Source organism: Lepidochelys olivacea (assembly GCF_965140295.1).
Source record: "Lepidochelys olivacea isolate rLepOli2 genome assembly, chromosome: 9".
Classification (NCBI taxonomy): Eukaryota; Metazoa; Chordata; order Testudines; family Cheloniidae; genus Lepidochelys; species Lepidochelys olivacea.
Window position 1 is genome coordinate 42,582,741 of NC_140419.1, and position 144,179 is coordinate 42,726,919.

The 144,179-nt window shown below is 43.0% G+C and overlaps 4 protein-coding genes across 6 annotated transcripts; 1 reads left to right on the top strand and 3 right to left on the bottom strand.

The window, feature by feature from the left end:
* Positions 1–20,975: 20,975 nt before the first annotated feature.
* Positions 20,976–67,156, top strand: ITM2C (integral membrane protein 2C). 3 transcript variants are annotated; one of them, XM_084638297.1, is made up of 6 exons: positions 20,987–21,439; positions 48,332–48,469; positions 52,078–52,275; positions 53,590–53,700; positions 62,184–62,334; positions 64,177–67,156. In XM_084638297.1, exons 1-6 carry the CDS (start codon positions 21,338–21,340, stop codon positions 64,266–64,268), a joined length of 792 nt encoding a protein of 263 aa, XP_084494423.1. In that variant the 5' UTR covers positions 20,987–21,337; the 3' UTR covers positions 64,269–67,156. The 3 variants fall into 3 exon arrangements, with proteins under 3 accessions (XP_084494425.1, XP_084494423.1, XP_084494424.1); XM_084638298.1 differs by lacking the exon at positions 20,987–21,439 and adding an exon at positions 22,079–22,216; XM_084638299.1 differs by lacking the exon at positions 62,184–62,334 and having other exon boundaries at positions 20,976–21,439.
* Positions 67,157–103,138: 35,982 nt separating this feature from the next.
* LOC311526556 (G-protein coupled receptor 55-like) lies at positions 103,139–104,717 on the bottom strand. The gene is made up of 2 exons (XM_084639717.1): positions 104,653–104,717; positions 103,139–104,072 (listed from the first exon to the last, which is right to left on the bottom strand). The coding sequence occupies exon 2, from the start codon at positions 104,057–104,059 to the stop codon at positions 103,163–103,165; it is 897 nt and encodes a 298-aa protein (XP_084495843.1). The 5' UTR covers positions 104,060–104,072; positions 104,653–104,717; the 3' UTR covers positions 103,139–103,162.
* A 4,431-nt stretch (positions 104,718–109,148) lies between these two features.
* On the bottom strand, positions 109,149–111,308 carry LOC311526632 (G-protein coupled receptor 55-like; the record flags this gene model as incomplete). Its single annotated transcript, XM_084639843.1, has 2 exons — positions 111,224–111,308; positions 109,149–110,058 (listed from the first exon to the last, which is right to left on the bottom strand). The coding sequence occupies exon 2, from the start codon at positions 110,043–110,045 to the stop codon at positions 109,149–109,151; it is 897 nt and encodes a 298-aa protein (XP_084495969.1). The 5' UTR covers positions 110,046–110,058; positions 111,224–111,308.
* A 24,868-nt stretch (positions 111,309–136,176) lies between these two features.
* LOC311525861 (G-protein coupled receptor 55-like) lies at positions 136,177–137,085 on the bottom strand (the record flags this gene model as incomplete). Its single annotated transcript, XM_084638263.1, has 1 exon — positions 136,177–137,085. One exon carries the CDS (start codon positions 137,083–137,085, stop codon positions 136,177–136,179), a length of 909 nt encoding a protein of 302 aa, XP_084494389.1.
* Between the last annotated feature and the right edge of the window lie 7,094 nt (positions 137,086–144,179).

The following is a 144,179-nucleotide window of genomic DNA, read 5'->3' on the forward strand; positions in this document are numbered from 1 at the left end:
GCGGGCTGGGCTAGCATGGGATGGCCTAGTCCTGAAGGAAGAGGTGGGGTGGGTGGCTATGCTGGGACAGCAGGGGATGGCCTGGTTCCGTGCAGGAAGAGATGTGGTGGCCAGGGTCAGCTCCGCCCTCACACCTCTGCACAGGGCTATCCTGGCCCCAGGCCCAGGCATCCCCCGAAGGGATGGATGGAGTTCCCTGCCCCAGGTCATGCTCCTCCAGCTCTCTGACCCCCTTCTGTCAATTAGAGGGTGGGGCTCAGAGGGAGCTAATGAGCCTAGCTGCTCAGGGGTGCTCTTCTCATAAGTGGAGAGGGAGCAGTTTCGCTCCTTTCCACTCTTCCTGTGCCTGGGAAGAAGCAGAAGAGGGTCAAGAGCCCCTTGAAGCCAACCCAACAGCCTCCACTTCAGTGTTTTCTGCAGGTGGGGGGTATGACTCAATAAGGTGGGAAGTGTTGAGGCAGGGGGAGTACAGGGCTCACATTTAGGTTGGGGAGAATGGGGTTGTGACGGTGCACCCCATAAGGCTTTATGGAAATATGCTTATGAATGTATATGTGACATGCTACATATGCCATGTAACACATCTATGTAAAGGTTATGATCTACTGAATATATTCATCCTATTTGTATGCATGTGTCATTGTTGTATTCAAAGTTATGAATATTGGCTGTATAGTTGCTTGCTTTTAAATAACCTTAGTAAGGCATTTGATCAGCTTCTTTAGAATGGAATTTGCAAGTTAAGTGCCCAATCAAGAAGCAATTAATGCACAATGGATATTGGAAAGCTCCAATCCACATAAGAAGTCTACATGAGGACATTCAAGGTAGCATGTGGACAATGGCTGCTGCCTATAAAAACTGAGTCATGCATGAACATGTGACTTGCCCATGTGACTCCAAACCTCCATCTTGGAGCTGGACTTTGCATAGGAGAGAGGAGGGGTTCTCCACCCACAAGAGAAAGTCTATTTAAACCCCTGGGAGACCCTTCCATTTTGTCATCAGCTGGCTCAAGAGAGAGCCTCTTCACCCCCATGTATACCTGAAAGAAACTGGAACAAAGGACAATAATTACATGGGGTGTGAGTGATTGCTGGACCCAGACTAGAAGGAGACTAGTCTCTAAAAGGAAGCTTATTGAAACATCTGAAGGTGAGATTTTATCTGTATTCAGTTTTCTTACTGTACTAGACTTAAACTTGTGTGTTTCATTTTATTTTGCTTGGTAATTCGCTTTGTTCTGTTACTACTTGGAACCACTTAAATCCTAACTTCTGTGTTTAATAAAATCACTTTTTACTTATTAATTAACCCAGAGTATGTATTAATACCGGGGGGCAGGGTGGGCACACAGCTGTGCATATCTCTCTATCAGTGTTATAGAGGGTGAAGAATTTGAGTTTACCCTGTATAAGCTTCCACTGTGGGCCAGGGAAGACCTAGTCAGATAGTAACAGATCAGATACAGCTAACATCAGTGGACAGAGCAGTCCGCAACAGTAATTGGCAGGCCAGAACAGATTTGGCAGAAACACATCAGAACTGTCAACAGCAGTCGAGCTGAGAGGCCTCATCTGCACCCACTTGACCACTACCAGGTCAAACAATTTGTGAGTGTGGCTTGGGTGAGTAAGGATTGGGCTTTACCCAACAGTGTTGGGGGGTGGGGTGGGAGACCCAACAAGCAGCCACGAATAATAACTGAAGCTCTGAGGACTGCCCCACTTCTCATCTGTTTTGTGATTTTGCTTAATTTCATTTTAAAGTGTATTAAGATGGATTAGATGCAAAGCAATGTTTCATGTCCTGCTAATTAACTTGATTTTAAAAAACACCTTTTTTTTTCTATCTAGACTAGGGTAGGGAAGTCATTGCAAATTGTTAAAAAGAATTGAAAGCATCCACCTCGACATCAGCTTTCATTGTAAAGTAACAAGAGCTCTCTTATATGTGTATTTCCATCCTGTCACAGTGACAACTAGGTTATATTAATTTAAATACTCAAAAAGTATGTCCTTTAGTTATGTCTGTGAATTTCTTGTTTGTATCTTCCTAGCTAAGTTTTGCCCAAAGTGCCTAAAAGTAATTATTAATTGAGACTGAATATCTCATTAAACTAAGAAAGAAAAATTTACTCAGGGAGACTCACCTAACAATCTGAGGAAAACACTTGGAGGCAAGAGCCATGGCAGTATGTTTGGGGGTGTAGTCTGTGTTAAGTTTTCCCACCGGTCTGATCAAATTGAAACTGGCCTGTGACCTGTCAATCTCCGTGGAGGAAAAGGATATCAAGGGGGAAAAGAATGGGGATAAAAAGGCAACAGATAAGTGTCCACCCTTCTTTCCTCATCCCAATTAGTCTTCCATTGAGCCACTATTCTTTTAGTCTGTTCCTCCCTTCTGTCCCCCTAGCTTTTCCTCCATTGCATCATTCCGCAGACTGGCTAGCGCAGGCAGCCAGTGAGGGAGAGCAATACATGAAGAGAAAGGATGTTCTCGTATGTTAAGGCACTGCCTGGGCTCCCAGGGAAGCACAGTTCTATTCCTGGCTCTGCCACAGGCTTCCTATGTTATGCTGGGTGAAATCTGTCATCATCATGCATAGATGTGTGGGTGGGTGCTAAAGTTGCACAGGGAACCTTGATTCTGGCATTTCCTAACTTTTGAGTGTTTTGCTTGTGCAACTTTAACAGTCCTTTAACATAGCTATTTTTTTGCAGTGAAAAAGTAAAAACAATTCAGAAATTTAGCTGTCTACGCCGCAATTAAACAGCCCCTTGCCTGCACTCTGTGAGCCCGAGTCAGCTGGCATAGGCCAGTCATGGGTGTCTAATTGCAGTGTAGACATACCCTCTCAGGCCAGACTATCCTGTGGCCTGCTCCAGCATTTGGAATGAGGAAACAAGCCCTCTCTCAGGGACAAGGAGTTTCCTTTCTCTCTCTTCCTTCCCTCTCCACTCTCTGCAAAGGGGAACCAGCCAGTCCTGACACCATTTCAGAGTGCTGGCAGGTGCAGAAAGAGCAGAGAGGCCCATGATGTAAACATCAGTCTTTCATGTACAACAGCTGTTTTTAACACAATGCTCTTCCCAGGGCCCCATGCTGGGCCCTTGTGACCCAATCCCCTCAGCTGCTGTGGAAGATGGGGTATATCAGTGTTGTTTCATTGACTTTTACAGCAGTTTTGCAGCTGAGGATCTGGCCCTACAAACATAAACTTGTCATTTTCATTTAGGGAAACATATAACTCAGTGCACAGTCTCCAGTTACAGGTATATTTCAGGCTAACAATAATTACAGGATGCAATTCCCTATGCAACCTAGAGCTCCATGCTTCTAGATCTTCCACTGAAAACTCAGACAAGTCTGACTTAACCCACATTAGCGCATTAAAAAACCTGTCATACCTATTAGTATTCAAAGAAACTTTACAGGTGCAGTGTTTTCAGCAGATAAATATACACATGAAAACCTTATTGCTATTTCTACTTTATTTTGCTTCATACCTATTTGATATTTTTTCCATGATGTTAACTTTGGATTGTCTGTAAACAGTCCTCCCACTCTGGCCAATTTGTTTCCTCCAATAGTCTAGGAGCTACTAATGGATAAGAAAATAATTCTTTATTTCCTTGAGAGAGAGAGAGAGAGAGAGAGAGAGAGACGGACCATTTCCACTAGGCAGGCCTGGAAGTATTATTCACAAGCCAGACCACAATGAATGTCTGACTATGGATCAGACTATCAGCCAGTGTAAATTAGTGTAATGCCATTGTAAGAGGCAATGGAAAGGAGATTTTTATTTATTTGTAGCTTTATCCCAAACCCAGAGGGTTGCAAGCCTTTGCCAAAGGATGAATATGAATTTCTGGAGGGCATCATTTCTTTTATTAGAGCACATTACTCTAAAGATGTTACATTTTTGCCACATTTGTCTTCAATAACCCGCTCCCCAGTGTTTTGTGGATTAAAATGTCCCAATGTACTAATATTTTAAATTGACAGCCCTGCGAGTACAATATACAATTTGCTACAACGACACGCAGCAGCCTTGATCTATACAGAGTGGTGGCACACATTCTCAATCTCAGCTTTTGCTGTGTGTTTGACACTCTTGCCTTAGCTAGAGTTTTCCGTTGTAGACATTGTTTGCATTTCGAAGATGAAAGACAAGATGATGGGGGGAAAGAGACTTTTTGGAAAGAAAAACCTTTTGTGCCCGCTGTATAAATCACAAAGAAGCAAAAATGGCACAAGTCCAAGTTTTTGTTTCTCTTCCTTTATGGGTCACCTTTGATGCTGTATTTGAGGAATTATGTTATGTTCTGTGGAGTTTTTTGTGCTACAACTCTTCAGCACCAAAATAGCAGCTGAATAAAATTCCTCCTCTTGTTTGTCATTCCATGAAATATGAAGGTTCTATCCCTGTCTATTGGACTTTATCATGACTGGACCTTGACCTTTCAGACTACAAATAGATTCTTCTTGGCTTACTCTGTCTTAAAGGTATACTTCCAATTCATTTAGTTTTCAGTAGATGAGCTGCTGTCCAATCTTACTGTGGAGGATGATAAGAATGAAAGTTGAAACAACATGTACTTGATTAGGGTGCAATCCTGTGAAGGGCTGAGTAGTCTCAACTCCCATAGTTCAGGCGTTGAAAGCACTCAGTACCTTGCAGATTGAGTCGTTAGGCAGGGGCCATATCGAAGACAAACCAAATGGAATTAATGCAATTTTGTTTCTGAAATGCTGCCCTCTGTTGCAAATTCAATTTTAAAGCTTCCACAGAGCTTAGATATAGGATAGAGGGAGCCTGTTTTGTCCAGCAGTGTTCCTCCGGGAATACTTGCTGAGAACTTGGCTGGTAGTATTTTTGTTGCTGTTGAATATTCCTATCATATTTCAGTAGCACCTAAGGGTTAAGGCCCCAGACATGATACCAATAAAACAAAATGTCTAGATTTGTATTGCTACAGCTTTTACAGGTTCTTGAATTTCTGGTTAAGATGAACTGTAAATCAAGGTTTCGATTGACTTCTAAATATTTAATAAAACTAGCAGAGAATTAAAATAATTTTAATCCAGGGGGCGATCCAAGTGCAAAGAGTTATCTTGTTTATCTTTGCACTGAGTGCAGCATTGCTTAGCCTCACAAGTTCTGAATGTTTCACCTAACAAAGTTACACATTTTAATTACACTTGTGGTTTAAAATTCAGTTAAATTAATTAAAGTCAGTCTGTTCCCTAGAAGAACATGCTGATCTTGGGTATGAAATCTTCTGGCTTAAGAGGAATGTTACAGTTACTGATTACAGACATTCTTTCACGCAAAATGCAGAGGGTTCCTTGGCCTATTAATTACAGAGACACACTCATCCTGTTCTCTTTGGTTCAATCCACTGGAAAAATTCAAAATGACCATTTGCCATATATTGATCTATATATAGACAAAGCTATGCTGTGTGTGTGTATATTTCCCACAAAGGGAAATATATATATATATATTTGTAAAAAGAAAAGGAGGACTTGTGGCACCTTAGAGACTAACAAATTTATTAGAGCATAAGCTTTCGTGAGCTACAGTATACAGCCACTGTATGCATCCGATGAAGTGAGCTGTAGCTCACGAAAGCTTATGCTCTAATAAATTTGTTAGTCTCCAATGTGCCACAAGTACTCCTTTTCTTTTTACAGATACAGACTAACACGGCTGCTACTCTGAAACCTGTCATATATATATTTATTTCTCTTTGTGGGAAATCTCAGAACAAAGACTTGGCAATAAACACCACTTTCGTTTGCAAATGGGAGAGACAGCCATTGATGTCAATGAAGCTAAGACAATTTACACTGGCTCCGGATCTTGACCAGTCTGTAACCTGGGTGTACAGTCAAAGAGTAGAGAATTTGCTCAAAGAGAACCTAGGCATTTTTGCATTTCTGCCTAGATAATATAAGTCAAAAATCCCTTACCATTTAGAAGAGAATAATCAAGGAGAGACCAGGACTTCAAGTATGCATGCATGGCAAGAGGAAGAAGTGGTGTTTAAAGGTCAGAGTGCTCTCCTGAGTCTGAATAAGAGGGCTGTATTGAAAGGGTAAAGGAAACATTTAACAGAGAAATTTCAGCTCCTATGTCTCCTCATCAGGTGCGGCACAGAAGAGGTAGAATAAGAGTGAAAACTGCAATGCTGGCTAGGTGTTTAAAGCAAAATGGAAAATAAATGAGCCATTGCTTTTTATTTTAATGAGGAGGAATGGATTTGTGCTCTTTTTAGCTTCTTTATGGCATAAAAGAGCAGCTGGAATATTTTTCATTAACCAAAATGTTTTTTTCTGCCCTTAAAAACAACAAAAAGCCTCCCAACCCCAAATCAATGGAAAATATCAGGAAAGTCATTACTGTTTTCCTTGCTTTTGGTGAAGGACTTCGTTGGGAATCTCAGACATAAGCCTTTAATCTAAGAGGTGGGATGTTATATTTTTTTACAAAGACACCTTTTCTCCCAAGTGCTTTTCAGACATTTGAGTTATATAGGCATTAGCAAAAATTACAAAAATTTGTAAACAGTCTGTCCAAAAAATATTAGTCTGACTAAAATACTGAGTCTGGCTAAAACCATTATTAAAATCACTTAGGTTTCATTTAGATGGCCTGTCAGTTATCAGACTATAGGTTCTTTGATCATCCACAGAATCTTCCAGGGAAAGCAGAATAGGCCTGAATTTCTAATTTTAATAAAACTTCAGAAAACCAAAACTTTCCGTAAACACGTTTAATAAAGGAAAGAGTACAAATACATTTTTAAATTTTAATTTACAGGGCACTTTAAAAGCATGTAAGTGGCAACTCCTGTGAGATTGTTGGAGGAGAAGATTACCAAAAAGATTCTCCCTTTGGCAAATGTTAAACAAGCTGCACCAGATCTTGACTGGCTCTTGTAGGTGAGCATTAAAAACAACCAAATCAGAGGGTGAGCTGCCTGGATCAAGATTGTAAAAGGATTTATAGGTCAGCATGGGCATCTTTATTCTGATACACAAACGTGAAAGTAGTGGTACAGCTTATATAATAAACTGCACAGTATGTGTCACTGAGAACCCTGAAAATACTGCTAGTAAAAGTCAAAGGTTTGGTTAGGACTAGTTCACGCCGTACAACAATCCATATCACAGGGACACACTATAGTAACTTAAAAGTTTATCATGTTGACCATGGGAGCTGCATGCTGAAAAGTCTGCAGCTTTTGTAAATTGTACCGTTTGGAGAGAGATCATGGGACTTCAGTCTCTAACCAAGCCTTTTCCCAAAGGAAGGTCTGCAGTGTTTGGAACAGATTTGGGATGCATAACAAGAAGCCGAAGGTGCCACAACCAGATAAGATATCTTGAGACACATCTCCACCCTTTAAAGCATTCTCTTTAGTCATTGGGATCTTTGCCTCATTGCTATTTGAATTTTCTACTAATTGCTGCTGTGATTAGTACCAAATTGGCTAAAGATATCCAAAATGTCCAGACTTTTAATAGGTACTGTACTAAAAATATCCTTTCTAAACATATTAAACTGCGTGATATCAGGAAAGTTCACTTTTGATTGAGATTGTCCATGATCTGTAACTACACATCTGCTTCTGAAGACAATCAATTATGAAATTTAAATTAAATAATGTGCATACTGTCGGGGATGGGATAGAGTTGACATAAGTGCTCTGTCACCTAGGCAATGGAACTTGCTGCTATAGTAACCTGAAAATGGCATTACTCATTAAATATGAATTTTAAGAAACAGAAAGCATTGAAGTTACAAGAAAGGTGTTTAAATCTCCTCTGTATAATCAAATTAAACCACCTACCGTACTTTTAAAATATTTACAGGAAAGGTCAAATAAGCCCATAATGAAAGGTTTTATTCCAGACAATTTGATTTCAAACTGTGCACTGTAAAACATGGAGCCAATCGTCACACAGCAAACTGGTGCATACGCAGTTACATGCTGCCATGCACATCATCTCTGGCACCCTGCATCCGACTCTACTCCCATGGCTCCCAGGTCTGACCAATATTGCTCCTCCTCATATCAGATGAGAGGTTGTCACTGGCGAGTTACTGGAGAAAGTACGTGCCAACTCAAGCCTGCCGCTGCACAATGACCTTTTAAAACCACCAGCTGCACGTTTGCTGTCACCCATTATGGTCTCATCCACCACGCGAGGATGTTAGGGTGGAAACCCTCTGGCGAGAGGAATGGAATCCATTATAATCCCCAACCAGTCCCTCGTCGCCGACCCCACAATCTGCCCGCCTAGTTTTGACCTGCCCCGTCGCCAATGGTCCCTGTTGAACAGGTTCCGGACCGGATACGGTCTCTGTGCAGCCAACCGGTATCTCTGAGGCCTTTGTGACCTCCCTTTGTGCAGCTGCTGACTATGTTCACCGGTGGCCTAGAAGAACTGCATCACGCCACTGAAGATGCCATTGCTTGGCTAGATGATGATGCACATGCTAAATAAAATAACTGTAAAATACATTTCTTTTGCACAGAAATGCAACACAGCTGCCTATTGCTGTTTGTTTCATCCACTGACACTTAGAACTCATGCAATTAGCTGAAACAGAGCATATTGAATTGCTTTTTCAGTGCTTGTATATTGGCACTTCTGGCTACTAATTACTGTGGCATTATTCCACTTGACCTGATGATTTAACTATGAAACTATCCCTTCCGTTCAATAAGGGATTACCAATATGTCATAGAGCTTGGGCCAGCCATCTTAAAACACAGGTTGGCAACAGATTGTGCCGAGAAGGATTCCAGTGTTCTCTCCCGTCCTCCCACAACTTGTCTTTATTATTAGGCTTGGAAAGATTAGATTTTTGTCAGTAAATGTCAATTTCACCAAATACACACCACCCCCAACAAAAAAATATTTCCATCTATGATAATCAAAAATTTCAGGGAGACAAAGTAAGAAAAATGCTGCTTGAGAACTTAGTAGAGTTTCACTGAAGGATATTTACTTTGTATATTTTGATATGCGATGCTGACAATTTGTATTTTAATGGTTATCAAGCTTTAACTTTTTGAATCTCAAAGGCTACTGTCATTACATAATTATTGTCTGATCCCTCGCATGATTTTCTACAACTGGCCATTTAAATAGATAAAAATAAAATAGCTTAAAAATAAACATTGATATTACCCGTCAAAATGATAAAAACATAAACATTGGATTCTGCCAAGCCTATTTATGATGGAGACTGTGCTGCATTGAAAGGAGTCTTTATTAGTATACAAGATCTTCTGGCTGCCGATGGAGCCCTAGAAGATTATCCCTGAAGACTGAATTCTGCAGAGCATCAGGACCTGAAGAGGCTGTCTGCAAGATTTGTCCTCTCTCCCTCTGGAAAATAAGTCCATCTTGCAATTACAGATCCTAGTTTCAGAACACTCCTCTCATTTGTATACAATCTTTGATATTAAATAACAGAAATAAGGGGCGTGTTAATGACTCTCATAGTTAAGGTTGCATGAGTGTTTCCATTATTCTTAATCCCTTTTTGAGTTTCTCTCGGTTTTCCGAAATGTTCACTTATCAGGGAGAAGTTTCCTAGATTTGGCATTTGCCTACAAGGATTTTTTTTTAAAGTTTGTATAACAAATAGTTCAGCTGCTTGAGAACAAGGAGAGTGATAAGTAATTACCATTATAGACAAAAAAAAAAATCTTGAAACCTTTTTTCCCCCCAACAAAGCTCTCCTGGAGGAATGCCCCTTTGAGTTTTTGGATGACAATTTGGCTTTAATCGGTGTGCCAGGTGAAAGTGTTTGTAAACACCGCTGTATATCTGAATATGAATGTATGCTGGCAGGTCTCTAACGTGCCTTGCACTGTGCCACAACTTTCAATAGACTCAAATGTCTAAATCTTCATTCAGTTCAATTAGCTTGCATACGTGGTATTGGTGGGAGTAGATACCGCCATAGCTACTTTCCCTGTAGCTACCATACTCTAGTGCAGTGGCTCTCAAGCTTTTTTCACATGTGATCTACACTCCACCCATGGTTTCTTTCCAGACCTCACCCCAAATCCCACTATGCATTATATTAGGTGTTCTATGAACATGCCACAGGGCAGCTTCTGCCCCAAAGAGCCTGAAGTCTAAAAAGACCTAAGGAGAAAAACAAACAAAAGGATCACGATACAACGTACATAAAAATAGTTAGCATTGTGATAGGTACATGTCTTGTAAGTTTCCTTTTTTTGAAGAAAGAAGCTACATAGGAAAACTGCATGGTGAGTTATCACAATACATTTTATCATGTCCCCCACCCCCGCTCCCCTGGCAATTATACCTATGAACCCTATCAGTTGGTCAGTTCCCCATAGGGGGATCACTGGGTCTCTAGAAGGGATTTGAAGGAGGGAAGCACAGAGATTTTTCCAGTCCTGTTTGGGGAAGACTGTTCCATGCTTAATGGTGGCATGAAAGAGAGTGCAGAGCGAAGGGAATGTCTGGTCATTCAAAGATGGCACAGCATCATTATTGGTGGAGGAAGTAGTTATAATCTACCGTGACTTGGGAACCAACAATTTCAGAGCCCCTTGTTCCCTCTTCAACTCGTAGATGCAGTTGCGTCCTGGAGAATGCTCTTGCTGGCTGTCTTCAGGAGTGAACTACTTAAGAGGGTGAGTGACAGGTATTCTTGGTGAAGGTCCCTTGGTTCTGGCATTCATTCCATGTGTCCCACCCAAATGAGTATTTGGTGATTTTTAGGATGCAGTTGAATTTGTGTGCTCTGGATTTTATTCAATTTGGGCTGCCAGCAAAGAGACACTTAAAGGATAGGGGCTAGATTGATTTCTGCTAACTGCTGGTTTTAGCTTCTTTGAATTTTTGTGATATGTGCTCACAATATAAATAAATGTGACTCTCCTTTGCCCTGGAAGCTTTGTGTCAACCATGAAATACAGAGATCTTATTGACTATTAATTAGGTGCCTGAGGAGTATGGAGAGAATGCTGCACATTGCTAGGAGAATGCACTTAGGGACTGATGATTATTCCTGAGTGATCCAATTTTCAGTAGCTTTCGGTACTTTAAACAAGATAAAGGCAATTTTCCAAGTGTCTGAATGAAAAGATTGCTCACTGAGTCATTTCCCCCACAGGACGGTGACAGAGTGAGAGGATGCTCAGACGATTGTTCAGCTCTCATTGTTAGTAGGGTAAAACAGACATCACATCTCCGAAAGGCTGGCCAGGATGTCAATGATCACAATCGCATGTAGGGTGTGTTTTCAGCATTAGGTTGCAGTATAGGGAAACACTTGAAGGAAGGCAAAAAGGCCTGTGTGTTTAAACCCCCAGTTGTGGTGAGCGGGGAAATAACAGTCCTAAATCCTATAAATGTTTGATCAATGAATTGACACTAGTTACAGCTGTAGGTAGCTAGAGGGGTTTTAGGGATTCCTGCTCCACCCTTACAGTATGTTAGTAACTACTGGTGTGGTGTCCTGTAATAGTCCTTCACTTCCACTAATAGCTGTAATGAGGACTTAAATGTCCACTTCCTGCCATGTCAGAATGAGCCCTCCTGAGTGCAGTACAAAATCTGGAGACATTCCTCAGGATCTGCCATTCGGTGAAGGGGAGCAAACTCATTTTTGGGTTCATCCCTGTTGTAAAAACACTATAGTACCTATCCCAGGGTTGTGGAAATCAGCACATCACCTGCTGCAGGCTCGATGGGATTGATCTTTCCTCCCCAACTAAAAATTGCTGGAGAGTTGTTGTTGATATTCTGTTTCGTGCACCTGCTCTCTTCAGGGTAGGTGTTCTGTAAGGAAGCATTTTACCCATGCGGAGCTTAGTCACTTTCACTCATAGCAGCCCTAAAGCAGAATTGCAATGCTGCTGTCCCTCACCAGTAGCCAGCTTGATAAAAGAACAAATACAACAAAAAAGAAAAGGAAATCAGGAAATGCTATATTGGATCACACCATTGTGTAGCAAGTCTTGTATATGCTGCTCCAAAAAAATTGAGTTCACGGCCTGGCCTCAATATAATGCATCTGGTCAACTCTACAATGTTGTACATAGTGGAGAAAGTTCTTTCTGATCCCATACAGGTGATCATCTTACGACCTGTAGTATGAGATATGATTGGCATTGTCTTCACTAACTACAAGTGCACATGTATGGTTGTGTATAAAATATCAGTACAAACTTCCATATTCTCATAAAATTATCCAGCCCTTTTTATGGGCAGCTGAAGTGGTCATATTCCAAACCTTGATGTTCCTAGCATTCAAAAGTCCATGATGATTAAGGGCACATTCATTTGGAGACCAGTATCTAGCAGTGTAGAAGATCAGTGCAACCAGGCTCCAGCTTTTCAGTCTCCAGGAGTTAGACTTTATTTATTCTTACCCTTTAAGAATAACAGGTATGTAATTTTCTCCTAAGTATGTAATGCTAATAGATCCCCACTCTGTGCCTTCTACTGTGTCTAACCATCAGTTCCATTTCTGAACCAAAGGTAGGAAGCACAAAAGAATGGAGCTTTTGGGGTCACCGTACTATCTCAGCACGGTCAGGCTTGTGCCACCCACTGGGGAGGCAAATTGATGAATCTAGGGCGATTAAACTATGAGTATGCTCCCTGGTTATGAAATCTAATAGGGTGTCATTTAAGAGTGAAATTATATTCTATATTTGATGATATACTTAAATTACAGGTAATTTCCCTGTCTCTTCCAATTAAACAAGTTAATTACAGGTATGTATGTTGCAAAGAACAAAGCAAAGATATGGGTGCACTTTCTATCTCTGTGTGTACTCCTTTAAAAAGTGCATTATGGATCTTTACCAGGAACCCAGAGGTTTTCTATCCCAGCTAATGTGTAATCAATATATCACAGGAAGGTAAAATGAATAAATACAATCAGCTGATTACTGAGCACTGCACATTTTTACAGTGCAGCATTTAGCAGAAGCCACTGTAGGAGATACAATGGGAAAACTGAATTATTTAATGGCTCTAAAATTCACACTTCCTTCCATCCTTGTGATACGTATGGTTGCTCTATGAAAACAACGCCATAAAAACCAACCACTCAAACAAAAACCCAAGCTGGTTCAAGATATATTAAAGATTGCTTTCCGATGCTGTCTGTACTGCTTTAATCCTTTAGATGGATTCCTTGGTTTCTCCATTAGGTAGTGCATTTTAAAAAAGTGCCAAAGAATGGGTTGCTTCTTCAATAAAAGTTTATAAAGTCCTCACTGATCCATTACTTCAGAAGTGCTAGCATGCTGGTGTATTTGATGAAAGATCGGTCAAGTTAATTGTTCCTGGGATTCAACTTAATTGCATACAGGCGATTAGAAACTTTGTTTTGTGGCCTAATAAAGTATCGGGGGTGTTTAATAAAGTGAAGGGGGTGGCAATTTTAAACTGAAACCTGCCACTGAATAATAGAAATGATGGTAGGTTTCAGTTAGATCTTTTATATGAAACACCTCTTGGTCTCCCATGCAAGAAAAGGAACATTTTTTTTTTAACTATGCTACTGATCAACTTTAGGTTAAGTTTGTATCAGCATTTATATTTAAAAAAACTCAGACGAGTGGGCTTGTAGCTGGAGTGTGTTTCTTAATGAAAAATTGCTGTACCCTGAAACTTGGCATATGATGGCCAGAGTGATTTTTCTTAACACATTTAAAATAAATGACTTGGCTAGTTATATAGGTATATAAACAAAAAAAGAGGAGGTTTATCAGAAGGACATGTGTCAATTGTATTGAATGAAAAAGCTTTGATTTAAAATAACTGAAGCAGTTAAGGATTTTAGAACCTAATCTGTTCTCGGGAAACATCCAGTGACCTATGAAGATTGTTTTTTGTTTTATTTTTAATTCACTGTACTGTAACTGAGAAGAAAGCACCTCCAGCTGGACCACCATTTCTGTGTGGGATGGAAATGATATATGTGTTCCTGCTGTCTTCACAAGAGCTTCTGACTAGCAAACTGGTTTGGGGTCTGTGCGTATTCCCATTGACTCACCCGCACAAATGATGAAATAAACCTAGTGGAGCCGTGCTGACTGACTTTGGCTCCATTCAGGAACCAGGGGGAAAGAAGGCTGATAATGCAGACAGTGCATAATGTGTAATGAAAGAGGTGTGGGGGCTCAAGCAATTAGCTGCCGGGGCTTAAGCAATGTTTTTACATTCATAACGGATGCAGCAAACCCAGGGCTATGAACTGCCACACCTAGAGGTGCTGGGGTTCAGCCCCGGCTCAAATTAAGCCCTGGATACAGACTCCATAACTTCCAACATAGTGGTTCCCCCCCCGTCGTGTTGGAAACTTGGGACTTTTACACAGTTTGTTGGTTTCAGTCTTTCCAAATTGCAGACATTATCACAGAGCCAGCAGGGGAGGCAAGGAGCCTGAACTGCCCACTCAGCCCTAGACATGAGTCCTTCATAACTAGGGCCCTACCAAATTCATGGTCATAGCATTTTAAAAATAATAAATTTCATGATGTTGGCTATTTAAATCTGAAATGTCACGGTGTTGTAATTGCAGGGGTCCTGACCCCAAAAGGAGTTGGGGGGGGGAGTCACAAGGTTATTGTAGGGGGGTTGCAGTACTGCTACCCTGACTTCTGTGCTGCTGCTGGCAGCGATGCTGTCTTCAGAGCTGGGCAGCTGGAAAGCGGTGGCTGCTGGCCAGGAGCCCGGATCTGCCAGCAGCCGCAATGCAGAAGTAAGGATGCCTGGTGTGGTACTGCTACCCTTACTTCTGCCCTGCTGCCTTCAGAGCTGGGCCCTCAGTCACCAGCCACCACTCTCCAGCCACCCAGATCTGACAGCAGTAGCGCAGAAGTCAGGGTGGCATGGTATGGTAAGGTATTGCCACCCCAACTTCTGCGCTGCTGCTGGCGGGGGGCACTGCCTTGAGAGATGGGTGCCTGGCCCACAGCCGCCACTCTCCAGTCGCCCAGCTCTGAAGGCAGAGCAGAAGTAAGGGTGGCAATACTGTGACCCCTCCCCTAAAATAACCTTGTGACCCCCCCTGCAACTCCCTTTTGGGTTAGGACCCCCAATTTGAGAAACAATGGTCTCCCCCCATGAAATCTGTATAGTGTAGGGTAAAAGCACACAAAAGACGAGATTTCACGGGGGGGAGACCAGATTTCATGGTCTGTGACGTGTTTTTCATGGCCGTGCATTTGGTAGGGCCCTATTCATAAGAGAGAATGGATAGATTATCTGGGAACATTGGCTTCAGCCACAGTATCTGTTCTGTGAACTGGGGACTCGACCCTTCAGTGCGGTCAATCTGGTGCATTGGCTCAGCATTCCTGTCAGTTTAAAAAAAGCATGAACTATTGTACACAGGAGGCAGCCAGGGTAGCTCTGTTCTTTATCGATAGCATTTGGGTTGCATAAGAAGTAAAGAAACGTTATCACTATAGGGAGTTTTTGTGCTAACAAAACACTGTATTATGCTACTTTTCATTACATTTCTCCCTAGCAAATCAACAAACTAATTCTATCAGGACTTCATTAATTAGCTTCAGAAACCTCATGCTTAATTCTTTCACCATCCTTCTCAAATGTGAATGTTATAAAACCTCCATTACTTCTCTCCCCAGTTCTGCAATCAGATCCATGTCGGCAGATTCTCCCCATATGGATAAAATTGGAGGACTGGTGCTTTAGACTGTAAGTGTTATGGGGCAAGAATCATAATTTCATATATGTTTGTATGGAGCCTTAGGCTGTGGAGCCCTGATCTGGATTTGGGTCTTTGGGTGCAATGGTGGTATTCATATTTAATAACAATATATGAATAAGAAGGTTGTTCTCTTAGTGCCTGGCCTTAAATAAATCAGAGGGCATTGTGTGAACGATCACTGTTATTTATCAGCATTTCTTGTGAGATTTAGCTTTATTCTTGTTTTGATCCCTGAGTTTTGAGTTTGATCTCTGACTTCTTGTGTGGCAGAAGGAGACATGTTGGATAGTTTCTTTATCACTTGAGTGGGGATAAGTAAAGCAGCATTGTTACCACTACAGGGGGTTCTTTTATCAACAAGAGCATTTATTAGTATGGCAGCAGGGCCAAAATAATTGCAAAAGGCTAAATTATTGGCAAGGTCAGAAATTTTATTCAAACTGCGCAGCCTAATGGAATGAACATAGGGCTGGGGAGAGGAATTCCTGAACTCTAAGCCCGGGTGAATCAGCAAGGTCACTTAGGGCAAAATTTTCACCTTTCCCGCCCTCGCCCTCCCCCAAGTGCTGACTTTTTTGAGTGTCCAGCTTGAGATGCCTGGGGCCTTTAAGTGCACAGCATCTCTGAAAATCCAGGTCCATGATATCTCAAATTGAGCTCCCAAATGGGAGGCTACTTTGGAAAACTGTGGCCTTAAACTTTTTGTGTATTAAAACAGGGATCCTGATACATTTACCTGCCTCCCGGAGTGTTGTGAGGTTTCATTAGTTAATGTCTGTATAATGTTTCAGAATTGTAAAATGGTAGCTAAGTGCTAAGTATTATGATTGTTACGATTCAAGTTTTAATCACTGCCAACAATTCCTTCTGCAAATGAAGTTCAGCACTGGGTTAGTCCAAAATATTATCTAAAGCAGCAGCATTCAGCTATTCACAGCCAGAAAGTCACTCTGTCATCAGCTGGAGCCCCAGAGAGCCACAGAATTAATCACATTAGATTTTTTTAAATGTGCATAACACATTTATTATAAAATAAATGTAACACTTAGGCTATGTCTACACTACAAGCTAGGAGTGTGATTCCCCTGCTCGTGTACACATACTCTCATTGAGCTAACATGAGTATAAGTAGCAGTGGGTACGTACTCAGCCCGGCTAAGCCATGCTGCTGCTGCCCCTACTCATGCTACCCCAGCTCCACTGTATTATTTAGACTCGTCCTTGCTCAGTGAGAGCTGGTGCAATTGTGTACATGAGCAGGGGACTCACACCCTAGCTCAGAGTGTAGACATAGCCCATAAGGGACAGCAGGGTAAGCTCACTTCCACCTGAAAATGCTGGGAGCCTATTGTTAGAATCATTAGAATATCAGGGTTGGAAGGGACCTCAGGAGGTCATCTAGTCCAACCCCCTGATTAAAGCGGGACCAATCCCCAATTATGTTTTTTTTGCCCCAGATCCCAAAGTGGCCCTCTCAAGGATTGAGCTCACAACCCTGGGTTTAGCAGGCCAATGCTCAAACCACTGAGCTATCCCTCCCCCCTGAACTAACAAATGTTACTACCACTGAAGAGATTAGAAAGTATATTTTTTCTGATTTCTTTATTTAGCACACTGGCCAGCATCTGCAGTTCTTTACTCAGCACTTTGTATACAAATGGTTTCAGTATAGCCACTAGGAAATGAATCAGTTTCCCCCTGTTGTTTGTGTAGGCCTGTAGCATGCTGCAGCCCAGAGCTGGCTTTAAATGAGCTCCGGTCCTGCCTTGTGACAAAGTCTGACAGTTAAACAAAACTGAAATAAAACTGGTGAGGGTTTTTCTCCCAACCCTCCTCTGCAGCCTGGAATGCAGGCTGCTCTCTTTTTCCCTACCACAAGGAAAGGCTAGCAATGCCTCCTCTTCCTACCAGTATCTCTCCTACTCTAAAGGTAGAGGCGGATGATAAGATACATTTCTTCCAGAGAGGGGAGCCCTGCTCTACCCTACATTACGAGGCTCCTGATTCCAGATATGTCTACACTGCACCTGGGAGGTGTGATTCCCAGCATAGATAGACTCCTGGTAAAAATAGCAATGTGGTACGGCACCCGCTGAGGCTAGCAATCTGAGTCCAAGTCTGCCGAACCCCCTGGGTCCAAACAGTAACCTGGGTTTTTCCCAGAAACCACCTGTTTCCCCAGAACCACTTTCTCTTTCTGTGTCTGCTTCTGCCATGCTCTAGATCTACATCTACTGCAGAGCTCTTGTAACACGGTAGCCTGGCCTTCTGAGACTTCCCCCACTGGCTCCTGAGGACCAGCATACCAATGAGAAACTCTGACACAACATGTGAGGAAACATCAATTTTATTTAAAAAAAAATTGGGAGGTGGGGGGTAGATACAGGCAAGTTAACTTCCCTGAAAGTCTTAAGTTTGGTGAAATTGATTAGTTTCAAGTTGAGTGTCTCTTTAAGACATTTATAAAATGGACGAAATGAAGGTTGAAGTATTTGACATTTTCACTTGTTAGTTTGATACGGGCAGAAATAATGATTGCATTCACCTGTCCCTCTGCACCTGTTGTTTTAGGAGTTGATCCTGCAAAGATCCTTATTAGCCTAACTTCAGTGCTAGGCAAATTGGTTGAAACTATAGTAAAGAACAGAATGATCAGACACACAGATGAACACCATTTTTGGGGGGAAGAGTCAACATGGCTTTTGTAAAGGGAAATCATGCCTCACCAATCTATTAGAATTCTTTGAGGGGGTCAACTAGCATGTTGACAAGAGGGATCCAGTGGATATAGTGTACTTAGATTTTCAGAAGGCCTTTGACAAGGTCCCTCACCAAAGGCTCTTAAGCAAAGTAAGCAGTCATGGGATAAGAGGGAAGGTTCTCTCAGAGAACAATAACTGGTTAAAAGACAGAAAACAAAGGGTACCTTCACTATAATGGCAGTTCTGGTCACCCCATCTCAAAAAAGAGATATTAAAATTGGAAAAGGTACAGAGAAGGGAAACAAAAATGATTCGGGGTATGGAACAGCTTCTGTATGAGGCGAGATTAAAAATGGGATGTTTCAGCGTGGAAAAGAGACGACTAAAGGAGGATATGACAGAGGTCTATAAAATCATGAGTGGTGCGGGGAAAGTGAAAAAGGAAGTGTTGTTTATTCCTTTACACAACACAAGAACCAAGTCACCCAATGAAATTAACAGGCAGCAGATTTAAAACAAACAAAAGGAAGTGCTACTTTACACAACACACAGTCAACCTATGAAACTCATTGCCAGGGGATGTTCTGAAGGCCAAAACTATAACTGGGTTAAAAAAAGAACTACAGAAGTTCATGGAGAAAAAGTCCATCAATGGCTATAAGCCAAGATCGCCAGGGATGTAACCCTGTATACTGGGTGTCTCTAGCCACTGTTTGCCAGAAGCTGGGCATGGACAACAGGGGATGGTTCACTCAATAATTACCTGTTCTGTTCATTCCCTCTGAAGCACCTGGCATTGGCCACTCTCGAAAAACAGGATATTGGGCTAGATGGACCATTGGTCTGACCTAGTATGGCTGTTCTTAGAGACATCCTGATGAAACTGATTGAGTGGTTGCCTTAGGAAAAGATGAATAGTTGTGATCCTTTAAAGACATATGCACATGTTTAACTTTACTGGCTTGACTTTATGTGGTTACTTGCAGTGCATAAGTCTTTGCAGGATTGGGGCCATACATTGCCATATTTTTTCCTGAGGCCAATACCACATCATCCTTCTGAGGATGTCTAATCTTATCAAACCTGAGCAGAGACCTGTATGAATATGGTTCAAGTGCTACATATTGAGTAAAGCTGGTCCAATAGTGGTTGTGTTCTAGAAAACAAATCTCATAGATAGTTGACGTTTGAAATGTGACTACTGGCTGGTGCAGTAATCATCTGTATATGTATAAGAATGGATTTTTAACTTGTAACATTCAGAGCTTGAGTATGCTCTTCAGTGGTGCACATTACTAAACATCTTGTCAAATCAAGCCCTTTCCCCAAAATATAGGAAGATATGTGCTGCACATTGTTAGTATTTTTTATACAGCACCTGAAGGCATCCTAGGCACACAAAGGCAGAGGTCCCTGCCCTGAAGACCATGCAACCTAAGGTCCAAGTGAAGTGACTGCAGGATGAGGGCCTAATTTTAGACATGACACAAGTAGTGAGTGTAATGGAGGGGAAGGAATACGAAAAGATAAGGTTTACCCTGATAAAATCAAGTGTTTGCTCATTTATGCTAAGGGCACATCATGTTTGTTCCATTAGACTTATTTATTAATGGTAAATTAACTCACTTCTTGTAGGCCAAAGGCAATACAGGATTGATTTTTGGTTTTAGGGGGGATTCGCATGAGGAGAGGATGTTATGTGGAACAGGGATCGGGGCATCACATATAGGGGTGCAGCCTGTATCTGAAGAATCTGGTCTGTATATACCTTTGAGTTATCTAATGCATATTTATACCATAGATCACAATGCCTCCATGAGAAATATTTTTCCTAAACTTACAAGCCTGAAAAGAGAGTAAAATAAATGCATAAAACCATGAACAACTAGCATTCTCTCTTACATGGAGAAAAGCAAGGTTAGGCAGAGTTTGTGTCCTCCCCCATTGTCTCTCTTGAATCTAGGATGTTTTGTTATAGAAGTGCTAAGTTTTATTATTTATTATTAATGTAGCACATCTGGTATGCAAAAGTCTCTGCAATCCCTAAACAATGGAGGTGATCAAGTATGAACTCCAGCCTTAACTTTCAGCTGTTGGGTTTGCCAATTTAAGCCAGCTGCTACACTATTTTAACATTTAGGGCTAGATTAGATATTCTTACATTGACTAGTATCCTACTCCATGAGTGGTCTCATGGGAGTTGTTAAACTACTCTTGGGGCAAATCGTTAGTAAACGCCAGGAAAGGTACCAGGATCTGGTTAGTGATGGATGCTTTCCCAATACGTTTAAGAAGTGCATGACAATTTTTGTTTTTAAACTGGAATACTGAAGTGAGAAAACAAAGCCCAGCTTCCACTGTTGTGTGTTGTATTAGGACTAATTCAGGGCAAGTGTGACTCTAGCCATGATAGGGGAAAGACTTTATCCATGTAACTGATCCAAATCTTTGTCATTTGTACGCAGAGGGGAGGGGAGTGTAAGTAGGAGGGAAGAAAAGGGCACAAAGAGGAATGGGATAAAGCGTTCCTTGGCTAAGCGGTTACAGACGCTGTAACTTTTTCATGCGTCTGATCAGCTCCTGCAGCGCAAAAGGCGCCCTGCAAACCCAGCGCGCTGGGAAAGGCTGCAGGGGTGTGTAACTGGTGCGTTGCACGGAGCTCCTCTTCTCCCCCCATCCCCTGGAGCCACAAACCCAGGGGCGCCGTTTCCACCCAGAGAGGCCAGTTTCACAACGCGGAGCGGGTGCCCGGAGGGGAAGCACGGAGCGGCCCTTAACTCTTGCAGGGACTGGCTTGCGGCGCCTGCGCCGGTGCTGCCGGGGGTGAGCGGCGGCGGCGGCGCGAGCGGGCTGTCCCGGGGCGCAGCGCCGAGCCATGGTGAAGATCAGCTTCCCGCAGCCGGCGGCCGGGCTCAAGCCGGAGAAGGCGGCGGAGGGCGATGGGGCCCATTCGGAAATTCTCCTGCCTCCGTGCGCGGTGAGTCGGGGCGCTCTCTGCCCCGGGCCCGGGGAGCAGCAGGGCGCAGTCCGCCGCCAGCCGCCGCGGTGCCCGGGGAGCCGGGATGGCCGCTCTGTGGGCGGCCCGTGCCTTGGGCTATGGGGCTCCCCCCATGCACGGTGAGCCTGGCGCTGGGGGCTCCAGGCAGGGGAGCGCCCCCATGCACGGTGAGCCTGGCGCTGGGGGCTCCAGGCAGGGGAGCGCCCCCATGCACGGTGAGCCTGGCGCTGGGGGCTCCAGGCAGGGGAGCGCCCCCCTCCCCCGCCCCCATGCACGCTGAGCCTGGCGCTGGGGGCTCCAGGCAGGGCAGCGCCCCCCTCCCCCGCCCCCATGCACGCTGAGCCTGGCGCTGGGGGCTCCAGGCAGGGCAGCGCCCCCCTCCCCCGCCCCCATGCACGCTGAGCCTGGCGCTGGGGGCTCCAGGCAGGGCAGCGCGCCCCCCCCCCCCCGCCCCCATGCACGCTGAGCCTGGCGCTGGGGGCTCCAGGCAGGGGAGCGCCCCCCTCCCCCGCCCCCATGCACGCTGAGCCTGGCGCTGGGGGCTCCAGGCAGGGGAGCGCCCCCCTCCCCCGCCCCCATGCACGCTGAGCCTGGCGCTGGGGGCTGCAGGCAGGGCAGCGCCACCCTGCCATGAGCAGCGTTGGGTGTCCAGATGCGTTTTCCCATCGCCTACCCGGTTCCTAACCCATCCCTAGTCCAGCTTGTTTGGGGGGAAGGTGCTACAGAATGTATCTGTGCTTGCTTCCTCTGTGTATGGTGAGTCTGGGGAGCCCCGAGTTTCTCCCCCTTCAGCCCCCCGTCCCCCTTGTGCTTTGCTAGTCTTGGTGGCCAGGGGGCTTGTGGGGTCATTTTAGGCCCCAGAGCCGGAGCAGCGAGCTTGGAGCACAGAGAGCGCGTGCTGGCTCGGTAAAAAATGTGCATTGCCTCCCGCCCTGGTTTGGGTTTCTTATTTTGCTACAGAGCTTTTAAAGTGAAATCCTGCTTGCGAAGGCGGTTTACCTCTTCCACCCCCCTGGGCGGTAGTGGCCTGGTAGAGTCGGGGAGCCCGGAAATGATGTTTACGATGGCTCGGGTCCCTGCTTTTGCTTCGTTTTAGGCTTCCTTGATACCACCCCGCTCCTCTGCTGCAGTCCTGCTGCGTTTCAGTTGTGTTTGATCTTTCCTTTGCACGTTTTCCCTCTTACCTAGAAGGAATGGCTGTCATTTCCCTTGGAGATTTAAATAGCCCTGACTCCAAAGCCTGCCTGGAACATAAATAAAACAGCCCCCTTTACCATTTGGGCTTTTTTGTTGTTGTTGTTGTTAGTTTGTTTCTAGATAGTTGAGTCTGTATGGGGAGATCTCTTCCTCCTTCAACTCCCCACAACCCAACCCAACCTATCCCATCTCCAGATATCCTGCTGAGTCCTTGGGGTGGGCACTGTCTTTGTCCCTGTTAGTTAGGAAACTGTCCTTGACTCTTGTGAACTGCAGCCCCCTTTGTCTGGATGTTAGATGGACTTGGAATGAAAAAAACATCAGCAGATCTTGGCACACCGTTGACTTGTCAGGTAAACGAGTCCGGATGTCCCAGTAACATGTGTTCCACCCACCCCCATAGCTGGCCTTACTTACGTTTGCTATTAAAGGGCTGCCCATTGAAACAAGGGCCCATTCTTTTCTGCCTGTTCCTGAAGTCATATAATGCTGAATTTGTGACATCAGCCAGTTCCATGGCAACAGATTGTGATGACATAGGTACAAGATTATAATTGTACTGCTCAATCAGGGAGAAGCTGGGATGTGAGAGGGGGAGACATTGGGTGTTTGCTTGATGGTAGCAAGGGAAAAACAGAGGCATTGGGCAGCTTTTAATATTAATTATACCCATTTTTCACCTCCCTGCCCACACCAAGTTTGACCGGATGTGAATACTCTGTAAGCTTTTTTGGGGGGGGGGAGGGCTCAGTGTAGCTAATGCTTGTGATTTTCTTGCATGAGCAGACACTCTGAAAGAGTCAAAGCTGTATGGCATTGTGGACATTGATTTGTCCTAGGGTGAGAAATGGGCACATTGAGAGGCAGCTGTGCATCCTATTGTAGGGAGTGGTCCTGCTTGGGCAATAAAAATACAAGATGAGACCAATAAATACAAACATTGCAGCAAATAATGCCTTTTGGCCCTAGGCATACACTTGGGTGGAGGTGATCTGGGGCTAATTGTTCCTGGATGATGATCAAATTAAAACATCTTTTGATTGAGGTTTATCATTAGCGTGGAGAAGAGAGTGGAAGAAATGAAAATCTGGGGTCTTGGGGAAATTCTGGGGTCTTGGCAAGATTAGGAGCAAGGGGGAGGAAGTAGTGATAAAGTGTAACTAAGAGTATGGCACAGTTGTGTTCAGATTGTTCAGTTTTTCCAAAATAGGAGTTGATGTTCCTGTCTTGAATTTACTTTGCTGGCTTTGATTTACTTTTGGTGATGGATGATTGAGAAAGGAAAGGTCTTGCACAGAGGCGACTATTGGGATGGACACAAAGTGAGGCACCAGCTAAAGGGAAGTGGGGGAGGGGGGCGCTGTGCCGCGCCTGTGGAGATTTGTTTCCTGCCAGGCACAGAGGTGTATGGGGGTATTATTACCTCCTGGGAGTACAAGGTTGTTCTTGGGATCCTGGGATCTAACTGAGGCTGATGTGTCCCAACCAGGGAATGCGGTAATGTGGTAATCGGCAGTGCTTATTGCATGCTAGTGGCTGTGTATATGGTACCTCTCAGTTGGAATGAAGAATTATTCCTACATGAAAAAGATTCCTTTCCATATGTGACAATATTGACTTCAAGTGCTCCTCAAATCACATAAACTATTATGTGCTAATCCTGCAAGGTGTTCCTTGCGGGTGGACCCCCACTTGAAGTTAATAAAGGTCCATGCAGGTGTGTGTGTGGAGGGTCTGCCTGAACTGAACAACTCACAGGATCAGGACCAGCGTAAATGACAACACCATCTGGTTTAAAATGCTTGTGAAACAGATGGTGGCATTTAAGCAACATTTTACACCTCTTCACAAATCACTGAAAGTGTGTGCAAAGTTTGATTATTTATTACATCCTGATATCCCACCGTGTTGAGAGAAATTGTGATGTATCCATGCTGTTAATATGAAACTGGGTGTTCTGAAGTGCATTCTGGCTCTGGAAAGTGTCTCTGTCAAAACAAGATTGTGGAATTCTCTATGAAAGTTCCATTTATAAAGGATTATTAAGAGGTGATTTAGTAAATTATTTAATTTTTAGAGTCTAGCAGGTCAATACGTTGATCAGAACTATGATCTTCTCTAACACCACCTACTGATGTGCTTATAACTATACATAAAACATATTGTTAGTGTCTGTGTAACATGCTTATAACATCTATTAATTATTAACCCTTTATAAGCTATGTATAAATGGAACCTTAATATAAAGCATGACCATTTATGGTCTCTCCCTGGTTTCCAGATCCAGTTTGCTCAGTTCACAAATAAGAGTTATTTCTCTTTCTCCTCCTCCTTCCTCCAAATTTCAACCCTGAAAACTCAACCTAGAATTGAAAAATCAAGCGGGTCTCTTTTGGCTCGCATGTCATCTGCAATAAAGATTTCTACAACTGGAATTTAGTAATTTTGCTGATGTTGCATGAGTCAGAATAGGATTCATCTTTCCTTCCTCTGGTCTTTGAAAACAGGAGTTAAAAAGTAGCAAAAGCGTACTTCAATCAGCAGTGTTACCAACACCAAGCATTCAAAAATCATGAGGTTGGCTTAAATCACAAGATTTAAAACAAAAACAAATGCTGGGTCATTCTTCTTTGTCTTTTGGTTTCTGAGCCTTTAGGATGCACTTGGGTCATGTTTTCAAGCTTTATTTTTTCCTCCAGCCCCGAAGAAATATACTATTTTTTTAAAATGAAAGCCGGGACTCTTGAGCAATCTCTGGAGTCCAGCAGTTGGGGCTTTAAGAAAAACACCAAATATTGCAAGATTTGTGATCAAATTGAAAGTTAGGTGCACCAAGTCAGTGAAGTAAGCAGAAATGCTAATGAATGGACATAGGGAACGTGTGAGAGAGTGGTATTTTTATGATGTCACTTTCCAGACTAGAACCATACTTTAAAGGATTAGATACTTATTGATACTATCTTGTGTGTGTAACACATGCTAACTGGACCAAAAGGCGGCATATTTCTTTGTGTGCGTATGTTGTATAACAGAACAACTTTTACGTACTCAGTGGGGTTTATCATTCAATGCTGGGTTTTCTGTTGGCAGCAACAAGCATTGTGCCAAGTTCCTGCTCTTTCACCCTCTGTGCTCCAGCTGCTTTGTGTTAAAATGACATTGGTGATGTAGAAACAAGGTTCTGTGTGCTCTTTTTCTTGTGACCCCAAGAACTTCAATCCCATCTGTAGGAGATGGGGCTGGAAAGTGATGGAATTTGGACATCACTAGTCTGTGAATTTGGGTAGATGCAAAGATGTGACGGGGAGAAAAGCAGACCCTTGAGATTCTAATACATTATAAATAGGGGTCTACTTAAATTATGGAGAAATAACACATTTTTTGTGGGTTGGTCATGGCATAGATAGCAAATTTTGTGGATATGTAATGCAAATTTTGGTATTTATCCTGTGATTGACCCATGAAAAATGTGTGATTTCTCTTCAGTGTTTCTCAAGCTGGGCCCCCCAACCAGTTTGTAGGGGAAGGAGTAAGGGGGCCACAGTATGGCTACCCTTTCTTCTGCACTGCTGCTGTTGGCGGTGTTGCCTTCAGAGCTGGGTGCTGGGCTAGTAGTCGCCACTGTCTGCTCTGTCTTCAGATCTGGGCGGCTGGATACTAGATTTCACGGGGGAGACCAGATTTCATAGTTTGTGATGCAATTTTCATGGCCATGAATTTCGGAGACCCCTAATTACAAAAAGTTAGTAAATGAGGAGTCTGACAGCAAGCCCAAGTGATGCAGCATTGTACTTCCCTGCTGCACAGTTGAGGTGATTGATTTCATTTGGAGAGACGTAATTCAAACTCAATCAGAAAATCCACATAATTTTGAGGCAATCACAATATTTGATGATTTTGTAGTGAAAACAGTTTACTTGTCATTAACGTAGCCTTGCTGAGTGTGGCTGCAATAGTCTTTGAGGTTATGTAGTCATTTGAATGACTTATATTCTCTTTTATTCAAAAATATTTCAAGATACTTAACTGCTTTCAGTGTGAGTTTTAGTCAGACTACAAGATTGATTTTTGAAGTGGAAAAGTACAGTTATATATGCAGGTATTTTCAAATACACTGATGACAAAACAGCTTATTGTCTTTTGTTTGTGTATGATCAGACACACATGTAAAGTCAAAAGATTTGTCTAGTCGGACTTTAAAAAAGGCACTCAAGATTAACAGACCTAAACCGTGATGGCCACAGCTCTCCACCCCAGTAGTAGTGGGTAACTATCCTACAAGGATGGTGTAAGATCTGGAGTAATGGGTTTCTTAAAAATCTCTTATGGGAAAGTGGGATAAGGGGATTTGGAAGATAGCGTTGCCAACTTTTGACTTGCAGAAAACCGCACACCCTTGCCCTGCCCCGCCCCTCCTCTGAGAGCCCGCCCCCCCCCACTCGCTCTCCCACCCTCCCTCAATTGCTCATTTTCACTGGGCTGGGTGAGGGCTCCAGCTGGGAGTGTGGGAGAGGGCTCCAGGCTGGAGGGTGGAGCTGAGGGGTTTGGAATATGGGTGGGGACTCTGGGCTGAGGCTTTGGGGTGGGGCTGGAGATGAGTGGTTTGGGATGTAGGAGGGTGCTCCAGGCTGGGATTGAGGAGTTCGGAGGGTGGAAGGGGGATCAGGGCTGGGGCAGGAGGTTGGGGCACTGGGGGTGCGGGCTCTAGGGTGGGGCTGGGGATGAGGGGTTGGGGGTGCAGGAGGGTGCTCCGGACTCAGATCGAGGGGTTTGGCGGGCAGGGGATCAGGGCTGGGCAGGGGGTTGGGGCGCAGGAGGGGGTGAAGGGTGCAGGCTCTGGGTGGCATTACCTCCAGCAGCTCCTGGAAGCAGCGGCATGTCCCCCCTCCAGCTCTTATGCAGAGGCATGGCCTGGTGGCTGTGTGCGCTGCCCTGTTCACAGGCGTGCCCCTGCAGCTCCCATTGGCTGAGAGGAGCCGGAGGCTACATGTAGGAGCCGGAGGGGGGCGTGCTGCTACTTCCAGGAGTTGTGCGGAGCCACAGCAGGCAGGGAGCCTGCCGTAGTCCTGCTGTGCCGCCGACCAGACTTTTAACAGCCCGGTCAGCGGGACGGCAATAGGGCTCAATATGGCTCTGGTAAGACTAGACTTCAAATACTGTGTTCAACTGTAAAAGCGACAGAGAGTCCTGTGGCACCTTATAGACTAACAGACGTATTGGAGCGTAAGCTTTCATGGGTGAATACCCACTTTGTTGGATGCATGTAGTGCATATAGTAGCCACTACATGCATCTGACGAAGTGGATATTCACCCATGAAAGCTTATGCTCCAATACGTCTGTTAGTCTATAACGTGCCAAGAGACTCTTTGCCGCTTTTATAGATCCAGACTAACATGGTTACCCTTCTGATATTTGTGTTCAACTGTTGGCTTTTAATTTCCCAGGGAGATAGATGTCAGTTGAAGGGAATGCAGAAAGGAGTCGTCAAAATCATCAGGGGCTTGAGGGATTGATTTAAGATGAAAGATTGAAGAGCATTGTTAAATAATGATTAGATCTGTGAGATATTCACCAACACCTTTCAAATATTTGTAAACACAGAGAGGGAGCAGAAATACTTAGCATGGACTGAGGGAGCTGGGGATGTAGGAGGGGGATACAGCTGGGAGTAACTGGATGGAATTAAGGAAGGGGAAATTTTTAAATGTAAAAAAAAACAAACAACCAATTCTTCCTGACACAAAATGGGCAATATGCTAACTTGGTGTGGGTGTAGGGAATTATCTAGCATTGGAAGAGCTAGCAACCTCATCCCTTTCCTATTGACATCAAATGGGAATTTTGCCATTGATTTAATGGGAACAGGACTGGGACCTAACATTTTTAATTGGTATTCATGCTTTTCATCTTGAGCCTGGTCCAAAGTCCATTGAAGTCCATGGGAATCTTTGTTTTCTTCAGTGGGCTTTGAGTCATGGCTGTTCGGTTCATCACTGTGTGATGCTGGAAGTGCTTATTGTGCGGCCATGTCTGCTGCCCTGTGATTATCCTGAACCCCTTGCTGGAGCCAAAATCCTTTCCTCTGGGCTTCCCTTATGTCAGATGGACCCTCCTTTTGTGGCATCCCGATTTTCTCCCTGAAGAGTTGCTAGCACCTACTGTAACAGCTCTGATGATGATTACAACTAGCACAAGAAGAATAACTCTGCCTGTTGGAGTAACAGGGTGTACTTACTGTGAGCATGAGTTACCTGGCTATTAAGGCGTTAACAGTGAAAAAAGGCCTAAATTCCTTTTCTGTCAATTATGGGGCCTTGGGGATTTTCTTCCTGGGTGACTGTACTTCTTCACTCCAGTGACTGCCATAACCAATAAAAACAATGAGGAGTCCTTGTGGCACCTTAGAGACTAACCAATTTATTTGGGCATAAGCTTTCATGGGTTCTAGCCCACGAAAGCTTATGCCCAAATAAATTGGTTAGTCTTTAAGGTGCCACAAGGACTCCTCGTTGTTTTTGCTGATACAGACTAACACGGCTACCACTCTGAAACCTGCCATAATCCAATATCCCAATAAAAAACAAAAGGTCACTTTGAAATGCGGAAGGTTAGCTCCTCTGTGCCACAGTGTGAGGTGAGCTTTGTCTCCTGTTGTGGGGACTGAGCATCAAGCCAACACATCCACTCTGGTTTCTTCTCCTTTCTTTTTTTCCCTCATGCTCCAGACAGGGAGGGTTGGATGTGGCTCTGCCCCTGAACTTACTAATAACTCTGTCTCTCTCAGCTGAGGGGTTCACCTGAGGTTTATAGAGTTGCTGCTCTGAGGGTGGCTAAGTTTCATATGTGACGTGATGTGTTCCCAAGGAGCTGTGATTCCTGCCATGGGACCAGTTAGCCAACATCCCTTGTTTTCTTGGTGATCTGTGTAGAGTAGAGGTGGCAAAGATATATGTTTAAACATAAGTTTTTCTCAACCTGCACTTCTCTTGGCCTCTCCAGTTGTTATAGAAGTTATTTCTATGTCAGGAAGAGGTTTCTCTTTTGGTTTAAGCCTTCAGTGGAGACTCAGAAGAGCACTGTCCAAGCCACGTTGGCAGAAGTGCTTGTCGAAGTGATTCTGGTGCAGGTGACACTAGGTGCTAGGGTATGTTGTGCAAATTGGGACTATGAGTTTACCTGAATTGTGAGCTGTATTGAAAAAAGTATGTACAAATTCTTAAGATGTTTCAATAACTTAAATAACAAATGTTGATGTGAAAAGGTACAAAAGGGAGATAAAATAACTGTATTAGTCAAAACAAAAAGGCCAAGTTGATATGATTCAAGGACTATTGAAATTATGCTTGTTAAAAACAGGAGATGTGGAGCTATAAATTAATGAGCCAAAATTGGTATATTGGAATTAGGCTTAACTAATGGACAAAATAATGAGGGGATAGATTGTTCCGCCCATCACTCCCTTTTTGGGTTCTTAAAACAAAGAGCTTTTGTGAGAAAAACAACAACCCAGAAGGAAAGAATAGATGGAGGCTACTGGAGCAAGCTTTGCCATCATGCCTGCCATCCCCCCCATGTCTCCTGCAACCCTGAGCCTTTGTCAGCCTGATCCTGAAAGGTATCTTAATGAGACGAGGCCAGAGAGAGGGATCCAGATGACATTGCCACCCTTACTGGATCCAGCTGACTCCCAATTACTACCCGAGATAAAACGGGATTGGATTTTAACAGCAGAGCTACAACAGCTATAGTCCATCTCAACTGATTTCTTCTCTTACCTAGTTATTACCATCTTTAAAGCCATCTAAGAGACTGTCAAACAAGGGTTTGTTTTCCTTCTGAAATGCTCTGCAGCTGAAGGGAAAGGGAACAAGAAATGTTGTTAAAATGCATACCTTACTTAATGCTTTACATTTCAAATGCTTTAACTGTTTGTCCTTTTCTGTATCTTTAATAAAGGTTAACAGGAATTTTAATGGAGTGTTTGCCATGGTACTACACAGGCTGAGGTCTCTGCATACCAAGCCCTAGACCTTGTTTAATACTGTTTTCATGTTCAGTAACGGGTTATGTTAATGCCTTTAGCTCATATTTTCCATCTAAATTAATACATTTTCTGTGGTGATGGGCACATGATAAAAACCTAGATGGCTACAGGGTATGCTTTGCCTACTTGTAAAAGCTGCTCAACACCAGGTCAAAATTAGCAGTTCCACGGTGTTTAGCCAAAGTCATTCTGCCAGTATGGTTCCAGCCCTCATATCCTGAGAGTCAGGCTCTGGTGTGTGACTTCCATGCAGGATGGCTTGTGGAGCAGCAGTGCCGGGGGTTAAAGAATTTGGGGGCCCTGTGCACTACAGAAATTGCCCTCCCCCAGTTCTTCCACCCCTTCACTCAGTTTGGGCTGGCATCCAGCTGTCATGATGCAGGTGCAGCCAAGCCAAATCTTAACAACACTCTGACCCCGTATGCCAGGTCATGATCACCCTCACTCAAATTTGGCCTGTCTGCCACACCATCGTAGCAGAGGGATGGCTAGGTCAAACCTGAGCAGCGCTATGAGCCTGTAGGCCAGGTTGCAATGCCGCCCGCTCAGACTGAGTGGTCAGGGGGTCCTCTGAGATTGAACCCAGTGCAAGTGTACCGAGTGCACATCTTAGTCCCAACCTGGGGAGCAAAGAGAAGGGGATGTAAATAACAACATATAGTAGAGACAGTAACACAAGTATGTGACATCTAAGTAGGTTTATTTTGAATATACTCATCTAATTTTATTTACAAGCATTAGAGTCGAGTTCAAGCTTCTGAAGTTGTTTGTACTTTCACCATGTTAAAGTAAATTAGATGTTGCTTTGAAGATGTTTTGTTTTTCTTTATCCCCAAGTCTTACATATCCAGTAGGGCTGAAAGAACTTTCTCTTTATTTTGCTGCATTGGTCATGAGACCAGAATCTGATATTTTAAAAGAATCATGGTCTCTGGTTATCAGTTTTCCAGTGCATTGGGGAGAGGGGAGGGAGGGCAGGCAGAGGTGGGAGGATTGGAAAGGCATTGTTTGAGAAATGGCAACAATTTCCTGCAGGATCCGCTCTTGTGGAATGATAGGATATTAACTGGATTTTAGACATTGTTGCTGGATATTCTAATCAAGGATAATATAGGCTGCTGCTAAAACTGGAGGAGAAAAAAGTTGTTAAAAAAGCTATTCCTAGCAGAAGTGCTAAATAATACTAGGTTTAGAAATGTGGGAATCTTTTTCAGCAAATGAGATGTAGGTTGAGGTGTTGGAGGATTTCTGAGCCTGTGAATCTTGGTTTCTTAAAAGTGAACCCTCAATCCGAGTACACTCTTTTAAAAACTGAACAGGATTCCAAGTCAATACAAAATTGTAAATACGTGTGTTTCTAGCATGAAAATGGATCTTCCATTTACCTCCCTTCCTTACTGTACCTTTCCCCTTGAAAAGTTGGTAGTACAATAAGCATTGTGGCAAAGCATGGGGATATAGTTAAGTGTCTCAAAAAGGGATAGTCATTTTAATAAGCATGAGTGGAATGACTGTGAGAGAGAGGCAGTAAGCTTATCTCTATGTAGAACGTAGAGATCCAGCTGCCTCCCCCATGCCTGCCAGGGCACTTAAGAGTGATTTGTTTTCTTTTTCAAGTTTGAGACATTCCTTCTGAGATGCAGTAAGCTCTCTGCCAGTCTGTCTGAAGACAGTAGTATAAGAACATAAGAATGTTCATACTGGGTTAGACCAATGGTCCATTTAGCCCAGTATCCTGTTTTCCAACTGTGGCTGGCGTGAGATGCTTCAGAGGAAATGAACAGAACAGGGCAATTTTCAAGTGTGCCATCCTCTGTCATCCAGTTCCAGATTCTAGCAGTCAGAGGTTTAGGGACACCCAGTGCATTAGGTTGCGTCCCTGACCATCTTGGCTAATAGCATATCATGGATTTATATAGTGGCATTATGATATTTTCTGTCTTATTACCTATCCATTTCCTAATGGTTCCTAACATTGTCTTAGTTATTTTTGACTGCAGCTGCACGTTGAGTGGATGTTTGCAAAGAACTATCCACAATGACTTTCAAGACATTTCTTGAGTGGTAAGAGCTACTTTAGACCCCGTCACTTTGTATTTATAGTTGGGATGATGTTTTCCAATGTGTATTACTTTGCATTTGTCAACATTGAATTTCATCTGCCGTTTTGGTTTGTTTTCATCTGCCAGTCACTCAGTGTTGTGAGATCCCTTTGTAACTCTTCACCATCTGATTTGGACTTAACTGTCCAAAGTAAGTTGGTATCATCTGCCAACTTTGCTACATCACTGTTTACCCCATTTTCCAGATCATTTATGAATATGTTGAACAGCACAGGTACCAGTATAGATCCTTGGGGGACATGGCTGTTTACCTCTCTCCACTGTAAAAAATGTTTAATCCTACTCTTTCATAAGAATGGCCATATTGGATCAGACCAAAGGTTCATCCAGCCCAGTATCCTGTCTGCCGACAGTGGCCAATGCCAGGTGCCCCAGACGGAATGAACCTAACAGGTAATGATCAAAGTGATCTCTTTCAAAGTGATTCCCCCGTCTTTTAACCAGTCCATTAAAGGACCTTCCGTTTTATCTCATGACTGCTTATTTTGCTTAAGAGCCTTTGGTGAGGGACCTTGTCAAAAGCTTTCTGAAAGTCTAAATACACTATATCCACTGGATCCCCCTTGTCCATATTTGTTTGACCCCCCTCAGAGAATTCTAATAGATTGGAGCGGCATGATTTCCCTTTACAAAAGCCATGTTGAAAGTGTTCCACAACAGATGGTGTTCATCTGTGTGTCTGATAATTCTGTTCTTTATTATAGTTTCAGCCAGTTTGTCTGGTACTGAAGTGAGGTTTACCAGTCTGCAATTGCCAGGATTGCCTCTGGAGCGTTTTAAAAAAATTGGTGTAGCATTAGTTATCCTCCACTCATCTGATACAGAGGCTGATTTTAGCGATAGTGATACCACAGTTAGTAGTCTGCAATTTCATATGTGAGTTCCTTCAGAACTCTTGGGTGAATACCATCTAGTCTTGATGACCATGATGGGATGGATTAAGCCTTCAGGCTCTGCCACACCCTGCCCCAGAAAAGGGCAGTAGAGATGTCCTCCAAGATGTCTAAAGCGGCTGTGTGTGAAGCGGCCAATCAGGGCCCAGCAGGTCGGTATAAGAAGAGCTGCAGGGCCAGAACGAGTTCAGTTCCTTGCTAGAGGTGGAGGAGGGTGGATGATGCTCCAGGCTGGCTACTGGGACTCCACAAGGACAAGGTCCTGAGATAAGGGTGAAGAATGTGCGGGAGCCATGGGGCAGTGGCCCAGGGAATTATAGCAGTAACACAGTTTATTTAAAGGGATGTTGCAGACAGCTGCTATCTATAGGGTCCCTAGGCTGGGACCTGGAATAGAGGGTGAGACTGGGAAAGTGGCCTGGACTTTGAGGCAGCCCAGAAGGGGAACTGAACTGTAGTGGCCCAGCTGAAGAGCTTGGGCCGGAAAGGCCCTTAGAGGGCAAAGACGCTGCCTCCAGGGAAGGAGCCCTGGGGCACTGCTCTATTCCGGAGCGGGGACAAACTGAGAGAGACATTACAGAGGGCACTGAGAGAGGCCCCTGTTGGATTTGTACCCGAAAAGGGGTTTGTGTAGCTTTTATCTGTGAGACTGACTGTTTATGACTCGGCCGGAGGGCTGAGTCACTGAAGACCCACCACAAACAGAGAGAGTGCAGGGGCACACACTCCGCCAGGGAGCGCTCACGAGAGGTGAGTGTGACCCCGTTACAGTGACTTATTACTGTTTAATTTATCAGTTTGTTCCAGAACCTCCTCTATTGACACCTCAATCTAGGACAATTCCTCAGATTTGTCATCTAAAAAGAATCACACAGGTGTGGGGATCTCCCTCATGTACTGTGCAGTGAAGACCAAGGCAAAGAATTTATTTAGCTTCTCTGCAATGGCCTTGTCTTCCTTGAGTGCTCCTTTAGTACCTCAGTCATCCAATGGCCTCACTGGTTGTTTGGCAGGCTTCCTGCTTCTGGTGTACGTAAAAAGATTTGCTGTTAGTTTTGAGTCTTTTGCTAGTTGCTCTTCAAATTTGTTGGACTGCCTAATTACACTTGACTTGCCAGAGTTTATGCTCTATTTATCTGTTCTATTTTCCTCAGTTTGATTTGCCTTCCAATGTTTAAAGGATTCTTTTTTGTCTCTAACTGCCTCTTTTATTCTGTTGCTTAGCCATGGTGGGTTTTTTTGGGTACTCTTACTGTTTTTATTATTTTATTTTGGGTATACATATAGTTTGAGTCTCTATTGTGATGTTTTAAAAAAGGTTTCCAGGCAATTTGCAGGCATTTCGCTCTTGTGACTCTTCCTTTTAATTTCCATTTAACTAGTTCTTTTTGAACTTAAATGCTGTTGTGGTGGGTTTCTTTGGTGTTTTCCACCCTACAAAGATTTCTAAGTACTATATCACAGAGTAGTCTCTGCTGGTCTACAAGTCCTGTGGTTCTCTAAGCCTATGTTACAAACTATAATCAAAATACATTTATCATGTTGTATCTTGTTGAAACCTCTCTCTCGCTTTCTCTGTCATTATTTTCTCTGACCATTACCTTCATGACCGTGCATTGTTACAGCTGGAGTAAGTAGCTGAGATAGAAATGCTTATTAGAGATTTCTATCTCAGCTACTTATATGGCTCCTGTCATTGGGGTATTTGAGCACTTCCCAAGTATTTAGAAATAACAGCAGTCTCTCCTTTCCCTACCTGTAGGCAAAATAGCTTGACAAGTAGTTGGGTTTTTTTGTCGTGGTTTGTGTGAGAGTGGGGTATGTGTCTGTCTACTTGTTTGAGAAGGAATTGTTGCAGGAAAGCTAATTGAAAGAGATGGATTGTGTATATTTTCTGAATACAATGAGGTTAATGGTTATTCAGTGATCTCATCTGGACATGAATTCTCTCCTTTGGCTGGGACCAGCTCCCATGACATTTCTGCCTCTTGCGCTCCTGAGCCACTCACTAGTGATCAGCGTTATTTTGGTTCTAGTAGAACACAGCTGTTTGATTGGCCATGCCCACTGAAGAGGAAGCCATCTCTTAAAAGGGACATGTAGAATATTAGGATGGAGGAGGTGAATCAGATTGTGTTCAACCCAATTTTAAACTCCGAAGTCAAATCAAGCCTTTTCTTTTCAATCCCATAAAGGTGTTAATTGGATCGCCACCTCTCCATGAGGTCTGGGAGCCATATAATAGCAACACTGCTATTGCTGCTCTCCCCCACGCACTCCCCAATTTGTTTATTAAGTCTTTTTCCTCTGTCATAAAAATATACGGTGTATACCTATCTTTCTGTCTATCCATATGGCAATGACTTGTTCAGAAGTCCGGTGTTTTGATTATTATGATACACTGCTGCTCAAGTGAGGGCAGTTCTTCTAGTTAAGAAAATACTAATTGTAGATCAGAAAAAAATCTAACTGGGTCCTTTCTAAGGAGGATGCATTGTCTTTAGATGCATTTTTGCAAGTGATCTATTCTTGTGCTTACTGTTTGTTTGGACAGGCATGAGGTTACAGGAAAGATTGATTTTCCTTTGTGAGACTGGTGTTTTTTTCCTAGTGCTACGCATGCTAGCTCACAGAGTCATCAGTTTTGACAAATACTGTTCTAGCTTTAAAAAAACAAACAAACAACAAAAAAACCCCGTCCCTGATTTTATTTCCTTTGCTGTCTAGATCATTAGTGAGCTATCACCTAATCCCCTAACTCTGAAGACTCTTGCTAACAAACCTGAGAAGACTGAGTTTGTCTCACTGGGTTCTTAAAAACCGAAAACAATTCCTGTGTGTGGTAAACTTTCTAGTGCAAGACTTATTTTGTCAAGCTTTTTTAGATACTGTTGCAGTCAGTGTAACTTACACAGAGAATTACAGAAAGGGTCTGTCACAGGGTAGCTGGCCCTTGTAACTGAAGCACATCCAACTCCTCTGTGACAGAACAAATGCTCCCAGTTTGGCCAATGAAGAGGGCAGAGCAGCACCTGGGGGCTGTAGAAGGTTAGGGAGAGTCCCAGTGAGTTGGAGAGTCCTGGTGAAAGTCAGGGCATGTTTACACTGCAGCCCTAAGTTGACCTAACATAGTGTGGCTGATGTCCACACTACCCTCCTTCTGTCAGTGGGGCGTGTCCGTGTCCTCACCAGGAGCACTTCCACTGAATGAAGAGTGGCAGTGTGGGGGTCTGAAAGCCAGGGCTCTCCGCTCCACACAGATTCCTGCCAGGAGCCCAGCTGCCCCCCAGGCTTCCCACTCTCATCCAGTAGCAGATAAATTGACTTCCAAGCTCTCTCCTGTTGACTCCGGTACTCCACCAGGGTGAGAGGTGGAGGCGGAGTTGATGGGAGAGTGTCAGCTGTCGACTTACCACAGTGAAGACGCCATGGTAAGTAGATCTAAGTATGTCGACTTCAGCTAAGTTATTCACGCTCCCCCACCCCCAGTCTAGACCAGGTCTCAGTGTAGTAGGGCACTTACATCTGTGGGACAAGGCTGTAGTGTGTACACTGACATAATTAGGTTGATGTAAGTTGCCTTATCCTGACCTAACTGTGCCGTGTAGACCAGGGTTCAGTTAGGAGGTTGGAGCAGAGAGCTCCCCATGGAGGGCCTGCTGAAAGCTCTCTGCAGGCTCTCCCTGGGAGGGAGGAATTGGATAGGAGACTATATGTTTGGGACTTGAGAGAAGTCAGGAAAGCAGTGAGAGGGGTTTGCTGGTCGCCGTCCCTAAGCCAGGGAGCCTGGGCCAGAGAGCTGGAGAGGACTGAAGGCAGGAGCAGCAACAGAGGGATTTGCCTGCTGGGTCTGAGGTGGAGCTAGGGGCTGGTGAGGGCAGAAGAGTAGTAGCGGAGGAGCTTACCTGCTGACATGTTCAGGGCCAGAATGCTGGACCCAGAGGAACCATGAGAGGGTCGGGGGAGTGAAGGATGCTTCCCTGGCAAGGATGCTTCCAGCAGAGAGACTGTAGGGATTATTGCTGGGAAGAGTGGGGTTTTGCTCCAGTCAGAACGGCCGAAGTGCATGTCCTGGTACAAGAACTGTGCTGGAGAGCTGGGGTGTACCTGGTGGTGGGCACCGGGGTTGCACTGGAGAGCTGGGGTGAGGTGGGAGATGCCAGGGCATGGTAGGGGAACACTGGGGCTGTATTTAATGTGTTGGGACTATGGAGCTGGGAGGAGTGTTGTGCACGGGGGGCTTTCTTTGGTAATAAATTAACCCAGCCAGGGCTGATGGCTCTAAGAGACTGGACTGTTTCAGGGAACACTGAAAAGGGAACCTGAGGCAGTCATGCTGGTCATACTGTGGCCTGCCGCAGGAGCATGATCCAAGTGGCATGGCCCTATGACAGGATCATGGGAAAGATTTCTGGAAGTGAATAATGGTTTTTTGTGTCCAACTGAAGACATATTAAAGATTTCCAATTTTCACAAAGCACTGAGCTCATTATAGTCTGAAAATCTTGTTCCGTTTATTATTTGTATAACCCTATCTCCTAGGAGCCCTAGTCATGGGCCAGGACCCCATTTGCTGGCACTGTACAAATGCAGAACAGAAGGATGGTCGCTGCCCCGAAGACTTTTCACTCTAAGTAGACAAGACAGACTGGGGTGGGGCGGAGAAACACACAAGCAAAGTGAACAGTGTGACGGCAGCAATTGTCGTGTTCCATAATTTTGCGGTGTTTTTTGGACAGAGGGCTCTGCATGCTGCCCACACCTGCAGGCACTGTCCCTGCAGCTCCCGTTGGCCACGGTTCCCAACTGGGAGTTGTGCGGAGACAGGGCAGTTAGAGAGCCTGACATAGCCCTGCTGTGCTGCCGACCAAACCTTTAACAGTCTGGTCAGCGGTGCTGCCTGGAGCCGCTCGAGTCACTTTTTGACCAGGCATTCCAGTCGAAAACTGAACGTTTGGCAGCCCTAACCCCAAAGGACCAGAGGCCCCTCTTTTGGCTGCTTCTGCCTTTAGCAGCTGAAGCCTCTGGCTGGCTCCACTTTGCCGCTTTCTCCTAAATCCACATGGTGGGGAGGAGGGGAGATGCCCTGAGACCTACTGCCCCCATATTGTATTAGGGAGAGGGTCTCCCTTATACAGTGTTGGGGGTAGGAGTGGCCCCAGCTGGGCTCCTTTTTAGTGTGTGTCAGGTTGAGTGTTGAAAAACAGAGGCATCCTAAATTACTAATCATTTTTGCAAATCTCAGCCTATATCTTTACAGAAGCTCAAATTTGTTCTTAAATTGTATATTTATTTGGACCTGAAGTGTGTACTAATGGGACTTGGAGTCTAAGGGGAAAGCATTGCTAACTTCACTGATACAACAAAGCAGTGAAATGCCCTATTGCTCATGTACAAAATTAAAAATTCCCCCAAGATTCAAAAACACTAGTAGAGATGAATAACTTCAGAAGGGGGAGGGATAGCTCAGTGGTTTGAGCATTGGCCTGCTAAACCCAAGGTTGTGAGTTCAATCCTTGAAGAGGCTACCTAGGGATCTGGGCCAAAAATTGGGGATTGGTCCTGCTTCAAGCAGGGGGTTGGACTAGATGACCTCCTGAGGTCCCTTCTAACCCAACCTTCTATGAACCTTCTTATCTATAAATGCAAAACCCTTTTGATGATGGGAGGTTTTTTGGCATGTTGTCTGTTTCCAAACATGTCAAGACTGCAGAGCCTTTTCTTCTTTTGCAAAATTCATTAGCGCATCATAGTAAGTCAATAACCTACTTGGCTTTTGTTTTCGCATTGCTTGGACAGTCAGACCAAAAATGGCTGGTCTACACTGGGAAATTAGGTCGACCCAGCTACATCGCTCAGGGGTGTGAAAAATCCAATGATGTAGATCGTGTCTATACTGAAGCACTACTACAGGTGTGCTGCTGTAGTATTTTAAATGTGGACAAGCCCTCTGTTGGAGTTGTACATGATCCATTGTGGCATTTGTATTTGAAAGGAGATTAGCAGGCTTTCTCAGTGGAAGGTCTCCGCAAATACGGGGAGCTGCCTGATCTGTATTTATCTTGCTTTTGTGGCATTGAATCATTTGTTTCCTTGTTTACATGTACTAGATAAGGTTTTTTTTCACCTTTTTTAAGGACAGATTTCTCAAACCTGGGTGCGCAAAGTCATGCTCTGAAATCCATACCTAAGGATCTAAATAAAACTGGCCTGATTTTTCAGCGTTGTTGTGTGCCTGCAATCCTGCTGATTTATGAAAATCAGGCCACTTTTATTTGAATGCTTTAATATGGCCTTCGGAGCCTTATTTTAAGTACCACAACCATTTATTCTCTTCTGTCTTCACTTCTGTTTTACTTGGGGATTGGAAATCTTGCTAAGAGTCCTACCAGAATAGGCTTTGTTAGTGCTGCTAATACCTTACATGGTTTTCCTCCTGGGAAACCATGAGGGAAGCTGGAAGAAGTTCATCTGAAAGCCATTATGCATCTGCCAAAGAGATATATTTATATTAATGAAACAAGTATCCCCTACTCTTCACTAAGGGGGAAAATAGAACAGCCCCTTGGTTCCCCGAATCTTTGACGGAAGGACAAGTTGGGGAAAAGAGAGGGCTGAATACCCAACCCCTTTTTACTGATTGGAGAGAATGAAAACATGATCACACAACTCTGAATGTCACATTAAGTTCCATATTTAACATCCTTCTATCTTTGTCATCTAGCAGCAAAGCCGTGTTTTAATTCATTAGCCGTTAATGTTGGTATTCTAATTCACATTGCTGCAAAAAGGCTAGAAACAGGCAGTTAAATTTTATTTCTAGTCACATGCGGTTGTATTGTTTAAAGATGTGATTAAATTAATTGTGTGACCTTTTTGCCTTTAAATGTGGTAGTCTGTTAATTATAGCAGTTTCTTTTTGTCTCCTGCACCTCTGTGTCAAAAAACCACTGTTTGTGTTCTCAGTGGAAATGCTGCATTTGGGGCCCTGTACAAACATCTTGTATAAGTACTTTGCGCAGGAAGAACTGGTTGCCTTGGAAACTATGATGCAGTATTTTTCGTTTCTAAATCAGAGCATTAAAAATGCTTCCCGGTCCATATGATGTCTGGATTCTTTGTTTAGCTACAGGAAATGATGTTGTGGACCCTTCATAGTATTGCTGTACTATGGCACCTCTGATTTGCACCCCTGGCGATATTCAAGACACTGTCTCCTGCTTATATGTCACTTCCCATTTCTGTTTATTTCACTGGCCTCTCCTACCTGCTTATAACCATTTCTGATTATAGAAAGCAGGAGCACTTATCCTAATGTATCAGGAAACCTTTTCTTAGTGTGGGAAATTGTTGAAGTGGTTCAGAAGAAATTTCACCTACTATAGATCTTAGCCTTCTTAAATTTGCCTTTTAAAAATGTTTACCCCTCCTCACCCATTAATTCATCAGCCCATTCCTTATCTGCACCCCACTAGATTTTCTTCCTTAAGATCCCTGTATGTAATTTGCTACCCATCTCTGACATCAAACCTTGGACGACTACTCCACTGTTAGCTGTTACCTTCCCCCCCAGAAGTACTTGGTTTGAGCTTCTATGGTGTAGATGACTCCTTGGTACTTAACTGAACTTTGTAATGCCTCTAAATATGGAAAGCACTGATACTGAATGCACATTGACATTGCCAGAGTCTCATGGTATGAAGGTAATGGACTGGAGGATTGGTGGAAGGGAAGTATCCTTTGGTGTTGGAAGAAGGGGATTCGGGGGGGGGGGTGTGGAGCTTTGGGACATTTTTTTTTCCCTTAGGAAGATGATCTAAAAGATTTTAGTAAGTATGCTAGAGCTTTTCTGTACCTTTTCTGAGGTCTGACCATAGCTACTATATGCACTGCACCGTGGCTAGAAGACTCACAAGAGTTAAGTATATTTTATTTCTTCCCAAAGTAGTCAAAGGTGTTTTTCATACAGACCTTTTAAAACTCCATTAAGTGGTTGCTAATGTTGGAGAAATTGGACACATAATGATGATTGCAAATCCTGGATATGGGTAGCTTGACCCTTTTATCTCTTCCCATAATTGACACTTTGGTTGCCAGAATTAGAAAATTGCACCATTGTGTAAATCTGTATTTGTTTCCAGAATTTCATATTTTGCTGTGTGCTCCCATGGTTTGCAGTCTGTCTGGTGTTTATAGTTCTGTTACCATACCTTTCACTTCCAGAATACAGACTGTTCTTTTAAAACAATAAACAACTGTCTGAAGATAGCCAGCATTATTGTAGATGCTGCTCTGTCTTACAGATTATCTGTTGACTGTAGAGTTTCCTTTTAAAGCTTCATCCCACTTCAAGGTTCTACTCCTAAGTTTCTACCTTCAATTCAGTTTAGAATATCAAAATATCTTATATTATTTCGAATCCCCCAAATGTGCCCCACTTTTGGGATGCATATTTAGAACATTTTTTCAGGCAGTCTCTCTTACCCATTAAACCCTGATAAATCTAGGACAAAGGATGCCAAATCTGAATAGCACGCAAATGTAAAAAAGCAAAGGAAATAGTTGGTATAGAACTAGACAAGTCCATTAAACAGCTGAATACAATTAAACAGCTAATTTTAGTATTGCATTATCAACAGGAATATGTGTTTATTTTAAAGTAATTGCAGATCACACCAAAATGAAAGGGGAATGTCTTGAATCCCCCGCAGAAGATTTCAGGGGAAAGTGATAAATAATGACATTCTTCTATGTAATTAGATGCCATTCTGGTGGAAACAGAGTGCTGTACTAAAAAACAATATGCTTTGAAAGGCTGAATGCCCTTAACGCTTTTTCTGGGGATGTTGTTACAGTCCCATGTTTTGATCTCTTGGCAGCAGCTGACAAAATAAGGCAGATAGACCTATTTTAAAAGCCAAAGAGACAGGTACAAGAAAAGGGCAGGAGTTAAATCCATCTCAGCTAGAGGACTCTGGTAGGGTATGATTTATGAGAGGTGTAAAGTGTGACATGGCACAACTTCCGTTCCTTCATTTTCATTTATCATCCCCATCACATGGTCATTAGGAAGGAGAGATCGAACCTGATATCTTTTTTTCATAACCCTGATGCAGTATTCATAAGCAAAGCTAAAGACCAGGCTAAACGGTTGCCATTACTGTGCTTTGTTAATGATACTCTAGGCCAAGGATTGCAAAGAATGCTACACACATTTAGGGGGTGATGTTCAAAGGCACAAAGGACACCTAGGTGTACAATTCCCATGGAAAGTTAGTAGGGGTTAGGTTCCTCACTACCCTTTGTGATTCCGAGCTTTGACAAGTTTCCTCTCCTGGTTCTGCTTTTTCTCACTTCAACCTCAATCCCAACATTTTGCCTTCACAAAGCCCAATTTCAGCTCCATCATTCTCCCACCCAAGGAGGATTGAGTCATGTTAGAGCCCTTCTCCATCAGGCATCAGAAACCTAGAGTGCATGGCTGCCTTGTAATGTGAGTTGATGAATGTTCTGTCTCTACAATGCTCTGCTGATCCCCTGTTAGCAGGAACCTGTGTTGGACTTTGTATTCTGTTCCTCCTTTCCCTTTATGCATCCTTCCCTATTCTGTATTGCAGATGTCCTTTCCTTCCGCAGCCTTGTGTGTGGTGCAAATGTACAGGAAACATGCCAGCCCCTCCCCCCCGTTCTGTGATGCAAACAGCCACTCACTTGAAAGTATGGCTAACGAGAAGGGGTAGTACAGATTTGCTGCATGCCCCCTCTTAGAGCTCAGAAGGGAAGCATGTATGACTCCTTGATGCACTTGTAAGGAAATGGATATTATTTACCTTCCTGCAACTTGCCAGCTATTCCTGTGTTGATGGGGAGCTTCATCCCCATTTTCAGTTTCCATTTCAAGCACGCAGATTGGTGCACACTGTGAGTTTGTGCATGTGGCATGTGTGTATTAGTATTGTTATGACTATTTATTGGTATTGTGGTAGTGCCTAGCAGGCCCGGTCATGGAGCAGGATCCCGTTGTGCTAGGTGCTGTACAAACACAGAACAAAAGGACAATCTCTGCCCCAAAGAGCTGCTTATTTTAAAAATAATTGTAGCTAGATATTTATTTTTTGGGCCAGGTACATGCTGCACTTGCCTTACTTTGTCAGCACCCCACCCTAGCTTGTTCCCAGGACTTCCCCCTCTCAAATAGCTTGGCACCACCCCTCACCTTAAAGAACTCCATAAGGTCCAACCCATCCCAGTTGCAGGAAGCTTCCCTATCCAGCTGATTCTCTCTGTTCCCCCCTCTTCCCTTCAGTAATAGGAAGCACTCTGACCCCACTCTTCCAAGTGCTGCAAACTCAGCCTATTCAACTGTCTAACCCTCCCATCCCAGATGTGTGCTGTGGTTTATGGAAGTCTACCTGAGGCCCTGCATGTTGTATCAGGCTCTACAAAACCTAGCACCAGCTCTACTTGATTGTTTCCCCATTTTGATACTCTTTAGATCTTGGATCTGTCACTCACTGTGTTCACAGATTCTGTCCAATGCCTAGCCCAACCGAGCCCTGCCTTTTTTGGCCCATAGGTGCAACTGCTATATGTATTCATAAATAGTTAAACAGGACACTGTTGATCTTGATCTTTTCTCCCTTAAACCTGCTGCCTGCTTATTTAAAATTAAAAGAATAACCCCAAACAGAGAGGATTTTTGTATCTGCCTTAATTTTAAGCACTCTCCCAATCAACCTGTAAGGTGACTTCATGTTCACGGAACCGCCCTGACAGTAAATCAGAGATGTTCAGGATATCTGCCATTCTGTACACGCATGCTGCTCCTCTGCTCTGTTCTTGTGAGCAGGCAAAGCACTGAACCATACCAAAGAGCCTGTTTTATCAGAAAACAGGAATTCTTGTATATTTCAATGCCCTGTCTGCTGGCAGGGATTTAGAAATATTTTCAGCGCATGCATGCCTGCAGATCAAACCAAAGTCAGCGAGGTTGATTATTCAGGTCCACTAGCTTAGATTGCCTTGCTCTATCCCTGTGCTGTGCAGAGTGTTCACTAGAATACTTGGGTAAAAGCCAATAGACACAAGCTCCCTTGTTTAGTAATGGACTATTCCCTACCCCCACATGGGAAAATGTGCTTGTGCTCCTCTCTGCTCCAGACAGTGAGCAGTGCGAGTTTACTGTTAAATCCATAATGCAGACATATCCCAGATTAGCTGGTTCTTTTTTCACTAAGGCTGCCCTGGGCTCTGCTGTGTTTAAATATTCTTTGTCAGTACTTAAATGTGTGGTTTGCTCACTACAGTGACCTTCATTGTACTACTAGATTGTGTGCCTTGTGTTACAATGTTAAATTAGCATTATCAGCATGTAGTGAAATCCCAGGGACATAGGGGACAATGATGTAATGTCACACATCAGATGCTTCTCCTGTGATTTACACTGGTTAGAGCCCTCATAGCACACACTCTGTGTTAGTGTTGAACTCTTATCCCCTTCCTGTGGTTTGCCTTTCCATTAAGCTGACACTGTCTCAGCTTTCTCCTGAGCTTGGCTTGTTCAGAAGGATTCTCCCTCAAGGCCCTTCTCTTGCTGCCCCTCGGTCACTCTTTTTCCTCTCAGACTGCTCTTGGGCTTGAGCTAATGAGCAGCATCTGGTCTGACGTGTAGGAGTCAGCAAAGTAGATCTTGATGAACAGAAATTTGCACACGAAATATTGAGACACATTTTTAACCTTGTCAAGTTATAATATTGACCTCCCAAGAGAGTGGTTCTTTTTGTGGAAGACCTTTTTATATTTTATTATTTTTAAATGCTTCCCAATGCTAGAACTATGAAAGGTGGGGAGGATGCTAGCCCTGCAAAACTTGCAGTAAAGAATAGGTGAGTATGATATGTTACTGGGCTTCCCTGTGGTGTATTGGTTCTCTTTGAGATATATGCTATGTCTAATTCTGAGATGGACTGACTTATTAAGATTAGTTAAAGGAAAAACAGCTTCCATGTTAGGGAGTCAAACATTCTCAGGGCAAGAAGCTATTAATGAATCAATTGTGATGAATTTTTTTTAAAGAGAGTCTAATGAGCAATTTCCATTTGTAATACAGGAAGTGGCTATGTTGCTGAGAACATACATACTTTGTGACTCTAGTAGTGTGACAGCCCAATAGCAGTTGTGGATGCTTTTCTAAAGCGTAAAGATGTGGTTAAAGCAGGTTGTACACCAGTTTTTCCAAGAGCTTCCTTTCTGTCTGTCTCATAAGTGACTGCCTCTGGCCCAGAGGCTCAAATGCAGATTGTAATTTAAAAACAAATAAGTGTCAGTTTGTTCATGGTGACAAATGCTGCTTCTCATCTTACACGTATTTAATCTGCTGGGCTGAGATGATCCGTGGGGCAAATGATCTTTACAATGTATTTTGTGATGGTTAATAGTTCTCCTTTAACTGAAAGGCAGCATCTTTAACTTTTGCTTGCTGAACCTTGCTCTACTAGAACATGATGGCTGGTGAGGCAGTTTCTTTCCTCACGTACCCTTACTTTCTTCATTTACTCTCTGGCTTTACTCTTCCATGGTTTCTTTGCTTCTCCTGGCTCAAGCAAGTTTTTTTTTTCTTCTGCAAAATTCCAAGCATTTTTATCTTGCCACAAGGATGCTTTGCAGAGATCTGAATTCCATTTTCTGTTGTGTCCTTGTGCTAGAGAGAGCAGCCTGCTGTACTGTTCCTCTCACAGAGCAAGTCTGCTCTCGCTGCACTGTGAAAAGGCAAATGAGAGGGGAGTTTGCCCAGTTCAATTGATTTTTCAGGTGAAAACAATCTTTAAGTTAAGAGTTTTATGAGCTTTGACATTTCTGAATCCTCTCCAAATGCTCATACCCCAGCTCATCCTCTCCATGCAGTGTTAGCATCCACATGAGGCAACTTGCTGAGAGAGCTGTGGCTGCACTTTCTGTTACAGGAACCTGGCACTCGTTTTCAGTAATTTACTCATAAGCGTTAATATCTTTTTTTGCTGTAGTTGCTTGAGTAGCATGACCACCATTTTTTTAAAATCCACCCTCACTCACTCTCTCTGCGTCATGTCTGTGATCACTAATATTCAGCCAAGTCTATTTTTTCACGGCCGTTGCCATGTGGCATGTTTTCCCCACCTCAGCATTGCTGGTAGAGATCCCTTAACTTCCTTTATGAATGTGATTGTTTGGGTTTGAATAGTCACTGCTTTGAACTGCTCTCTCTGTGATGGGAGAGAGCTTAAGTTTTCTTCAACTTTCTTACTCTCTCGATGAAGAAGGAGTGAAGAATTGATTATGCACTGATCCCACAGCCTTGGGAGTTGGCAATGTATTGCGAAGTTGTATGTGTTGTGGAAGCCGGGGCGGGGGGAAACAAATTTAGGTTAGCTTCTCCTAGAGCTGCTTGGGGATTGCAGTTCTTCTGACACCACTCACATTCTTGTCTTTGCAGATATACCTGTCTGAGTAATAATAATTAAAATATCTGTCCCGTTTCAGCTGGGAAGTAATCGTGCAGTGAAGTTGTGTAAAAATGAGGTTAACAGTGTAGGATCAGATTATTTGCTGGCTGGGATGGTAGAGGTGGGACTATCAGAGCCAGTCATTTTCCTGGAGACAAGTTAATACAGCCTAGAGGCTGCTCTAACATACACCAGATGGTAACTGTCCTTCTTGCCTTCCTGACATGCCCGTCTGCACTGGAGGTTGTGGAGAGGACGGTGTAGGAACTGGCAACACTGTCTCTACATCTCATCTGGCCTATGCTATACCAAGGGAATTTCCAGCTAGGAAGATAGTCTGCCTGAGCAGAACAAAGGGAACAGTGGCCAGAGCCAGCTGCTTCACAGGAAAGTGCTAAAGTCCCTGAAGTGGGAAATTATTGAATCGCCTATACTTAGGGAAAGTTTCTTCCTACCTCTGTCAGAGATTGACTAATGCCCTGAAGCATGAGTTTATTTCTCTTTCAAACTCTTTTCTCTTCTGTTCCAAGCCCCATGTACCTTGAGTGTGTGTTAAAGGTGTATTGGAATATGATTTGTGGGTGCTGGGGTAATGTTTTGAACACAGATGGTTGATAAAATCATTGCACCCCTATCATTAGGCAGCTCTTTAAAACAACTGTATCCCTGTCCTCTCTTTTATTTACTCCAAGGACTGTCCCTGAAAAATTCAGCTCTTCTGATGATTTTCAGACTTCTTAAAAGAAAGTTGTGCACAAATATGGGCGCAATGCACTTACATTTATCAGGCATTTTATTCCATAACTTCTAGTTATATAATTTTCCTGTTTGCTTTGTTGTTGTTCCTTATCACAAATAAATAAAAAATGGTGAATCTCTGGAATCTGACCAGCTTGCTCAGAATAATATGTGTATAAGAAAAGGTATGAAATGTGTCCTTGTCATCCCTACTGGAATGATATTGTCACATAAAATAAGCAGGATACCCATGTGAGATTACCTTGAAAGACCCTGATCTGCATTTATTAGCTGTGCTTCATAATACCGTGTGTGGGCTTTAAACAATATGTTGTTCTCTTCTGATCTCCTCCTACCTCATCTGACTAATGTTTTTGTTCTTCCTTTTCACAGGAGGAGCTGCCTCCCCCAGTGCAAACCAGGAGGTCGTCTCTCAGTGGGTTATGCTACTTGACTATGGGTCTCGTTGTTTTGCTCATGGGCCTTGTGTTTGCATCCATGTATGTCTACAGATATTTCTTCATTACCCAGGTACTATACAATCTGAAAATTCCAGTTCTCTTGCCTCGCCGCCCCAAATAAATTTAAGCAGCCACAACACATGCCTCGTTTATTTTTTTAAAAAAGAAACTTTATTTTGGTAGCACCTACCTGTCCCAGCCTAGATCAGGGCCCCATTGCACTAGGCACTGAACAGACATACAATAAGAGACAGTCCCTGCTCTGAAGAGTACATGAAAACTTTCCAAAACCAACAGAACTTTTTCTTGCAGCATAAAACAGTAGGACAATTTCTTTTTGATTTTTCTGTACTGTGTCACAACATAACTGGCTTTGCTTAAGCGATCTATAGCCCTGTCTTGCGATTAGCAGTTACATTTGATATAGTCCATTCCATCATTCACTACACACAAAGCAGGAGCTGTATGTGACTTTTATACACGAAGTTGCTTTAAGATGATTTTCAAAATTATGAGACTGATTTCCAGCAAGTAGATTCACATGCATTTGTCTACATTTGATTGTGCATGTGCAGAGTAGTTGCATAGGCAAATATATGTAGCTAGTTTGCGCTTATATGCAAATGCACATGGCTTTTGCCGATTCCTGTTGGGCTATGTGTGTGTCCACGCCTACAAATGCACTGACTTGGGTGGACACAAAATGGGCATGGTTCGATACAATCTCACCTGTATATGGAATAGCAGGAATACACAGTCCAGAAGCCTTTTGTTATTCCAGGGTAAATGTAGATGTCCCATCACTCCTATGTCACAAACGTAACTTTACTAGTCTTAGTCATAAGCCATTTTTAAAGAGTGTTTTGCCAGGAGGGAGCAGAAGAGGTTGGAAAGAACAGGGAGCTTAAGAGACTCTCTCTCTCTCTGTGATCTGTATGTACAGCACCTAGCACAATAGGACTCAGGCTTCTGGCCCTACTGCAGTACACATAGCAAATACTAGTACTAAAGCACAATAGGAAATGTTATTGGCAAATCAGTGTGGGTTTTCCATGAAGCCTGCAGAGATTAGGTGCCTTCTGTTAGGTGCCTCCTTCCTAGTCTAAGTACACAGCAGTTAAACAGCAGCTGTTCAATACACTGCAAAGAATATACATGTAAGGGCCCCTTTAAATATGCATGGGTGGGGTGGAAATTGTTTTCTGTTCTGTAGGTCAGATTGCCCTCAACTCCAGAAAGAGATTGGTGTATTATTTATATTACAGTAGTGCCTAGGGGCCCCATTGTGCCATGTACTATATAAATACATAGTGAGAGAGACCGCGCCTGCCTCAAAGAGCGTAAATCTAAATAGACAAGGGAACCAGGCATAGACACGTGAAATGACTTGGTCAGGGTCTCTCAGCAGGGTAGTGACCGAACTTGGATTAGAACTCAGACCTCCGGAGTTTCAGTTGAGTGCTCTAGCCACTTGGCCACACTGCTTCCCAATATAATGCTATTTAATGTGAAAGCTGGGATTTTTTTTTTTTTTTTTTTTGAAACCTCTTGAATGTTCAGCTCTTCTCTATCGTGGCAGAGGTAATTTAAACAACACTAATTGAATAGAACGGTTTTATCTAATGAGTCCCTAGAAACATTTGAGGACAATGAATTAATCATCTTCTTTGTTGAAAAGGTGACTTGTAAAATATAGCTTTTGGTGACTATTAGGATCTGTGTGCTGGGTGGGCCAACCAAAATTCAGTTGATTTCGGGAAGGAGGGAATGTAGCTTATTTGTAGACACGGTTCTAGGGCAAAACCTGCCAGCTATTTCAATCTTGACTTGAAAATTTCTACGCCATTGGTGGCCAGTTGCTGCTGCTTGTGGTAGTGCCCTGTTACTTTCCAAACATACAAGAAGGAATGGCCCCTGCCCTGAGATGCTCACAGTCAATGAATGAGACAGACAAGTAAATGGAAGTCAGGGAAGAGGAACAACAAAGGGATTTTCTATACAAATCATCTAGTCATTGTAGGCAGCATATTCAAAGTGGGATTTTGAGAGAGAGAGATCTTAAAAATCTAGGGGGCAGAGGCTTGTGGTTAATTTAGGTGGGGTCAAACCACACATAGGAGATGGCATGGAAGAAAGGACAGCTAGGTGATTGCCCAGGAGACTGAGAAATGGCTGGATAAGGGTGAGAAGCTCAATAAGGGAGGGTGAGGGGAAGTTGCAGTAAATTAGTGCCCCAGATTCAGATGCCCACTCGGGTCACAATCGAAGTTGTCCACATAAAATAAGAAGCCAGATCTGTGTATGATTGATGGTTTCTGCTCAAAAGAGACTCGACTGAAGGACATTGATGGAGCTCTTGTGGGGAATTCTGTACATTCTGTGCTTGTGCTGAAGCAGAAAGGAGGACTTCCCCGCCCCCAATCATTTTCATAAGCGCTGAATTCACATACTTTGTTTAAAAAAGGAAAATCCCTTGCCTTCATTTTAAGAGGCAGAGTGCATAACTTTCTTGCTAGCTGAATTTCTAGCCAAAAATACCCCGAGTCATAGCTGTATAGGGGCTTTGTGATGAGGACTGCTGTCTATTGAACAACTGTTACCAAATTAATTCTCTGAGGACTGCAGGATCTGTGTGTCCAGCTTTTATTCACTCAGCAATTTTGTCTTTTATATGTTCCCTTGCTCAATATATTGCCTTGCTGCAAAATTAATTTCTAATCTTCATTTTCAGATATACAAGTAGGTTATCTCCATCTGTCTTTATAAATGAGCTTTAAATCTCGTGACAGATTTCTGACATTTTTTTCACATCTTACTCGTAGACACAATTGCTGGGGTTATTTTTATGTTGGGATTGGTTTACAAAAAGCCTGATGTCACATAACATTTAAGCTGACTGTTGACTGGGAGGTGGACAACATCCAGTATCCCTGCTATCTGAACAAAAGGAGGTGATCTGCTTGCTGAATAGCACTAAGTGTAAGATGACCCATTCAGTGTTTTACATTGGACATCTTAATTGTGTGCTGCATGCAAAAGCAAAGGATAGTTTATATCCAATAACAGAGAGAAGCCCACTAAACATTGACTGTGGAGCTTACTGGCATCAAGGCTGTGTGTGCAAGGTCTCTGGTGGTTACAGTTTGCCCATCTGGTCATGGAGATCAGACTCCATCCTTTTATCCTACTTTTGTTGTTGTAATCCATGGGTTAATGAACAAACAGGGTCCAGTGGTGCCTGCTTGTAATGAATTTGGGTAGAGTGAAACCATATCTACAGTAAAGTAGAAAATTCCAAATGGTTTCAGTGCATTGAAGTGTGCAAACTGCAAGTCCAGTTAGAATGAACCTCTCTGCTAATGGCAACCGTAGCTGTTCTATGGAGAAAGATAACACTGCTGTAAACTCTGTTCCATTTGGGTTTGTACGGTGGATGGGAGGGTTCTGCTGCTTCTATCGGACTAGAAAACAGCTACTAATGAGGGATGTTTTTGCACTGCAGTGACCCAACTAATAAAACACATTGACAGACTTGTTCCTAAATGTTCACGGGGACATGTTCTGTGAAACGAGCTTAGTGGCATTTCTTTGTGCCCTCCTTCAGTGCCATGTGAAGTGTTGTTTCTCTATGAGATTTGTAATGGAGTGTGTGTGTGTGCCATCTCCACTTTGTTCTAGTTTCCACAGCTTCCCCGGGAGAGCGTGTTCCACTGTGGGGTCCTCTTTGAAGACTCTCTCTACTCGCCATTTAAGGGGAAGTTGGAGTTGCATGAGGATGTAAAGATTTACATTGAGGAGAACTATGAGCAGATCAACATCCCAGTGCCCCAGTTTGGGGGCAGTGACCCTGCAGATATAATCCACGATTTCCAGCTGGTGAGGAATTTCTGTAGGCAATGGTTTTTCGTTAGTATAGTTAAAACATAAGAGCTGCCATGCCAGCGCTGACTGATCATCCACCAGAATCCTGCCTCCGACTGTGGAAAATGGCAGGAGTTTAGAGGGAGGCACAGAAAGTATTGATCACCTAATTGTGTAATACTAAACCATGTAGGAAATTTGTTCCTGATCATTGATGTTCCTAATCATCTGTTGGTAATCGTGTTATGCCCTGAAGTATGAGAAGTGATATTGTTTCCACGTATAACCTTATGTGAAATGTCCCAATCTGTTTGCCTCAATATCCCTGAGCACTGAGTTCCACGGACTAATTTGGTACTCAAAGTAACTTCTTATCTCTCAGATTTTTACTTTCGATGTTATGAGTTTGAGTGCATAACTCAGCTTTGGTTTCTGAATGCACCTTTAAGACTTAAGGATGACATCGAGACCATATTCCTAAGAGTTGCACGCTCTGGACTCCTGTCTAAGTGCCTCCAGGTTCCTGTTGGAGTTCCAAGGACCCCCACTATTTCCAATGCTTTACCTGCTGAAGGTACGGTCACAACGACCATCCTTTCAGCTGAGTGTTACTGGGCAGGAATCCTTCAAGTCCATTGGCATCAGTTCATAATTGACGAGAGGTTTCTGTCAAGTGCTGGATTGCATAGCTTCTTTCTTGAGGTTTAAGTGAGTTGCTTCTGCTTTACACCCAGCCCCAGCAGCAGGGATAGCACATAACTGGACTTTGAACCTGTATCTCTCAGAAGGCCGTGCAAAGCCACCACTGTTAAACGAGTCAGATGACTAGACTGTACAGATGGGATCTCCTTTAAATCCCATAAATTCAGTAATGATCCAGCTTACTGACCTCCCACGTACAGTATATAAGGCTAAATCTTTGAAAGTGTTTGGTTCCGCCGTGCCCTGCTTGAGTGTGCAGATCAAACCACAGTGCAGAGAGAGACCAAACAGGTGTTCGGTGGAGTAATGGGAGAAGTCAGGCTCAGGAATGTTCTGGGACCAATGAACCCCTCTGATATTCATGTTTCTCTGTAAGTACTGCTCAAATAGCTCATGCAGCAGGGGGCGCAGTGATGTCAACTATCTGAAGTGTAATGACTTGGTGTAAACCCAGGTTGCTCACACGCTCACCTGCATTCCATTAGTGTGTGTAATAGCATAATGTAGTCTTCAGTCGATCCTGCTGGTGGATGATGCCACTGCTCTACCCCATTTTATAGGGTTTTGTCATTTTTAGTTCACTCTCCCTTTGGACGAATTAGAAAGATCTCTCTGTTTTGGATCTAGGGGTTGACTGCCTATCATGACATAGCCCTGGATAAATGCTATGTCATTGAACTGAACACCACCATTGTGATGCCACCTCGCAATCTCTGGGAGTTGCTGGTTAACATGAAGGTATGTCTGGGTGCTATTTTTAATAGACTTCTGTTGAGTTAGCTCCTGTGTGTCAGTTAGAATTTTCCCTTGAAAAGCAACTGCTCTCTCTGTGAAAACAGGCATCGGATACAGCTATATTTCTGTGTACAGTTAATGTTTCAGAGTTTAACTGAAACCTTATTTTTTTGCAAACAGCGTGGTAACTCGGACATATATAAATTTGTACAGGATGATTTTTATCCTTCCTGCTTAGGTTTGTATCTGTGAAGAACAGAGAGGAAATGCTCTGATACCTTTTATAGATTATATAATTGTAGCAGGTTTCAAGGACAGTTTAGTTTGTTTCCCTGTTATATTCTCTTATCGCTAAATGTAACCAATCCCAAGGATAGAAAAAACCAGAAGAGACCAGTTTATGTATGCTGACAGCAGAGTCTAAGGAAAAGAGGGACCCAGGATCGCTGACTGCATAACAAAACAATAGAGAAACAGAAGAGCTAATATTAAATCTAGTCAATGAAAATGCCAGCTTGTCCTTGCTGATAGCTAAATAACAGAGGCAATAACATGCTTTTTCTTACATGGGATTAAAGGTCTGACATTCAAGATGTGAGTGAAACTATATGCAAATCGGGTATCTGTTTGTAAATGTCTGTTTAGCTGAATAATCAGTCATTTGCCTGAGTGAATGCTCGACTTTTATGTGCATTTGCACATGTGTATCTTTAAAATTATGCCCTACATGTGTTTTAAGTGTAGACCTAGTTTTGCCCAGCTTTAAACCCTTCCCTTTTGGGTGAGCTCCCGTCTTGGTGACCTATTGGATTGATAAATGTTAGAACACTCCCTCCCTTCTGGGAAGCTCACTGTGTTTTGGGTCCCCCTGTCGTAAGCATGCCTGAGCTCCTCTCAAGCTAGTGATTTTTTTTTTCAGAATCCTTACTGAGGGAACTGGATGTCTCAGGTTGGTCCTGGGACTGACAACCTTTTACCTCTGGTCTGCTGATTTGAGTCCAGCCCAAGTCACCATTGCCCAAAATTTATAATCTGATGACTGTTTTGTGATCTCTGTGAAACGAGTTTGAGGGTCCCAGTCTGGTTCCTAGACTGATGTCTTCATGAAAGTCAGTACAAGCAGCCCTTTGAAAATAATTGGGTAACAATGTCATGACCTCCTAACTAAGTCCTGGGATTGAGGAACAATGGTGCTCGATCATTTTAGCTCCCACAAATAACTAAATCTAAAGACTGAAGAAACTAGATTGACTGACTGACTCTCTTTCCCACACATTGGGGACAAGAGGAATTCTGATCTCCATCCTTGTATACTAACATGATAGGTTTTGCTGGTAATTGAACTCGTCATTTAGTCTCTTTCCCTTCCTCTAACGCAGGTGGATCAATAACCTAACTTTTATAGAACTGATGTGTTAGCATATAAGAACTTCCACTAATTGATTGATACTGAAGTATTGCAAGAGAGTTTTATTGATCCAGTAGACTGTGCCTGTCCAGCAGCACACACTGTGTTAAGATGGCCTGTTTCCCATTCATTAGCTAAGGAGATAACCAGTTTTTTTGGCCAGTTGTAATTAAAGGCCTAGGATCTGAAAACTTGCTCTCCTTGCTTGATTTTTTTTTCTGACCACATTGAAATTGGCAACTATCAAGTTTGTAGAAGTAAGGGTTGATGGTGAGCAGAGGATTTGTTAAGAAGAGTTAATGTAGACTTGATGAAGGACTTAAATTAAAGGTTACCATGCATGAAGGACTTAAGTTAAAGGTCACCATGAATAAAAAATGAGTCTTCAAATAAAGGCACAGCTAACTTTGAGTCTGTATTCTAAAGCTCCCAAGCAAACTGCATTTATAATACAGATCATTTTCCTCCAGATCCCTTTCATTGCCAGTACAGCTGTGGCACAAATACCTGATCATTCCTCAATGTGAAATCACGGCTGTCTCTGAAAATATATACAAACACGTGTATGATTATTCTCTGACTGTTTTGAAGAAAAATTGATAGATGCTAGATGGATCCTTCTCCTTTCTAGGAGTTGGAAGGCCTACCATTATACTGCAAAGTGCAATTTATAAAGATGGTGTGTATGGGGTGAGCTGTCAGAAATTATTTGAAATGGTCACTATCTAAAGCCGTCAGACCAGGGAATAGATACAGTAATCCTGGATATTCTAAAGAAATCAAGAAGTGGGAAGAAACATGGAAGGCCAATCAAGCTTTTGAGGTGTGTTCAGTGTCTGAGCAGTGTTTCTTTTTGACCTTTAAAATGAATTTAAAATATGGGCCTTGATCTGGATTGAGGCTTGGGGGCAATTAGGCCCCAAATTGTGCTTGAATAATGGCTTAAGTTTCTGTATCCTAATGTTTTAATGATATCAGTATTTATCATAACTCCCTCCACCCAAACACTCATTTATTTATAGCCCTCCATTCATTTTGCACCCTGATGCCTTGTGTATACCCCAAACCATCTGGTTTCTGATGCTTTTGATCAATTTCCCACAATGAAGTGGGAACAACGATTGGGTGGATGGGATGTATAAAATCCCAGCAAATGGAGCTTCAGACCCAAAATATTTTGATACATCGATTTCAAAAAGAGTGAGCTCTTTCTGATGCGCTATGAGGAGGCAGTTCTATTTGTTTTCCTGAAAGGGGGTGTAGCTTTATTATATCCTTTCGTATGGGTTTGTTTGTTTTTGTTTTATTATAATAGATGTATAGCTTTGCATTAGAGTATTTTTGGCAGTAATGCAAGGAACATACCGGCCACATCCTGTATGAGCTAAATCAGGTTAGCATACATATGTTTGTGACCTTTAGCATAGATAAGTGACCTGCCAATTGCACTTAACACGTCCACCAGAAAGAATGTGGAAATAACCACCACCAAACTGGTTCAGGCGAGAAATAACAGATGTGAGAATGAGCTAATTGTCATTAATACATTTGAATATGCTAGCCTATGGAGTAAGTGCCCCCCAATATTACGTGGGTGAGGAAATTAAGTTTGGACATGGGGGGGCACAGAGTGCTCAGGATCTATAAGAGAGGCAAGCCATCACGTTGAGTTGTTAGTTTTAGGTTAGGTTTTCTGTAGCTTTCCAGCTCTTTCACTTCTCCTGAGTTTTTCGTCTTCCACTTGAGAATTGAGGAACCTGGACCATCAGACTCTTTTGGCATGCTGGATATGAGGTTGGTCCTTTTATCTCTTACCCCCAGGTTATCAAGGAAGGCTGTGACTATGTTAATCTTGGAAGTTCATATGGTAAATATTACCACATAACTCTAGAACAGTACTATTTCCTTTTTCATTCTGGTTGATTTGTTTTCCATTTGATTACTATTCCAGTAATTACTATTACTGTTAGTAAAAGTCTTTAAGGCTGCATTTTGTTCTCAGGGTATGTCTACACTAAGGAATAAGGTCGAATTTATAGAAGTCGTTTTTTTAGAAATTGGTTTTATATATTCGAGTGTGTGTGTCCCCACAGAAAATGCTCTAAGTGCATTAAGTGCATTAACTCGGCGGAGCGCTTCCACAGTACTGAGGCAAGCGTCGACTTCCAGAGCGTTGCACTGTGGGTAGCTATCCCACAGTTCCCGCAGTCTCCGCTGCCCATTAGAATTCTGGGTTGAGATCCCAATGCCTGATGGGGCTAAAACATTGTTGCGGGTGGTTCTGGGTACATATCGTCAGACCCCCGTTCCCTCCCTCCCCCCGTGAAAGCAAGGGCAGACAATCATTTCGTGCCTTTTTTCCTGAGTTACCTGTGCAGACGCCATACCACGGCAAGCATGGAGCCCGCTTAGGTAACCGTCACCCTATGTCTCCTGGGTGCTGGCAGACGCGGTACGGCTTTGCTGCACAGTAGCAGCAACCCATTGCCTTCTGGCAGCAGACGGTGCAATACGATTGGTAGTCGTCCTCGTCGTGTCCGAGGTGCTCCTGGCCACGTCGGCTGGGAGCGCCTGGGCAGACATGGGCGCAGGGACTAGATTTGGAGTGACTTGACCAGGTCATTCTCTTTAGTCCTGCAGTCAGTCCTATTGAACCGTCTTATGGTGAGCGGGCAGGCGATACGGACTGCTAGCAGTCGTACTGTACCATCTTCTGCCAGGCAGGCAAGAGATGAGGATTGCTAGCAGTCGTATTGTACCATCTTATGCCAGGCAGGCAAAAGATGAAGATGGCTAGCAGTCGTACTGTACCATCTTCTGCCGAGCAGCCATGAGATGTGGATGGCATGCAGTCCTTCTGCACCGTCTGCTGCCAGCCAAAGATGTAAAAGATAGATGGAGTGGGTCAGAACAAGAAATAGACCAGGTTTGTTTTGTACTCATTTGCCTCCTCCCCTGTCTAGGGGACTCATTCCTCTAGATCACACTGCAGTCACTCACAGAGAAGGTGCAGCGAGATAAATCTAGCCATGTATCAATCAGAGGCCAGGCTAACCTCCTTATTCCAATAAGAACGATAACTTAGGTGCACCATTTCTTATTGGAACCCTCCGTGCAGTCCTGCCTGAAATACTCCTTGATGTACAGGCACACCCTTTGTTGATTTTAGCTCCCTGAAGCCAACCCTGTAAGCTGTGTCGTCAGTCGCCCCTCCCTCCGTCAGAGCAACGGCAGACAATCGTTCCGCGCCTTTTTTCTGTGCGGACGCCATACCAAGGCAAGCATGGAGGCCGCTGAGCTCATTTTGGCAATTAGGAGCACATCAACCACCACACGCATTATCCAGCAGTATATGCAGCACCAGAACATGGCAACGCGATACCGGGCGAGGAGGCGACGTCAGCGCGGTCCCGTGAGTGATCAGGACATGGACACAGATTTCTCTGAAAGCATGGGCCCTGCCAATGCATGCATCATGGTGCTAATGGGGCAGGTTCATGCTGTGGAACGCCGATTCTGGGCTCGGGAAACAAGCACAGACTGGTGGGACCGCATAGTGTTGCAGGTCTGGGACGATTCCCAGTGGCTGCGAAACTTTCGCATGCGTAGGGGCACTTTCATGGAACTTTGTGACTTGCTTTCCCCTGCCCTGAAGCGCATGAATACCAAGATGAGAGCAGCCCTCACAGTTGAGAAGCGAGTGGCGATAGCCCTGTGGAAGCTTGCAACGCCAGACAGCTACCGGTCCGTTGGGAATCAATTTGGAATGGGCAAATCTACTGTGGGGGCTGCTGTGATGCAAGTAGCCCACGCAATCAAAGATCTGCTGATATCAAGGGTAGTGACCCTGGGAAATGTGCAGGTCATAGTGGATGGCTTTGCTGCAATGGGATTCCCTAACTGTGGTGGGGCTATAGACGGAACCCATATCCCTATCTTGGCACCGGAGCACCAAGCCGCCGAGTACATAAACCGCAAGGGGTACTTTTCAATAGTGCTGCAAGCTCTGGTGGATCACAAGGGACGTTTCACCAACATCAACGTGGGATGGCCGGGAAAGGTGCATGATGCTCGTATCTTCAGGAACTCTGGTCTGTTTCAAAAGCTGCAGGAAGGGACTTTCTTCCCAGACCAGAAAATAACTGTTGGGGATGTTGAAATGCCTATATGTATCCTTGGGGACCCAGCCTACCCCTTAATGCCATGGCTCATGAAGCCGTACACAGGCAGCCTGGACAGTAGTCAGGAGCTGTTCAACTACAGGCTGAGCAAGTGCAGAATGGTGGTAGAATGTGCATTTGGACGTTTAAAGGCGCGCTGGCGCAGTTTACTGACTCGCTTAGACCTCAGCGAAACCAATATTCCCACTGTTATTACTGCTTGCTGTGTGCTCCACAATATCTGTGAGAGTAAGGGGGAGACGTTTATGGCGGGGTGGGAGGTTGAGGCAAATCGCCTAGCTGCTGGTTATGCGCAGCCAGACACCAGGGCGGTTAGAAGAGCACAGGAGGGTGCGGTACGCATCAGAGAAGCTTTGAAAACCAGTTTCATGACTGGCCAGGCTACGGTGTGAAAGTTCTGTTTGTTTCTCCTTGATGAAACCCCCCGCCCCTTGGTTCACTCTACTTCCCTGTAAGCTAACCACCCTCCCCTCCTCCCTTTAATCATTGCTTGCAGAGGCAATAAAGTCATTGCTGCTTCACATTCATGCATTCGTTATTCATTCATCACACAAATAGGGAGATGACTACCAAGGTATCCCAGGAGGGGTGGTGGAGGAGGGAAGGAAAATGCCACACAGCACTTTAAAAGTTTACAACTTTAAAATTTATTGAATGACCGCCTTCTTTTTTTTTGGGCAATCCTCTGTGGTGGAGTGGCTGGTTGGCTGGAGGCCCCCCCACCGCGTTCTTGGGCGTCTGGGTGTGGAGGCTATAGAACTTGGGGAGGAGGGCGGTTGGTTACTCAGGGGCTGCAGTGGCAGTCTGTGCTCCAACTGCCTTTGCTGCAGCTCAACCATACACTGGAGCATACTGGTTTGGTCCTGCAGCAGCCTCAGCATTGAATCCTGCCTCCTCTCATCATGTTGCCACCACATTTGAGCTTCAGCCCTCTCTTCGGCCCGCCACTTACTCTCTTCAGCCCTCCACCTCTCCTCCCGGTCATTTTGTGCTTTCCTGCACTCTGACATTATTTGCCTCCACGCATTCGTCTGTGCTCTGTCAGTGTGGGAGGACAGCATGAGCTCGGAGAACATTTCATCGCGAGTGCATTTTTTTTTCTTTCTAAACTTCACTAGCCTCTGGGAAGGAGAAGATCCTGTGATCATTGAAACACATGCAGCTGGTGGAGGAAAAAAAAGGGACAGCGGTATTTAAAAAGACACATTTTATAAAACAGTGGCTACACTCTTTCAGGGTAAACCTTGCTGTTAACATTACATACATAGCACATGTGCTTTTGTTACAAGGTCGCATTTTGCCTCCTCCCACCGCGTGACTACCCCCTCAACCTTCCCCCCTCCCTGTGGCTAACAGTGGGGAACGTTTCTGTTTAGCCACAGGCAAACAGCCCAGCAGGAATGGGCTCCTCTGAGTGTCTCCTGAAGAAAAGCACTCTATTTCAACCAGGTGACCATGAATTATATCTCTCTCCTGAGGATAACACAGAGAGATAAAGAACGGATTTTGGTTGAATGCCAGCAAACATACACTGCAATGCTTTGTTCTACAGTGATTCCCGAGTATGTGTTACTGGCCTGGAGTGGTAAAGTGTCCTACCATGAAGGACGAAATAAGGCTGCCCTCCCCAGAAACCTTTTGCAAAGGCTTTAGGACTACATCTAGGAGAACCGCAAATGCCAGGGCAAAGTAATCCTTTCACATGCTTGCTTTTAAACCATGTATAGCATTTTAAAAGGTACACTCACCAGAGGTCCCTTCTCCACCTGCTGGGTCCAGGAGGCAGCCTTGGGTGGGTTCGGGGGGTACTGGCTCCAGGTCTAGGGTGAGAAACAGTTCCTGGCTGTCGGGAAAACCGGTTTCTCCGCTTGCTTGCTGTGAGCTATCTACAACCTCCTCCTCCTCCTCATCTTCTTCGTCCCCAAAACCTACTTCCGTATTGCCTCCATCTCCATTGAAGGAGTCAAACAACACGGCTGGGGTAGTGGTGGCTGAACCCCCTAAAATGGCATGCAGCTCATCATAGAAGCGGCATGTTTGGGGCTCTGACCCAGAGCGGCTGTTCGCCTCTCTGGTTTTCTGGCAGGCTTGCCTCAGCTCCTTCAGTTTCACGCGGCACTGCTTCGGGTCCCTGTTATGGCCTCTGTCCTTCATGCCCTGGGAGATTTTCACAAAGGCTTTGGCATTTCGAAAACTGGAACGGAGTTCTGATAGCATGGATTCCTCTCCCCAAACAGCGATCAGATCCCGTACCTCCCGTTCGGTCCATGCTGGAGCTCTTTTGCGATTCTGGGACTCCATCATGGTCACCTGTGCTGATGAGCTCTGCATGGTCACCTGCAGCTTGCCACGCTGGCCAAACAGGAAATGAGATTCAAAAGTTCGCAGTTCTTTTCCTGTCTACCTGGCCAGTGCATCTGAGTTGAGAGTGCTGTCCAGAGCGGTCAGAATGGAGCACTCTGGGATAGCTCCCGGAGGCCAATACCATCGAATTGTGTCCACAGTACCCCAAATTCGAGCCGGCAATGTCGATTTAAGCGCTAATCCACTTGTCAGGGGTGGAGTAAGGAAATCGATTTTAAGAGCCCTTTAAGTCGAAATAAAGGGCTTCATTGTGTGGACAGGTGCAGGTTTAAATCGATTTAACGCTGCTAAATTCGACCTAAAGTCTTAGTGTAGACCAGGGCTCAGTGTCCTTGTCATACATCCTGAGGGTCCTTGCAAAACTGTGTTATGGGACAAGAATCATATTCTTTTCTGATCAGATCAATTGGCGAGCCCATAATCTTTATTACATAAACAATAATATTAATCCGCTAAAAATCCGGCAACAGGACCTCACATTGGATCATCAAACTGATTTTATTTAATTTTTGAAAAAAAAAATGTAATTTCAGAAAGGGACATACCTGCCTCAGACGTACATAATCCAAGAGGAGATGATTGTTACAGAGCATGTCAGTGACATGGAGCAGCTTGGCTCCTTTATCTATCGCCTGTGCAGCGGCAAAGAGACTTACAGGCTGAAGCGGAGGACTGCTAGGAGACGTAAGATCCTTGTGGTACTTGATTGTATTAACCCTGTTTTCCACTGTGTCACAGCTGCTGACAGCAGCAATTGACTCATGGTGATGAGCGGTACAGACTCTTTTGAATAGCCACAAGCTTTTCAAAACTTTCCCACCGTTGCAAACACCAGTTCAGATCCACCCCTGTTAGTGACATTGGAAGCTCCTGTGTAATTGTGTACTGGCTGCTGCAGGAATTTTTAGCAGTGTGTGTATTAGCCTAATAGAAAGGTTGATAAAATGCTCATAAGAGCCATTTACATGAGAGCTTCTGGAACTGAACTAGTATTAGGAATGCGGGGAAATTTTTCAAAAATATCCCTAATATACACACCTATTTCAGTGGTAGCTATTGAGAGCAGATAAAATCTGCAAATAGACTTTAACTGAGCCCTACTGTGGGGCTTATACCGCCAATAAAATAGTGAGACTGAAGAACTGGTGAATAGGGAGCACTGGACATTGTCTATGTCGGGATTTATTTCAGAATATTCAGGTATTCCTGATTAACTATTCCAGTTTGGAAGTGGATTAGGCTAATTTGGAATAAGGCATACTGATCCCAGAATAAAAGCATCCGCACACCAAATTAACCAGAAATAGATAATCTGCTTTAAAGTGACACCTGACCTTATTCTGGATTTATTTTCAGGTATAGACAAGCCCTTAGACTATTTTAGTCCCTAAGGTGATGCAATGAAATTCATCTGTGAGTGCCTTATATTCAAAGCTAATGTAGTCACAAAAGCTTTTTAACCCCAGCATTTTTAACTTACTCACTATCCAAAGTCCTTATTCTCCTACAATTGTAATATATGTTAGATTGATTGGATCAGATTAGATTTTTGAGAGGCAGGGAAAGAGGAGGGTTGCAAGCCTTTTAGTATGTTGGTTAGAATCTCCATAGCTTGAGGCTCCATTTATCCCAGGGAGTCTCAGCCTGGTTCTTGCCTCACCTATCAGTTAAAATATTTATTCTACATCTTCTTTTGGAACAAAACATACTCATCATTTCCTGCTTCCTTTCTCTATTAACCTACTGCACCAACCAGGGTAAATGGGTACTGTGATGATACTATGATTCTAGAAATGCTGATAGATATAGATACAAAAATAGGTAATCACGGGCTTTGTTGCAGCTGTGTGGAATAGCTGCCATGCAAAGCTATAATGGAAAATAGGTTCTGCAGTGCAGAAAACTGTTAAGATATTAGGGATGCTGGCATGTGCAATACTTGTTTTCTGAAGAGGTTCAAACTTACTCCAGGACAGTTGAATAAACGGAAACTTAACCTGAGGTGGCAAGGATTTAAGCACTCATTAGCTTCACTGGGTGCCCTGTCGGACTGTCTCTTGAGTAAGACTATCTGGGATGATTTAATTGGGGATCAGCCGTGCTTTGAGCAGATGGATGGACTAGATGACCTCCTGAGGTCCCTTCCAACCCTGATATTCTATGATTCTATCTCTTGATTTTTGAACTAATATTAAGAAGCTGTGCACTGAAACCAACTTTTCCACACTACTCCCTATCCCTTTCCCCTGCTATTCTAGCAAATACACTGGGTCAGTAAGGGCTTCACTCTGGTGCAGGGATCCACCCACTTGGTTCTCACTGCAGGACTGTGGCCTAGGTATGACATTTGTTTTCTGCGGGAAGTGAATTTGCACAGCTTTCCTTGGTTGATATACAGTTGTTGCTGTATTTCAGCATGCTGGAGTTGTTTGCATGTCGTCTGATTTTTTTTTTCCCCGCCTCATCCCAGACACACCTACATAATGCAACGATTCTAACTTGGCTTTTGTTTTTGGTCTCTCTTAGGTATCAATCGACGTGAGGCTGGAAACTGTAATCACATTCGGCACTTTGAAAACACTTTTGTGGTTGAAACTGTTATCTGCAAAAAGTCATGAAGCAGCTCTTCAAATGTAACCTTCTGCTTTGCTTGCACACACGGATCCTCTCCTTAGAAGTGATAATCTGTCTTACTTTTTTACTCTCTCCCCTGCTTGGGCAGCACTAACTTCTCAGATCCCTTGTGATTATACATTGGACTCTATTGTCTCTGTACTGTATGTACTACTTACTTGGGACTCTTCGTTGGGCTTAAATTTACACAGTAATCCAAAATGCGACTCAGAATAGACACAGCAGGACAGGAATTCCATCCTGGAGGATACGTGCTCTGGGAAGTGCGGGGATGGAAACGGAGGGTAAGAAATAGCATGCCGCATAGAAATGTTTCATTCTGCCGGAATTAGTGGATGGTTTCATGCAGATGTAATGTCGGCACAGAAAAGCCAAAGTAAAATAATGCCATTAAAGGCAGGTTACCATTTGGATGTAATAACTAGCAGAAGGCTGTTAGATGCGGTAAGAAAACAGGTATGAGGTTTGCAAATGCTGCATCTAGGGAAGTTCTGCCAAACAAAGTAGTAACCCTAAAGTGTAAATTCTTGTTCCAAGTCATCCAGTGAGTGTGTCTGCTAAGAGCCTATTTCACAAACAACAAATGGAGCCTTTACACACTGCTTGTGCACATTGCTCTGAAATTATCACAGTGTACTTTTCTGAGCAAGGACTATCTGATTCGGTACCCATTGACCAATCTGCACCCCTCAGCTGATCTGCAGGCAGGGGGGTGGGGAGAGGGGAGCGTGGATTCTAGAAGGAGCCAAAGGAAAAAGAGAGTGACTAAATTGAATGGAGAGTGATTCAAGCTTCATTGCTTCATGACCACAAAGCAGTGAATGGTACACAAGTATATATGCCCCAGCACAAATAATGGGCCCATCTTTGGGTAACTTTTGATAGCACACTGTGATATTTTCACCAGGAGGACACTGTTCTTCAGCATTTAGCCCAACATACTGAGCACAGACATTTATCTTTTTATACTGGGCAGACAGGCCTTCTCTTTCCATATATTTTCCTGAAGTAAATAAAGGGACAGAGCCTCAACTGGTATAAATTGTCATTGCTCCATTGCAGTCCCTTTAACTGGTTGTTGAAGTCAATGGAGCGATGAAACTTGACACTGGCTGAGAATCTGCCCCATACAGGTCTAACTACTATAATCCATATTTTAAAAAAAAAATTCCATACTTATTTTCTATCTGAACATTTCCACTGGTTTCACACTATCAGAGGCTCGTGGTCCTAACCCATTTCACATGTCCCCTCTCTGTCTCACAGTCTGAGCTATGGGGTATTCCCCTTCTCCATGGGGCATGGAGGCAGACCAGCTAATTGGATGTATGCTAGGGGCAAGGAACAGCCCAGCTCTTCACTGGAATTCAGCAGAGTTCTCTGCCTCCACTTCTATGCAAGTGGCATGTTAAGGGGGTCTGCTTGTTTGGGGACTTTGAAGATCTTAATGTAATAGTTAAGCAGCTTTTTCAGTTTTTTGACATTCGTTTTCCTTCCTTTAACCTGCCAGGATCTGTAATGTGTCCCTAGCCCATCTTGCAAGCACAGCCAGTGACCCCAGCTGCAGAGCTTGTAGAGGTAGCTGCATCAGCATGAACAGTCTGTGTTTTTGAGAGACTTCTTTTGCATAGTGTGAAACAGTCCTCTTTTTGTAGCGTCACAAACACTGGTGTGGGATATTTTTATGCCAGTAAGTATTGTCTAGCCATGTGCAGTCTTGCAGAACTACCTGGCCTGTTAAGAGAGACCACTCAACACCCATATAGTTTTTTTAAAAATGCTGATCTACAGATGTGATGGAATCCCAGTATAGACATCGGAACAAGACCAAGATTTGGTTGATCAATATACTGCATAGAAATAGTGTGAGCTGAACTGCATGTCTCTTGATCGGCAAAAAAAAAATTGTAGGGTAGTTATGTATTTTTCTCTGCTCTATAAATCCAGTTCAATTAAGTAGGTCCTTGAAATGCAGGCCTTTTTTTTTGCTTGTGTGAATGGGGTGGATTTCGAATTGGCACAGTCTTTTTAATTGGTTTCCAAATCTGGACTTGTTCCCCATCTGTTGAAATGAGCTTGATGATGTTTTAGAAAGAGGAAAGATAAAGTAAAAGCAAGTACAATCATTAACTCCACAGAACCAAAAAAAAAGATGTTTTGTGACAGACAACTTTAAAGTAGTAATGCTGTGAATTAATTATACGAAACCAAAAGCAAAAGTTTTAGGCAAGCATGCAGCACAACGGTAATTTGTCTGTCCTGAGATATGGAGGGTTATTTATATAAACTTATAAAAAGGAATGGTTAAATTTTAACCCATCAGAATGCAGACTTTTTAGACTTACTCAAATGTTTACGCTTATGGAAAAGGAAAAGTCCTGGACAATTCACACAGCTTAGTAAGGTATGTTTCCCCCAACAGCAGTAGGGTGTGTGCTTTATGTAGAATAGAATTTTGTGTTTTGAAAATTTAATCTGTTTAGTCCTAACCCTGCTTTGCAAAGTGGATCACTAACGTGTACTGGGAGCGGGGGAGGGAAATGAGCACCTATCAGTTTGCTTGATGGAAATACAGCAAATTGGTAAATTTAAGCCCTGCATTTATTTTTGCTTTTAGGAATGTCAGCCAACCTGCACTCAGGTAGAAATACAGACTTTTTTTCTCTTTCTGATTCTGCATGTTTTAGCCGGTCATTAAATATGCTAACTATGTGCAATCCCTAAACTTTAAGAATAAGGCCTTAGTTCTTTAGCGTGAACTAAAGTAATCACAATTCATAGGATCAAAACAGCAGTTGCCTAGTAACAAAACTTAAAATGCTTTGTATATTTTGTCTGTTAGAGAAATCTGACCTGTTAATAAAATCTTTTACCTCTGATTTCTTAGTTGTTTCTTCTTTATTTAAAGGGTCAGGTTTTTCTGTGATGCGGTTGTTGAGAGGTACCAGATTGTTAGCTATGGAAACTGAAATCACCTATTTTGTCCCAGAACAGATCAAGCACAGATAGCAGCACTGGAAACTGCTATACCAATGTGCCATCATCCTTAGTTTGGAGGGATCACCTCTAGGGATGACTGAGAAATGCAGTCACCAGTGGAGTAGGAGCGAAGGTAGGAGCTCAGTTGGCTCTGTCTGACATTTAGGGAGCACCTGACAAAGGATGACTCCTCTTTCACCATCACCCAGGGTGGCCCAGAAGATGGGGGAGAGAAGAGAATCTGAGAATCGTGGAGTGGCAACCAATTATGTCTCCCTGATAGTCTGCCCCAGCCTTAGGAGCTACTCTAACATGCCAGCTGGGGAGAACATTACTCTAGCTTACTTTCCCATCTTCAGCTCCTGGAGCTGGAAGGTGAGTGGCATAGAAGTTGGCTGTGCTGGCTCTGTGTACTCCTGCTGGGGACTTCTCCATACCAAGGGAATCCTCAACAGGGGAACTTGCAGGTATTTTCGGCTCCCTTCTTCCTGCTTGCATAGTGCAGAGGGACAACAACAGAGCAGAGAATCTGCCTCAAGTGTTGATTGTGGCCAACTGACCTTTCTGTAATATTTCGCCTCAAGTTTGGACATTGCTCCTCTTGCTCTCTAATCATTCTTACTGGTCTTCTCTGAATTCTATCCAATTTATCTCCCAAGTGAGGTGTCCAGGATTGTACTTTACTATATTGTTTCTCTTTCTAAATCCACATTCTGGTCAATTTTTGAAGTACTGTAGTTGATTTTTTTTATTCTCTTCCATTTAGATTCTTTTACTCTGCTCCTCACCAGCCTATTCACCACAACTATGAGAGTTCGGTAGAAAAGATGCATCTTATAACAACTGCAGTCTCCAAAACTGGCTGCTCTTCGTGACTGACCATGACCAGACATCATCAAAGGCTAAAATGTTATAGTTTACAAAAATAACGTGGATTCCTTGTGGCACCTTAGAGACTAACTCCTCGTTATTTTTGCTGCTACAGACTAACAGAGCTACCACTCTGAAACCTGTCACCATAGTTTACAAAGTTAGCTTTCTGGCATTTCTCTGGATGAAGCTTTCTACTGCATTCCTTTGCAGTCAAATGACAGGAAATTCCTACAGTTCTGAAAAACAGAACTATTAGTGGAAGTTGAAGATCTGGGCTATGCATTGTAATGAGAGATTTTTACGGCAAATATCAATTTATTGCCCTAATGTGAATATTGACTGAGGAGAAGCTGAGGTCAATATTTATCTCTTGTGACAATAAATCTCAATCAAAATAAGAAATCAGTATATTTTAATTGTTTTCATAGCATCTGGAAATCTCTCCACTGTGGCCATTACTTCCTTAAATCTTATGCCTGGCAGAATAACATTTGAAGGATAAAGGAAGAAATTGTGGAAAATCCTATTACAATGGACTTTTAATGAGTCTGTCAAGAATATGTGAGAGTAAATAATTCAAAAGACAACTACTTTAACAAATTCAACCAATCGTTTTGCCCAAAGAATATCAGCAAGCAAATCCTGATGTCTGAATTTATTCCACAAATGCATTTTTAATTTAATTCTCTATACAAGTTAGGAATGTTGTAAATTTGAATTGTGTTGCTTAGTTGCGATTGGTCAGATGAGTCACATGGTTGCACAGGATGAGCTTCAGTATTCACTCTTATCCAAACATTTGTGCCTGTGAACTGGACCAGAAAACAAACACAGAAGGGAGGTGTGAACATGGCCAAAGGGAATGCTCAGATGAATATCCATAGTTTGTTTTTTTTTTAAACAGCATTGATTTGTCCCTTTTGTCTGTGAGCAGAGGTTAGCCCAGGCTCTTTACTTTGTGGAGATGGTCTGTGCAATTCCATACATGGCAGGGGAAGAGGTGCTCCATTGCTTGAGCCTCAGACATGTAGGGTCCAGCACAGGATTGCTCCCATCTCATGAAATCATCAAATGTATTTATGGGAAACCCCCTCTTCGCAACAAGTGGTGAATGGAAAGGTGGGATAAATCCAGTTGCGGGGAGTCCTGCGGAGCCTGGGAAGGAAAAATCAATTTGATGAGGAGGCAGCTAGGAAGGAAAGAATCAATTTGCAGGAGACTGAGAAGACGCACACAGAGTGGGGGCAGGGAGTCCAGAGGATGGATTGAGTGAGCATTTGGAGGTAGAAAAGGATGGGCTGAGTGGGGACCAGACTATGGATTGATGGGCCTGGTAGGGTGGAGGATATGCCGAAGGTCAGAGAAATGCTAAGAGGGTAGTGGTGGTGGTGGGATTGATTGGAGGCAATGGTTTGAGATGGAGTAGAGCATCAGTTGAATGGTGGAGCTGGGGGGCAGGCAAAGAATGTGGGCCAAGTCTAGAGGGTGGATTGGAGGCTGAGGGGGAGGACAGTATAGGGGTTTGCCTTGGGCAGAACTTGACTGGAGGATCTGGGGAGGCTGAGAACTATTCAGGTGGGTGGGAGGAGGGAACTGGATGATGGGCATAGAGCTGGGATTGGGAAGCCTGCAGGAAAAGAAAATACATTGGAGAGTCGAGGACAGAAGCTAGATTGTGTGCATGTGGCTGGGGGAAGTGAGTGGAGAGGCTTGTGGGGAAAACAATGGATTTGAGGACAAAATTAGTCGGGGGCAGAAGACTGCTGAGGTTGGAGGGACAGAGAATAGATGGAGGACAAGAGGTGGATGGATTGGGGCTGGGGGTCCTGGATGGCCTGGTAGGGTTGGGGGTAGGTTAGTGGGGGTGGAGGGGGTGGGGAAATGGAGAAGGCAAGGTAAGAGCGGTAAGGACAGAAGGTAAGAGATTATGGAAGATAGAGGGAGAGAAAATATAGATAGCAGGACAGACTATGGACCATGGGGGATCGAAGGGCATGAAGTGAAAAGAATGGGGCAGATGGGATAAGGGGAATCCGGGAAAACAATATACTCTGGACTGGGGTCCATGGGTTGTGAGAGCTGGGAGTGATGCAGGCTCTAATGTCAGAGAGGGGAGGGAAAGAAGCAGGACAGAAAATTGGGAAGGGAGCAAATAAAAGAGAGATTTACAAAGCAAATGTGAAGTGTTACAGTTTGGGCACCTTAACTGAGCATTTCCCTACCATAACATGTTTGGTTTTGTTTTAAATGTTACCTTACTTGTGAGTTTCCTGCATTTGTAATGGTTGATCTGGGGATCACTAGTATCCCTATAATGTGTTACTCACATATGTTCAACCTTAACTCCAGTTTAGAATAGCTGCTTATCTGGGAATGTGAGCAGATGAATGGTGTAACACAGGGATTTTGATTGGGGTTATGCAGGGAAGCTATCAATGCACATTCCAGAAGCTTTTCCAAAGTGAAAAGTAAGTTGTGGTCTGAGTAGCTTCTGTGTCTGGAGTGGGAAATGATGTCCTAGACTGATCTGTTGAGCAGCTGGAATGGTCAAGTAGTTGCTTGGAGGCTCCATTTTCACCCCAAGGGAATGAATAATAGGTCTCACTGAGGTTGTGGACTGTTACTTGAAGGGCAGCATCTCCAGTTTTTGGGAGAGGGGTAAAGGTTGGGGCTTCAAAGGCAGGGAGGGTTGTGGCTGCTCCCTGCCCACAGCTCTTGGAACATTCCAATACTGCCATGCAAGTGGTATGGCCCAACTGTCCCATGCTATCACTGATGGTTAGGAGCTCCCTCTGGCTGCCCCTGGGAGCAGCTGCAGCCAGTCCCCCTTCTGGCTGCTCCCTCCTGAGGGTTCCCGCAGCATTTCTAGCAGATTGTGGGTTGCTTGACAGTTCCCTTGCAAAGCCCCCTTTCCCCCCTGGGGCTGTCTTCCAGGCTACCCTCAGCCAGCTAAACTTGGCAGTAACTTCACCTTAGCAGGAACCTGCTGGAGAGGTGTGTCTGCCTCACCCTGTGCAGGCTTGATGCTTTTGGACCCCCACCCCCATTAAGCCCCTGACCTGTGTTGTGGGGTATTAATGTGTGGTCCTTGCAGAGCTAAGGAAAGCTTCTTTGAACCTCTCTTCCTCTGAGCCGGGGTGTCTAGCAAAGAGGGGCATTTTCTTGGGGGCAGTGATGCCATCTGACAGGGTGAGCCAGGCCCTACTGAAGCCTATACCAGCTTGACAAGGATAGGTTGAAGCTGTGGACTCAGCTGGGATTTGTCTCCAAGGCAACCTTTTCGACCTGTCAAGGTCATCCCCACACCTGCCTCACTGAGGACAAATATACAACTGGAGATGCTTGCTGCTATGCTTCCAATCTCCATAGCTAACCACAAAAATTGGCCTGGATCAGCATTTTAACCTTTCACCTGCTAAGGGACCGGACAGTTGGAGGCAGTTGGGCTGTACCCCTCACCACGGGAATGTGCAGGTGCTGGAGGGCATATGGAGAGGAGGTGGTATAGCCCTCCAAACCTACCCTCAATGTTAAGGGTCCTTGGGATGGACTAAAGCCATTAGAAAGTTCACTCTGTTTTTCTTTTCATTTGGCACCAGTTCCCAGAGCAGTGCTGTCACTGAGATGAGCACGTCTGGATGACTGACTTTGTCTATTACCCAGTGCTCTGAGTTGGTTGCCTTTAAACTCCATGGGCCATCTTGAGTTTCATCCGATCCAAGGAAAAGCAGCCTTCCAACTGAGACATTTCAGTTGCAGGCTGCCAAGAAGGCTGTGCTCCAAAATTGACCAAGCTCTTTTTCTTGGATTCAGCCTCTAGCAAAGAATCCTCCTTTGGCCTCTCTCTTGCTGAAGTAGATGAGCATAAACTAGCTAACCAACAAAACAAAGTATTTTATGTTGACTTCAGCCTTCCTCATACCACCCAGGGTTGTGCTTGTACTTACTCTGTTCCTGTGGGATCTCGCAGACCTCACTCTCCAAGAGTGAGAATCCTGGGGTAATGGTATCTCTAAAATAAGGGAAACGACCCCCCTCTCTTCCATTTGGGGGCTCTGCCCTGTGAGGGAGTGCGATGTGTCACAGATATCATCTATTGCCTTGTGTTTATCCTGATTGGGGACATGCTGCTATGCGTGGCTAACAACACAGGTTGACCCTGATCAGCACCTCAACCTTTTACTCCATAAGGGAACTGCCTGGTGGAGGCACTTGGGCTGTTCCACTCACCACTGGAGTGGGTGTGTGTGTGTGTAGTGGGCCTGGTGCAGCCATCTCACTTTGGGCTTTCCTGACAGAAGGCTTGGGACCTGAGAGTGGGAGTCCTGTGAGGATATTGTTCTCAAAGAAACAGTTACATGGGTAAGTAGTTTTCCCTTGTCCATTTAAATATGAATGTGCTGATGCAACATAACTTTAATTTGGTGTTTCCTGAATAAACTTAAGTGTATCTTCATTTAGTGATTTTTTTAGAACATTCAAGCTTGGTTCCCTATTATGGTAAATAGCCCCTGGCTACTTTTAGACTCTAACTCAATTCTACTTTTTAATTTGTGTCTCTGCCTGATGGAAACTGCTTTATCTGAACTAACACCAGGAACATGGAAAAGGATAGGAAGCAAATCTACCATGATTGTTTTTGAAGCATTCAACAGGACAATTTAAACACTAAAAATAAGGGTTAATAGGGTCACAGCTAAAAAACAATTTGTTTTGCCCTTTGATTAATAGATCCACCAGATGTTGCAATAAGAATTGGAGATTGTCACTTCCCCCTGCAGTGCAATGCAAAGTGAGTTTAAAGCTTTGGTTTAAGTTTTGCACTGCGATTAGTATCAGCTTAAAAACTCCAACTTGGTTTGTAAGCCTTTATATAGAGCTGCAAAATTAGATAACTGTTCAGCAAAGTTAATTTTAAGACAAAGAAATTTCAGCAGTGTCTCTTAAAATGTGAGCTCACAGTGTTTCTTTCAAGTCCTTCACCGGTTTATTCTGTCAATCGTGTCCAGTTCAATACTGACTTAGATTTCATTAAATCTAATATGTGGTCTCCATTGCGATATCTCTCTTGATTGTCTAGATATTTATAAAGCACCCAATTACCATCATATAGAAGTGCTATTCAATCCTAAAGAATTAGCATATGAAAAAGGACTTAATTAATTGTCAGAAGTCTGATGTAGGATTATATCAATGTAGCATTTCTCCATGTATTGGCATGTTTGTTTCCCCCAGTTTTGCCATCTGTTTTCAGGGTGAAAGATGTGGGTCCTTCAGGCAGTTTGAAGAATGTACATTTATTGTGTGGCAAATAATTAACCTGTGAAACTGCTGTCCTAATACACACACGTAAAAATTGAATAGTCCGTGATGTTTTAGGTTATGAAATTGAAAATTATTCTTCTTTGGAAGTATAAAGGATCTATTCAGTTGAAGAGATTATGTAGTGACGAAATGCAAGACAATTCCCATCATCAGATCTAATATTATCCACTCTACATGAGAGACAAATCACCATCTGATATTCCACATCAAGGCAAAACTAGTGAAATCCTGTTCTCCACACTAAGTGTTCATTTTGCACATTGAGGGGCCTGAACTGTTCCAATTCATCTCAATGGTTCTGATGCGTAATTATGATATTTTAAATGTCAGTATTGTTAACTATTGCCCTGCTGATCAAAACTCCCAAGATGTAAGAAGGCCAATCATATTTTGAAGATCTATACAAGGTACTGTGAGAAGCATCTCATTTTAGTGGTATGAGTATACAGAGTTAGTGGTATTCTCCCAAGGTCTGCTCGCAAACCCATCTTTTTCCCTTTGGGCTCCTGTTACAAATGATACCGATCTATGTGCTGTTTGTGGTGATGGCCTTGATGCCCCATTGAAATAAGTACTTACAATGGAGACTGCTAGGCAGAAGAAAGTTTGGCCCTCCTCGCCCCCTCTTCCCCCCCCCCCCCGAGCAGAAACAGGAGAGAACTGGATGGACACTCAAACATTTCCATGGATGGTACTGAGACATAACTTACTGAATTCTCAGCTATTTCACTGGGCCCAATTATACATTGGGCTGAAGGGTAACACTTGTGATAAAAGCTGTATGTCACATGTTTTGGTTGACACTGATGCTGGCGCTCACCTCCCCAGTTAGTGTGACTCAGAGGATTTTTAGCGTAGTTGAGTTGTGGCATCCTCACAAGGTTAACCGCAGTCATGTAGTGTAGCTTTTTCCCCCTGAAGTTGAATTTACTTGTCCTTGGACACAAAATACAAATAATAATGTTCTGCTTCCCACTTCCCCGTCTAGGGAATTGGCAATACTCTTTCCCTATCCAGGGATCTAAACACGGTTGGATGGGGTGGAGTTCATCTTTGTATTTTTCCGCACAGATTTTCTTTGACCAATTGGGAAACATTATTTATGTTGTTATCCTGATCTGAATCTTCAATGTCCCCAAATATTTCACATACTTGAGGCTGAAACCCATATTCTGACTATGAATACTTACTGTTTGACCCATATACCACTAATGATATGTATCTTTGCCAAATGACATCTCAGGTGACAACATCCCTAACTACAAGGTATTTAAAATGTGCATAGGAATTGTTTAGGGTTGCTCCAGGGGGTTATAATTAGGTGTGATATGATGAATTTAAGGAACACATAAATTAGGCTGCTGTTCAGGAGATGCTTTTTTAACAGACTTTTCTAAAGGAAGTGGTGAAATCTCATTGCTTAAGAGACAACTAGACTAAACAAGGAACTAGAGAATGTACTGTATTGAACAATCCTCTAGTGGCACGAGCATGGGCTTAATATGTGTTCCCCATCTCTAAATTTGATGATATCTTGATTTTTATTTAAAAAATGACTAGAAAGGCAACTTCTGCTACAATGACCCTGAAAATATTATAATTAAATAAAGAGTATTCCCAAAAATAGTTAGGGGAGAGCGCTAATTGAGCCTCTCCATTATTATCTCTGACCGCTCCCATGGTCCTGAGGCCCTGGCCTCTGTGTCCCTTCTGTTGCTTCAGGGCTTAGACACTACCTTGGAAATCTAGTTTGGTCTCACTTGTTGCCTGTGAAAGATAAGCAGGTAAATGTTTAACAATGATCTAAATCAGACTTTGCTGCAAGAGTTGTCGGTTGGCCTGTATCATTTTGGAGCTGTGGACACTTTAGAGGTAGGAGATCATCAGAGCAGAACTCTGTCTTGGTGACAACATGAGACCCCCTTCTGGTAATGCCTGACTGACTTGCTCCAAGCCAGTTGTTCTCAACCTATTTACTATTGTGGGCTGCATATGCAGACCACAGTGTGTTAACTTATGTGGGCGGCATCCAATACTACCGGTATGGCCCTGGGGATGTCACATGGGCCTCTGTGCTGATTGGGCTGTAAGTGGCCCATGGGCTGCAGATTGAGAACCACTGAGTTGTCCAAGCACTAACTCTGATGCCATTCTCAGGAAGCCTGTGATGGTGTTTTTAGAAGAAATTCTCAGTCACTTTGGGTGTCTCTGGAGCTCCTGGATGTCTGAAATAAGTGTTCACATGGGAAATAAGTGTTCATTCTGAGCAGAAATTCACTGTAAAGAGGCACTGACCTTTTATTGTTGCTCTCTAGGAGGCTATTTCCATATAAAGTCTCTTCTGATTTCCAATGGGTTGGAGTCATTTCCTCAGAGACAGAGGCTTCAGGCAGTTACTGGAACCCCATGAATACCACTTGCCTGTGCCCTATGGGAGTATGTTAAATCCTTTCACACAGCCACTCGTCCTAGGCATAGGGGTTCTCATTATAAAGGTGCATGTTTCACACTGCTACACTCATGCACTACACCTGTCAAGTGTAGGTAACACTGCCCTCCTGTGGCCAAACATATGCACATACGCTGATAAATGACTTGGGAAGAGTAAAAAATATTGCTCGGGCATGCAGGAGTGAAATCAGAAGGCCAAATCACACCTGGAGTTGCAGCTAGCAAGAGATGTTAGGAGTAACAAGAAGGGTTTCTTCAGTTATGTTAGCAACAAGGAGAAAGTCAAGGAAAGTGTGGGCCTCTTACTGAATGAGGGAGGCAACTAGTGACAGAGGATGTGGAAAAAGCTAATGTACTCAATGCTTTATTTGCCTCTGTCTTCACGAACAAGGTGAGCTTCCAGACTACTGCACTGGGCAGCACAGCATGGGGAGGAGGTGACCAGCCCTCTGTGAAGAAAGAAGTGGTTCGGGACTATTTAGAAAAGCTGGACGAGCACAAGTCCATGGGGCTGGATGCGCTGTATCCGAGAGTGCTAAAGGAGTTGGCGGATGTGATTGCAGAGCCACTGGCCATTATCTCTGAAAACTCATGGTGATTGGGGGAGGTCCTGGACAACTGGAAAAAGGCTAATGTAGTGCCTATCTTTGAAAAAGGGAAGGAGGAGGATCCTGGGAACTACAGGCCAGTCAGCCTCACCTCAGTCCCTGAAAAAATCATGGAGCAGGTCCTCAAGGAGTCCATTCTGAAGCACTTAGAGGAAAGTGATCAGGAACAGTCAGCATGGATTCACCAAGGGCAAGTCATGTCTGACTAATCTAATTGCCTTCTATGATGAGATAACTGGCTCTGTAGATGAGGGGAAAGCAGTGGACGTGTTGTTCACTTTGACTTTAGCAAAGCTTTTGACACGGTCTCCCACAGTATTCTTTCCAGCAAGTTAAAGTAGTATGGGCTGGATGAATGGACTATAAGGTGGCTAGAAAGCTGGCTAGACTGTCGGGCTCAACGGGTAGTGATCAATGGCTCCGTGTCTAGCTGGCAGCAGGTATCAAGTGGAGTGCCCCAAGGTTTTGTCCTCGGGCCGGTTTTGTTCAATATCTTCATTAATGATCTGGAGAATGGTGTGGATTGCACCCTCAGCAAGTTTGCAGATGACACTAAACTGGGAGGAGAGGTAGATACACAGGAGAGTAGGGATAGGATACAGAGGGACCTAGACAAATTAGAGGATTGGGCCAAAAGAAATCTGATGAGATTCAACAAGGACAAGTGCAGAGTCCTGCACTTAGGACGGAAGAATCCCATGCACCTCTACAGACTAGGGATCGAATGGCTAAGCAGCAGTTCTGCAGAAAAGGACCTAGGGGTTACAGTGGACAAGAAGCTGGATATGAGTCAACAGTGTGCCCTTTTTACTAAGGCCAATGGCATTTTGGGCTGTATAAGTAGAGGCATTGCCAGCATATCGAGGGATGTGATCGTTCCCCTCTATTCGACATTGGTGAGGCCTCATCTGGAGTTCTGTGTCCAGTTTTGGGCCCCACACTACAAGAAGGATGTGGAAAAACTGGAAAGAGTCCAGCGGAGGGCAACAAAAATGATTAGGGGACTGGAACACATGACTTATGAGGAGAGGCTGAGGGCACTGGGATTATTTAGTCTGCAGAAGAGAAGAATGAGGGGGGATTTGATAGCTGCTTTCAACTACCTGAAAGGGGGTTCCAAAGAGGACAGATCTAGACTGTTCTCAGTGGTAGCAGATGACAGAACGAGGAGTAATGGATTCAAGTTGCAGTGGGGGGAGATTTAGGTTGGATATTAGGAAAAACTTTTTCACTAGGAGGGTGGTGAAACACTGGAATGTGTTACCTAGGGAGGTGATGGAATCTCCTTCCTTAGAAGTTTTTAAGGTAGGCTTGAGAAAGCCCTGGCCGGGATGATTTAGTTGTGGATTGGCCCTGCTTTGAGCAGGGGGTTGGACTAGATGACCTTCTGAGGTCCCTTCCAACCCTGATACTCTATGATTCTTACCTTTCCCTGTACGTCACAATTTTTTTTAAGGGTGGCTCGCTAACAGATAATACCACAATGTACAGGACCATTGCAACAAAGTGCAGGGCTACAGCAGATTTCATAGCTCCCTAGCTCGTAGTTTAGTGGGTTGTTTAATCATCTGTTGGAGACAGCAGGAGGAATAGTCCCTATAGTGTAGTGATAATGTGCAAGAATACAATAAGCAAGAATGAGTGTAAAAATAAGACTGAGTATGTTTGCCTCTTCTATCAGCAGGTCTGCTCCAAGGATGGTCCAGGAAGTGGGAGTGAGATCCAAAGAATGCTAGCCAAACAGAAATACAAAAGGGCCTAGGGTGAAAACTTACTACTTCCGGGAAATTAAATCCTTCACCCTAGATAAAGCTCCTCTAACAGTGTAAAGGTGGTTAAGCACTGGAATAAATTATCTACGGAGGTTGTGGAATCTCCATCATTAGAGATTTTTAAGACCAGGTTAGACAAACGCTTGTCAGGGGATGGTCTTGCTAATACTTTGTCCTGCCTCAGTGCAGGGACTGGACTAGATGACCTATGGAGGTCCTTTCCAGTCATAATTTCTGTGATTCTATTGCTAACCTCAAACATTCAATTGGTTAGGCCCCAGAAATAGGAGATTGGTTTAAAAATCATGAGATTTTTAAAAAATACATGTTGGATTCTTTTTATTTCCTTTGATTTGAACCATCGGAGGCCACATTTTCAGGCTTTTCTCTGCAACCATGAGGTATAGAAAGTTACTTGTTTTTCAGTGAAAGCTGAGATTTACAGTTGATCCTTGACTCCAAGAGCTGGGTGCCGTAAGAAAAACATCAAGTAAAGTGAGACTCCTGATAAAATCATGAGAGCTGGCAATACCTGAAAAGACGTAATGGCTTCCAGGCCCAGCAAGAGACTTCCAATGTTTTGGGATAAGGACCCTGTGGAGGTTCAGGTAGGTGTCAGCATCTGTGGGAGGAGAGGTACCAGGTCAGGGTCCTTTGAGATTGGGAACTTCTCTTCACATGTTGTCCACTGGGCATCAGAAGGGAGTTGTGAGGGGAGCTGAAGGTTTTCTTCATTCTCATTCCCCTTGAGTAACAGGATGGAGGTTAGAAGGGGGAATGGAGAGCTATTTAACTTCTGCATCTGGCTAGAGGCTCCAGCTCTCTGATCTTAACTCTGGCTGCCCACAGCCCTTCCTACTCCAGCTCTTCTGGCTCTCTTGTAGATTTTCTTGAAAGTGCTTTGCCTACTGGCTGTCATTAGAGGATTTTCTAGCTGCTGGATGGGCAGGAAGGAGGAAATTTCCCTCTCTCTTCCCTGGCCAGCCACTCAGCCTGCAATGGATGCATCTGAGGAGGACACAAGATCAACAGCACTGGTCCCCATCTCACACTTCAGTTTCTAGTCCTCAGAGGGGACACAGAGACAAGAGACCTATAGGGAACAGAAACATTAAGGCAGCAAGCTAGAAGGGAAAGGACAGGAGACAATACTGGATGGATGTAATTAACAGGGATTTAGACTTAAGGGAGGGGGGGAAACAGAGAAATAGAGGAAGAAGCCTTCCAGTGAAGGGACTCTCTCCATGTTTGTTCAGCTCCCAGCACAACAGGGCCCTGATCCTGACAGAGGCCTTTGGATGCTACCATTCAATACATGATGAATAATGATACTAACAATAAGATGAGGGAACTCAGGAAGGAGAGAGAAGAGAAACCCAGAGGATGAGTGAGGGAGTTGCATAGCCTCACAGACAGTGGATGAGCTGCCCTGTGGTTGCTGTGTGTGGGGGAGGGAGTACGTTTGTCATCTGCCCCTGAGGACACAGAGATAAAAACATGCTTCATTTGCCATTGTGGCAATGAGGGTAGGAGTTGGCATTCACACTTATGCAATTATGACCTTGGGCTTTTTGAGGGCCTGGTTCTCGAGACACCCAGGAAAGACTAGTTACCCATCTGCTGTTAGCAATGGGTGAGAGGACAGCATTGGGTCTTTTCACCCCTGTCCTTGCACAATGGGAAGGACACTGTGTAGGAACTCCTTATCCTGGTGTCCCTTTGTTCTTTTGTTCTCCCCTGGCTTCTCTAGGTCTACCCTGTAGGTCTTTCCCTTTTTCTCTCTCCTGCTGCCCTATTGGGTGACCCCCTCCCACATACTCTCTCTCCCCTTCGAGTCCTCATTTCTCCTTATCTCCTCCTAACCCAGGGTCTGAAAGCTGAATTGCTCAATGTTTGTACAGAGGCTAATGGAATGGGAGTCCTGGTCCATGACTGGGGCTCCTAATTACTATGGTAATACAAATAATAATGGTGATAAGTTAACCATCATCTGGTTGAGTTCTCACCTGACAGAGAAGACGGTTCAGCTGTGGCCATCTGTATATGCATTACTGTTTACTATCACACAGTGGCAGTATAAGAACTCAAAGGAGATGTCTCTAATGCAAATCAAATACCATGTAGCACAGAGTAACCGAAGCTGCAGTGAAGCACCTTCCGTTATGGCATCTGCTGCACAGCAAACCTGAGAATTGTACATGTTTTCCCAAGGATATGCAGATCTAGTGAAGGGCGTCATTTTGCTATTTTCACCAGTGAGCCAAATTTTTCACAATGTAAAATAAGCAAATGCTGCACGGAGGCCTGGCGTGCACTACAAAGTGAGGCTGACATAAGTCGCCTTGCATCAACCTATTGGTCCAAGTATAAAATTTGTCTCCAGACGATGTAAGCACCCTGTTACTGCGGTGCAGTGACACCACAGCCCCCAACGGCATGGAGCTATTGTCAATCAGCGGAGGTCAACGCAGTGCAAGAGTAGATATCGCATGACCTATGTCGACCCTAAGTGTCCTCCAGAGGTTTCCCACAATGCACTGTTCCCTGTGACAGTGACCAATCTGGTCACAGTTATAAACTCCACTGCCCCAGGGTCATGGAGACTGGGAACTACACCCCTTAGCATATTTTTGAACTGTCTTTTCCTGATTGCCCGCCTTGGTGAACATGCCCAGCAGCTCTCCCTTTTTATGTGCAACTGCCCAACCAACCACGCCAGCTCCGCGCTCAGAGGTACTAGGTGCGCTTCTGCCTGGACTAGACAGGGTATTGCATCTCTTGGGCCTTTGGGATGAAGCAACTGAGCAAGCACAACTATGGGCCAGTCGTAGAAATGTGGACATCTATGAAAAGATTGCGCAGGGAATGCAGGCAAAGAGGTGTGACAGGGATCAGCAGCAGTGCTGTGTGAAAGCAAAGGAACTGTGCCAGGCATATCGCAAAGCCAGGGAGGCCAATAAATAATGGATCTGGTGCTGAGCCACAGACCTGCCACTATTACAATCAACTGCATGCCTCATTTGACAGAGACCCCACAAGTACCCCACAGACTACCGTGGGTACTTTGGAGGAGTCTGAGACAGAAACCTCTGCCATGAACAATGAGGAGGAAGAGGGAAGAGATTCAGCGGCGGGACCCAGTCATGCCACAAGCTAGGCCTTCCACCACAGTCTAGCCAGTCCTGCCAGCTGAGCATGAACAAACCCAATGAAGGGAAGGGACTTTGGGTGTGTGTATGCAATGTTTAAATTTAAAGATGGTGCCTGAGTTAACGACACAGGCGTAGACTTTTCATCAACTTTGTTTTATTTATATGAAAAGAGGTAGCAGTATAACAGAGGTAGATTTGGCAGCTGCTTTTCATTCCCCTGTTGGGTTAGGTGGGGCATGAAGAGCAGTTTGTTTATCATTGTAATCTCCTGAGAGATCTTGGTGCAACTTTCACACTGATACTCTGCAATCCATCCCTGCAGCCTTATTTCTTCCTCTGTGGTAGGAGACTGACTTTCCCTGGCACCATTCAGCTGGCACCATTGCAACAAACAGTCTAGTCGCATACAGCCTTGGGCAGCTTCAGGACACCAGTAGCAGCTATGCTTTCTGTGATCTGAAAGGAGTGAGACTTCAGCTAAAACCACCACTACCTGTGAAAATTTGTGCCAGTGTTCAGCACCATCGGCCTATACTTGTGCTGATGGAATACGGGCTGAAATTATATTGTTTCATGCAACTGAAATTTCTCCCCCCTGCCCTGGCAGGCCATACTCACCCTGGCAGGGACGGGAGTGCTGGGCAGAGACATTCCAAAGCTGAAGTGTCAATAAGCATGTCTTATTAAAAGTTTCATGGGAATAAGGGAAGCATCTTTTTTCCCTTTCCCTTGTGACTGTAAATCCCACAATACTTCTATTTTCGTCAGTAACTTCTGGTTTTGTTGCCTTCAGGGTTGACCCGTCCACACTCACGGAATGCTTGACTCTGAGGAGGAGGAGGAGAAAGAGAAGGACTAAGGAGGACTGGTTCAGTGCGATCCTGCAAGCCAGTGCTTCGTTGGACCATGAACAAAGGGCCTGGAAGGCCAGCATGACAGACAGCATAGAGAAGGAAAGGGCAGACAGGAGAGAGGCCCAGGAGTCCCATCAGGAAAAGGAGTGGGAGATGCACCAGGACATAATGGGTCTTCTGATGCAGCAAACAGAAATGGTTGACCTACAGGTCCCCAAATCCAAGACTCAGTCCCTAGAGAATGCCATGGTAGCAGCTTCCTATGCTTCCCAACATACCACGTGGTGTCATGGGCCACATCCTTATCCCTACCATTCCAGGACGTCCAGTGAGCTGTAAGAACAATGGTTGGTATCTGTATAGTCACAAAGGATGACATTAGTTCACTGAAATGGTTCATTGCTGCCTTTCCAATTTTAAAGTTCCACTCCAGTCATTTATGTTAAAAGTTTGTATTGCGTTGCCTGCAGTTTTTGCACCTTGTTTTTCTGCACTTTTTTGCCACTTAATAATTTTATTCTCCAGAAATAGAAATGTGTGTCTCTCACTTCACAACACTTATTGCATAATGCCTAGCACTACTCAGAGCACACAGTACTTGTAAATTTACAGCAAGCACCACAGAACTTCTAGGTTTGAGAAAGCACACATAGGCGTCAACTCTGTGGGTGCTCCAGAGCTGGAGCACCTATGGGGAAAAGTTGGTGGGTGCTCTGCACTCACTGGCAGCTCCCCGCCCCGCCCCGCCACCTCAGCTCACCTCTGCTCCACCTCCTCCCCTGAGCGTGCCACAAGCACTGGGAGGGATGGGGGAGGAGGGGGAATGTGGAGCGCTTGGGGAAGAGGCGGGGCCAGGGCGGGGGTTTGCGGAAGGAGTCCAATAGGGGCAAGGAGGGGGCGGAGTTGGGGTGGGGACTTTGGGAAAGGGGTTGGAATGGGGGAGGGGCAAGGGTGGAGTTGGGGCAGGGGCAGAAGGCGGGGGGGTTGAGCACCCACCGGCGCCGGGAAAAGTTGGTGCCTATGAAAACACTCCTATTTATAAACGTACAGCAAGCACTGCACAGTTCCTAGCAGCACCCAAAGTTTCCATTTATGCAGATCCATCCATTGTGTCCTGCACATTGCCAAGCATGTCAGTTCTGTGTAGCAGGAGATGATTAATGGCCCTGCACACTTGCATGACAATGGCCCCCACCGTGGATTTTCCAACTCCAAAATGATTTCCCACTGACCAGTAGCAATCTGGTATTGCAGCTTCCCATAGCGCGATTGCCACTCGCTTCTCCACTGTCAATGCAGCCCTCATTCTGGTGTCCCTGCTCAGCAAGGCTGGGGCAAGCTCAGCACACAGATCTAGGAATGTGGCCTTTTGCATCCAAAAGTTACGCAGCCATATTTCTTATCGTGAACCTGCATTACAATATGATCCCACCCATCTGGGCTAGTTTCTTGGGCCCAGAAGTGACTCTTCACCAGCTGCAGCTGCTCTGTGAATACCAAATGCAAAAATTGTGGGACATAGATGGTATTATGGGATGGAGAAAGTAGCGTGCTGTCAACTTGACCCCTAGCTCCCAGAGAACTCTGAGTGACTCATGTGTACCCCACAACACATTGTGAGAAATTCCCAAAAGGTTTTGCACCAGACAGTGGTGTGAGGCACACAGGGATACCTCCTTATAGAGTCCCGCCCTGCTTGTGAGTATGTGCAGCGCTGAAGCCAGCAGCCAAGTATGCCCACTCAAACGTTGGCAGTTAATCAAAGTTTGTAGTGTTGCTGTGACCTGGAAGAAACCACAAACTCTTAGCCTGAGTTTGTCAGCCTGACAGTCTTCCCCTTAAATGAGGACTCATTCTCCCCCTACATACTTGTGAGTAGGGGATGACACTGATATTGTAATGTAGCTAACAGGAAATAAAATGAAAATTTCTGTTTGTGATGTCACTGTGGGTTAACATGGAAAGAATTATAATGCCAGCAAGAGGCCTGCAAATGAGCAACAAGCAAGTCCACATGCAAAGATCCTCTTATTCATTAAAGAATGCAGGAAGACATATACAGCAAATATAAGGGTCATCTGCAGAACTACAAAACTTTTTTCAAAGATTTCCATTTAGAGCCATTTTAAGGGCCTGATCTGAAAGCACACTGAAGTTGTGGAGTCTTCCTATTGATTTCAAATGGTTTCTAGGTTGTTTTGAAGATTTCTCCTTTAAAAGATGTTAAAAATTGCTCCCTTTGAAAGAGTGTGAAAAGGAGACAAGTGACAAAAAGATAATTAAAGCATATCTGATACCTGTTTTTGGTAAAATCTGCCAACGTACACCTAAAGATACAAAAGTGAATCTAAAAACACCTGAAATTTTTGTTTACAGTTAAAAGAGCAGCTGATGCCTTATGAAAAACATTCTGCTCAGAAACAATCCTGCTTCTTTGTCCCTAGATAGTCTTTCTCTCTTCTCTTGTTCTTCCTAACTGACTACATTTGCATGAACACTGATCTTTTGTTTCTTAAGAGTTAATCCACCCCTGCAGCTTGTTCCTCATTTGGAGCCTGATCCAAAGTCCATTTGTGTAAATCAGAGACGTTTTATTGATTGCAGTTGGCTTTAAATCAGGTCCTTGAAGCTTTAAGCCTCTGTGACATTAGAATCATCTCTGTATATCAATCTCCTCACTGTATTTTCCACTGAATGCATCTGATGAAGTGAGCTGTAGCTCACGAAAGCTTATGCTCAAATAATTTGGTTAGTCTCTCAGGTGCCACAAGTACTCCTTTTCTTTTTGCGAAGACAGACTAACACGGCTGTTACTCTGAAACCTGCCATTATGCAAGGCACTGCATTTTGCCGTATGGAGTGGAAATCTATCAACTTCATGAAAAAACTCGTACAGATACAGACAGACATCATCTTCCTTTCCAAATGCAAACAGATGGACATCGTACCAAAAGGACTGAAGGTAAAAAATCCATTACAATCTACATACCCCACAGACTATGCTGACAGCTTGTGCCACACGCTCTCAAAGAAACTGCGGAATCACCTGATCAACATCCTCTACAGCAAACAGGGAAAGATTAAGAATGAGCTCTCAAAACTGGATACTCTCATAAAAAAACCAACCTTCCACACAAACTTCCTCATGGCTGGACTTTACAAAAACTAGACAAGCCATTTACAACACACACACTTTGCTTCTCTACAAAAGAAAAAGGACACTAAACTATCTAAACTACTACATGCCACAAGAGGCCACAGCAATGGTTCCCTTAACCCACCCAGCAATATTGTCAATCTATGCAACTATACTCTTAGGACAGATTCTTCTGCTGGGCGATCTCGGGGCCTCTCCTTCTGCCCCTCCACGAACATGATACAGTTCTGTTGTAACCTAGAATCCTATTTTCGACGTCGCCGACTCAAGGAATATTTCCAACACACCTCTGAACAACATACTAATCCACAGAGACCTTCCTACCAACCCTACAAAAAGAAGGATTCTAGGTGGACTCCTCCTAAGGGTCGAAACAACAGACTGGACTTCTACATAGATTGCTTCCGCCGACATGCACAGGCTGAAATTGTGGAAAAGCAGCATCACTTGCCCCATAACCTCAGCCGTGCAGAACACAATGCCATCCACAGCCTCAGAAACAACTCTGACATCATAATCAAAAAGGTTGACAAAGGAGGTGCTGTTGTCATCATGAATAGGTCGGAATATGAACAAGAGGCTGCTCGGCAGCTCTCCAATACCACTTTCTACAAGCCATTACCCTCTGATCCCACTGAGGGTTACCAAAAGAAACTACAACATTTGCTCAAGAGACTCCCTGAAAAAGCACAAGAACAAATCCGCACAGACACACCCCTGGAACCCCGACCTTGGGCATTCTATCTGCTACCCAAGATCCATAAACCTGGAAATCCGGGACACCCCATCATCTCAGGCATTGGCACCCTGACAGCAGGATTGTCTGGCTATGTAGACTGCCCCCCAACCTGAAGCAAATACTCACCAGCAACCACACACCACACAACAGAACCACTAACCCAGGAACCTATCCTTGCAACAAAGCCCGTTGCCAACTGTGTCCACATATCTATTCAGGGGACATCATCACAGGGCCTAATAACATCAGCCACACTATCAGAGGCTCGTTCACCTGCACATCTACAATGTGATATATGCCATCATGTGCCAGCAATGGCCCTCTGCCATGTACATTGGTCAAACTGGACAGTCTCTACGTAAAAGAATAAATGGACACAAATCAGATGTCAAGAATTATAACATTCATAAACCAGTTGGAGAACACTTCAGTCTCTCTGGCCACTTGATTACAGACCTAAAGGTCGCAATATTACAACAAAAAGACTTCAAAAACAGACTCCAACGAGAGACTGCTGAATTGGAATTAATTTGCAAACTGGATACAATTAACTTAGGCTTGAATAGAGACTGGGAGTGGATGTGTCATTACACAAAGTAAAACTATTTCCCCATGTTTATTCCCCCCCCCCCCCCACTGCTCCTCAGATGTTCCTGTGAACTGCTGGCAATGGCCCACCTTGATTATCACTACACAAGGTTTTCTCTCCTCCCCCCCCCCCCCCCGCTCTTCTGCTGGTAATAGCTCATGTTAAGTGATCACTCTCCTTACAATGTGTATGATGACACCCATTTTTTCATGTTCTGTGTCTCCTCACTGTGTTTTCCACTGAATGCATCCGATGAAGTGAGCTGTAGCTCACGAAAGCTTATGCTCAAATAATTTGGTTCGTCTCTCAGGTGCCACTAGTACTCCTTTTCTTTTTGCGAATACAGACTAACATGGCAGCTACTCTGAAATCTACAGCAACTAATTGTGATATAATAAAAAAAAGGTTTATGACTTCAGATAGGTGAAACAGTTAGCATTAGCTGAGGCAACATGGTTCCTTGGTTACAAAGAATTAGGGAAGACAAGAACAGAAAACATGCTATATCAGTAGAACTATCTCTAAATGGGGTATTTTCCCACAGTTCTCCAGGAGGCAACAGAACTTGTTTAAAAATCTAAACTTTCATATGCAGCTTCATGTTCTGCATAAAATTCTATCTTATTCCCACCAGTGCAGAAAATACATTAAGAATGTAGGCCCCTAGAGCACAGTCAATGAATTGTTCAGTTCCATATAGACCAATACTTTATCACAGAGAGTTCTGGATTTAAAAAACCCCAAACAATGCCTTATAATTTTAGAAATGATCCATACTGTTTTTGTTTCCCGTTTCAATCTTCTGATGCTAATTCAGCACATTCCTTCCCAACCAGTCACTCCTCCAACTCTATTACATTTTGGCCTTGTCTACACTCAGCAGTTGTATTGTGGTAACTACACTTCTGGTGTTAAATCGGTTTAACCTCCCCAGCTTATATTGGCAAGGCTTATTCCCATACATGGAGGGTGTTTGCAGGTCTGAACATTACACCTTGTGACAGGGCAAGGCCAGATGTCTATAGGAAAGTAGTGGGAGAGATATATTAGCTCCAGGCTAAACAAATCCCTAGTACCAGGATAAATGAAATGGCAGCTGCTCCAGGTCAATTAAGACACCTGGGGCCAATTAAGAACTTTCCAGAAGGCAGGGAGAAGGCTAGGTTGATTGGGACACCTGAAGCCAATGAGGGGCTGGCTGAAACAAGTTAAAAGCCTCCCAGTCAGTCAGGTGGGTGTGCGTGTCAGGAGCTGTGGGAGGAAGTTGCGCTGTTGGAGAGACTGAGTAGTACACACCATATCAGGCACAAGGAAGGAGGCCCTGAGGTAAGGGTGAAGTGGAGCTTGAGAAAGTGAGCGCTGCTGTGGGAGAAGTAGCCCAGTGAATTGTACATGTCATGTTTCTAAAAGGTCAGCTACCATAGCTGATACTATTAGGATCTCTGGGCTGGAGCCTGGAGGCTAACTTTAGCCAGGCAGGCTTTCCCAGTTATAAGTCAAATGTTTAGAGAAGTTTTTTGGGAAAGGCAGGGTGAGAGGAAGTCTTCCTAGAAGAGGTTCCCATAGTATATGTCAAGGGAGGTTTGATTCCTTCTGAGCTTGATGATCCTCATTAAAGGTGGACGTAAATATAGAATCTGTCTGTCTACATATTACCTATTATGTTGGATCATATTAAAGAAGTTCTGTATTAAAATCACAAATGAGTTTGATTCCCCAGAGTTTAAATTCCAGGGTATTACTAATTAAGAGGTCTCTTGGTTTTTGGTACTGTTTCTCTCCCTCTATGTGTGAAACTTGCAAGCTGCTAATTGTGTTAGTACATTCTAAGACAGAGTCTGTTCTCAAAGCAATTCACAGAGAGAGAGACTCAAAGCAATACTCTAACAACAGAAACAGCACCCAGAGACTCCCCACCCTTTTGTTGTATTAACCATTGTGATTAAAATAGAGATAGAGGATGCTTGGTGTGGATAATAACTGAATGATCAGGGAGGTGCCAGCCTAAGAATCCAGTGTCCATCGACTGAAGAAGGGGTCAAGTGGAAATAACCAGACGACCCCCCCCACCCTCCCCGGAGGGCAGACTGGAATCCACCCAACAGCCTCAAGAATGGGAGAACCAAAGAACAAGATAACATCTTGGAGCCATCAGGAATGTGCTATCTGCTGATTGATTCAGCAACAGCATGAAGCAGCAATTCCCATAGACTGGCATAGGAAGAAATTCCTATAAAAATAGACTCTAAAAAATGAGAACTTTGGGGTCTGATTCTGCAAACCAACTTCCAGGAGCATCAGATGAGCATCTGACAAGGCCCTGCTCCCTCCTCATGTCCAGGCCACCTGGCCAGTGGCTTGGCATGAGCAACTCTAAGGCCGGTAACTATGATAACAACCTTGCAGAACCTGTGTGTGTGTGTGTGTGTTTGTATGAATGAATGTGTGAATAAATATGAGATTGAATGGAATGTTATAACTATAACTAACTGCTTACTATGTTTCTTTCTGTATTCACAATAAATGTGGTATTTTGCCTTTTTCCCTTTAATAAGATCCTGCTGGTTTTTATTTTATTGGTATAACATTTTGGTGGAGAATTGCAAAAGGGGGAATATTGGCAAAAGACCTCAGTTATTGTAAATATTGGTGTGCACACCGCCAGCTCTAGTGAGCTAGGCATTTCTATTAGGTTAACCAGACCTGCTGGCCTCCGAGAAGGTAGCAGGGGACCTGCTGGTCTCCGAGAAGGTAGTAGAGAAAACAGATTAAACCAGACCTGCTGGCCTCCGAGAAGGTAGCGGGGACCTGCTGGCCTCCGAGAAGGTAGCAGGGGACCTGCTGGTCTCCGAGAAGGTAGTAGAGAAAACAGATTAAACCAGACCTGCTGGCCTCTGGGAAGGTAGCAGGGGACCTGCTGGCCTCTGGGAAGGTAGCAGGAGAAAAAACGCATAGATTAAGCTATGATTTCAGAATCTAGACTGTGTCACTTGCTAAGTAATACCAGCAGTGACAAAGAGATTGAAATATCCATGTTAAGATGTTTAAAAGAAAACAGGGTAAGCCAGTACCAGAGGGAGGAATGGAGTCAGAAGGAACTCCAACCTCACCTTTTGTTAAAGAAATTACACCTTTTAAACAAATCCTTCAAAAATGTGGGCACAGTCCTTGGACTAAACAAGCCCTAGCTGATGTCTGCACTATTTCGGACCTAGAGGATAGATTGGCTCAGTATATCCTCATATACAAACCTTCTAGTGCTGCCAAAAGAGATGCAGCAGCAATTTGGTTGTTGTGGGAGGCATGTAAGGATTCTTCCCTCCGCTTGTCCTCATGTAAAGAGGAAAAGGCACAAACGGAAAAGGGAGCAGACAATTGGAAGGTGCTGGCTACAAATACCCAAAGCCAGCTGAAAATAGTGAAAGAGGCACTCCAGGAATACAAAAAGAGTGAAAAAGTTAACTCTGCAGAGGCTGGAGGGAGGCAGGTAAAGGGGGAGAAGGTCCTATGTACTGCACCCCCAGGCATAATTACAAAGAGAAAAGAGAGTAAAAAAAAAAAAAATTAACTCTGCAGAGGCTGGAGGGAATTAAGCAGTTAAACTTTGTATTTCACCCAAACAACTTTTAACCGAAAATGTTAAAAAGGAAAAGTGTTAGAGAAAGAGCATTCTTGGTTTCTTTGCAGCCATTCTGAAAGAAAAATGGGCCCTTTTCCAAAGGAATGTCTGTAAATTAGCCAGGCAAAAATAAACTATCTGATTAAAATCATTTGACTGGACAATTTAGTCAAATTTGCTAAAACAACATAAGAGGGTTCTATTGGAACTTAACTGCCTCAAATGTATAAAGGGAATGTAAGATGTAAAAAACAGAGCAGTGTGGAAGGGATGTTAAGGAAAAGAAAATGTGTATGTATCTGTCTGTGTGTGTGTAAATATGTAAAGTTCTAAGGACCAGTTAGTTTTGTTTTTGTTTTAAATAATGCCACTAAAAATCCATTTGACTCTTTAATTCAAAGTTGCAAAACTGACAGACCTTTTTGCTAGACACAGGTAATTAGTGTTGTTTGGCTCTGGGATTTGGCATTTAACCCTTAAAAGGTAACTCAATGCTTTACAAAATTTAAAATGTTTTTAAGCTGTGGCTGTAGCAGGGCAGTCAAAATCCGGAGAATATAAAAAAAAAAATTCTGGATTCTTTTTGTTTGTTTGTTTTTGTAACAAAATAGCAGATGAGAGTTGTAGAAAAAAAATAAAATAAAAAAAAGACAGTGCCTCTCTGAAGCAACAGCAGAGGTGAGGTGCACAAAACAAAAAGAAGCAATGTTAGAAACACTGAGTCTTAAAATGGCTCTGAGTAATCAGACTGTCACTTTGATAAAGGTACATGAAAACTCTGTAAGCAAAAAAAGAAATAGTGACATCTTATGTAAAAATGGATCTGGATAATGTTATAGAAGTTAAACTATGGAAGGAATGTGCATTTGCCCCAGAACATGTGCAGGGTATATAGTAGAAGGGGTAAAAGAAATGCAAACATACCATGCTACTTAATTAAAATGCTATTAGGGCTCCAAAGGGAGCCACAATAGGTTGTGTTTTCTTTTTCAGATTGCTGTGTGTTTTGAAAGCAGAAGTTAAAAGTAATCAAAACTCTGGTGAAAGTTGATTGTGTCCCTTTTAAGATAGTCTCTGAGCTGCTGATGGCTTTAAATCCAAAAGCAGGAAGCGTCTGTGAAAATGCAAATGACCTAAATGATAAAGGAAGGAAAGAACGAGCAGCACAAAGGAGCTGCAGATAAAGGACACACCTGGTCAGCAAACAAATTGTCTAAATAAAAGGCATGGTATATCAAAATAATTTTAATAAATTTAATTATAATAAGTATCCCTGTAACAACGTATAGCGTATATGATTTTTGGAAAAACCCTTTAAGGTTGTATGGTAATGATGCTTCTCAGTTATTACCTGTAAATAAAACTTAAAGCTTAACACAGCAGGAAAAAACATTATAAACTTGGTCTGCTGTAAAAGAAGGAAAACTCAGGGATTTAATGACTAAACAGTGGGATAATTTCCCCATAACCCTTAAAAGATAAAAGCCATTGAAACCTGGCCTGCCTATAGAACAAAAACAGGAAGATGTGGGGGGCAATTCCTCTGTTTTGCCTGCAATCAGCAAGGGTATTTGTAAAAGAAATATTTTAAGCAATAATCTGCCACCCCAAAAGGGGTAGAAACATGTTCTTTTTGTCTTTCAGAAAATCAGGAAAAGCTGATGCCAGCTGAAAAGCAACCCAATACCATGAATCTACTGTCACAATAGAGATTGTGTTCTGTGTTCTATGTTTTGTCTTGTGTTTTGTCTTGTTGCTAGCACTGTTGTGTGTTTAAAAAAAAAAATACTGAAGACCTGCAGGAACTTAAAAATAAATTAAGCTTTCTGTCCCAGCTACAGGACGGCCTGATAGAAAAACGAGTACATGCCAATGTAGACTTGGTCCAAATTGGTCTGGGTAACCTAAAAGGCCGATGGAATCTTTAGTAATGGCTTAATACTACCACATGGCTTATCCATAAGAAAAAAAAATATTAGGAATAGGAAACTACACAGCCATAGCTATGGGATGCACTGAAATGCAGATACCTGCACTAGCTACTTTGGAACACAAAATGTTCTGGGTCATATTGGGAAATATTAAGGGTTTGATGCATTTGTTAAAAAAGAAAGAGATCATTGTTTGACACTTATCAATATGAATGGATGCAATACGTTTCCAGTATTGTAAAACCAGACTTGTTAATGGGAGAAATTGTTGTCAAAATTGCACACCAACAGTCCCTGGAGGCAAAGGTATTGAAGGTTAACCCACTCCCCATATTACACATGGGATCCTTCTGGCTACCCTGGACCTTGAGCCAGTGGGCTGGGGAGGGAGGGAAGCTATTGGACACTAGAGGTTGTACCGAATGGACTCCTCAAAAGTGGGTGTGCCTCACCTTGCCTGTTGCCCCAGAACCTTGTAGTAAAGATACATCACTAGGATCATGTATGTGGCATGAATTGGAATCACAAACTCAAATTGCCTCACAGTACTTTCTCTTGAATAGGCTACATAGAAAGTGACACTGACAATTATAAATCTTAGTGTCAAAAGGGGGATTATGTTAGATCATATTAAAGAAGTTCTGTATTAAAATCACAAATGAGTTTGATTCCCCAGAGTTTAAATTCCAGGGTATTACTAATTAAGAGGTCTCTTGGTTTTTGGTACTGTTTCTCTCCCTCTATGTGTGAAACTTGCAAGCTGCTAACTGTGTTAGTACATTCTAAGACAGAGTCTGTTCTCAAAGCAATTCACAGAGAGAGAGACTCAAAGCAATACTCTAACAACAGAAACAGCACCCAGAGACTCCCCGCCCTTTTGTTGTATTAACAATTGTGATTAAAATAGAGATAGAGGATGTACGTGGATGGATGCTTGGTGTGGATAATAACTGAATGATCAGGGAGGTGCCAGCCTAAGAATCCAGTGTCCATCGGCTGAAGAAGGCGTCAAGTGGAAATAACCAGAGGGACCCCCCCCCCCGCCCCGGAGGGCAGACTGGAATCCACCCAACAGCCTCAAGAATGGGAGAACCAAAGAACAAGATAACATCTTGGAGCCATCAGGAATGTGCTATCTGCTGATTGATTCAGCAACAGCATGATGAAGCAATTCCCATAGACTGGCACAGGAAGAAATTCCTATAAAAATAGACTCTAAAAAATGAGAACTTTGGGGTCTGATTCTGCAAACCAACTTCCAGGAGCATCAGATGAGCATCTGACAAGGCCCTGCTCCCTCCTCATGTCCAGGCCACCTGGCCAGTGGCTTGGCATGAGCAACTCTAAGGCCGGTAACTATGATAACAGCCTTGCAGAACCTGTGTGTGTGTGTGTTTGTATGAATGAATGTGTGAATAAATATGAGATTGAATGGAATGTTATAGCTATAACTAACTGCTTACTATGTTTCTTTCTGTATTCACAATAAATGTGGTATTTTGCCTTTTTCCCTTTAATAAGATCCTGCTGGTTTTTATTTTATTGGTGTAACAGCTAATCATCATATATGAGCACTTTCCATGTCAAATCAATCACAATAGTGAAGTTTCCAGTGAATGCTGTGGTAATAACTGTACTTAGGGTATTCTTTTGTTTATTCATAATCAAAATAAACAATCATGTTTGTAAGCAAACTTCCCTTGGTTTACTGTCTTCTGAAGGTTTCAGAGTAACAGCCGTGTTAGTCTGTATTTGCAAAAAGAAAAGGAGTACTTGTGGCACCTTAGAGACTAACCAATTTATTTGAGCATGAGCTTTCGTGAGCTACAGCTCACTTCATCAGATGCATACCGTGGAAACTGCAGCAGACTTTATATACACACAGAGATCATAAAACAATACCTCCTCCCACCCCACTCTCCTGCTGGTAATAGCTCATCCAAAGTGACCACTCTCCCTACAGTGTGCATGGTAATCAAGGTGGGCCATGTCCAGCACAAATCCAGGCTCTGTGTGTATATAAAGTCTGCTGCAGTTTCCACGGTATGCATCCAATGAAGTGAGCTGTAGCTCAAGAAAGCTCATGCTCAAATAAATTGGTTAGTCTCTAAGGTGCCACAAGTACTCCTTTTCTTTTTGTCTTTTGAAGACTGCTCCTCATCTGAAGGACTTTTGACTGGGACTCCCAGCTTACCTTTATAGCTGGCTGGGAATTTTTTGAAAAATGCTTTTCCACTGAAACATATCTATTCATCATAACCAAAACTTCTCATGGGAAAGGGTTGAGTCCAACAAATTTCAAATTTGTTTGGAAAAAAAAATTCAGAATTTTCAAACCATCCTATTTTGACATTGCAAATTTCAATTTTTTGGTTTGAAACAACTTATATTTCAAAACAGTTAACTTATAGTAAAAAAATTATTTTCGATGGTCAAAATTGAATGAAACTTTTCAAAATGAATGAAATAAAATTATTTTGAATTAACCTAACCCTTTTTAAAAAAAAAAAATTATATAAAGATGTTCATTGTGTGAAAAATTTCAAGATTTTAACTTTGTCCCAATTCAGGACTGGAAAATGTTTTGAACATTTTTCCTGGGATTGCAAACCTGTTTCCCAGCCAGCTCTTCTTACCTTAAATTAGCTGGTGGGCACACATGTGCAAAGGCAGCCATAAGAATGTCGAATGGGTCACTGCTGGAGGACTATCTACCTCAGCTGTTCTGTCTCAGTTTTCAACTAGATTGGGGTGAGTAACCACTGAAATAAAATACAAAGGAAAGTGGAGGTGTCAAGGTTCCTCCCCCACTCTGAACTCTAGGGTACAGATGTGGGGACCTGCATGAAAAACCTCCTAAGCTTATCTTTACCAGCTTAGGTCAAAACTTCCCCCAAGGTACAAAATATTCCACCCGTTGTCCTTGGACTGGCCGCTACCACCACCAAACTAATACTGGTTACTGGGGAAGAGCTGTTTGGACGCATCCTTTCCCCCAAAATACTTCCCAAAACCTTGCACCTCACTTCCTGGACAAGGTTTGGTAAAAAGCCTCACCAATTTGCCTAGGTGACTACAGACCCAGACCCTTGGATCTTAAGAACAATGAACAATCCTCCCAACACTTGCACCCCCCCTTTCCTGGGAAATGTTGGATAAAAAGCCTCACCAATTTGCATAGGTGACCACAGACCCAAACCCTTGGATCTGAGAACAATGAAAAAGCATTCAGTTTTCTTACAAGAAGACTTTTAATAAAAATAGGAGTAAATAGAAATAAAGAAATCCCCCCTGTAAAATCAGGATGGTAGATATCTTACAGGGTAATTAGATTCAAAAACATAGAGAACCCCTCTAGGCAAAACCTTAAGTTACAAAAAAGATACACAGACAGAAATAGTTATTCTATTCAGCACAATTCTTTTCTCAGCCATTTAAAGAAATCATAATCTAACACATACCTAGCTAGATTACTTACTAAAAGTTCTAAGACTCCATTCCTGGTCTATCCCCGACAAAGACAGACTATAGACAGACACACAGACCCTTTGTTTCTCTCCCTCCTCCCAGCTTTTGAAAGTATCTTGTCTCCTCATTGGTCATTTTGGTCAGGTGCCAGCGAGGTTACCTTTAGCTTCTTAACCCTTTACAGGTGAGAGGAGCTTTCCCCTGGCCAGGAGGGATTTCAAAGGGGTTTACCCTTCCCTTTATATTTATGACAGGAGGATTCTCCATCTCTTGAAGTCTTCACATCAAGACTGGTTGCCTTTATGGAATATATGCATTAGTCAAACACAAGTTACTGAGATCAATACAAGTTCATCTTGTATGGCTTGTGTTATATAGGAGGTCAGACTAGATGGACTAATGGCCTCTGTGGAAACAGAGAAGATCAACATATTCTAAGAAACTGGTACTTGTGAAAGCGTCTGCAGTTGAAGTTTTGTTTATTGTAGCCAATCTATATTTTTGGGCTTTTATTTTAATTCCACTGTTCTTTGTCTTTTTCCATTTGGCTATTTGGTTTATGAGACTGTCTGTATTGGATACTGCCTCTTTTGAAGGTTCTTAAAAGGTATGAAACATCATTCATTTTCTCTCCAGTGACAGGGTGAGAATGGCAGAGGCATGAAAATTGAGGCACATGGAAACTTTGCTGCTGAAAGTTGCCAGGTAACCTGTCCTAAGCCTGCTGGTGATATGTGTTTACACAAGAGGCAATGAAACAAACTACCAGGATTCTTCTGTAGTGGAAGAGGCAATCAACTATGAGAGCTGTGGTTAAAGCTTAGAATTGAGATCTGCCAGTGACAGTGATTACAAATCAGGACTGCTAACTAGAGCTGGTATCATGATTTGTGTTGTGTGGTAGGTCACCCAAGCTATACATTATTGTTTCTGTTCTCTGATGGTATTTGAATCTTTTTCAAATAAGAGTACTGAATGACAAATAATGCAAATCCAGTATATCAGACAAATAATAATTCTTGCTAAAATACATTAAACTTTGCAGGTTTGAGAATATGCTGAATATCTAATAGTTATCCAAATTATTATTTGTATTCATAGAGGTTGGAGGTCAGAAGGAACCATTAGATTGTTAAGTCTCACCTCCTGTATATCACAGGCCATTACATTTCACAGAGTTACCCCTGTATTGAACCCAATAACTTGTGTTTAACTAAAGGATAACTTGTGTTAACCATCTCTTCCAGAAATGTGTCTAGTCTAGATCTGAAGACATCAAGAGTTGGAGAATCCACCACTTCCAGCGTTCTGATGGTTAGTCATCCTAAAAAAAAAGGGGGGGTTAAAATTGGTGCCTAATTTCTAATTTGAGTTTGTCTGGTTTTAGCTTTCCATCATTGGTTCTTGTTATGTCTTTCTCTGATAGATTAAAGAATAGGCTTGGTGAGATAGGTCTGTTTTATGTCTTGATGAGAACTGGGTGGCTGGGACCTTTTGGGTCTTTGATCAGCTCATGTTTGAAGCCTCTGAATGGTTAATCCCTCACTTTTAGCAACAGGATGGAACTAAGCAGCAAGGGTTAGTATATTAGTTAGCTGCTAGGTTAACTCCTGAGCAGGTGAATATGAAAATCAAATGGGAATTTTGGAAGAGTATAAAAGGCATTCTTCTTAGATACAGTTCTGTGATCAATACCATGATGGCCAGCGGTGGAACAGTGGTTGTGTCCTGCAGTGGAAGTACCATGTTTTCTTTACTGCTAGAAACCAGTAGTGCAAGTTGATGGTTGCAAGTGGATGAAGTGCAAGTTGATGGTTGTGTTGGAAGAAAAGGTCTGTTGTTTGGAAGGATAAGTACTGATAGTGCAGAGAATGAGAGGATGAGGAGTTCTTGAATAATCAGATTCGAGATTTAATGGGAAACCAACTTAATTTTAAAAGTTCACACTGTTTCAAAAAGTCCTTTGAAATTCCTAACTTTTCCCAAAGTTTACCATAGTCATGTCTCTTAGAGAAGTTACATACAATTCCACAATAGCACATCAACAATTACAGTTTTAATACTATATATCCCAAAGGTATTACATTTAAGACAATAAGGCTTAATTTAATTCGGTAAGTTTTATCCAGGAGATTGCCCTATTTGTCACAAGGATGACTGGATCTTTAAGGATCTATCTATAATGTGTAGGGAAATAAGCTGTATGATCACAGGGAACTTCAAGCTGAGTGACATATGTTGGAGGTCTCCTGTTGCGGTGGCAGAACAAACTAGATCGTACATGAAGGGCCACATCTTGGCTGGTGTAAATTGCTCAGGCTCTGGGTCATATCAAATGATGACGGGCAAAGTTCAAGTTTCATAGTTAGGGTACTACTTTCAACACCCAAAATTTTGGTTACTTATCTAATGCTGATCTGAATTCATTTGAATTTGCAGAATTTGCCAGAAATCTCATGGGAACAGAATCTTTTGCAGACTCTCTGAGCACGATGCACTTTTTCTTGTGATACTGTATTTCATCACCACTGGTCTAGGTCCATCTAGAATCCTGAAGAATAGAAGTGAGTGAATGTGAACAATAAAGAATAAATGTTAACCAAATCTTTCAGACTAGAGCTGGCCAAGCTTTAGGGCATGTCTACACTAGAAACTTAAGTTGACCTATGTTAGGTCAACTTACTGCCACTGCAATAATTACTATGGTGGTTCATGTCCACACTACCCTCGTTCTATTGGTGGTGCATGTCCTTACCAGGAGCGCTTCCACCGACTTAAGAGGGACAGTGCTGGGGGCTCAGAGTGCATGCAGCTCCCTGCCCAGAGCCCAGCTTCCCCCCTGGCTCTTGATTCCCCACTCCCTGCCACTGGGAGCCCAGCTACTCCCCCGGGCTCTTGGATCTCTGCTCCTTGTGGAGCCAGGAACTTTGGGGCAGCCACCAGGAGCCAGGAATGGGGAGCTGGGCAGGCGTAGCCTGGCTCAGAACTGGGAGCCAGGAGTGGGGAGCCCAGACAGCAGCCAGGCTGGGGTAGCTGGGACTGGGGGACAGCCTGGCTCTGGGTGCAGGGGAGAGTGGCAAGCACAGCCCATCCAGGAGCTGGGGAGGCAGTCGGGCTCTAGCTGGAGCCGCCCTGCACACCCTGGGGTGACAGCCCACCTTTTTGTCAATTTCACAGCTTTATGCTGTGAAATTGACAAGAATGACAGGGGACAGCCATATAAGTAACACAGTGTCTACATGCATTGCTCTAACTACACTGACATAAGCCCTACGCCTCTCATGGAGGTGGAGTTATGTCAGTGTAGTAGGGCATTTACATTGGTGGGAGCAAGGATGTAGTGTGTATATGGACATAATTAGGTAGACGTAAGCTGCTTTATAACGACATAGCTCTGTAATGTAGACAGAATCTTAGTTAGGAACAGTACTTGTTATAACTTAAGTCTCAATTCTGGGCAGTGAATCATTTCCAAACCAATCCTGATTTTCTTCAACTGTGTTCGTTACTGGTAAATATTTGCCAGAAAGTTTCCTTGACTAACTTTCAGATTACAGGCTATTTGTGAATTCTTTATTACAGCTATTTCCTAGTATTATATACCACTGGCATTCTCTATAAACACAAAAAACACCATATCCTCTTTCAGCAGGTATGAAAAGGCATGATTTATTCAGATATAAAGTATCAATTGTTGAATAAGCTCTCTCACATCTAGGAGTCCAGTTCTCCAATGGGATTATTCGTGTGAGTAAGGGCTGCAAGATCAGATCCCAGGAGCCTTTTAAGCATACAAGATTTAATCTGAAAAATGGTGTGTGTGAGAGAGACCAAGTAGAAGGTAGATAGTAATTACGTCTATCTCTTATTTTAATAAGGCCCCTTTATAATTCTTGGGAGAAACAGTAAGAATCTTGCTCTGCAGCTAAATATTGACTTGGGTTACAGAATTCTAACATAGCAGCTTTCCATTCAAAGTACCCTAGCACATAAAGAGAGAGTTCAGAAAGTATGATTAGTCAGATGTAATATCACATTTGTTCTAACCATAAATTCCGTTGAAGTATGGCCATTTCTCTCTGTCAAAGTAGAATGAAACCTTTTTTCAATCCCAAAGGATAAATCAGAAATCCTGACGAGTTAAGGTGAAATAAATAGACCAACTCCTGCTTTCAGTTTAAATCAACTGTGCTAGTCTGGTTTAACACCAGTATAGCTGTGAGCAGAATTTTCCCGTGACAGGGTTTTTCTGAGACATGTCAGAAAATTTATGCTACATGTCAACAAGATTTTCCTTGTTAGAACTTGCACATAACTCATGCAAGTCACATCTGAACGTCAAATTCACACATCACACTTACATTGCATCACATCACACTGACTGACGTAACTCCAGGCTGCAACAGTTCTATAAAGAGAGGAAGCAGAGTTTCTAGTTCTTCAGAACTATCTAGACTGTTTCATAGTTTATAATAGAGATCATATTGTTTGGGAAATAACAAGAATGGTCATGAAAAGTAGAGAAATATGTTGGATGGATCTCTGACCAGCAAAAACAGTCTCTTAGGCATGTTCAAATTGTCCTACATTAAAGGTTAACTACAGTTAATTAGAAAATATTAATCCTTTGGTTGTCATCCTATGCTAATTTTAACAATTATATTGTTGCTGTGGAAGGTATCTGAGAAGCCAAATGGTTACTATAAGCAGTAGTAATCTTCTTGCTACCTAAATGTACTTTAAACAGGATTAAAATTACAGGGAGTTGTGTATGAATCTGTTGGAACTAAGTGGCAACAGGAAATGAAAAAAACATGAACTATAGATGAAGAACAGATTGGGTTTTGCTTCATTTACCAACATGGCTGCTGGATACTTTTATTGTACACACCTAAATACTCAGATTCAAATCCTTAAGAACAACATTACATCAGTTGAAACACTATTTAAAAGAAGACTGGTGACCTTTAACTGACCTTTGAGATCTAAACAGCAGCATGGATTGAAATCTTTGTAATTTTTTAGTCACCTTTTCAATAAACGTATTTATGGAAATTTTCAGTTGAAATCTGATAAATAGAATGGATGACCACAAATGAATTTCATTTCTTCAGGCTGGAGATTTCATAACACAGGTCACTAGCTCATAGAAGAAATTGATGTAATGTTTGTTCATTGTTACCCCTTATACATGTACAGTGAACGGACTGTTGAAAGGTTGGGTTTCTTTCCTTACACAACAGCCAATAATGCATGAATGTATGACATTTTTAAGATTCTAGCCCAACAGGACTATGGATATCAATTACTTCAGTCAATGAACTTTTTAAAGTGAGATAATCTATTTCTTATGAACACAGGCATTGGTGAACCTTAGTCCTTCCTTTCTGTGTAATTTAGCTCTTATATTTTTGCTATCAGTTTAATAGGGCTAAATAGAAACCCAGTGCGCACAGAAAAAACTGAAACTGAATTAAGGTACTTTACCCTACAGAATGTAATCCACATGGCGGGGGAGGGAGGGACATGCACTGTGCAATGTGAGAAAAGTCCATCTTGCACCTGTCGCACCAGATTGTGATCTCAGCAACGTTGTTGTAAATCCTGAACAGGCATGATTCTGTTTTGACTTACACCTCTGTAAATCAGGAATTCTGTTATACTCACTAGAGTAAGCGAGAGGAGGGTCTAGCCCAATTACTCTGAATTTACTGAAATCAGAATATGTCTCACCTTGTACAGCTGAGTTGGATCGTCTCAAGATGATTATAATTTGGTAAAGGGCAATGAAATGAGTTTGTGTGACAAATAATCAATAGATAAGGTAGATTTAGCGAACGGAAGATTTTTTTATTGCCTTGTTTGTTTAGGCTTTGGTAATACTATACCTCTCTCAGGAGCCTAAAGAATTTTTTCCCCCAGTGGGCTGTGTATGTTACTAGTTGACAGCATTGGGTCCAGGGGTATTCTGGCCCCGCATCTCTGAATGGTATGGAAGTTCCTTTCAGACGCTGGTGACTGCACCACTTTAAACTTGACTTTCAAATTTCATTCCCTTGTTTTTGTTTCTGATTTTATTAATAAACGTGGGTTATAGCCAACTGTTAAACAACAGTGGAGATCTATATGAAAAGGAGATGCTAAGGGGGAATTGATGAGTCAGGGCCCTGACTGAGAGAGAGATTGGGTCTGGGATTTTCAGAGCTGTCTAGGGGCTTTAGATACACAACTCCCATTCATCTCAATTGTGATCATGTGTCTAAATCCCCTGCGTGGCTTTGAAATTCTCTTTTAGCAGCCTTGCACCGTATATGCTAGGTCTCCATTTCAATATAAGCAGGGTCTGTAGAGACGGAAAGCTGTTACAAAACACAGGCTGGATTTGAAAGGCAGACCTTTAGGAGATGGTGAAAATTGCTACCCAAACATCAGCCCATGTGAAATGGAATTGGTGGTCTCATTTCCAAATGGACACATGTGCACATCCCCAAAAAGCGTGGGCTTGATTCAGCCCAGGGATATACAGGTTTCTATTAGCATACCCCAGCAGTGTAGCTCTTTGGTGGGGAAAAGGTGCCCACAGTCCTGCTCCACAGTGAGTGATTGTAAAGCAAGGAAGGGGCACGCCCGAGACATGCTAGTTCAGAGCAACCTCAACCCACAAAGTTCATATGGAGTTCTGGATGCAAATATAGGGTCAGATTATGCAACCCTCATTCATGCTGAGAAGTACTTTACACATTGAGGAGTTCCACTTAAGTCAATGTGATTATTTGCAAAATAAGTCAATGTGAGTAAAGCAGGCAGACCTAAATTTGTGCCTGCGATGTGGATAGGCAGAGGATCTCTGGCTCCAGGGCAGTCAGTCTGGAACCTTTGCTGACACTAAACCCACACAAACGCTTTTCAAGAAAACAGGAGACACCACTCATGGTTGGGATTTGTGTTACCATTTATAGGAAATAGTTTCAATTCTTATTTTTTACAAACACCAAGACAAAACAAGACGCAAAAGGAACAATTAAGGAGGTGGTTCTTAGTACAGGTTTCACTGTAATTATATTTTCAAATAAAAAATTCCACCTATATTAATTGAGCCCCCACAGTTCCTATTGAAGTAGCTCTCCAGTAGGCAACACTTTCAGGTAACCATTTGGTTTTCAAATACAGTTTTGTTTGACTGTTAGTTAGAACTACTTTTATTTGGCAATTTATTTTTGCTGGTCCTTTGGATTGTGGCTTAAGAGAGAGAATTCAGTGAGCATCAGATGAAAACAATCTTCAAAATTAGCTAGAAGTGGTCAGTTTTCAAAAGCTTTCCCCTTCTGCTCCCAGAATGATTGAGACGCACAGCACTTTGATTAACTAACGTTGATTGTTTTCTGACTCCCCTGACGTGGGGATTTCAAAAACTCCTTAAGGACCAAATAATAGCAAATTGCATCCAAGCAGCAGTTGAGGTTAGCCCAGCAGAGGCTGATCTGTACAAAAGAGCGTATGATTTGCTGATGATTGCTTGTGATGACCCCTTTTTTTACCAAATAATACAAGAAGAACATCACATGGAAAGGGGTGAAACAGACGACAAATGTGGCTAGGTTTGCCATGGCTATCTTCACTGATTTACTTGTGTCAGTAAGGGGATCGTCTGGCCTTCTGCTCCGTTTCAAGTATATGATGATCTGAACTGTGCAGAAGATCATTGCTATCAGGCTGCCAAAAAACGCAGTCTCCAAGGTGACAAGCACAGCTGGGTTTTGCCATATTTTATTAGAGAAGCCATAGAAGCACGTAGTGGGTGTGTTATCATAGAATTGGTAAGTAAAAGAAGTTCCAGCCCAGACACCCACACAGACGATAGAACAGACTATAGCAGCTTTCTTGGTGGATCTCAGGGAAATGGCTAAGAATGGATGTCGGATGGCGATATATCTGTCCACACATATACATGCAGAGATGAGAATGCTCCCATACATGTTCGCAAAGTAGAGGCTTTCCAGGAATGAGCAGAATGCAAACCCCAAGTTCCATTTGTTCTCGGAACCATAGGAAATGATTTTAAAAGGAAGGGTAAACAGCAGTAAGGTATCCAGAGTAATAAGTGACACCAGGTAGATTATTGATTCTGTGAGCTTCCTGATCTTACAAAAGGCAAACCACAAAGCCATCACATTGAACAGCAATCCTAGGACAAATGTGGGAATGTACACAGTTATCTGGAACAGCTGCACATAACTTTCGATGGAGCTATTTGCCATATCTCCAGTTTTACTGAAAAAGAAGGAAACATACTCATGTTCACATTGAAAAAGTCAGAATATAGATTTTAGAGCCTGATCGAAAGCCACTTGAGGTCAGTGGAAAGACTCCCTTAATGAACATCATTTTGTTTTAAATATGGGGACCACTGAACATCTTAGTGCTAGATCATACCCTGTAGGGCCAATCCTGAATGGCGTGGATCTACACTACCCCAGGGGGAGCTTGAGGGCAGACTGTGTTTTGGGGAAACACAGACTCCTGGAGTTCAGTGGTGTGCAAAGTCCTCCACCCTTAAAGATGGTGCCTCCTGTTGTCCCAGTGTGTGTAGCTAACTTTGTAGTTTGTTGGAGATGGGGTCAAGTCCATGACCCCACTAACTCTTTGGAGTGATGCGAGCCTGTGGTGGGTGATTGGAGAACCCTCCCTGTGTTCCCTGGATGTCAGGGACTGTAATTGGGACTAATCCTTGCACTAATCCTGAGAGAAATGGTCAGGAGATTTCAAGTGGGATAGTTTTGGTTGAAATTAACAGCTCAGAAGCAAAATGAGAAATAAGAACATGTGTTTTTTAGCCACATGTTTGACTTACCATAGGCTATATATTACTCTCCGTATACGGCAGTCCAAGCTCCCAGGTGGAGACAGTGAATGTGTAGCAGATCCTTCCTCAACAAACAGGGTGTTAGAATCCACACAGGACTCTAACCACTGAGCTGCGGTGGTGAAATATTCCACTGTTTCTTGATGAATTGAAACTCCAGTTTGATTCAACGCTCCCAGACTCTTCTGAAAACAGAGCTCTTGTTTGTCTCTGCAATTCCAGTCTCCTGCAGAAGCTGTTGTAAATGCAAATGTTTAATAACTCCCTGTCCTTTCTTCAGTTATTCAAAACAACCATTTCCTCTAACAAACCCTCTTTATTAGCTCCGTGCCGCTGCTTGACAAAGGTATGTGACTTCAATATCGTCAAATGCTACCCAGAGATTGCTGCTACCTCTACACTTCCAGCATGACTTTGAGTTCAACACACTTTCATTTCAGTGTCACCAATGTACTGTAAATAAAAATGTTCCTGTACTTGAGACCAAGTTACTTCCCCATTATCTCACATGCCAGAGCACAACAACATGACTGGATAGAGATTAAGATCAGCACAGAGGAAATTTACTTTGTTACATGCAATTTGTTCTATTAGCCTCTAGCAATTGCAGCTGGATTGGAAAGTGGAGAGGATGCTTGCAATTTACCCCTGCAAGAAGACATTAGAATGTGACATAAACTACTGTGTAAATCAATAATCAACATTAATTTAGAACTGAACAGCAGCACCTAAGACATACCTTATGTAGTTAGTCAATGAGTTACAAGCAGGATTGTGTGTATGCAATGGATCATTCCTATAATAATATTACTGAGTGAAATTCAGAGGCATTCAGCCGCCCAGCATGCCCTACTTAAGTCCTACTGAAATGTGCATAGACCTTTATACTGTCTCCCTGCACAGAGGGGAATTTCACCCAAGCTGCTTAAAGACACTATCCATTATTAACCATTGTTTTGAAGAAGACATGTTGGGCTAGCTTTTCAAAAGAACTCTGCACACAAGGCAATATTAGGTTGTGAGCTCTTTTGAAAATCCGGTCCATGGACTATGGAAAATGGAGCTGGGTAAAATAGATGATAGAATTTTTATGACATTCTTCAACAGTTGGTTTAGCTCATTTTGACAGCCTTGAAATATTTTGTGAGAATTAGATGATCTCCCATTATGTATTTTATTGACTGCATATTGGCTTTTGTGCTAGCAGGAGGTTTTAATGAAGAAATGCTATGACCTCATCTCTGTTAGAATTACAATGAAATGCTGTTTCCTTCTGAGAGAAGCCCAATACGTGCAATAGCTGTATCCTCAGCATGTATGTCAACTATCCGATCCCCACCCTTCAGCCTCAAAGGGTGTTCCTTTCCTCAGTATTTGATTAGCTACTTGCTGAAGCAAATTAGCCATAAATTTCGGGTACAGCTCCCTCTGGCTTGCTCCAGGCAGAACAGCTGTGTGGAAAAGAAGCCCAGTGATGACAGTTATGCTGATGGTAAATCTGAAGCTAAGATCATGCTGATGAGTTTCCATGGTTCCACTGTCTATGAAGTCTCCCTTGCTTATAGAGGAAGGATCAGGAAAGGTCCCTTAGTTTTTAGAGGTTTCAGAGTAACAGCAGTGTTAGTCTGTATTCGCAAAAAGAAAAGGAGTACTTGTGGTACCTTAGAGACTAACCAATTTATTTGAGCATGAGCTTTCGTGAGCTACAGCTCACTTCATCGGATGCATGCCGTGGAAACTGCAGCAGACTTTATATACACAGAGAATATGAAAAAATACCTCCTCCTACCCCACTGTCCTGCTGGTAATAGCTTATCTAAAGTGATTATCAGGTGGGCCATTTCCAGCACAAATCCAGGTTTTCTCACATCCCCCCCACCCCCATACACACACAAACTCACTCTCCTGCTGGTAATAGCTCATCCAAACTGACCACTCTCCAAGTTTAAATCCAAGTTAAACCAGAACATCGGGGGGGGGGGAGGAAAAAACAAGAGGAAATAGGCTACCTTGCATAATGACTTAGCCACTCCCAGTCTCTATTTAAGCCTAAATTAATAGTATCCAATTTGCAAATGAATTCCAATTCAGCAGTTTCTCGCTGGAGTCTGGATTTGAAGTTTTTTTGTTTTAAGATAGCGACCTTCATGTCTGTGATTGCGTGACCAGAGAGATTGAAGTGTTCTCCGACTGGTTTATGAATGTTATAATTCTTGACATCTGATTTGTGTCCATTTATTCTTTTACGTAGAATTTTACGTAGAATTTTACGTAGTATTTCTCTACTGATCAGGAATGCTCCTCAGAACTTCTGTTAAATTAGTAAGTAATCTAGCTAGAAATGTGTTAGATTTTCTTTTGTTTAATGGCTGGTAAAATAGCTGTGCTGAATGGAATGTATATTCCTGTTTTTGTGTCTTTTTGTAACTTAAGGTTTTGCCTAGAGGGATTCTCTATGTTTTGAATCTGATTACCCTGTAAGGTATTTCCCATCCTGATTTTACAGAGATGATTCTTTTACTTCAATTAAAATTCTTCTTTTAAGAACCTGATTGCTTTTTCATTGTTCTTAAGATCCAAGGGTTTGGGTCTGTGTTCACCTGTGCAAATTAGTGAGGATTTTTATCCAGCCTTCCCCAGGAAAGAGGGTGTAGGGTTAGGGGAGGATTTGGGGAGGTGGGGGTGGGAAGAAAGACGTTTCCAAGCGGGCTCTTTCCCGGTTATATATCTGTTAGACGTTTGGTGGTGGCAGCATAGGGTTCAAGGACAAGGCAAAGTTTGTACCTTGAGGAAGTTTTTAACCTAAGCTGGTAAGAATAAGCTTAGGGGGTGTTTCATGCAGGTCCCCACATCTGTACCCTAGAGTTCAGAATGGGGAAGGAACCTTGACAGGCAAAGAAATGAGTTTGCTAACTCCTGTGACAAATAATCAATAGATAAGATAGATTTAGCAAATGGAAGATTTTTTTATTGCCTTGTTTGTTTAGGCTTTGGTAATACTATACCTCTCTCAGGAGCCTAAAGAATTTTTTCCCCCAGTGGGCTGTGTATGTTACTAGTTGACAGCATTGGGTCCAGGGGTATTCTGGCCCCGCATCTCTGAATGGTATGGAAGTTCATTTCAGACGCTGGTGACTGCACCACTTCAAACTTGACTTTCAAATTTCATTCCCTTGTTTTTGTTTCTGATTTTATTAATAAACGTGGGTTATAGCCAACTGTTAAACAACAGTGGAGATCTATATGAAAAGGAGATGCTAAGGGGGAATTCATGAGTCAGGGCCCTGACTCAGAGGGAGATTGGGTCTGGGATTTTCAGAGCTGTCTAGGGGCTTTAGATACACAACTCCCATTCATTTGAATTGTGGTCATGTGTCTAAATCCCCTGCGTGGCTTTGAAATTCTCTTTTAGCAGCCTTGCACCATATATGCTAGGTCTCCATTTTAATATAAGCAGGGTCTGTAGAGATGGAAAGCTGTTAGAAAACACAGGTTGGATTTGAAAGGCAGACCTTTAGGAGATGGGCTGATGTTTGGGTAGCAATTTTCACCATCTGAAATGGAATTGGTGGTCTCATTTCCAAATGGACACATGTGCACATCCCCAAAAAGCGTGGGCTTGATTCAGCCCAGGGGTATACAGGTTTCTATTAGCATACCCCAGCAGTGTAGCTCTTTGGTGGGGAAAAGGTGCCCACAATCCTGCTCCACAGTGAGTGATTGTAAAGCAAGGAAGGGGTACGCCCGAGACATGCTAGTTCAGAGCAACCTCAACCCACAAAGTTCATATGGAGTTCTGGATGCAAATATAGGGTCAGATTATGCAACCCTCATTCATGCTGAGAAGTACTTTACACATTGAGGAGTTCCACTTAAGTCAATGTGATTATTTGCAAAATAAGTCAATGTGAATAAAGCAGGCAGACCTAAATTTGTGCCTGCGATGTGGATAGGCAGAGGATCTCTGGCTCCAGGGCAGTCAGTCTGGAACCTTTGCTGACACTAAACCCACACAAACGCTTTTCAAGAAAACAGGAGACACCACTCATGGTTGGGATTTGTGTTACCATTTATAGGAAATAGTTTCAATTCTTATTTTTTACAACACCAAGACAAAACAAGACGCAAAAGGAACAATTAAGGAGGTGGTTCTTAGTACAGGTTTCACTGTAATTATATTTTCAAATAAAAAATTCCACCTATATTAATTGAGCCCCCACAGTTCCTATTGAAGTAGCTCTCCAGTAGGCAATACTTTCAGGTAACCATTTGGTTTTCAAATACAGTTTTGTTTGACTGTTAGTTAGAACAAAATTGCCTACTTTTATTTGGCAATTTATTTTTGCTGGTCCTTTGGATTGTGGCTTAAGAGAGAGTTCAGTGAGCATCAGATGAAAACAATCTTCAAAATTAGCTAGAAGTGGTCAGTTTTCAAAAGCTTTCCCCTTCTGCTCCCAGAATGATTGAGACGCACAGCACTTTGATTAACTAACGTTGGTTGTTATCTTGGTCTCCTGAGGTGGGGAATTCAAAAACTCCTTAAGGACAAAATAATAGCAAATTGCATCCAAGCAGCAGTTGAGGTTAGCCCAGCAGAGGCTGATCTGAACAAAAGGGCGTATGATTTGCTGAAGATTGCTTGTGATGACCCCTTTTTTTACCATATAATACAAGAAGAACATCACATGGAAAGGGGTGAAACAGACGACAAATGTGGCTAGGTTTGCCATGACTATCTTCATTGATTTTCTTCGGTCAGTAAGGGGATCGTCTGGCCTTCTGCTCCGTTTCAAGTATATGATGATCTGAACTGTGCAGAAGATCATTGCTATCAGGCTGCCAAAAAACGCAGTCTCCAAGGTGACAAGCACAGCTGGGTTTTGCCATATTTTATTAGAGAAGCCATAGAAGCACGTAGTGGTTGTGCTATCATGGAATTGGTAAGTAAAAGAAGTTCCAGCCCAGACACCCACACAGACGATAGAACAGACTATAGCAGCTTTTTTGGTGGATCTCAGGGAAATGGCTAAGAATGGATGTCGGATGGCAATATATCTGTCCACACATATACATGCAGAGATGAGAATGCTCCCATACATGTTCACAAAGTAGAGGCTTTCCAGGAATGAGCAGAATGCAAACCCCAAGTTCCATTTGTTCTTGGAGCCATAGGAAATGATTTTAAAAGGAAGGGTAAACAGCAGTAAGGTATCCAGAGTAATAAGTGACACCAGGTAGATTATTGATTCTGTCAGCTTCCTGATCTTACAAAAGACAAACCACAAAGCCATCACATTGAACAGCAATCCCAGGACAAAGGTGGGAATGTACACGGTTATCTGGAACAGCTCCACATAACTTTCGATGGAGCTATTTGCCATATCTCCAGTTTTACTGAAAAAGAAGGAAACATACTCATGTTCACATTGAAGAAGTCAGAATATATATTTTAGAGCCTGATTGAAAGCCACTTGAGGTCAGTGGAAAGACTCCCTTAATGAACATCATTTTGTTTTAAATATGGGGACCACTAGATTCCACTGGTCCCACTTAAACATGCATAGACCTTATACTGTCTCCCTGCACAGAGGGGAATTTCACCCAAGCCGTTTAAAGACACTATCCATTATTAACCATTGTTTTGCAGAAGACCTGTTGGGCTAGCTTTTCAAAAGAACGCTGTATATAAGGGAATATTGGGTTGTGAGCTCTTTTGAAAAACCGGTCCATAGACTCTATGGAAAATGGAGCTGGGTAAAATAGATGATATTCGTCAACAGTTGGTTTGTCTCATTTTTACATCCTTGAAATATTTTGTGACAATTTGATGATCTCCCATTATGTATTTTATTGACTGCATATTGGCTTTTGTGCTAGCAGGTTGATTTAATTGAAATGTAAGATCATCGTGGGATAGCTTGTGGTATCTTCACTCACACTGAGAAGTCCTTTACTGTGCTATTGAATAGTTGAGAAGTAAATTACTAGTTTGTGTGAATAAGGGTATCACAAGCCAGTCCTATGCAGTATTCAATACTGCTTCCAAGTGAAAAATGTCCATAGTCATTAATACTTAGTTTCTTCAAGGCAGGCACTTGAATCTATTTAGTACTTGCAAGAAACTTTACACTGGGATTCTCAGAGATGAAAAGCATTAGCTAATGAACATTGATGGAGCCATTTACCCAGCTGACTCTACCACTAATGAATATTTTTCATTAGATATAGTGTCTGGGAAATCCTGGATTCTATGTCCATGTCTATCCTAAACAAGATTCTTGTTGCTACCCTAGATCTACCCAGAGAAAATCCTGCTATTTTAGGAAGGGATTTTACACCAAAATCTGTTTTATGTTTCCACAGAAAGAAAATATGTTAAAATAAATGGCAAAAGAACAACTCCATTCATTCCTGAAAAGATACCCCTTTGCACTATGATCAAAGCAAAAATAGCTACGGTCTATTTAATTTACAGATGTAGTAGCAGAAACATTATTAGACATAAAAACAGTTGTTACAATAAGCTTAGGGTATAATATACTGCATTCTATCACCTTACCTCTTAGTTACCTCTCAAAGAGGTCATTAGCTTGTCTCCTTTGAACTTGTAGATTTCTCTCTGGTTTAAGCAGGGGTGTTAACTGCATACAGAATAACTTCCAGTCTGTAAACCAGAGGAACTTGTGTTCTGCTTTTCCGCTTCTAACTATGTATTTCCGTTTTAATACTGCTTTTAGTAATAGCCTTTTACCTACACACATGAACACACACACACACTCACGTATAAACTGAAAAAGTTAACTCCTTTATGCTTGCTGGGTTAGCTTCTCTGTGAGTCTCTTACAGTAAATGAGATTCCATTATTATTGGGGGAAATCCTGGCCCCACTGAAATCGATAGCAAAATGCCCATTTTCTTTAATATGGCCTGGATTTCAACATTATGTTTGAAATCTGTCTGTATAGAGTGGCATGTCATAATGTGCTTGAAGTTAATGATCAGAGATTCCCAAAGCAGACTACGAAGATGATCATAAAAATGACATTTTAAATGAGTAGGATATTCACAGAAATCTTGAACATCTATTACATGCATTTATTTCTAAGTGGAAAATTTGGCATTTCTGAATGACTATTATTAAAGCCATTTATAAAGCACACTCATGAGTTACAGGAAGTTTGTTCGTAAATGAAGAGTCATTTGTTGGTTTTGGTTCCACAGACGAATAGCTTATTTTCTATCCGCTCACCTTTTAAGTGTGTGTGTCTATCTCTGTGTAGGGTAGTGGAAATGTCAAAAGTGGAACTGAAGAGATTAAACCTCTGTGGCCACATAAAATGAATGCATTCACATAGCACGATGCTGAGCTTGGTATAAAAATATGGGCAGATAGAACTTAAAGGTGACCTTCAAGGGAAAAGAAAAGGGGAGGAATGGGCCCTTCTTTTTTGCTAGTTTAAAAGATTCTCTCCTAGGGGAAAAAAAAAGGGCGGTTTTGCATATTTCCCCCCCTTACAGTTTTGCATATTTTTCCCTCTTACAAATTTGAATTTTTTAATTTCTATTTCCCTTTTTTGGTTGGAGGACTTCTTGGATGACACGGAAATGTGCACAGGGAGCTTTCCCATCCCTTGATGGTAGGGACAAGGATGCTGATACCAAAGAGAACTCTTCTCTAAAATGTCCTAGGTAAATAGGTGTTGACAAAACATCCCAAAGAAACAGGACAACAGTATTAGAAGCTCTGAATGCGCAATGTTTCAGCTCTCAGTCAGTTTTTATGTTGGTTGTATCTGCTAATCTCACTCCTTCTCCAATTGTCACAGATTCTTCATGGGTAGATATTAAGACCTGAAATTTGAATTTAAAAACAAAACAGGAAAAATCTTATTTTTAATAATAAAAACAAAAGCCAAAAGCCCCAGCCCCCTCCTTCCCATATTTTCCTCCTTCGCTGGTAGCTTTTAAATTCTCTTGGACTGCCTAAAAATCACATATGTCTAGAGCTCTGGATGGTTTTGATAAAGCCAAAAGACACATGAAACACAGCTGGCTTCACTCCCAATGAAGACATTGTGTGTCAAAAGGTTCATGAACCTGAGCCTAGCTTTGAGCAAAACTAGGTTTGGATGGTTTTGCATCAGAATATGGCAAAATATGCAGCTTCAACATAAAATGCAGGTGAAACTTGGTGTCTTCACCAGTAGCAGTGCTAGGATTTGGGACATGGGACTCAGATGTCTGGCTTGCTTCATGGTTTAATGTGCAGATCTTATTGGTGTGAACATCATCATGAGAGCAGGGAACTTATGCTTTCAACAACCAAGATTGTAATTAAAAAAATGCAACTATTGCCAAAGACCTTTTTTTTGAGAGAACTTAATTTTAAAAAAGTTTTTTAAAAATTCCCCCTTTCAGTAATGATCTGGCCCATAAAGGGGCATTATTTTAGCCTCTCAGCAAACTCCAAAGCCGCCCCCGTACCTTGAGTGCCTACTAACCCCACCTCAAAGGCTCAGGTAAGCAAGCACTTTTCCATAGCTGCCAACATTACAAACATTTTTGAAGGGGCTGCTCGTCTGATAATCCAGGCCCTGAGCAGCCAGAGAATACACGCATATTCCAGTTAATTTTACTTTGTCTTTATGTGAATAGCATTTATCAAGGCCTCGGCATTATGCCGTTTCTGTATACCAACACAGCAGAACATAACTCTGTTACTCGCAACCCTCAACCCCACATGCAGCTGTGTTTCCCCTTATTTCGTTGTCTTGTGGTAAACCCCAACCAGCTGCGGATTCCCTTGGGTGTGTTCAGGGACTGGTGGTTGGCTTGCTTCCCCCTCTGGTCTTTTGAAGGGGCATGTCCTCTCTGGCATCTTTGAGCAGGGGTCTTACCCCTTCTCCTTCCCTTCCACTCTCACCTACATACTTAGGGTTTCTCTAATCTCTCTTTGCCTTTGATTTTGCCAGTGAATTAGGATCTAGAACTAATGAGCAGAAGTTTGGGACAGTTCCAGGAAAATTGTTACTGCTAGAAAGTGTACGGTCCATGACTAAGGGTACTCAAGAGGCAGAATGAAGATGTGAGACCATTAGTCTGTTGACTATGCTGCCTTTCTTGTATTGAGCTGCTCCACCAGGTGGCAAGAGGTCACACTGGGTGCTTAACATATTGTAGGAATGGGATTTACTGCAGACAGCTGGCTGAGAAGGAGTTTGCAACAGCTGTAGACTATGGCTGCACTACAGCTTAAGTTGACATAAATTATGTCACCCAGGGGTGTGAATTAGCCACTTTCTAATCACACAAAATGGAACACCCTAGCCCTGCCCCTTCCCTGAGGCACTACTCCTACCCCGCCCCTTCCCTGAGGTCCTTCCCCCTCTCACTACATTTCCCCTCCCTTGGTGGCTCGCTCTCCCCCACCCGCACTCACTTTCACTGGGCTGGGTCAGGGTGAGGGCTCGAGGGTGGGGCCATAATTGAGGGGTTAAGGGTGTGAGATGGGGTGAGGGCTCCGGCTGGGGGTGCAGGCTCTGGTGAGGGACTGGGGATGAGGGGTTTGGGGTGCAGGAGGGGCTCCAGGCTGGGGGATGGGGATGAGGGATTTAGAGTGCGGGAGGAGGCTCTGGGTTGGGGTGTGGGAGGGGATGCGTGCTCTGAGGTGGGGCTGGGGATGAGGGGTTTGGGGTGCAGGAGGGGCTCCAGGCTGGGGGATGGGGATGAGGGATTTAGAGTGCGGGAGGAGGCTCTGGGTTGAGGCAGGGGGTTGGGGTGTGGGAGGGGATGTGTGATCTGAGGTGGGGCTGGGTATGAGGGGTTTGGGGTGCAGGAGGGGCTCCAGGCTGGGGGATGGGGACGAGGGATTTAGAATGCGGGAGGAGGCTCTGGGTTGAGGCAGGGGGTTGGGGTGTGGGAGGGGATGCGTGCTCTGAGGTGGGGCTGGGGATGAGGGGTTTGGGGTCCAGGAGGGGCTCCAGGCTGGGGGATGGGGATGAGGGATTTAGAGTGCGGGAGGAGGCTCTGGGTTGAGGCAGGGGGTTGGGGTGTGGGAGGGGATGTGTGATCTGAGGTGGGGCTGGGTATGAGGGGTTTGGGGTGCAGGAGGGGCTCCAGGCTGGGGGATGGGGACGAGGGATTTAGAATGCGGGAGGAGGCTCTGGGTTGAGGCAGGGGGTTGGGGTGTGGGAGGGGATGCGTGCTCTGAGGTGGGGCTGGGGATGAGGGGTTTGGGGTCCAGGAGGGGCTCCAGGCTGGGGGATGGGGGATGGGGACGAGGGATTTAGAGTGTGGGAGGAGGCTCTGGGTTGAGGCAGGGGGTTGGGGTGTGGGAGGGGATGCGTGCTCTGAGGTGGGGCTGGGTATGAGGGGTTTGGGGTGCAGGAGGTAGGTCTGAGTCTGGGGGGGCTCAGGGCTGGGGGGTTGGGACTGGGGGTTGGGGCATGGGCTTACCTCAGGCAGCTTCTGTTCGGTGGTGCAGCGGAGCTAAAGCAGCCTCCCTGCCTGTACTGGCACTGCGCCGTGCCCTGGAAGCAGCCATCAGGTCTGGCTCCTGGGGGGGGGGGGGCGGGGTGGTGGTTAGCAGGCTCTGTGTGCTGCTCTCGCCTGCAGGCACCACCCCCCTAGCTCCTATTGGCCTCAATGCAAGTGGGGTTTCAGGTGGGTGGATTTGTGGTGTTCAGGATGTTGGACCACAGGACCTTTATTGAGACTGGTGGGATTGAATAAAGGCTGCGTATGTTGATTTAGGCTTCTTGCTTTTCACACACACACACATGTTTTTTGTCTGTGTTTTGTTTCCCTTCAGTAAAATATCTTTGGGAGAGAATGGTTTATTTTTCCCAGAGATGAACTCATAGAATCATAGAATATCAGGGTTGGAAGGGACCTCAAGAGGTCATCTAGTCCAACCCCCTGCTCAAAGCAGGACCAATCCCCAACTAAATCATCCCAGCCAGGGCTTTCTCAAGCCTGACCTTAAAAACTTCTAAGGAAGGAGATTCCATCACCTCCCTAGGTAACGCATTCCAGTGTTTCACCACCTTCCTAGTGAAAAAGTTTTTCCTAATATCCAACCTAAACCTCCCCCACTGCAACTTGAGACCATTACTCCTTGTTCTGTCATCTGCTACGACTGAGAACAGTCTAGATCCATCCTCTTTGGAATCCCCTTTCAGGTAGTCGAAAGCAGCTATCAAATCCCCCCTCATTCTTCTCTTCCGCAGACTAAACAATCCCAGTTCCCTCAGCCTCTCCTCATAAGTCATGTGTTCCAGTCCCCTAATCATTTTTGTTGCCCTCCGCTGGACGTTTTCCAATTTTTCCACATCCTTCTTGTACTGTGGGGCCCAAAACAGGACATAGAACTCCAGATGAGGCATCACCAATGTCGAATAGAGGGGAAAGATCACGTCCCTTGATCTGCTGGCAATACCCCTACTTATACAGCCCAAAATGCCACTGGCCTTCTTGGCAACAAGGGCACACTGTTGACTCATATCCAGCTTCTCGTCCACTGTAACCCCTAGGTCCTTTTCTGCAGAACTGCTGCCTAGCCATTCGGTCCCTAGTCTGTAGTGGTGCATGGAATTCTTCAGTCCTAAGTGCAGGACTCTGCACTTGGCCTTGTTGAACCTCATCAGATTTCTTTTGGCCCTATCCTCTAATTTGTTTAGATCCCTCTGCATCCTATCCCTACCCTCCTGCGTATCTACCTCTCCTCCCAGTTTAGTGTCATCTGCAAACTTGCTGAGGGTGCAGTCCACACCATCCTCCCGATTATTTATGAAGATATTGAACAAAACCGGCCCTAGGACCGACCCTTGGGGCACTCCACTTGATACCAGCTGCCAACTAGACATGGAGCCATTGATCACTTACCCGTTGAGCCCAACAGTCTAGCCAACTTTCTATCCACCTTACAGTTCATTCATCCAGCCCATACTTCTGTCAAAAGCTTTGCTAAAGTCAAGGAATAACACGTCCACTGCTTTCCCCTCATTCACAGAGCCAGTTATCTCATCACAGAAGACAATTAGATGGGTCAGACATGACTTGCCCTTGGTGAATCCATGCTGACTGTTCCCGATCACTTTCCTCTCCTCTAAGTGCTTCAGAATTAATTCCTTGAGGACCTGCTCCATGATTTTTTCAGGGACTGAGGTGAGGCTGACTGGCCTGTAGTTCCCAGGATCCTCCTCCTTCCCTTTTTTAAAGATGGGCACTACATTAGCCTTTTTCCAGTCATCTGGGACTTCCCCTGATAGCCATGAGTTTTCAAAGATAATGGTCAATGGCTCTGCAATCACATCCACCAACTCCTTTAGCACCCTTGGATGCAGCGCATCTGGCCCCCTGGACTTGTGCTCGTCCAACTTTTCTAAATAGTCCCGAACCACTTCTTTCTCCACAGAGGGCTGGTCACCTCCTCCCCGTGCTGTGCTGCCCAATGCAGTAGTCTGGGAGCTGACCTTGTTCGTGAAGGCAGAGGCAAAAAAGGATTGAGTAATTAGCTTTTTCCACATCCTCTGTCACTAGTTGCCTCCCTCATTCAGTAAGAGGCCCACACTTTCCTTGACTTTCTTCTTGTTGCTAACATACCTGAAGAAACCCTTCTTGTTACTCCTAACATCTCTTGCTAGCTGCAACTCCAGGTGTGATTTGGCCTTCCTGATTTCACTCCTGCATGCCCGAGCAATATTGTTATACTCTTCCCTGGTCATTTGTCCAATCTTCCACTTCTTGTAAGCTTCTTTTTTGTGTTTAAGATCAGCAAGGATTCACTGTTAAGCCAAGCTGATCACCTGCAATATTTACTACTCTTTCTACACATTGGGATGGTTTGTCCCTGTAACCCCAATAAGGATTCTTTAAAATACAGTCAGCTCTCCTGGACTCCTTTTCCCCTCATGTTATTCTCCCAGGGGATCCTGCCCATCAGTTCCCTGAGGGAGTCCGAGTATAACTCTAGGCTGGGGCTTGAGCCATTGTTTTAGTTATTTTCCAAAAAGGGTTACTTTATATTTTTAACCTGGCCCTTGTTGCTGCTGTTGATACCTGTTAGAAAGATTAATGCACATGTAGATGAATGGTTGCAATTTGTTTTTTATTCTGTCAGCAGGCTCAGGCAGGTGGCAGCGCACAGAGATACATTTGGATTTTCTTCCCAATCAGGCTAGAGTAGGACTGGCTGGACAAGAATTCTGTTTTGAGATTTGAGGTTTGTGTTAATTTCATATCAGAATGAAAATGAAGCCTTTCAAAATTGACAGACAATGAGACACACCCTTGAACCAATAGAGAGAGTCTCTCTCTTCCTTCTGTTGGAGCCGTTCCACTTTGTATAAATAATGAAATGTTCAATGGGCCAGAACAGGAGACTGACTCTATAGCCTGATGGACAGGGCACCCACCAGCAATATTGAAGACTCAGGCTCAAGTCTCTCCTCTGAAGCACACAGAGCGATGACTTGAACCTAGATCTCCAACCACCTAGGTGAGTGCCCTAGCTAGTGGGTTATTGGCTATTCTGGGATGGATTTCTCTGACCAGAAAATCCATCCTGGACCTGAGAAACCTTTCTGATGAAACTGATATATTTCCATGAAAAGTTTTGGTTTCAACAAAAAATTTCAACCAGCTGTAGACTAGAATTGTTCTCTTTTTAAAATGAAAGCTGAATTTCTACTGAACCTAAATGCCTGCCTTTGGGGTTGAGGGGTGAGAGAGGAGGTCACCATCACTATCGCGTGTAGATCTTCCACTGGTTTCAGCTATGTTCCTATTGGACATTTTGGATTCCCATGCAATTCAGAGTGAAACTTAGTGTGGGGGATGCAAACCCATACTGATCAAAAACAAAGAAAATGTTCTCATGTAACACTATGAAACAAAAAGGGTGAATTTTATCTAGCTCTTTGACACATCTACCAGAATCTTGAGGGTAGGATTGAAACACTGTTGCATTGTGATAATGAGAAGGGAACATAATAGAAACAGAAAATAAGATAAAAGGTCACTTTTGTGTTTTTTAAAGTAAATAGTGGGAGGTCTATTTTCCACTGATGTCTTACAAAAGTAAGAATATGATTATCTGGGAGAGATTTAGAATATTTTAATATTGATAATATCAAGATTTTTCATTCATGTTCATTATTTTTATTTCATTTGTATTTTGTGGGTCCAATTTAAAATAAACTCACATTAACACATATAACACATAATCAGGTTTCACTTTCAGATAGGGACTTACTTTGAATGAGAAACTATAACACAGTGGTACTTTATCTATTAAATATTACTTAACAATAGGAAGCAAATAAAATATCAAATCAACTGTGGCTTTCAGTCTCCATAAATAACAGAAATTGAAGCATATCAGATCATTTATCAGCTCTTGTCAGCTAGTTCATGTTTTTAAAACTTCACACTTGGTTGAAGTTGTGGAAAAAAGAAATAGGGTGAAGAGCTAATAATCTTTTGATCAATCTAATTGAGAGCACCTACCTCAGTGTTTGAGGCACGCAAAGAGGCTTGTGGTGAAGGGGATGGCTGAAGCCTCTGGAAAATTCCCCTTAAACCATATTACGTTTTAGCAATATTAAAAGGCAAAAGAGCCAGCCATCAGAGTTAACCTCCCTTTCTATATATCTTAGGGTATGTCATTTCCTCTGATTGAGCTAGCACACTGAAAATAGAAATGTAGCTGAAGTGGCATGAGGAGTGAACCAACTATGGTCTCCAGTGGGACTGTAGTCAGGTAGCTAGCCCCTCCCATTGCTGTTGCCACACTTCTATTTTTAGCATGTTCGTTTAATCAGAACTAGCACAGTTATGTCTAGTTAAGCTGGAATTAACACTTTCTAGGTCCAGTGGAGACATGAGTAAAGGTCCTTATTTGGACCCCAGTATTGTAGTATCAGAGCACCTCATAATCTCTTAAAAGTATTTATCCTTCCTACATACCTGTGAGGTAGGGAAGTATTATCCCCAATTTTACAGATGGGGAACTGAGGCACAGAGAAGTTAAATGACTTGTCAAAGGTCATATAGGATGTCTGGTAAAGCTGGGGCTTCAGCTCAGGTCTCCAAAGTCCTGCTGTATCACCTGATCACTGGATCACCTCTTATCCTTTGGGATAAACAGGAGGAGTTCATATCTCTGTTGGTTTCAGGTTCCCTATCTGCAGCATAAGGGAGACAGCACTGTATCAGGTCACACTTGGAGGCTTTTCTGACAGTCTTGAAGGCTTATATTCTTCACAAACTGATCAGTAAGCCTGCCATTTGATACAGAAAATTGACTGCTCCCAGCTCGTTCGTGCACTTGTCAATACTGAGCTAAGATGTGTGGTAATATACAAAACAGGAGGCATAATCAAAAATAGAAGTACAATGTGTATTTGTTTGATGTCCTTATCTAGACCTTGAGAATATATATCCCAAATTAAATGTATGCCCCAAATTTAAAAAAAAAAAAAAAAAAAGTAAGAGGACCAAAAAAACTCACCAAAAACAAAGAAAGACCACCATGGCTAAACCACAGAGTAAAGGAGGCTGTTAGAGACAAAAAGACACACTTTAAAAACTGCAAGTCAAATCCTATGGAGGAAAACAGAAAGGAGCATAAACTCTAGGAGGTCAAGTGTAAAAGTATAATTACGCAGGCCAAATAAGAATGTAAAGAGTGTGATGGGGTGTGCAAACTCCACACTGGACAACAAGAGGTTAAGAGCTGCTCTGGGCTCAGCCAACTCTGTCCCGCCACACCTGGAAGACATGCACAGGTTGAAGGAGGTATTACAAGGGAAACAGAGCAGCTCACTTGTGGGGCAGAGTGGTGAAGAGACGAGACCTGCAACCCTCAGTTCCTGAGAAAAGGGCTGAGAGAAGACAGGAACTGCCCCAACAACTGTGTGAAGGTCCCTCCCTGAGGGACGGGAGGGCCTGATCCTGATATACCCTGAGAGGGATGCATTCCCTGCGCTCTCTCACTAACTCAGTTGGTTTGTGTTAATTTTCCTTGCTTTTTGTTTATGGGCTACCCTGGAAGGGGAAAGACTTCGAAGTGACCTGAGTGGAGGACCAAGTCGCAGGAAGAGGCAGGCCACCCTGGAGGAGGAACAGCCAATGGAAGCAAACCCCAGTGGAGAGTAAGTTGCCATGCCGCCCCGGTCATGAGGAGACACCAACTGTGAGCTGACCTATTCATAAAGAACAAGTAGCAAAAGACACACAAAAACAATCAATTTTTTAAAAATTACATTAGAAGCAGGAACTCTGCCAAAAAATCAGTGGATGATCAAGGCGCTAAAGGAGCACTCAAGGAAGACTAGGATGTTGCAGAGAAGCTAAATGAATTCTTTGTATTGGTCTTCACTGCACAGGATGTGAGGGAGATTCCAATACCTGAGCCATTCTTTCTAGATGACAAATCTGAGGAACTGTTCCAGATTGAGGTGTCCATAAAGGAAGTTTGGACCAAATTGATAAATTAAACAGTAGTGTGATGGGGCAAGGCCAGATGGCTATAGAAAAGTAGTGGGAGATAGATATATTAGCTCCAGGCTAAACAAATCCCTGGTACCAGGATAAGAGAAATGGCAGCTGCTCCAGGTCAATTAAGACACCTGGGGCCAATTAAGAACTTTCCAGAAGGCAGGGAGAAGGCTAGGTTGATTGGGACACCTGAAGCCAATCAGGGGCTGGCTGAAACTAGTTAAAAGCCTCCCAGTCAGCCCAGTGGGTGTGTGTGTCAGGAGCTGTGGAAGGAAGTTGCGCTGTTGGAGAGGCTGAGTAGTATACACCATATCAGGCACAAGGAAGGAGGCCCTCAGGTAAGGGTGAAGTGGAGCTTGTACATGTCATGTTTCTAAAAGGTCAGCTACCATAGCTGATACTATTAGGGTCCCTGGGCTGGAGCCCGGAGTAGAGGGTGGGCCTGGGCTTCCCCCTTCTTTTGCCCCCTGATTAATCACTGAGACTGGGAGACAACAGAGACTGTGCAAGGAAGGATAACTTCTCCCCACCTCCCTCGCTGGCTTATGATGAAAATGGCTCAGTAGACTGTGACCCTTGTCTCTAGAGAGACAAGTGTTACGTGCAGGGTCACAGTGAGCCTTTGAGGCTAGCAAAATCCGCCAGGAAACACGGGACCCACAGAGGCAAGGACAGAGCTTTGTCACAGTAGTAAGTCACCAGGACCAGATGGTATTCACCAAGGCTTCGGAAGGAACTCAAATATGAAATTTCAGAACTCCTAACCTATCATTAAATCAGCTTCTGTATCAGATGACTGGAGGATAGATAGAGTAACGCTGATTTTTTAAAAAAGGTTACAGAGGCAATCCTCACAATTATAGGCTGGTAACTTCAGTTTCAGGCACATTGGTTGAAACTACAGTAAAGAACAGAATTATCAGGCACACAGATGAACATGATATATTCAGGAAGAGTCAGCATGGCTTTAGTAGTGGATATTGTGTACTTGGACTTTCAGAAAGCCTTTGACCAGGTCCCTCTTAAGCAGTCATGGGATAAGAGGGAAGGTCCTCTCATGGACTGGTAACTGATTCAAAGATAGGAAATAAAGGGTAGGAATAAATGATCAGTTTTCACGGTGGAGAGAGGTAAATAGTGGGGTCTGCCAATAATCTGTACTGGGACCTGTGCTGTTCAACATATTCATATCTGAAAAATGGGGTAAACAGTGAGGTGGGAAAGCTGGCACAAAATTACTCAAGATGAGTAAGTCCAATGCAGATTGCAAAGAGTTACAAAGGGATTTCACAACACTGAGTGACTGGGGAAGAAAATGGCAGATGAAATTCAGTGTTGATAAATGCAAAGTAATGCATATTGGAAAACATCATCCCAACTATACATACAAAATGATGGGGTCTAAATTAGCTGTTACCACTCAAGAAAGAGATCTTGGAGTCATTGTGGACAGTTCTTTGGAAACATCCACTCAATGTGCAGTTTTCAGAGTAACAGCCATGTTAGTCTGTATTCGCAAAAAGAAAAGGCGTACTTGTGGCACCTTAGAGACTAACCAATTTATTTGAGCATGAGCTTTCGTGAGCTACAGCTCGCTCACGAAAGCTTATGCTCAAATAAATTGGTTAGTCTCTAAGGTGCCACAAGTACTCCTTTTCTTCTTTCAATGTGCAGTGGCAGTCAAAAAAGCTAACAATGTTAGGAACCATTAGGAAAGGGATAGATAATAAGACAACAATATCATAATGCCACTATATAAATCTGTGGTACACCCACACACTTGAACATCGCGTGCAGTTCTACCCACCCCATCTCAAAAAACTTTTATTAGAATTGGAGAAGGGAGAGAACAGAGAAGAGAAACAAAAGGACATGGCACAACTTCCATATGAGGAGAGATTAAAAAGACTGGCAAAGTTCAGCTTAGAAAAGAGATGACAGGGTAGGGGGGCATATGATAAGTGTATAAAATCATACATGCTGTGGAGAAAGTGAACAAGGAAGTGTTATTTACCATTTCAAATAACACAAGAACCTGGGGTCACCCAATGAAATTAATAGACAGCAGGTTTAAAACAAATATAAGGAAGTACTTTTCACACAATGCATGGTCAACCTGTGGCACTAATTGCCAGGGGTTGTTGTGAAGGCCAAAAATAACTGGGTTAAAAAAAGAACTAGATAAGTTCATGGGGGATAGTGGCATCAGTGGCAGTTAGCCAAGGTGGTCGGGGAGGCAACCTCATGCTCTGGGTATCCTTTAACCTCTGACTGCCAGAAACTGGGACTGGATGACAGGAGATGGATCACTTGATAATTGCCCTGTTCTGTTCCTTCCCTCTAAAGCAGGGGTTCTCAAACAGGGGTCCAGGGCCCCGTGGTGGTGGAGGGGCTGCAAGCAGGTTTCAGATGGTCCACCAAAATAAACCAGATACTCTCTGAGGCCCAGGGCAGAAAGCCAAAGCCTGAGCCCGGCCACCTGGGGCTGAAGCCCAAGCCCCACTGCCCGGGGCTGAAGTCAAAGCCAGGCAGCTTAGCTTTGGAGGTCCTGAGCAATTGCCCTGTGTGCTAATACCAGCCTTGGCTTTTAATCTACTGCATATGCAGGAAAACAGTTTTTGTGGCACAGGTGGGCTATGGAATTTTTATAGCCTGTTGGGGGTGAGGGCCTCAGAGGGAAATAAAAGGTTGAGAAACCCTGCTCTAAAGCATCCGGCACTGGCCAATGTTGGAAAACAGGTTACTGGGCTAGATAAACCATTGTGCTGACCCAGTATGGCCAGTCTTATGTTCTTGTTAGAGATGGTTGGAATGTGCTGTTAATTCAAACAGTTGTACGGATGAGATGGCTTTTTTTGCACATCTTGCCCACTTCTAGAGCACTTGTGCTTTACTAAGGCCCCCCCAAAAAGTGTACAGCCTAACTAGCTGAGATGTGTGCAGATTTCTTTTGGGACTGATTGGGGAAGATAATGTGTCCTGTCCCTCCATTTTACTACAACAGAACTGATGAGGTGGCCCTAAGGTAGTTTTTGCTTCATTAGCACTGGAAGAGAACTGATAATAGTATTGTATGCATATGTAACATTTGCTAGAAAGCAGTGTTAATCAGTTCAACATGTTACATATAACAGAAATTGGCTGAACACTTGAAATTCAGCATTTATTTTGCCAGTATTATGCTCTTTACAAATCTGTACTTGGTGCATCCTGGTAAACTTCTCTTAAGCATTTAATTAACAGAAGATTCTTCTTCGAGGAGTGTCCCTGTGGGTGCTCCACTTTAGGTAAATGTGGATCCCTGTGCCTGTGATCAGAGAATTTCAGGAGCAGTGCCCATTTGGGTCACACATGCACTTTCCCCATCTTGCTCCGCTCCTGTTGAGAAGGACCTGGGGGAGGTTTGATCTCACATTACACTCTGTGTCCAAACTGCCCCCAGTTCCTTCTCAATTGTCTTTGGCCTAAGATGGAGCCACGGCAGCACCTCTTTGCTTTCTTCCTATTTCCCTCTTAAAGCAGAGTTAGTGTAGTTTTAGAATAGTTAGTTAGCTATAGTTACCCCCCCCTCCACATTTAAGTCCTTGAATTTTCTTTCTAATTATTAGTTAAGATTCTGTTCACCCTTATAGTGTAGTGTAGTCGTAACCTCCTTTTCGTGAGGGAATGCTACTAAAAAGGGGCATGCCTGGATTCCCAAAGTTTAAATGATGCCTTTCTTGACAGGAGGTGATCCCAGTCAGTGACGGGCATTCCCAGTGTGTCAAATGTCTGGGCGAGACACACATACTACAATCTCAAGTCTCGCATCAGAAAAGCAAGGGACTTCAAATTGAAACTTTTCCTGATGGAAAAGTCACTGTGCCTGGCTTCTGAACTTGGACTGCAGACCCCCCTCAGACACTGGTCTCTGACAACAGCCTCCGACTGATGTTCCCTGCCACCCTTAGAGAAGAAATCGTAGTCCTCAAAAAAGATGATTAAAAAGTGGACAACAACCCCCCCTTCCAGGGAACCAGCTAAGAAGAAATGACGCCCAGCTCGCTTGAGACTTTCAGTACCGACCATGGTGCGGTTGAACACCTACGAGTTGGCAGGATCTTCTGGTACTGCTGGGACCGTGAAAGCCAATGCCCATAAGCAGACAGGCTCTGAAAGCAGTGGCAAAGAGAAGGCTGCCTTCTCATCCACAGTACTGTTGGAGCCACTTAAATTTGCAGCACTGGCCAGCTTAGCTTCCCTGCAGGCTATGGCACCACCGATCAGCAACCTGGCGCATAGTACAGCCACATCGGTACCGACAACCGCTACGTTCAGTGGCACCAACACCAACTTCCTACTCAGGACTAATGCTCATGGTACCACAACACTTTCTTCTCCACAAAGACCTGGTAATCTCTGCAACAACAGAATCTCCCCTTCTTGGTGCCAGTGTTACTCCAGCATGCTCGGGACTGTGCCAATCTACACCACCTTTCAAATCAGCCCCTCCTTTTTTCAGTGAGGAGGATGAGGAGGAGGAAGGGGCTATTTACTCCTCATGCCACTCATCACCCTTTCAGACAACTACCAGGCCAGGCCCACCAGAAAACATGGATATCATCCCAGGGGTGACACCCATGGGTGCTATGGACATCCATGGATGCCACCACCAATGCCATTCCCTCTGTAGTGGCCATATTGGGACCTACGGGCTGCTTACAGGCAGCAGTATTCTAGGCCTCCTACCACCCACAGGGAGAGACTGAGATGCTCCCCATCAGCTTTGATAGGGGGACCCTTCGAGCCTCCATAAGAGACTTTTGAAGAGCAGGAGGAGACTTTGGGTCAGAAAATCACCCCACCAACAGCAGATGACTTGAAACAATTTCAGGAGCTATTTAAAGGATTGCTGACTCCCTTGAGATACCATTGGAAGAGGTTGCAGTTTTAACACAAGCTGTTGAACATTTTATAAACATCAACCTCATTAAAGATTGTGCTCCCCATAAATAAGGCACTCATGGACCCAGCCAAGATCATCTGGCAGACCCCCACAACGATACCACCCACTGGTAAAAGAGTGGACAAGAAGTATTATGTCCACTCCAAGGGCATGGATTTTTTGTTTTCACATCCCCCACTGAATTCCTTGGAGATTCACACAGGAGATTTATCAGATTTGTTCTGGGACAAGATCACTGCCAATAGAGTACTGCTCTTCAGTCTCTCTATGGCACCCCAGGTGTTCTCCAAGATTCTTGCAATGCTGGAGGCCCACCTTCACAACCAAGGGGTCAGCATATTCCTCTACTTGGATGACTGTCTACTCAAAGCCCCCTTCCAGGAAGATGCCCTGGAAGCTACTGAAAAAATGATGTCTCTCTTCTGACAACTAGGAGTACAAATAAACATGCACAAATTAATGCTGATATCCATACAAAAACTAGAAATTCATTGGGGACCACCTTGATGCACTCATGGCCAAAGTCTCGTTACCACTACACAGATTTGTTACGCTCGTCAATCTGATGGCCACAACACAAGCCAGTCCAGAGACATTGGCCAGGACTAGGTCACATGGCAGCAACAACCTTTGTAGTACGGCATGTCAGACTACATATGAGTTGTCTTCAGGGAAGGCTCAGGACAGTATACATATCGCACAAACACAGCCAGGACATGTCTCACGATGCCACTCAAAGTAAAAAATTCTCTATGTTGGTGGACTCAACCCCACAATGTGTGTGTTGAAGTTCCCTTCACACAACCTCATCCATCAATGATACTTACAACAGATGCATTCTCTGTTAGGTTGGGGAGCATACTTGCACAGCCACACAATCCAGGGCAGGTGTTCCCCCTCCTAGTCAACATTACACATCAACCTACTGGAACTATGAGCGGTCCACAATGCATGTTCAGACTTCTTACCTCTGGTCAGGAACAAGGCCATAAAGGTACTGACAGACAACATTGCTTGCATGTTTTATATAAACCATCAAGAAGGAGCAAGATCACACTCCCTTTGCACCGAAGCATTGAGATTATGGAACTGGTGCATCTATCACAACAACAACATATCAGTTGCCTATCTGCCAGGATGTCAGAACACCACAGCAGATGCACTAAGCAGAAAATTCTGTCAGGACCATGAGCGGGAAATAAAAAATATACAAAATATATTCAGACACTGGGGTTTCCTGAATATAGACTTTTTTGCTACAACCCTGAATGCCAAGTGTCCGCAATATTCCTCAAGGGCAGGATTGGGACCCCGGTCTCTGGGCGATGCTTTCCTGATTAAATAGGATGCACCTCTACTGTATCCTACTAAAGTGGAGCACCCACAGGGATAGCCATCTCGAAGAACCTCAGTTATCGCACAAAGTGAGTAACTCTCTCTCTCTCCTTTTTTTTTTTGGTTAAAAAACAAAACTTTTCATTGAATGTATGTGGATGCCGAGACCACCTTTGGTTAGGTTAAAGTCTAGTGATATACTACTGATTATGGGGCTAGACTGATGAAAGCATAGCAGTGATTCATATTATATTTATGTGCTTCTCTCACATGCTATAGACATGGCATCCCACACATAACCACAGCAAGTGCTACTAACAACACTGCAAATAGTAAAATTTAGTCAGAAAAAATATTTGTGCTCTTTACTTTTTTCAGATTTCTTATTTGCTGACATTTGATACAAATACTTTTGTGGGTGTTTTATACAAGAGGACCCACTAATTGATTTTATCAGTATGGTTATTAATTATAATTTTGTGATATGAGAAGAATGCTTTTGGTAAGCCTTGCAAACTTTTTTCATTAAAATTAGAACTGGTTGGAAAATTTCAAAAGCTGATGAAAAATAAGGGAAGGAAAACGGGAAGAAGTGTGGACATTTCACTATTTATTTCCCAACTAGCTGTCATTGAGATGTACACTTCTTCACTGGAGCATGTTTCTCATCTATCCTCCCTTCTCTGAAGAGATGTGGTCTGAGAACTGGATTAGGACTCAAGATGCCTGAGTTCTAATGGTGGCTCTGATATTAACTCTCTCTGGGGCCTTGACCAAGTCACTTAGTATCTAAGTTTTCTTGTAAAATTGGGATAATATTTACAAGAGCATTGTGAGGATTAATTAATGTTTGTAAAGCACTACAGAGGGGCTATTCTCATTGTATTGACCCATGAAAAGGCATTGTTTTACTGTATTCAGAACATGATTTGCTAGACTTTAAAAAAATGTATTTTGTAAAAAGAGAAGATGGGACTTGACATATCATTTCAGACCAGTGGCTCTTTTAAAATACAGTATCCTGTCTCCATCTCCACCCAGTACCAGGTGCTCCAGGGGAAGGTGCAAAAATTGCTATAACGGACAATTATAAAGTAATCGGCGTATAGGAGCGAATTCTTCCTAACCTAAAATATTTAGTGGCTGACATACCATGAAGACATGGTTAGAGGACATGATGCTGAACTGGATAAGGCACCCTATTACAGTTTCATAAGTCGCTTCCCACCTTACTCCCCATCCCTCCTAACCAAGTTGTTTGTTTAAAAATCTCTTTGATAAGTGAAATGTAAGAGAAAGAAGCTAACTTTTAGTAACTAAACTTAAGACTATAGGTACATAAAGTTAGGCTAAGTCTATATTTAGGGCTGTTGTATTAATTTAGATAGAATATATGGGCCCAAAGTTAACTTAACTCTGTCACTGTACAACATTAAACAGTGCCAAAGAAAGTTCAAGCTTTGGTTTACAGAGATTTTAGCCTGCTTAGTACCCGGGCAAATACATCTTTAAACATTCTTTTAACCTTTTATTAAAGATACAGTAAAAAAAGAGGAAAAAGCATTTGAAATGTAAAATATTAAGTAAGCTTTTTATTTTAACAACATCCATTGTTCCACTTTCTCTTTAGCTGGAGAGAGTCTTTAGAAGGAAACCTCCCTGGTCTGACACTCTTAGATGGTATTTATGTAGAACAGCATTGTTATCTTATTGTATTTGACATCAGGAGAGTTACCCTGATGAAGACCTGAATCCAGCTCAGGAAGTTTAAGATGATATAACATGTATGTCGGACAGAAGAGTGGAATGTTGCAAAATATATGTATAAAAATATAAAAAATTGTTTTGGCTTAAATAACTTGACAGTTCCCTTTTCGTTATGTACACATAGTTTATAAAAAGAAAAGGAGTACTTGTGGCACCTTAGAGACTAACCAATTTATTTGAGCATAAGCTTTCGTGAGCTACAGCTCACTTCATCGGATGCATACTGTGGAAAGTGTAGAAGATCTTTATATATACACACAAAGCATGAAAAAATACCTCCCCCCACCCCACTCTCCTGCTGGTAATAGCTTATCTAAAGTGATCACTCTCCTTACAATGTGTATGATAATCAAGGGGGGCCATTTCCAGCACAAATCCAGGGTTTAACAAGAACGTCTGGGGGGGGGTAGGAAAAAACAAGGGGAAATAGGTTACCTTGCATAATGACTTAGCCACTCCCAGTCTCTATTCAAGCCTAAGTTAATTGTATCCAATTTGCAAATGAATTCCAATTCTACAGTCTCTCGCTGGAGTCTGGATTTGAAGATTTTTTTGTTGTAATATCGCAACTTTCATGTCTCTAATCGCGTGACCAGAGAGATTGAAGTGTTCTCCGACTGGTTTATGAATGGAATTATAACATCCACTGACAATGCCCTGGTCCCAGATGATCAGATCTAGCAGCAGTCAGCTAAAGTGTCTCAGCTGCTGCATGTTCTTACATGGAAAGATAAGAGGTCTCTCAGGTAGCCAGGATTGGAGCTCAGAGTCAACATGTTGAACTGGGAGTTAGGAGTTTGAAATAGGGAGCATGGTCTGTCTTTAGAGATTTGGAGCAGTATGCTGTTTGCATCTCCTACTGTTAAGAAGTCAGGCAACCATGATACATTCAGAAAGTCAATAACGAAAGGATGCTATGACAGAGCATTCATCTGAGACATGGTAGGTTGTTTTTTATGAGTTGACAAGTTTGGTTGATAAAGGTAACTGTAAAAAGAAAAGGAAGACTTGTGGCACCTTAGAGACTAACACATTTATTTGAGCATAAACTTTCGTGAGCTACAGCTCACTTCATCAAAAGCTTATGCTCAAATAAATTGGTTAGTCTCTATGGCGCCACAAGTTCTCCTTTTTTTTTTGCAGATACAGACTAACATGGCTGCTACTCTGAAAAAGGTAACTGTGACATTGTATACATAGATTTCTATAAGGCATCCGATTTAGTCCTGCATGACATTCCGATTAAAAATTTAGCACTATATATAATCAACAGACTATATTAAATTGATTAAAGACTGTTTAACTTATAGATTACAAAATGTAATTATAAATGGGGAATCCTTATCCAATGTGGGTCTTTATCAGGTTCTGCAAGGATCTGTTCTTGGCCCAATGTTGTTCAATATCTTGATCAATGATCTGAAGGAAAATATAAAATAATCGGAGGTAAAACTTGAAGATGACAAAACTTGGAGTGACAAATAATTCAAATTACTTGTTAAACTGGACTCATTACAACACTATGCATTTTAACAGCCAAATACAAAGTCCTACATCTAGGAGCAAAGAATGTAGGTCAAATTTATGAGATGGCGGACTGTATCCTGGAATTCAGTTATATTGGAAAGGATTGGGTGTGGGGGGTGTCATTGTAGATGATCAATTGAACATGCACTCCCAGCGTAATGTTGAAGCTAAAAGGGTGAACATGATCCGTGAATGTATAAACAGGGAGATATCACACTGGAATGTGGAGGTGATATTACCTCTACATATGACATTAGTGAGACCATTACTATAATACGTTGTTGAAAAACTGGAAAGGGTTCAGAAAAGAGCTACAAGAATGAGTAGAGGTCAGGAAAATGAGCCATATAGTGAGAGACTTAAGAAGCTCCATATATTCACTTTGTCTAAGAGACGGTCAAGTGTGACTTGATCATGATCTACAAGTACCTGCATGGAGAGAACTTTTTGATAGTAGAAATCTCTTTACTCTAGCAGAAAAATGCATAGCAAGATCCAAAAGTTGGAAGTTGAAGCTAGACAAATTCAGACTAAAATAAGGCACATTTTTTTTTAAATAGTGAGAGTAATTGTCCATTGCAACAATACCTTGGGATATGGAAGATTCTCCATCACTGGAAGTCTTTAAATCAAGACTGGATGTCTTTCTAAAAAAATGCTATAGTTCAAACTGAGGTTATATGGACTTTGTACAGAAATTACTGGTGAAGGTTTTTTTTTTTTTTGGCATGTGTAATGTGAGTGGGGTGGGGAGGCAGACTATATGATCATAATGGTCCTTTCTGCCTTATAATATATGTATGACTCACCTGACTAGATGCAAATAAAATTTTTTTCATCAGCATTATCATGTGAGAGTTGAGCAATAATTGCCATGCTGTTTGAAATGATTCACGATCATGAGTGCCAACCTCATGGCAGACTGTCAAAAACCAGGGCAGACACTCAAAACCGGTGGTATGTTCTATAATTAGCTTTCACCACCTCAGTAACAAATGTGAACTCCTGCTCATTGTAACAATCTTACCATGGAGCCATTGACAGTCCCCCATGGCGCTCCAGTCTATCTTGCCATCCAGGCAAGCTGGACTTAGTGGTAAATGATTACTTACACCAAAAATCACAAAATACTCAGGTTGCTCCCCGTCTCAAGAGACCAGTCACTTACCCCAGATTAATTTGTACTTTAGACCTCACACCAAAGACAACACTGGTAGCCAATCCTATAGTAAACTAACTAAGGCTTTGTTAACTAGGAAAAAGAAATAAAGTCACTTAGAGGTTAAAGCAGGCAACATATGAGCACAAATGAGTCACAGTCTAGGGTTCCAAAAGATGATCTAGATGTAGTAATCTGTCCCCCACGTGTCTTTTAGGGCTAACCCAGGTTGACCCTGGGGATCTCTCCTTTTAGTTTTTTAGCTCCAGCCCCTGTTAGAGTGCAAATAGCAAAGAGAACCATTTCTTCTTGTGAGCACCTTTATACACCTTCCCCCCAGAGTTCAAAGTGATGGGACAAGAGACCCTGCACATAACTTCTTCATGGGTGGATGGGGCAATCAGCTAAGTCTTTGTTCTACAATGGCCCATTTAGCCTTGATAGTCCTTCTTGATGGGCGGGGGAACCACTCTTTCTGCCTAGGTTCACAAGTTCAGAGCAGGCATTTTTTCAATTTTCAAATAAAACTTACATATTACCCTATAGAACGAGGACACGCATATTACAAGTAAATTAATGCATGCAGCAACTTACAAGTATCTTGTAGAGTCTAAACACTAACCAGATTCTTACACGTCTAACACCTATCTTGAACAATACTAATATCTAGATGAGCTGGTCTGGTTTCTAGCTATGAATGTGTCCCTGCTTAGCTGATGCCTAGAGACTTGGCAAGAGCTGGCACCTGGTTTGCCAGCATCATGATCATCTTATCCAAAAATATTCAAATCAAATACAGACTGTTTTAAAAGTTTTTAGTTATTTGAATCAACTTTTGTTCAAGATTGCAGAAGACAGCAAAGTAGAAAAAATGGAATTTTTACAGGACTCCTTTCTGTTTTTCTGTCAGTACTTATTTTTTTCCTACAAGGACAATGCTTTATTAACATCTTAATACACCTAGGTCCCAGTGGGAGTTTTGGGCATGCAAGGAATTCAGGTTTAGGCTTCTAGCATAACTGCATATTGCAGAATGCATTAGGAATAAAGTGTAGAAAAAAGAAAGCTCTTCTCATTTTGCTCAGGACAAGAACCTGAACGTTCAACTGATGAAAAGCACTGACTTGGAAAAATGTGGATTTTGTTTTTGAATGTCAAACACATTTCAGTTTTATTAATCATAAAAAAGCATTTCTTACTCTGTGAAGTTTCAGAATGCTGTGCTGAGCGAAAGAGATATGCTTGTCTAGTCAGTGCACTCTGTGCAGCCAGTTCTGAAAAATGGGTAACAGAGTGTGTGTCTAGGCTTCAAGCAGAAGAGAAAAAAAAAGTGAACCAATCTACAAAACCCTCAGACTTCGCAAAGTGGTAAGCAGTTTATAATTTTTTCCCCCTGAAATTACATTCTTAAAATATGTATTGATTGCAGGGGTTGAAATGTCTTCTTTTTATTCTTGGTTGTACATAAGGCTTTCCAAAATTAAGAAGAAATTACACTAAAGGAGGCTCGATGCAAATCAGACCTTTTTTAAAAATGGAAAGTTTAGCTATAGTCAAAGACAGATCTCAGTTTTATTTTTTTGATGTATAGTTCAGCTCTAAACAAGCAATGAAATAAAAATGATACCTTCTTGCTGAATAGATCTGCTTACGTTAGCAGTAAAAATATTTGATGATTTTTAACTTCTGTTAGCCCTGCAGAGCCAACACAGCTCTAGGAGAGATGAGTAGGATTCTTTTCCTCTTCCTGCACCATCGCTAGAAATTTTAATTAAGTCCAGGCTACCCTCTGCTTTCATTTGCACGTGTAATTGAGCTGAAGATAACAAAATGATCATTAACCAGCAAAATCATTATTACTGGTGATAATGAATGAGAGGGAAATAACCCAGCTTGACTTTCAGATCCTGCTCCAAGTTTGTTGAGTTGGCACTTTAGAAAAACTATATTTTTACTTATAATCTGGTCAAATTAGATTTTCAGAACTATGAGGCACAGTAAACAAGGAACTCCATGAAGCCATTTTAACAACGACTAATCAGAGGCAGACCACAATTTCCTTCATTTTAAAAATTAATTTAGTTCTCATTGGAGCTGGAACCCTAGTACAGAACTCTACATGAAGGAGTGCCCATCTGCATCTCTGGTTATGGACTCCTACATTCTGCGTTCTTCCATCTGCTTCGGAGGAACAGAAGGGAACCTGGGCTCTGGCCACTTGTGAGGCTATCCTGTCTCTGGTGTTAGTAGGCTCAGGCAGTTAGCCTCTCTGTGTCTGTAGGAGCCACCAAATATTTCCCTACTGGGTCTATGCACCTATCCTTTTTAAGCCTAAAAGCTACTGCCCCACAGATAATTAGTGATAAATCAACTAATGACCAGGACTTGTCTGCAATGGCCCTGACTTCAGATACAGTGGCTCTGATCAGTGGCCATGGGGGTGGTCACAGTGTGTCCTGCTGGTCTGCCTGAGGATTTCTTAGGCTTAGACACTGGGTTCCTTCAGCAATGCTGCTCCTAGTTACAACAGAGCCACTGACAAAGACCATCCAGTATATCTGCTACATACATTAACAGCAGGAAGGGAAGGATCTTTTTAAAGCAGAAAAATAAATGAACTTTCATGTAGTTGATTCTCAATTTAATTTTCAAAATGAAAGCAACCCTTTTTTAAAAAAAATGATCAAATATAGTCCTTTGACTGTAGCTTTTAAGGCATGTTTTTGTTTTTTGTTTTTTTTTTTGAAGAGTCATAAATCATGTGAACTGCAATATAAAGTGTCAGCTTACTGGCTGTCCAGCAGAAGGGAGGAATGATGGAAATCATGGAAATTCTGAGGAAATAAGGGAGGCGGGTGAAGAAGATTATGATGAAATATACATTATTGTCAGCATTTTTTTCGAATTGTCTGAGATTTGAGGGGGTTGGCAGCCTCTCCTTGACCCCCAAGGTGTTTGTTTCTAGTGATTCAATTGTGCCATATTGCTATAGTTGTGAATCTGACACACTTCTTCCTGGAGAGCTCTCAATCTCTGACTCATTGTTTGTAGAATGTCCCGTGTGGTAATCTATAGTAGCAGTTCAGTGTGATGGATGCAAATGGGCTTGCTGGTGTCACAGCACAGCCGTCAGCCCAAGAAATTCAAAGAGGATAAATGGTTTTCAAATGCTACAGTTAAAAGAAAGACATGTCTTTTTACAAAATAATATAGCGCCCCATTCCCAACATAGATCATTAACTGACAATTTCTTAAGTAATGTGAAAGAGACAGAAAGGAATTGTACCTCACTGAGTATAGTTTCTGAAAGCTGTAGCCAGCAGCACTGAGGCAGCTAGTATGTTTCAGGGATCTGCCATTTTGGAGGAGCCCCTCTGCTTGTCCTAATATTAACTATGACAGTATAGCTCTTTTTTATTTTAGTCAACCCCTAATTGTGGCTCACAAGTTATAAATCAAACATATATGTATCTGGTACAGTTCTAAATATATACAGGTACATACATACAGACATTAGCATGAATCAACTGCCTATAAAATATTCTTTTTCCAGAGCAGGACGTTGGTGTTCTCTATAGGGAAATCATTTTCCCCCACAACATTTGTAAAAATAGAATTACTCCAGGACTTTATGTGAAGACTCAAGCAGAGCAAAATGTTATGATGAACATGAAAAACAGATATCATAATTGAAACACTGAAAATCCTTTTGACTATAGCAGCATGAATCATGTCACTATAATACCCTTATCAAAGTTAAGCAATGCAAAGGAGGGCAGCAAATATCATGTTTGTATTGTAGTATTATAATATAATACATATAAATACATTATGATTACCTCACAATTCCTCGTATATGATGCTTCACTGAGTGCACTATTCTGTTTTTTTCACATAGATGTCAAAAGTGCAGAAATAGCCTATGCTGGTTTCAAAATTGCGATAAGGAGAAATTCACAACCCCCAAACCACAGTATGTCCTGCTGCATGTTCTGAAAATTGTCTGAAGCAGTGGGGCAAGACCTAAACCAAACTCTGATCGGACTCTAAGGTTTTTTTTTTTAAAAAAGCTCAAGTATACAACTGCATACTCAAAATGGATACCTAATTTGTGTTCACAATAACCTTCAAAGTTGGAGAAGACTTTTGAATAACTCGTTCTATTTTTGGCCTAGCCCTAACCGTTTCTGTTCCTCAGTGAGGGTGGATTTGGAATGAATGAGTGTTTTAAATTAGCATTAGACAACATAGATTCTTCTACTTGGGCAAGATATTTCTGCTATAGATTACACAGTTCAATCAAAGCACTAGCTGGAGCGGCAGAAATAGATTTCTTGCGAAATTCTTCTGTGGCAAAGTAGTAACAGATGGCATCCAAACAGCAGTTGACATTAGCTAAACACATTGCCACCTGTAAGAAGAGACTAATGCTTTGTTTCACAGTGCAGTCCACAATGATGTGCTGTCTCACCAGGAACTGCAGAAACATCCCGAGATGGAATGGTGTAAAGGAGACAACAAACACCATGAGGTTGGCTAAAATGATCCATATAGAGGCAGCTTGCTCAGTCCACTTTTGCCCCTGGTTTTTACGCCTCCAAAGAGTCTGGATGATCTGAACAGAGCAATAAATCATCAGAGTCAAAGGGATGAGAAATCCAAAGACTTCAACAGAAAGGATGACGGGAATGTCCCATGCCTGTTCTGACATATTGTGGAAGCACTTGACTTTGTCATTCTTGTGGAAATCATAGATGGGGATGCTGCTAAGCCAAACTATAACCCAAACGCAACAGCAAACTATGATTGCCTGTTTGGGGGATCGGAAAGCTTTGGCTTTGAGTGGGTGCCTTATAGCAATATATCTGTCCAAGCTAATACAGACAATGATGAAAATACTCCCATACATATTGACGAAGTAGAGAGCCTCTATAAATTTGCATAAGAGCTGCTTCTGCTCTTTTTTGGAGTAGTACATCTTGAAAGGAAGTGAGAAAAGAAGAAGCAGATCCGCAAGAGCAAGGTTTATCATGTAGATTGATGACTCTGTCTGTTTCTTCCAAGAGTAGAACACCCAGAGAGCTATCAAGTTCAGAATCAAACCAACAATGAAGGTAGGTATGGAGATCACGAGCTGGAGAGACTTCATTACAGTATCAATTCGGTCAAAGGAGCACTTGTCATCCATTTGTCCTCTAAAACACACACAAAGCAGGTTAAAACCACTAGATTCTGAGATTCCAAATAAATAATATAAAATATTGAATAAAATTTTCTAAAGCATTTAAGTCCCATTTTCAAAAGTGCCTAAGTGACTTTGACCCCTAAATCCCATTGATTTTGAATGAGACTTGACCATGATTTTCAAGAGTCACTATTAATTTTAACTTCATTCTGTTCTAATTTTGAGTGGCCAGCGTGAGATACCATAAAGGGGCCTGATTTTTCAGAATGTGGGTACTGAGCACTTTCTGAAAATTGTGCCCTTTTAAAGTGTTTTAAGTTGGGCATCAAAACCACTAGTTGCTCTTGAAAATCTTGGCCAAGTCTCATTCGAGATCAATGGGACATAAGCTCCTAAATCACATGGGAGCTTTTGAAAATCTTACTGAATATCAATTTTTTTGCAGCCTCTGAGGTGCAGTTGATAATGCTTTGCACAGCAGTGATGGAAGAGTAAGCAAGTATTTTTTTATGGAAAAAATGATCAATGTGGAACAATTGATGATCCTTAATGATCAAGTGGAACAATTAGAATTGATTTTGAATGTCTTATCTGAGGGAGTTACACACAGTTAATTGTGCACAGGAGCATGATGTTTCCTCAATGAAGTCTGCTCCTTGGACCCTAACAGTGGCTGAGTGACATGTCAATTTCACTTTGCAGCTTTTACTCTGCAGCTGCCAGGGCTCCCAGGGTCTATGCCTCTGAGGCAGTCACAGTGAGGACACCAGGGCTTTCAGGCTTCCTGGTCAGCTGGGCTCTCTTTGCCTCTCCAGATCCTGGGGGTGGTGGGGAGGTAAAGTGTGGGAGCTCTCTCTGCCGCTCTGGCTCCTGGAGCTGGGGAGTGGGGTAAGGTGGAACTGGTGTGGGAGAAAGTTCTATGACAGCAGCTCTGTGTGTCCCCCATTTTCCCACTCAATGTTCCTATTGTCCCTCAGATCTATAGGGTTCTAGCTATTGGTGCCTAGAACATTCCATAAAATTTTGGAATTGATCAGGTGTGGTATTCAAAAGCTATTACATTACACAGAGAGAGAGAGAGACCGAGCAACGCCATTGAGTTGATTGTAAGTCCTCACACGCTTGGCCAATTAAACTATTGTTACATGATTTTTGTCCTTTTAGACTAAAGTGTAAAATATTTTTATCATAATATGACATATTTATATTACCTTTTGATCTCTATCAGAAATAATTGTCAGGCTTAAAACTAGGCTTTTCTGTCAATGTTCCCGTGAAAGGCTTTAAAATTGTAACAGAAATTAAAAGATGAGGTACTTTACCTTAATTTTCAGCAGAAAGATTTGAAGGGGCTGGTTCAGACAAAGTTAACCTGTAAACTAGATCTCTTGTAGATACTTTAAAAAGAAGCATCTACTAATTTGCAATGGACCTCTACCACATCCGTCCCACCACTCCTCCAAAGACCAGTGATGAATCAACAAGAAACACCTGCACAGGGAGAGAATCTAAAGCAGCTGGCTTCTTGTAAGAGAGCTGACTCGGAGATGCCAGCAAAAAGCCTGCTCTGAGAGGACAGCAGGAAGTAGAACCCCAGAGCAGGTCACCACCAAAGAACTGATACTCTTGTGCTAGACTCCTTTTACTCAACACAGGCTCTGAGGTAAGAGCTGTGATGTTTTGGGACTTTGAGTTTATTTTGTCTGAATAAACTCAGACTCCAATAAGGATGGTGATTGAATGAGCAAGTATGTGGAGTCTGTGTAAGGGGCCTGGAAAAGGGAGAATAAAGAGCAGGGCAGTGCAGAAGCACCTTGACCATGAGGAGATGCGTGTGGGGCGGTCAACTTATTTACAAGCTGTTTTTCTCCAGGGCCGGCTCTAGGCACCAGCAAACCAAACATGTGCTTGGGGCGGCATGTTTCAAGTGGTGGCATTCCCCACCCCCCCCCTTTTTTTTTTTTTTTTTTTTTGCTTCAGTGGTACTCTGCTTTGGCAAAAAACCGAGAGCCAGCCCTGGTTTTCTCATATGGCTTTTAATGCACACATGAGAATGAAAGAGGTGGTTGGATTTATGGAACTGAATCCTCAGCTGTTTCTAGTAAGCCCCGGCCTCAGCTGAGGTGGGGAGCTGTTTTTGGCTCCCTGGTCCTGGGCCCAGTTCTGTCCTGGCCTTGGCATAGTTTAGAGCAACCTAGGAGCTATGTCAGCTGGTAACGGACAGTGTCAAAGATCATGGATGGCAACATATTCCATATCACGGGGGTGGGGGAAGGGTTGAAAGGGGTGGGAGGCAGTGGTGTTGATTTAAGAGTAACCCCACTTTTGGGTTACCCACATTTCTGTGCAGCTTTGCATGCTGGAAATTTGTTCTCTGTAAAACACCTGCTTAAAAATGTGAATGCCTGCAGGCATACAGCTCTTAAACTATTTAAAAGGCATGTGTACATTTTAGCCAGTGCAAGTTCCTGCTCCTGCAGTGAGTGGGTGCAAAGAGGTGCATGCAAACAAGTGCAGGCTGCATGTTGACAGTAGGTGTAGATAGAGTAACATTTCCTCTTTTGACTTCCTTGTTTTGGGCAAATTTTGGTGACAGAAGTTAGTAAGTTAACAGGTCATGTACTCCTTTAGTTCATCTTCAACTAAGGCATTAAGAATGGCATGAAATGATACTACAGAAGATTTCCATATAAAACACTTAATTTTGAATGGATTGGTAGTTCATTAAGAAAAAAAACCTCCCTCGGTTTCATAATCATCCCAGGTCTTTCTGACTTTTAAAAAGGAAATAGACTGTATCAGTGTTTAAAAATAATAGTTGTTTAAAGGCTTCTAAGGCCATGGTTGTATACCTAAATCAGTGACCTGACTTTCTGAAGCACTGAGCATGCAACCATTCCCACTGACTTCATCATTCATTTCCTATGTTTCTCTCAGGCCTGGTCTACGATAAGAAATTAGGTCAGTATAACTACATTGCTGAGGGGTGTGAAAAATCCACACCCCTGACCGGTGCGTTTAAACTGACCTAACGCTTAGTGTAGACAGCACTAGATGGATGGGAGAATTCTCCTGTCGACTTACCTACCGCCTCTCTGGGAGACGGAGTACGTACATCAGTGGGAGAGCTGCAGTGGTTTAGATATAAACTAGCCCTAACCAGTGAATAGTGTGATGACTTAAGTTGTACGCTTCTTGGACTGATAATGGCTGCAAACAAACAAGACACTAGGCTTTCCCACTGTTTTCAATGAATATATAATCCCCTCCCCAAAATCCTAGAATGCTTTGTTTCTTTGCTATGGACATTGACTGCCATAAATATAAAGGGAAGGGTAAACACCTTTAAAATCCCTCCTGACCAGAGGAAAAACCCTTTCACCTGTAAAGGGTTAAGAAGCTAGGATAACCTCGCTGGCACCTGACCAAAATGACCAATAACGAGACTAGATGCTTTTAAAGCTGGGGGTGGGGGCGAGCGGGGGAGAAACAAAGGGTCTGTCTGTCTGTGTGATGCTTTTGCCGGGAACAGAAAAGGAATGGAGTCTGAGAACTTAGAAAGTGATTGAGCTAGATATGCGTTAGATTCTGTTTTATTTAAATGGCTGATAAAATAAGTTGTGCTGAATGGAATGTAGATTCCTGGTTTTGTGTCTTTTTGTAAATTAAGATTCTGCCTAGAGGGATTCTCTGTTTTGAATCTGATTACCCTGTAAGGTATTTACCATCCTGATTTTACAGAGGTGATTCTTTTACTTTTTTTCTTCAATTAAAATTCTTCTTTTAAGAACCAGATGTTTTTTCATTGTTCTTAAGATCCGAGAGTTTGGGTCTGTGTTCACCTATGCAAATTGGTGAGGATTTTTATAACGCTCTTTCCCGGTTATATATTTGTTAGTTGCTTGGTGGTGGCAGCAATAAAGTCCAAGGGCAAAAGGTACAATGGTTTGTACCTTGGGGAAGTTTTAACCTAAGGTGGTAAAAATAAGCTTAGGGGGTTTTCATGAAGGTCCCCACATCTGTACCCTAGAGTTCAGAGTGGGGAAGGAACCTTGCCATTGAGATAATGAAAATCACTTTAGAAAGACTTTTTTTTTTTTACAAATGCAGAACAAACTGCATTTTTTTATTATTATTACTTTTTTTTTGCAAACTGAGAACAGGCAAGTAATTTTAAATCCAAGACAGCAGTGGGAGTATGCAAGCTGCTCTTGTATCTCTTTAGGGGTAGCTCTAAAAAAAATATTACCTAGCACAGAAAAACCATTGGACTTCCAATTCCACTTCTCCTAGCTTGGCTGGAAGCCACAGCTTGGTATGGATTTATGTTACGTTCATGACTACAAAAGATTATACAAATTTTACAAAAAATGTGGCTGTATCTTTGATAGTTTGATTGTTCTCAAGCTACAAAATTAAATAATTTATTGCAGGAGAGACCTTGATCATGGCCCAGTGGTTAGATTAAGACGGAATGTAGTGAGTTGTCCTGCCTTTCATTGTATAATCCAAGAACATCTGAGTGAAACTTGACTGTTGTACCATTCTAAATTGTGTCAGCTCATGTGTTTCTTATCATACATTTCTTGGAAGAAACACATGTGGTTTTGAGAGACTTACTTCTGCATTTCAGAGTTTTCTATTGAGTGGCTAGAAAATGTTGTGAGATATTGTGATCTTTGGCAAGAAATTCTACTTTTCCTGAAGAATGTAGTTAAAAGTAAAACTACGGAACTTGAAAAGGAGTTAGAAACCCTGGATTTTTCCAAGTGAAATGGCTTCCTTGACAGCTGTTTCAGTTATTCAGTAATGTGAAACTTAACAGGAAGAAGCAGAACAGATCGGAACTGTTTTGTCATGTCAGTGGGTTTCGTAACAAAACAATGCAGCACTTGAGGGGAAAAAAATGGTTTGATGGTCTTCTCCTCCTCCAACAAACTGGCTAAGGGATTTGAAAGTTTTAAAGTATTTTTGACTTGTTTTCTCATCCAGCACTTAAGGCTTGTTGGAAGATTTGAGGAACTGATTTTAATAATTCTGAGCTCATGAAAGAGGATTTTGGAATTGTTTTTAACTAAATGTTCAAACACTATCAACTACAGCTGTGTGAACTCCAAGTGGATCCATTTCTCATCACAATAAATCAGGGCAGCTTCTTTAATCTCCTATCCAATTTTGGAAAAATTTCTTGAAAGAATTTATCTTAAGGGTGAGTTTTTAAGGACCTATGTTCACAACAATGAAGTACATCAAATTAGAGTAGGGTGAATTTTTTCATCAAATAGTAAATTAAGAGAAAAATGCATTTTGGGCACGAGAAGTATTTGCCAAATGGTTAGGCCAAAAACGAAGTGTTTCGACGTTGTTTTTCTTAAAAAAAAAAAAAAAAAAAAAAAGTTAGTTTTGACCATTTCAAAACTAAATGTTCTGGAACATAAGAATGGCTGTACTGGCTCAGGACAATTGTCCATCTAGCCCAATATCCTGTCTTCCAACAATGGACAGTGCCAGATGACTCAGAAGGAATGAACAGAACAGGGTAATTACCAAGTGATCCAACCCTGTCAACTGGCAATCAAACCCTCAGGGACAATTTTTAAAAAATTTGGAAATGTTTCATTTTAAAATTTAACTTCAGGGAGTACAAAAACATTATATATAATTTGAGGTGTGGTTTATTTTTTAATACTAATTCTGAAACTAATGTTTTTTCCCATCACTGAAACAAACACACACCAAATTCAGTTTTGGGTTGAGATGCACCAACATGTGTCTGGGGGGGGAGGTTGGGTATGGCCCCACACCCCAAAAATCTGTTATTCACTCAGCTTTACATCCCCCCCTAAGTATCATCCTTCATTGTTGAATTACCCAATTACATTGACTTGCCCTAACAGAGCTCAACATTGACATCGCTGTAAACGTCAATGATATTGTTGCTAAATCAGTAATAAGCTTGTGTTGCATGTGGGCCTGTCACTTATTTTCAGTGATTGTATGTGTGTAATTTCTGGCATGTATATAGACTGTTCACTTACAATCTGACTCTTCGTTGTTTAAATTAGGACAACCCTGGCCTAGAGCATATAGAATGAGGGCAGCTAGCAAATGATCATTTCCATACATACAGATAGAGTATTGGCCTAGACATTAAAGTGTTGTCACATCTCTTGAGGTCCACATTTTTAATATCACACCTGGAGCTATAAATTAATATGTTTAAAATAGGCACATCGTTGAGACACTTGTTCCCGGGGGCCTTTATTACCCAGTACCTTGGATTAGCAAATGCCAATTCCAAGGCATCAACAGCTGCAAAACTCAGCAGAATTTTAAATGATCTTTGACAAGGACTTGATTGAAAAAAAAACAACGTTACCACAGTAAGATAATTGGTTGATATTATTTGTTTTGCCTAAAGTATGATCTAGAGTAGTGGTCTCCAACCTTTTTACACCTAAGATCACCTTTTTTACACCTTTGAATGTAAGGGCAACCCATGATCTACCCCGCCCCTTTCCCAAAGCCCTGCCCCATTCACTCCATTCCCCCCCATCTGCAGCACTCGCTCTCCCCCACCCTCACTCACATTCGCTGGGGTAGGGGGTTGGGCTGGGGCCGAGGGGTTCGCGATGTGGGAGGGGGCTCTGGGGTAATCCTGGGGAAGGTGGTTGGCGTTCAGGAGCGGATGAGGGGTGCAAACTCTGGGAGGGAGTTTGGGTGCAGGAGGGGCTCTGGGCTTGGGCAGGGGGTTGGAGTGCAGGAAGAGGTACGGGGTACTGGCTCTGGGAGGGGGATCAGGGCTGGGGGTTGGGGTGTGGCCTCCCACCAGGCTGCACTTACCTCTCGTGGTTCCCGGTTGGCGGTGCAGCGTGGTTGCTGCTAAGGCAGGCTCCCTGCCTACCCTGGCCCCACGATGCTCCCGGAAGGGGCCAATGCACCCCTGCAGCCCCTGGGGGAGTGGTGGTGGCACAAGGCTCCACACACTACCCCTCTCTGCAAGCACTGCCCCTGCAGCTCCCATTGGTCATAGCTCCCTGTGCCCGGCCAATGGGAGTTGTGGGGGCAGTGCTTGAAGGCAGGACCAGTGCGCAGAG

Excerpts from the sequence above, each read along its gene's own strand:
- ITM2C (XM_084638297.1), top strand. The coding sequence starts at position 21,338 with ATGGTGAAGATCAGCTTCCCGCAGCCGGCGGCCGGGCTCAAGCCGGAG. Across the intron at positions 52,276-53,589 it reads TAATCCACGATTTCCAGCTG|GGGTTGACTGCCTATCATGA; the intron begins GTGAGGAATTTC and ends TTTTGGATCTAG. Across the intron at positions 62,335-64,176 it reads GCGGAGGACTGCTAGGAGAC|GTATCAATCGACGTGAGGCT; the intron begins GTAAGATCCTTG and ends GGTCTCTCTTAG.
- LOC311526556 (XM_084639717.1), bottom strand. The coding sequence starts at position 104,059 with ATGGCAAATAGCTCCATCGAAAGTTATGTGCAGCTGTTCCAGATAACT.